This window comes from Acomys russatus, chromosome 16 (genome assembly GCF_903995435.1).
Source record: "Acomys russatus chromosome 16, mAcoRus1.1, whole genome shotgun sequence".
Lineage (NCBI taxonomy): Eukaryota > Metazoa > Chordata > Mammalia > Rodentia > Muridae > Acomys > Acomys russatus.
In genome coordinates this window covers 11,250,159-11,393,841 of record NC_067152.1, presented here as the reverse complement: position 1 = coordinate 11,393,841, position 143,683 = coordinate 11,250,159, and the positions used below count along the sequence as shown (strand labels likewise).

General features: G+C 44.3%; 2 protein-coding genes and 1 long non-coding RNA gene across 3 annotated transcripts; 2 read left to right on the top strand and 1 right to left on the bottom strand.

The window, feature by feature from the left end:
- Nucleotides 1-28,891: 28,891 nt before the first annotated feature.
- On the bottom strand, nt 28,892-34,599 carry LOC127200096 (uncharacterized). Its single transcript, XR_007832022.1, has 3 exons — nt 34,479-34,599; nt 30,173-30,246; nt 28,892-29,222 (listed from the first exon to the last, which is right to left on the bottom strand). It is a non-coding gene; the product is annotated as an uncharacterized LOC127200096 (long non-coding RNA).
- Nucleotides 34,600-38,593: 3,994 nt separating this feature from the next.
- Nucleotides 38,594-44,426, top strand: Lhx1 (LIM homeobox 1). The gene is made up of 5 exons (XM_051158179.1): nt 38,594-39,811; nt 41,535-41,761; nt 41,856-42,133; nt 43,442-43,607; nt 43,953-44,426. The coding sequence occupies exons 1-5, from the start codon at nt 39,642-39,644 to the stop codon at nt 44,330-44,332; spliced, it is 1,221 nt and encodes a 406-aa protein (XP_051014136.1). The 5' UTR covers nt 38,594-39,641; the 3' UTR covers nt 44,333-44,426.
- Nucleotides 44,427-50,648: 6,222 nt separating this feature from the next.
- On the top strand, nt 50,649-143,085 carry Aatf (apoptosis antagonizing transcription factor). The gene is made up of 12 exons (XM_051158178.1): nt 50,649-50,798; nt 52,314-52,502; nt 55,710-56,162; nt 56,555-56,692; nt 89,491-89,605; nt 90,565-90,763; nt 91,235-91,399; nt 94,852-94,935; nt 112,932-112,999; nt 115,510-115,590; nt 121,641-121,712; nt 142,956-143,085. The coding sequence occupies exons 1-12, from the start codon at nt 50,708-50,710 to the stop codon at nt 143,017-143,019; spliced, it is 1,719 nt and encodes a 572-aa protein (XP_051014135.1). The 5' UTR covers nt 50,649-50,707; the 3' UTR covers nt 143,020-143,085.
- Nucleotides 143,086-143,683: the final 598 nt, after the last annotated feature.

The window sequence follows — 143,683 nt, the reverse complement described above, 5'->3', positions numbered from 1 at the left end:
TCCCCAAGTAGCTAGGACTCCAGGGGCAGGCACCTTTGTACCTGACTTCCTTTTTTTTTTTTTTTTTTTTTTTTCATTTCTTATACTGTTTGTCCCTGGCATTTTTCTAACCAGCCTTTATTTCCTCAAGCAGTATGTTCTAGAAACTGCCCTGTCTCTCCGCAACAGTATTATCTGAGTGGCTATGTGAAAATACATGGACACTTGCTTGCATGGCTCCGGGGAGTCCCCAAGTGTGGGAGTGCATGTACATGCACACACACACACATAGACACAGACAGACAGACAGACAGACAGACACACACACACACACACACACACACACACCTGTCTATACACATGGAAGCTACCATGCCTGTTGCAGCCCAGGCAGGTCTTTGGTTTTCACCAGCAGAGCATCCACTGTGGCATAATAACCCCAAACAATCATCCAGCCAAAAAAAAATCTGTTTGGCTTTGCAATCAAGTGCTGCTTGGCATATGTGGTTTTTGGCAATACATCTGCCTTCCTAGGTTAAGCTTGGGCTGATGTGGCTTCCCGTGTGTCTGCAGCTTGGCAACACTGGCTTCCAGGGGAACTAGCCTCTTGGTTCCCAGATGCCAGGCCCCCTGCAGGTCCCCCTCCCCCACCCCCAGCCCTGGCAGTGGCTGGGAAGCAGGTCCTCTTGTCCTTACTCCACAGATCAGATGAGACCCTGCAGAGTCTCACAGGGACAGTGAGGATTCGAACCCTAGGTCATGGAAGAGGAGGGAAGTGTAAAGCTTGAGTGAGTACAGGTGGGCCTGAGCCAGACCTGTGACCTCCCCAGGCATGCCTCACCCGTCTGGAATGTGGCTGTCTCACCGTCTAGTCTCGTCAGGCCCCTCTTCTGTGGCCAGGCTAGTGGGTGTGGATGGGCTGGTAATGGGTTTGTGCTGAGCTACCCTCCAGAGGACCCTGCACAAGGCTGTGTGCAGTGAGGGGTGACAAAGTCGCTTCCCCGGCGAGGCTAAATGCGCCGGCCAAGACTCACACTGTGCAAGAGCCACAAAGACCCATCACCCTCCCTAGACATAGGCATAGCCACACTTGCAGTGTTCACGAGTCCCTACGGTGTGTGGCCTTTCGGTGTATTCAAACCTGGATATTGTCACCCTCCTACTCTTAGGCAGGCCTGCTGTCAGGCATGGAGTAGCTTTAACACAAAGTTAAAAGAGTCATAAGTGATCAAAGAATTGTAAGTACGAAAAACAACTTCTAACTGGAGACTTCAAGGAAACCCTCCTGGTTGAAAAAGTAGGACTTGATGTGGCCACAAAGGTGGAAATGTGCTTGGTTTCCCAAGGGGCACTAGCTAAGACCCAGGGTAGACTGTTCTCCGAGCAGGTACAGGAAGAACAAGAGGCTATTGTCTGTGGCAAGACTGTAAAAGGAGTGGTAGGGCTGGGATGTGATCCTGTGACTCAGGCCAGGGCATGTGGACTTCATAGGCACTTTAGAAATTGGAGGGTTGTTTTGCTTTGGATGTTTTCCTTTTGAGACAGAGTCTCTTGTAGCCTGGGGCAGCCTTCAACTTGTTATATAACTGGGCATGGTCTTGAACTTGGATCTTCCTGCCTCTGCCCCACCGAGGGCTGAGACCACAGGTGTGTGCCACCGTACCCAGTTTGTTCAGTGATGAGGACTGAGCACAGGCCTTCCTGTATGCTAGGCAAGCGCTCTGCCAACTGACCTGCATCCCCAGCCCCATTGAGGATTTATGGATCGGGGGGGGGGGGAATGGTCTTGGAAACTCTTTCATTGAGAAAGTTCAGTCTCCAGGTACGAACAAGCTATACTGGAAACACACATGCATACACATAGGTGTTTGTGTGCATCTTCAGAAATATACAAACACATGTGTACAACAGAGGGATAGGCCCAAGTTTTAGGGTTAATTCCTGGGCCTTTTAGTAGGTGAATTGCATTTATTTATTTGTCTAGGGAAACATAGTCACATGATCTAAACTTCAAGCAGAATGTAAGACAAATGCATTGAAAAGCGAAGCCACACTACCGTGATCAGCCCCCACAATGCACCTGTCTGGAAAGCCTCCTTTCAGTGCTGTTTTCTGCTCAGGCACGCAAATATCTCACTATGCTTGGCTTATTTCGTCTCTTTGAGACATGGCTCCACTTTGTGACATAAGCTATCTTCAAACTCAACGGTCCTCCTACCCCAGCCCCGCAATTACTAGGGTGGTGAGCACGCACCACCATGTCCACCTATATTTTTGTTACATGTATTCTTTTAAAAATTTTTTTTTAAATTTATTATGTACACAGTGTTGTGTCTAGTGGCTAGAAGAGGGCACCAGATTTCATTATAGATGGTTGTGAGCCACGGTGTGGTTGCTGGGAATTGAACTCAGGACCTTTGGAAGAGCAGCCAGTGCTCTTAACCTCTGAGCCATCTCTCCAGCCCACATGTGTTCTTCTGAACCTTGCTTTTTCTCCTTTAATAATGCATCTTAAGTGCAGGTGAGATAGGTCAACAGGTAAGAGCACCTGCTGCTAACCCCTGGACCGACGTGATAGAAGCCACCGTGCCTGGCTCTGGTTGTATTTGTGGGCACTCGCACTTTGTACGTGGGTGAATATGCATTTGTGTGAGCTTTGTATGTGGTCAGAAGTTAAATCGACATTCTCTCCACCTTTGTTTTGTTGTTGTTGTTATTGTCCTTTTGTTTTGTTTGTTGTTGTTTTTGAGTCAGGGTCTCTCACAGAAACTGAGGCTCGCTGAGACTCGGTTTTGGTTTTGGTTTTGGTTTTTCAAGACAGGGTTTTTCTGTGTAGCCTTGCGACTGTCTTGGACTCAATCTGTAGACCAGGCTGGCCTCGAACTCATAGGGATCCGTCTGCCTCTACCTCCCAACTGCTGGGATTACAGGCGTGTGCCACTGCACCTGGCTCCGCTTCTGATTTTTTTAAAAGTGGGTTTTTGAAATGGCAAATTAAAGGAATTCTGATCTTCCTTGACTTTGATTCTAGATGGTGCTGGTAGATTTTTAAATTTTATTTATTCTGGCTGGCCTGGAATTCTCAGTATAGATCAGACTGACCTCGAGCTCATAGAAATCCTCCTGCCTTTGTCACCTACGTGCGGGGATGAAAGGCAAGTGCCAGCTGGGCACGGTGGTGCACACCTGTAATCCCAGCATTCAGGGATGCAGAAGGAGTCAGATCACTGTGAGTCTACTAAGTCCAGGACAGCCACAGTTACACAGAGAAACCCTGTCTTGAAACAACAACAACAAAGCAAGTGCCACATGCCTAGCTGATAGATTTTTTTTTTTTTTTTACTTTTTTTTGGGAGGGTGTTGTTTTTTGTTTTGTTTTTGTTTTTTGTTTTTTTCAAGATGGGGTTTCTCTGTGTAGTATTGGCTATCCTGGACTCACTTTATAGACCAGGGGGCCTTGAACTCACAAGTGGTCCACCTGCCTCTGCCTCCCGAGTGCTGGGATTAAAGGCGTGCGCCACCACTCCTGGCCCTATTTACTTTTATTCAGTGTGTGCAGATATGTGATGTGGGTGGGTAAGCATGTCACACAGTAAATGTGCGGGGGTCAGCAGATAGTTTTCAGGAAACCAGTTTCTTCCTTTCACCATGTGAGTTCCGAGAATTGAACTGACATCGTCACATTTGGCTGCAAGTGCCTTAACATGAGAGCTGTCTCCATAGCCTGATTTTTTTCCCCCTTTGAGACAGTGTCTCATGTAGTCTGGCTGTTCTTAAACTCACTATGTAGCCAAGGATAGCCTTGTGCCCCCATCCGTCTACCTACCCAGGACTGGCATTACAGGTGTGTGTCACCATGCCCCATTCCCAGGGATTTGTGTGTGCTACTTGACGTCTCTACCAACTGAGCTCTATCTCTAGCCCTGAGACTGGTTTCTTGGTTCATAGTCAAGGCCCACCATGAGCTTGATGTGTAGCCTAGAGCGGGCCTTGAACAGGTGCACTTCCTGACCCAGTCTCTCCAATGCTGAGAACACAGGTACATGCCACTTATGCCTGGCTTAGCCTGGACTTTTCAGAAGAGAAACAAAAGATTTCCGGGATGACTATAAAGCAGGTGGGGGAAGGGAAAGGTGTCCCGAGCCAAGGAAATATTGTGTGTAAGGTTTCTCAGCTGGGCATGGCTGTCCTGTCTTCTGACACCCACAGCAGATGTGAAGGCTCCCATGCGAAGTGTTGGGGGACAGGCATCAGGCTGGAGGAGGAGGGACTGGCAGGCTTTGGGGGCAGGCCCTAGCAGGTTCCAGATGGAGTGGGAAACAGCCTTGGGACTTAGCAGGCTTGGCGACCTTCCCTTCAAAGCTGGGCCCCAGATTGAGAGCCGGGAGGAGAGAAGTGTGAGGTGTCAACTGCCAGCTCTTCCCCACTGTGCACTGTGCAGGCTGCTGAGCTGGGACTCTCCTCTGCTCTCCTGTCCATGGCTGCGACCCCGGCCAATCCAGCCTCCTGGCCCATCTGACACACACTCCCACTTAACATTTTGTTAGCGACTCTGTAAACGAGCTCTTCCTGACCTTCAATCCCTGGCTAATTGCTGGTTTCATGTCCAAGACTAGCTTAATTTTACGTGATAATTACCTGAGAGGGGTGATACATATGGCACTGCATGTTAGAAATGTCAGGCCTGCAAACCTACCAAGTGGCCGCAGTCGGGGGTGCCATGTGGGGAGAGGAGAGTGCCTGAAGCAGACAAAGTTCTGGAGGGTTCAGAATCCTCTGCTAGCACGGAACACCGAGGCTGCAGGAACAGCCATGAATTTCTCTACCACCCAGGCACATCTTAAAGAACCGGGTCGAAGGCATGGCTCCAATATATTCACCTTTTGTCATCAAATCCCCTCTGTGTGCCAGGCAATGTGCATACGCTGGCACGGCTTGCAACTCCCACCCGGCTCGGAGAGTCTGAACACATACAGGGTGTTTTAGTTACAACTAGTAAGGGGCATGAATAAGAAAAACCTGAATGTTAAGTGGTGTACGACGGACAGCTGAGTCCACTTCAATAGGAAAGTACCACCCAGGGACCAGGGACCGAGTTCAGTCAGTAGGGTGCTTTCCTGGCATGCACAAAGCCCTGGTGTGGAGGTTTGGATGTGAAAGGTCCCCCATTGGCTCATATCTTGGAATACTTGGTCCTTAGTGGGTGGAACAGTTTGGGAAGGATTGGGAGGCGTGGCCTTGTTTGAGGAGGGGTGTTACTGGGGGCAGGCTTTGAGATTTCAAAAGGTTTGTGCTGTTTTCAGTGTGCTGTCTGCCTCTTGTCTGTGCTTTGAGATGTGAGCTCTCAGCCATCTCTACCATCCCATAATGGACTCTAACCCTCTGGAACTGTAAGCCCAATTAAATGCTTCCTTTTATAAGATGCCTTGTCACAGTGTTTTACCACGGAAAATAAAAAAATATATATATATAACTAATACAGCTGGGTTCAATCCCCAGCACTTGGTAAACGAGGCCTCTTGGTATATGCCTATTATCCCAGAACTCAAGAGGACCAGAAGTTCAAGGTCATTCTCGACTACTTAGCTCCTTCAAGGCTAGCCTGAGCTACATGAGACCCTGTCTCAAAAGAAGTGGCTTTGAGCATGGTGAGACATGCCTGTAACCCTGGCACTCAGGAGGCAGAGACAGGAGGCTTAGGAGTTCAAGGCCATGCTGAGCTACACAGGAAGATTCTGTCTCAGAAGGAAAAAAAAAAAAAAAAAAGTGCCATTTCAGACATCAGACACAAAAGGGCTAATTTTCTGTAAAGTCTGGAAGAGTCAGTTCATGGAGAGAAAATGTTTTACAGCATAAAGCAGGGACTGGAGCAAGGAGTGAGAAGAGGCTGTGGCTTCGTGAGCAGAGAATTTGGGGTGGTAGGAACATTCTGGACATGGCTGTACAAGTTGAGTATATAATTGACGCCACTAAACTGTATGCTTAAGTTGGCAAAGTGGTAAATTTTATTGAATATATTTTACCATGTTTGTTTTTTTTTTTTGAGACAGGTTCTAATGTAGCCCAGGTTAGCCTCCATCTTCCTACATAACTGAAGATGACTTTTAATTCTTGATTCTTCCGTTACTACCTTTCAGGTGCTGGCATCACACGAGTGCCATCGTGCTTGGCTTATCATGACATTTTAAAGATTGTTTTTATTTTTATGTTTTATGTACATGTGTTTGCCTGTGTGAGTTTATATGCACCGCATGTGTGAGAAGGAGCCCACTGAGGCCAGAGGACTGCACTGAACGCCCTGAACCGGAGTCACAAGCAGTTGTGAGCAGCCATATGGGTGCTGGAAACCCAACCCAGGTTCTCTGCATGAACAGTAAGTGCTCCTAACCACTGAGCCATCTCTTCAGCCCCACTATGGTTTTTTATTTTTTAAATGTCTTTAGAGCTGGAAAGTAAACTTCAGGCAGAACACAATTCATCTGGTCAATTACTGAGAGCTAGAGAGCAGCAGGAGGTGCCCAGGTGGGGGTTGGGGGATGGGGAGTGGGGGTGGAGGGAAGGGGAGGCGGAGGGGGAGGGGAGGGGGGTCTTTTGTACTCTGAGCTAGAGGAACAGGGCTGGAGGCAAATGGAGTTCATCCTTCTGATACACCATGGAGTCCAAAGCCCTCAGAAGAACCCTGTGCTGAGAAGGCAGGGGACCAGGAGGACCTGGAATGATGCCCTGTGAAGAAGTCACGGCACAACAGCTGGCACCTGGACAGGTGACATGGATGGAGGAGACAGTCTAGAAACTGCAACAAGATGTGTGTAAGAATGAAAGATCTGGGGCTGGAGAGATGGCTCAGAGGTTAAGAGCACTGACTGCTCTTCCAAAGGTTCTGAGTTCGATTCCTAGCAACCACATGGTGGCTCACAACCATCTGTAATGTGATCTGATGCCTTATTCTGACATGCAGGTGTACATGCAGGCAGAGCTCTGTATACATAATAATAAATCAATCAATCTTTTTTTTAAAAAAATGGAAGATCTGTGGTTGGGGAGACAGCTCAGTTTAGGTATCATGTTGCTTGCCTGCCATTCAGGAAGGTCCTGAGTTCAGTTTCCAGCACTGAGTAAACTGGGCATGGCCCTAAGTTTAAGGTCATCCTCAGCTACAAAGCAAGTTCTAGGCTAGCCTGGAGTGCGTGAGGCCCTGTCTCAGATAGTAAAAAAAAAAAAAAACAACGGCTGGTGAGATGGCTTGAGTTTGAATCTTGGGTCCCACCTGGTAGAAGGGAGAGAGCCAACTCCTACAAGTTGTCCCCTGACCTCCACACATGCACTGTGGCACTTGTGTCCTATGACCCCATGTTCACAAAATAAACAAAAGTTTTAAAAAGGAAAACAGTGGCACCCCTAATGTCCCCCCAGTGTTTCCAGCGTCTGGAAGGTGAGTGAATCCGACACAGTATGCTATGTCTACCTTCTTCTCCGCAGAGGGATCACTTGGTTTGTTCTCTTCATCACTCGGAGAACATGACAAGGCAGACAAGACCAGGTCCTCGTGGCAGTAGGACAAGAGAGTTTATGTTAGGGAGAAAGAGGGTACCTGGCCATGTAGAGGCCCCTGCCATGACACACCCATGTACACACACACACACACACACACACACACACACACACACACACACACGTGCAAACCAACTACAGAGTCAGGTAAGAAACACAGTCCCAGCCAGGCATGGTGGCGCACGCCTTTAATCCCAGCACTCAGGAGGCAGAGGCAGGTGGATCTCTGTGAGTTCAAGGCCAGCCTGGTCTACAAAGTGAGTTCCAGGACAGCCAAGGCTACACAAAACAAAAACAAAAACAAACAAAAAAACAAAAGAGAAACACAGTCCCCCAGACTAAACCAAGTTTCACAAGCCCCCCCCCTTTGCCTCCTCACCCATAGAATTGTGGACTCTTGAGTTGTGTGTTGGAGTAAATTACAGCTTAATGAGATTTCAATTAACAAAAACAAATTAAAATCACTTTGGTAATTAAACTGCTGTGAACCTCGCCAGCAGCTCTCCCTCAGACCTCAGATTTCCATGGGGAGGAAAGGATAAAAGTCCCAGTGCAGGGCAGGGACTATCCCAGAGGACTGCATCTCAGGAGCCAAGGGGGGATCAGCTACCTAGGAGCCAGGGCTTCTGGGAGCCAGAGGGATGCACACAGGTGGGAGGCTGCAGTACAGAGCCTGCAAAGGAGGCTCAGAACTGAAACCCAAAGGGCAGTCCTGACCCTTGGCAGCTGTGTACATGAAGGCACATGAGCTAACCTGCCTGAGCCTCAGCGAGTTCACCTGCGAAGTGGGGGTAATGGTGCCCATGTCACTTAAGTGCGTGAACACATAGGGCATGTTTAGAAGGGTACCTGTTCCACCACAGGTGCTTCTCACATGGGGGAATCTCCCAGAATCCTCAGCATTGCAGATTTCAGTGTCCTGAATGAACCCAAAGCCCCCATTGGGCAGCGTTGTCCCTCTGAGTTAGATGAATGAGGATTCCACGCGGACATCACTTGGGGGGAGAGGGGGAGGTTCCCATCTCTTGCCATCAAAGCCTAAGTAGTGTTAAGCCTTTCCCTAACTCATGCCACCTGGAGAACAAATCCCTGGAGTCGGAAAGATCCACGTCCTCCTGAACACCTGGAAAGGAAAGGCGTGCTGGCTCTACCACCCTTAGTCCACAGAGGAGGAAACCCACATCAGGACTCAGCTGGTGGCTGAAAGAGGCCGCCCGATGCTGGCGCTGGCGACGGAGACAGAAGTCTCATCCATGTTCACTGCTGACAGCACTGTTTCTGAAGGGCAGGCTGGCCACATGGCCAAATGAAGCAAAGCTTTCCAACGACCTCATTCCCTTTGCTCTGACAATTCTCCCTCCCTCTGGGAACGACTCCCAAGGAGTTGACCCAAGATGTAATGCAAGGCTATAACCACAAGAATGTGCATGCCAGCATTGTTTGTTAGGGCGACACACCGGAAGTGATCTAAAAGGTTAAATAGCCAGGTTAAGCCCATCTGTGTTTGGGAGCCTGAGAAAGCACGCGCTCAGCATGTTTGCAAGAGTGTAGTTACTGGAATGCTCTGAGAGGCTTGGTGCTGCTTGCACCTTTGACAACTTCAGAAGTGCCAGTGCTACAAGCTTTTCAAATGCTATTTGGTGCTGGCATGGTGCTGCGTGCCTGTAATTCCAGCAGAGGCAGGGAGATCTCTGTGAGTTCAAGGCCAGTCTGGTCCTCCATAGCAAGTCCTAAACCAACCAAAGGAATGCCCATCCTTAAAAAAGAGAAGCAAGAGGAAGAGGAGAAGGAGGAGAAAAAGAAGTATTAGCAGCCATGGTTTGGAGCTACCTCTTGCCTTTAATGCCTGCACTCACGAGGGGGAGAAAGAACTCAGCAACTACACAGAGAGTTCCAGGCTTGCCAAGGTGAAATAGGGAGACTTGGTCTCAAAAACAAAACCTAACTGCATTTACAGGGGCTGGAGAGAGATGGCCCAGTGGCTGAGAGCACTTGCTCTAGCAGAGGACCCAAGTTCTATTCCCAGCACCCACATGATAGTTCACAACATCTCTAACTCCAATTCCAGGGGTTTGACACCCTCTTCTGATCTCCGCATGTGCACACATAATGCACATACATGCATGCAGATAAAACACCTAGACACATAAAATGTAAAGCCTTCTGCATGTATTTACCTTTCCTTACATGTTTTATCATATGATTTTCACATTTTAATTTTAATTTTTTATCTTATTTGTATGAATGGGTGTTTTGCCTGCATGCATGTCTGTACACCATGTGCATGTCTGGTGCCTGTGGGGTCCAAGAGAGGGCATAGAATCCCCTGGAACTGAAGTTACAGGCAGTTGTATGATGCCATGTGGTGGCAGAATCAAACCTGGATCCTCTGGAAGAGCCACTGGTGATCTTAGCCACAGATCCATTTGTTCAGCCTTGTATCTTGTGAATTTCGTTTGTTTGTTTTTATTTTTGTGTTTTCGAGACAGGGTTTCTCTGTGTAGCCCTGGCTGTCCTGGACGCGCTTTGTAGACCAGGCTGGCCTCGAACTCACAGCGATCCACCTCCAAAGTGCTGGGATTAAAGGTGTGTGCCACCACTTTCCAGCTCATATCTTGTGAATTTTTAATAATACAATTTTAAAGTCAGGCAGTGGTGGCACACAACTTTAATTCCAGCACTTAGGGCGGCAGAGGCAGGCGGATCTCTCTGAGTTCGAGGCCAGCCTGATGTACAGAGTGAGTTTCAGGACAGCCAGGGCTACACAGAGAAACCCTGTCTTGAAAAACCAAGCCCATCCCCCCTCAAAAAAAAAATGAAAAATTTAAGGCTTAGGGGTATATCTCAGTGGTAGAGTGCTTGCCTAAGATGTATAAAGAACTGGATTCAATTTCCTACACTGCCAAAACAAACAAAAAAACTAAAATTTTATTTTATTTTTTGATGTTACACAAAGTTTATTAGATGAACATGGGGGAAGAAGGAAAGGAGGGAAGGGGGTACCCCAGAGTGAGGAGAGATAGAGGGGAGAGGGAAGTAGAGAGGTAGAGAGAGGTAGAGCTAAAATTTTATTCTTTTCTCTTTTTTCCTCAGTGCTCAGCTTGGAGCCTCACACCGTTGGACAAGTGCTCTGCCGCTGACCTAGAAACCCAGGCCATGTTTCAATTTTTTAAAAATACCTTATTTTTATTTTTAATTATGTGTATGTGTGTACGTGTGTGTGAATGCAGGTGTCCTCCGAGGCTAGAAGAGGGGGTTAGATCACCTGCAGCTGCAATTCTAGGCTGTTCTAAACTACCCAGTAGGGATGCTGGAACTGCAAAATCAGTGTATGCACTTTGAACCTCCAAGCTATTTCTCCAATTCCTTTAGTTTTAATTTTTGAAACACTGCTTGCTGCCTTCATTAGAGAGGCTGTCCACAGGAACTCAAACATTTTAACATTTAAAATTCACAAACTGCCAGGCATGGTGGCACACGCCTTTAATCCCAGAACTTGGGAGGCAGAGGCAGGTGGATCTCTGTGAGTTCAAGGCCAGCCTGATCTACAGAAGAGTCCAGGGCAGCCAAGATAACATAGAGAAACCCTGTCTCAAAAAACAAACAAAAACAAAAACAAAAACAAACATACAAAAAAAATTTTTTTTTCCCACAAAACTAACTGGGTGTGGTGGCACCCCTCTGTAATCCCAGCACTCGGGAGGCAGAGGCAGAAACAGGTGGATCTCTGTGAGTTCAAGGCCAGCCTGGTCTACAAAGCAAGTCCAGGACAGCCAGGAATACACAGGGACCTTGCCTTGAAAAAAAATCAAAGTAAATAAATAAATAAATAAATAAATAAATAAATAAATAAACAAACTTCACAAAAACAGAATGTAGAGTAAATCTAAAGGAAGTTTTAAAATAATTTCCTTGTCTTTCAAATTTATAACACTTAGACTTTTTCAAGTTGTTAAAGTGAAAACCTTAAGCCTCTCGAGGCACCTCCGTATGTGCGCTGTATATATGTGTGTATAAGTCTTACAATGTGCAAATGTAGATCACTTATGTTTACACACAGCACAGGGGCTGTTTTAAATCTCATGTGTCTTTATAAAACAGGTACTTAAAAAAAATTTTTTTTTATTATGTATACAGTGCTCTACCTGCATGTACACCTGCACACCAAGAGGTCATCAGATCACATTACAGATGGCTGTGAGTCACCATGTGGTTGCTGGGAACTGAACTCAGAACCTCAGGAAGAGCAGCCAGTGCTTTTAACCTCTGAGCCATCTCTCCAGCCCCCAAAACAGGTGCTTTTTGTGTCCATGGAAAGTTGAACAGAACGAACAGTTTGAACCCTGCCTTAAGGAACGTGCTGTTGTTGAGAAAGGTAGACAACATGAACACCGGAAAGTGACAATATCGGATGGCTGCTAGAGAGGCGGGAGACTTGGACAGGGTGCCTGGGGTGCAACTGGGGAGGAATGCAAAACAAAACAAAAACCCACTTATTTATTTTTTTATAATTAAACTAAAACAAAAACATTTATACATTTTCATTTTTAAATGAATCTCAAGACTCCCACAGCCAATCAGTAACAGAAGCAAAAAGCAACCCTAAAAGCCTGGCTCCCACACAAAGGATTTATTTTATTTCATTTTATTTTTTGTACTAGGGATAAACATAGAGCCTCCCACATGCTAGAAATATACTGTATTTCTAGTTACCCCCTCGGCTCTAATTTTTTTGTTTTGTTTTGTTTTTCGAGACAGGGTTTCTCTGTGTAGCCTTGGTTGTCCTGGACTCGCTTTGTAGACCAGGCTGGCCCCAAGCTCACAGAAACCCGCCTGCCTCTGCCTCCCGAGTGTTGGGACTAAAGGTGTGTGTCACCACACCCGGATTATTATTATTATTATTATTATTATTATTATTATTATTATTATTATTATTAATTTATTCATATTTCATCTAAATTGTTAGCCCATCCCTTGTATCCTCCCATTCCTCCTTCCCTCCTGCTTTCCCCCCTACTCCCCTCCCCTATGTCTGTGACTGAGGGGAACCTCCTCCTCTTGTAATTATTATTATTTTTTAAGACATAGTCTCACTACTTAGATGACCTGGAACTTGCTATGTAGACTGGGCTGGCCTTAGACTCACAAAGATCTGCCTTCGTCTGTTGCCCAAGTGCTAGGACAAAAGGTGTGTACCACCACCACACCTAGCTGATTTCATTCCCCTCCCCCCTCCCCTCCCCCTCCCCCTCCACCCCCCCCCCCCCCCCCCCCTCTCTTCCTCCCCACCTCCAGACAGGGTTTCTCTGTAGACCAGGCTGGCCTCGAACTCACAGCAATCCGCCTGCCTCTGACTCCCAAGTGCTGGGATTACAGGGGAGCGCCACCACGCCCGGCCAACCTAGCTGAGTTTTTAACCTGATGTCACAGGGAACCTTCCCTTTCTATGCACTTCTGATGAAGGAGGTTTGTTATGTTTGCACATGTACCTCTTCCCGGTTGGATGGCCCTTCCCTGGCCACCCTCTTCCTGATAGTGGAGTGTCAGGCTGGCCCAGGATGACATCTGCTGTCCAGAAACTGCTCAAGGACAGAACAGCTCAACCCCAGAACGCCCAGTCTTCTCCCCCAAGTGCTGATTCCCCCTAAGAGTCCCTGCCTGTCTCTGGAGAGCCCCTTGCACTGGGCAGGGGAGGGCAGGGGAGGGCAGGGGAGGGCAGGGGAGGGCAGGGTGCTACCTCTAAGCAGCTGGTTGGGATGAGGGCCAACGGGGCTCTGTGCTTGTGTGGCTGGTGCCCCTTGCCGCCACACAGCGCCCTTTCCTCCCCCAGACTCTTTGTATCAAATTTTGTGCTGACTTCAGACAACCCAGGCAGGAGGACACAGAGTTGTACTTTCCAAGTAGCTGGCAACCCTTAATCAATGTTAATTGGCTCTAATTAGCATATGTTAATTAATGATATTTACTACAAATTAAAGGTATGAGTGCTCCCAGAGGGTTTCCTGTTCATCCAATTAGTGCCAATTAGTTGCAATTAACACGTGTAAATGAGATTCCATTGAACCCAAAACAAACACTACGGATTCTCTGGATTCCCTTTCGCACCTTTTCACTCAGCCTGGGGGAGCTGCAGCCTGGAGGGCCAGGGAGGAGGGAGTGGGAGCAGCGAGGTCCGACCTTCCTCCGAAGCAAGGCTGGGATCCTCCGGACACTAGGAGTGAGAGACAGAGCGAAGGGCAAACACAAGAAGGGACTTGCAGCCCTCTGGCACGCCTGGTGGCCTCTGTGCCTGCAAGGTCTCCAAACCTGGGCATGCTCTGGAGATCTGGGGGCCATCCCATGGGAATTTCTGGGCCTGCCAGGCCTCAAATCCAGTGTATAGTCCACAGTAGGTATTCAGTAAAAGTTGGGTTAAAAGCTGGTTCCTGAAGCTGGGGGTGCAAATCATAGGTAGAGTACCTACCTTGTATATATGAAGTTCCGTTTCTAGCATGACAAAAAAAAAAAAAAAAAGAAAGAAAGAAAGAAAGAAAGAAAAAAGCTAGAGGAAGTCATGCAATGTTCCTGCTCCCTAGAACATCCCAAGAGGCAGTTCAAAGAGCAATACAACACTTAGGCCCACCCATGACTTTTTTTTTTTTTTTTAAGATAATTGACTTTTGCCACGTTTCTTTCTTTCTTGTTTGTGGTGGGTACGTTTCTCCTGTGGTGGTAAGAATAGAGGTTAGAGGACAACAGACAGGAGTCAGTTCTCTCCTCCCACTATGTAGGTCCTGGGGATCGAACTCGGGTCCTCAAGCTTGGCAGCAAGCTCCTTTACCCAGTGAGCCCTTACAATGAGCCCCTTACAATATAATCTATATATACAGACAGACAAAGGCTTCACTTCACTGAGAGGGTTGCCATTTCCCAGCGTTACTTCTTTTTTTATTCCTCTACTCTCCGAGGCCTAAACCTCTGCCATGGTGGTATCTGGAAAGGGCAACAGGCAGAGCCAGTGCAGGCCTGAAATCCCGGCACGCCAAAGGCTGAGGCAGAGACTACACAGTGGGTTGCAGGCAGGGTGGGCTGCATAATGAGACTCTGTGTCAATAAAAGAAGAAAAGAAAAAGAAACAGCCAGATGGGGCTGGCACGGATCACAAAGTGCTTCCTGAAACACACACGGCACAAAGCTTATGTGAAACTGTGACGGAAGATCTGGGGCCGGAGAGATAGCTCAGTAGGTTAGAAGCTGATCCCCAGAAGTCCCCAGGAGAAGGGGTGAGCTGACTCCCAAAGTTGTCATCTGACCTCCACACCAGGGCATTGTATGCCTGCGTGCATGCACACACACGTGCAGTGATTTTTAAAAGCCGACACACCTTAAAAAATACAAATAAAAATTTAAAAGCCGGGTGTGGTGCCATAGGCCTTTAATCCCAGCACTTGGGAGGCAGAGGCAGGGGGATCGCTGTGAGTTCGAGGCCAGTCCAGTCTATAGAGCTAGCTCCAGGACAGCCAAGGCACACATAGGGACTCTGCTTCAAAAAACAAAAACAGGGCTGGAGAGATGGCTCAGAGGTTAAGAGCACTCACTGGCTGTTCTTCCAAAGGTCCTGAGTTCAATTCCCAGCAACTACATGGTGGCTCATGACCATCTATAATGTGATCTGGTGCCCTGTTCTGGCTGGCTTGCTCACATCTAGGCAGAATGTTACATAAATAATAAATAAGTATTTAAAAACAAACAAACAAACAAACCAAAATAGAGTATCTAGTTCCCAGTCACCCCGTCCCTTGCTTACTCCCCCACTCACTTTTCCACACCCAAATTCCCATTAAAGTTCATATTTGTTCTTTTGAAATACTTACTGTTGACTACTGCCAGGCGCTGGCTTAGGACTACAGTCAGGGAGTCTGTGTCCTTGTAGGGCTCACATTCCAATGTATATTCTTACCTGCCTGGAGAGAATCTCTGTGCAGACAGAGAGACCTGGGTTCACATGCCAGTTCTGTGTCTCAACAGCTGTCTTTCCGGACCTCAGTGTATGTATCTGTAGCCTGAATATAATACTTACCATGGTGTGTGTGTGTGCATGTGCATATGTGCGTGCGTGCATGTGCGTGCATGCGTGTGTGTGTGTGTGTGTGTGTGTGTGTGTGTGTTGTGTAGTGTAGCTGGGGGGGGGCGTAATGTGCTTGTAAAGATCAGAGGTGGATATCATGTATCTTCCTCCCTTGTTCTCCACTTTTAAAAAAATTTGTTGGTTTGGTTTTTGGTTTGTTTGTTTATTTTGAGATAGCGTCACATTATCTAACTCTGGCTGTCCTGGAACACACTGTGTAGACCACGCTGGCCTCAGACTCAAAGAGATCTGTGTGCCTCTGCCTCCTGAGTCATGGGATTAAAAGCCTACAGGAGGGGCTGGAGAGATTGCTCCGTGGTGGCGCACGCCTGTAATCCCAGCACTCGGGAGGCAGTGGCAGGCGGATCACTATGAGTTTAAGGCCAGCCTGGTCTACAGAGTGAGTCCAAGGACAGCAAGAGCTACACAGAGAAACCCTGTGTCAAAAAACAAAACAAAACAAAAAAGAATTACAGAGGACCAGGGTCCAAGTCCCAGCAATACAAAAGGTCTGGAATTCCTATTCCAGGGTATCTGAAGTCTGTCTCTGGCCTCCAGTGTCCTCCCATACCCTGTTCTTAAGTGGGCACCGGGATCTGAACTCAGGTCCTCCAGCTTGTGTGTATGTTACCAGTTGAACGGTATCTGCTGCCTGTAAGTCTTGTTATTTGAGAGGCTAAGCTTTCCCTCTGTCCCATTCTTCAGAGGGACAAAATGTGGAGTCAAAGGGATGCAGGTCAGTGAGTGCTCGCCCTATACGCACAGACGCCTGGTTCAATCCCCAATACAAACAACAAAAAGAGGGAAAAAAAGACAAGGAAAGAAAAACCAGGAAATAAAGTTTAGTTATAAGAAAGGTGGGAGGGAGGGAAACAAACACCAGGAGCTCAGCCTGGGCCCACAGGCATGAAATCTGATGAAGCTGTCCTCTCTATGCCTCCGCTCAGCTGTCCGGGCTGGCCACAGCAATCCTTCCCGTCCGGGCAGAACGTCGCAGCTTTTGTTTGTTTGTTGAAACAGGGTCTTGATGTGTACGCCAGGCTGGCTTCAGACTCACAACACCCTGTCTCCCTCAGCCTCCCAAGTGCAGGGTTTGCAGGAATGGGCTTCTACACTGGGCTTTTACAAAGCTACCAGCCTTTCTAGCCTCCTGATACCAATAGCTTTGTGATGCCCTCTCCTTCATTCGAACAGCCTCTCTCTGTCTCTGTCTGTCTGTCTGTCTGTCTGTCTGTCTCTCTCTCTCTCTCTTTCCCCTGTTTGTTTATTTTTCCAGATCTTTGTAGACCTGGCTGTCCTGGAACTTGCTCTGTAGACCACGCTGGCGTCAAACTCAGACATCCATCTGCCCCTGCCTCCTGAGTGCTGGGATTAAAGGTGTGCACTGCCACTACCAGGCTGGACTAGCCTTTCTTTCTTTCTTTTTTTTTTTTTTTTGGACTAGCCTTTCTAAGCCATGAGAGACACACGTGGAATCCAGAAAGGGTCCTTTCAACTGGCCATGGAATGGACTTTGTCTTGCAATGACCCATGGTGGACCTTTGTGCAAGCCCTCAGGGCTCCTTTAGACTCAGCCAGGCCACTCCAGGTTAGAAAGGACAGCTTTCTGCCCAAAACCCACCCCCAATTTCAGCCTTGCTATGTGCCTTCAAGTAGGTGTTTGGCTGTTCCACATGGCCTCAGCATCCTTCCAAAAAGCAAAAGGGTCTATTGACATGGTATCCTGGAATTTGGGGATGTCCCCTGTAGAACATTGGCCCTGTTTTACAGTGCGCACTCTGACATTTTCAGCCTCCTATGATAAACATAAGGAACCATGGCTTCTCTCTCTTCCTGGGGATTCCCCTAAATCATTGCTTCTTAACCTTCCTAATGCTGTCACCTTTTAATACACTTCGCCATGCAGTGGTGACCCCCAACTATAAAATTATTTTCCTTGCTACTCCACAACTATAAGTGTGCTACTTTTATGAATTGTAATATAAATGTCTGTGTTTCCAATGGCCGTAGGCGACCTCTGTAAGAGGATCATGACCCACAGGCTGAGACCTGCTGCCCTAGGTCCTACCTGCCTGCAGTCTTTTCCTTCCTGCCTCGCTCCGGTCTTCCTTTCCACAATGATGATCAGTATCTGGGATCACCCGATATTATTCTCAAAAGACCAGGCCTTAGAAGGTCTCCCTCACTTTGATCACATCCATGCTTGGAGGTCAGTGAGAGAAATATGGCTAATGGCATTGAATGCCAAGAGCTCAGTGGGACTGCCATAGGAGGAGGTGGCATTGTACTGTGGAATAGACATTCACACTGGAGTCCTTTCGGATCCAATATTTCTCCTCTACCCCTGCCCCTCACCCCATGCCAGTGAGGCAGGCTGGAGGAAGCAAAGGAAAAGGCCCATCTACATGCTTTTCCTTTCAGCATAAGTAAAACTGCCGCTGTAGGATGCCCACAGCATGCCAGACACAGTGCTCAGCCACTCACTAGCATCGTTTCCTTGAGAGGAGCTGACATGGGCTTCATATACTTCTATATAATGTGTGGATATCTTGGACTGAGCCTAGTTTGCTTTGGTACTATTAATCAGCCAAAGTGGGCCATGGAAGGTAAAGCAGAATGCTTGCAGTAAAAGGTGCTTTCTATGTCCCCTCAAAGTCAGCACACACATACACACACACACACACACACACACACACACACACACACACACACACACTTCCTCCTTCTTGTCTGGATAAATGCTGCCTTCAAAATATTGGGCCTACACTAAAGAGGCTAGGGACAATGGATGGGAATATTTCTCCTGTTTTTTTTTTTTTTTTTTTTTTTTTAACTTTCTATTATATACTAAAGTCTCACAAACTGGTTGCCCAGGTTGGCCTGGAACTTGTGATCCTCCTGTCTCAGTTTCCCCGAGTAGCTGGGATTACAAACCTATGTCAGCAGACCCAACTAGATCCTCAGCTTTTAAGGATGAGAATGTACAGCCTCTAAACCAGCGATTCCGGGCACCCTGGAAAGTCTATGATAGAGAAGCAGGTCACTAGAGAAGTGTCTGTTTTTATCCCACTAATGCCTCTGGAGAAGTGATTTCTCTCTAAAGCCAAAGTTCCTCAGATGAGGCATTACGTGGACACTTTGAGGGGGGGCAGGAAAGCCCTTGACTCCAGGAATGTAACAACAGAAAATAATTAAGGTCTAATGAGGTCAGTGTTCCACCTTAACACCTTTTCAGTTCCAGTTAAAACCTCTGCTAATTTGCCAAGAAAAACCAGCCTCGCTTGGGTTTTATTATTTGAATCACGTCCTGTCTCTTAATTTAAGCGAGAGACTCACATAGGATTTTTTTTTTTTTAAATTACAATGCCGACTTTCTTCCAGTTGATTACGGTATATGACTCTCTGTTGGAAGGCCATTATTTTTTGCTATGATTTACAAAGCATTTAAAGCGAAATCAATGTAATAAATATTGAAGTATTGTAATAGATAATTCCATATATTCAGCACGAGACAGAGCACAGCCCTGGCTTCACAGTCAGGAGGGCAGCAGGCAGATGATGGGGTGGGGAGTCCCTTGGTAGCCACTTGAGGGGTGATGTCTCCTTCTTTTCCCCTGCATTTGTTTAGCCAAGATTTCCTGAGCACGCCTAAAGACACTGAACACCGAACGTGGGACTAGGGATGGGTAGGTGCCAAGGTCTGTCTTCCAAACGCCATGGGCTATATGAAGAAATGTCCATGCAACAGCCAGCTAGTAAGTAGCAAGGCCACCTGGGTAGGTCGTCACCAGTCCTTGGGATGCAGTGGCTGAGTGGCTTTCCAGGGGTAGAGGCCTGGACTGGAGGGTAGCTATGGGAGGGTCTTCTTACCCTCCTCCTGCCTCTCTGATCCCATTCTTTCTCCTGCTTTGGCTTCCTTCATCTCTCTCTTCCTTCCAGACCGCGGGCTATAGCCCACCTGTGCCGACCTTGACCTCGGAGCTGCGGAGTTCATCTCAGGAGGAACATTGGCAGCTGTGAAAACTCACAGCGGTGATGAGGGCAAGAGGAGGGGAAAGAACAGGAGAGGGTGCCAGGCATGCAGAGGCCCAGTTCTGAGCTGCCACCCACCTGCTTGCCTCTGCCATCTCAAAAAGACGGAGGGATGGCTTCCTCTCCAGCTCCCCGTGCCTGGCTGCCCCGAGAACCTTCAACCTTCTTCAGAGTAATTGCGGGAGAGTCTCACCTCTACTCCCAGGTTTGTTTGTTTGTTAAGTTTTATTTAATGTGCGTTGGTGTTTTTCCCGCAAGTATGTCTGTGTGAGGGTGTCCTATCCCCTGGAACTTCAGTTACAGATACCTGTGAGCTGCCATGTGGGTGCTGGGAGTTGAACCCTGGTCCTTTGGAAGAGCAAGCTGACAATGCTCTTAACCACTGAGCCATCGCTCCAGCCACTTCCTCCCAGGTTTTGATTCAGAAACTCAAGGCCACCAGTGAAGGAATGTGTGAGGACCACCAGCCCACCGAGTGACACCTCCCCACCCCCCACAGTAACACACCTTCAGTGGAGGCACGCAAACATTAAGCTCACCTGTAAGGGCTATCTGCACGTCACTGCCTGTGGGGATCCAGGGGAGGATGTCGAAGACTACGAACCTGGGGTTTGTGATGGAGTGTGGGCTGGCAACGTTCATGTGGGTGTTTAACAGATCCCAGAGGATGTATTGTTCCTTACCTCCCTTACCCCAAGCCTGAACTCAAGCCCCAAGTCCCTATCTCTGAACAAATTTCACCATAAATTTCAGGAAGGGCATGAAGAGGGGAGGGGAGCAGAGATGGGAGATTTACTGCTAACTTGCTTCCTGACACCTCTTTGGCCCATCCCATAAAATAACAATATCGTCACATAAATCAGATGACATCTCAGGGGACCTTACCCTTGTCCTTGCAAGGTCTTTACGGGGGACTGGGGGACATAGCCAGAGGCATCCACCTAACTGGATTCTCCCTTATGATAACAGCAGTTTCGGTGAGCATGGGGGAATCTCAGATTTGGCAGGAGCGGAGGAGAGAGCAGTCACTATCAGGACCCTAAGACAGAGTCCAGTAGGGCTGAGGTTGTACCTCAGTGGAAGAACCTTGCCTACCATGCCTGGGTGGCAGGGAGAAGAAATCAATGCATACTTTGAGAGATTTCCAGCTCTAATTCCTAGCTGTGTGGCTTCAAGTTGCTTTGCCTTCTCCAGGCCTTACATTATTTTAGAAGCTGGGTAAAGAACTTCTACCTGAGAGGGTGTGCGCGAAGATTTACTGAGTGTAGCCTCAGGATATGGCCGCTATCATAGGGCACACATGTTTTCCCTCACCTAGGATGCAAAACCCTATGGCATTGTTCCCAGGAGAGGGACCCCTGAGTGTGCTTGGCTCTGCCGAAATGGCATCACCCTCTGTTCTCTCAACCTCTGAGGCAAGGCTCCTACGTAGCTCACAATGTGGCTGTGAGCACACATACCTTTCCTTCTGCAAGCCGAGTCCATTGTCATAAACACCCCACACCTAATAAGAGCAATGCCCCGTGGAAATCAAGAGAGGTCCAGAGGCACTGACTGGTACCATCCCTCACAGAGATGGAAGGGCTCCATCTAGCCAGTTTCATAGAGATGGTCACCCCAAAGAAAGAATCCTCTGATTGTGCCTGACAACCATCCCATGGTCTGCGTGATGGGACTGGTCAGGGATGCCTGGGTGCTGGAGGTAGGAACAGGGCCTTGCACCAAGAGACCCCTGGGTGCCCCCTGCAGACCCTTCTCAGCCTTTTTCGTTCCCACACACAGCATCTTTAGCTCCTGAGGATGACTCCTAGCTTTCCTCACTTTCTGGTCCCTGCCTGCCCCTCCTCTCACTCTTTTCTCATTTATCTTCCCGTTTCAAAGTTTCATCGTAAGATGGTTCTTTAGTCCTTCAATTCTTCTTTCTCCATGTCTCCCTCTTCCCTCCCCCTCCCTCTGTTGGGAGCCGAACCTGGGGGGGGGGGGGGGAAGAAAGAGGGGGCGTGGCTCTGCATGGTAAACAACCTCTCAGCAACCTTCTAGTCTGTATCCTTTCTGTTCTCCTTGGTCCTGTCTGTTCTTCCTAGCCTTCCTTTTCTTCTCTTTGGTCTGATTCAGGAAGCCCAACACACACGTGTATGAAGACTGGGGGTCGGTGATAGCTCTGGCCAGAACCCTTGCCTGCCCTGTCTTTAATGCAGGAGACTGAGGAGTTCACCCACAGGGCAGCTGTCAGTGTTGGGTGAATGGATGAGTAAAAGTGAGGGGGTGGGGAGGAGGTGAAGGTGTGGGAGGGACCTATCTTTAAGTGAAAAAGGAAGGAAGATAAAGGGTGGAATGAGAGACTGCTTGGTAACAAGCCCCACCCTGGTACCTCAGTCAGGGCACTCAGTCCTCCTGCCTCCCTCCAGCCGTAGCCTAAGCCCCAGTGTGCCACCCATTATTAGCTCTCTCTACCAGCAAGGTCTGTTTGCTTCTCTGGTCCTCTGGGCAAACCAGAGAAGAAGAGGAGGTCCCTCAGCTCCTGGACCACAGCTTCATCCCTCCTCACCTCCCACGGAGGGGCAGCTGGGATGAGAGGACCCTGGCAACCTGCTCACAGAGTGATGTCTGGGCAGATTAGAGCCTCAGAGCCAGCAGACCTCTTAGGAGGCCTTTGTGGGGGAGGAGAAGGGGATTTTCCATTCTGTGAGCAACTGGATTACACAGTCAGGGGATCAGGGAGGGACGAGAGCTGCTTAAGCTGCGGCTTCATGGCCCAGCCTCTGCTGTGGCTCTCAGCCTCTCATTTCTCAGCAGGGATCTTAACAAGGCTTGCCTTGCCTGCTTTTGAGGTATCTTTCAGTGATCCAAATCAGGTTTAGAGGGAGTCCCAGGCCTGCAGCTCTGACACAAAATGGGAGTGGGTACAAAAGAAATAGCCTACCAACCATCCCCTTCCACAAAGGTCTGGGGTTGGATCCAGAGAGGCGAAGGGACTTGATCTGGGTCACACAGTAGGGCAAGGATGTTTTTCTGACCTTGTGGACTTGTGGGAGCAAGGTCTCTGCAGAATGAGCCATGTCTACCCCAGAGTCCAGAAAGAGTGAAGCTTTAAGTATGCGCCTGAGCTTCTTGTCAGCCACCATGTGCTTAACAGTGAAGGGAACCGTACTCCCGTTTGGTTTCTAAAGCTACAGGGGACCATAGCGGATGGTAGAAGGAAGTGGAGGGCAGGGGATGAGGGTTGAAGATGCTAAGTTTGGGGGCTTAGCATGTGACTAGTTTACCAGTCAGAGGGTTCAGTCCCTAGCACAGAGAGAGAGACAGAGACAGAAAAGAGAGAGCGAGACAGAGAGAGAGAGAGAGCAAGAGAGAGAAAGAGAAGAGAGAGACAGACAGACAGGCAGACAGACAGAGAGAAAGAGAATCAGACTCAGACTAAGAGACAGAGACAGACAGCGAGACAGAGAAGCAAGGGCAGACAAACACAGAGAGACGAAGATAAACAGAAACACAGAGAAAAAAAAATTTAAGTGTAAGATCTAGTCTTGACCTCTCCGCTAACTTGTGTGACCTTGAATAAGCCATCTCCTCTGTCTTAACTGCAAAACAGAGATTTTTAAAAAGTGTCTTTTCAAAATGATTTTGAAGACTGAGTAAGACAAGGTCCTGGAAGAGCATCAAGTACAGTACCGGGTATATATTAGTTGTTCATTAAATAACGGAAGAGGCACCATTCCTCACCCAGGAGTTGTGCCCATTCCCCAGAGCAGGAGGCTCTGCTATATAACCTGACAGTTGGTTCTTCACCCCAGGAGGCAAATCCATCATGCTTAGCAACCCCTGGCCTCCCCCACCTAGTAGAAGGTTATTGGGGGGTCATGCCCCACACCCTGCAACCATTTTCTAGAAAGATTCTCCATATAAGAGGCCTCAAGCCCCACCCTAGCCCCATGTGGCCCCTAGAGGCCTCTTGATGACATAATGACCATCTCTGACCTTTCTGATGGCCTGTGTTCCCTCTAGCCAGAAAATGTCTATGATCCTCTGACCCCTACAAGCCCTACCCCGCTAATGGCTTTATGATCTTCCCCCATTGATTTCTCTTTGCCCTCCCTGCCCCACAGCCCCCTTTCAGTAGGTCCTCGTCAAAATAAACAACATTTATGACCAGAGCAGGATTCAAGGTCCACACTGCAAACAAATGCTGAGCCCTTTGAAGGTACCTGGGGAATCCATCATGTCCTGGGGCATCCTGGGGTGTGATGTTCCCCAGGCCCAGGGAAGGCAGGCTGGGAAGGGGCTCTCTGGATCAGGGTTTAGGATGCAAGGTTTCTGTACTGTATCTAGGCTCTCTCTTCAGTACCAGACCCTGAAGGGGACAGGAAGGGAAAAAAGGGATTGTGCACTACTGAGGCTGAGATATTCCTGTGGCCAAAGCCTGGCTTGACATGTCATCAGGAGAGGAGATAAAATTAAAGGAGGAAAATAAAAGCAAGGGGGGGGGGAAGCAAACAGAATGGACAGACGCAAAAGAGCACACCCCAAAGCACCACAGCCCAGACCTACCAGGGCCTCCTTCAGGCTAGACCATTAACCCAGTGTTCCCCTGCACAAAGGAGCCATGTTGGTACAACGTTCCTAAAGAAAAGTGGCACATGCCTTTAATCCCAGCACTCGGGAGGCAGAGGCAGGTGGGTGTCTGAGTTCGAGGCCAGCCTGGTCTACAGAACGAGTTCCAGGACACCCAGGGCTACACAGAGAAACCCTGTCTCAAAAAACAAACAAAAATAAGTAAATAAATAGAGAGAAGGAAAGAGAAAGAGAGAGAGAGAGAGAGAGAGAGAGAGAGAGAGAGAGAGAGAGGTCCAGGTTGGTATGTAACTGAGGGGTAGAGTGCTCGCCTAGAAGGCACAAGGCCCTGGCCTCTAGCCCTAATTACAAAAAAAGAAAAGATAGGGAAGGAAGAAGAGGAGGAGGGCTGGGTGGCGGCAGTGGTGCACGCCTTTAATCCCAGCACTTGGGAGGCAGAGGCAGGCGGATCACTGTGAGTTCGAGGCCAGCCTGGTCGTCAAATAATCTGCTGTACCCAGATGGAGAGACATCTCCCTACCCCACCCTCACCAAAAGATCACCAGGACTGGATACTGTAACCTTTGCCCTTAGTAACCCTGAAATCTAATTTTAGTTCTTCTGGTATCTTAAGTCCAGGACAGTCAAGGCTACACAGAGAAACCCTGTCTCAAAAAACCAAAATAAATGAGTAAAAGATAAGCCAGGCATGGTGATATACACCTTTAATCAGCACTCGGGAGGCAGAGGCAGGTGGATCGCTTCGAGTTCGAGGCCAGCCTGGTCTACAAAGCAAGTCCAGGACAGTCAAGGCTACACAGACAAACCCTGTCTCGAAAAATAAAATAAATTAAATAAATAAATAGGAGAGAAATAGAAATTTAAACACTGTTTTTGAATGTCTGCATAGGATGGTCAATGGAAGAAAGACACCTAGGGGTAGGGTGGGGGGGAGGACCAGTCTTAGAGGACCCGAAAACCAACCCAAGTTGGTGCTGACACTGAGGGAGCAGGAGGGCCCTCCACCAAGATAAACCTCTTCCTCTAAACCCTTTCCAGTAGAGAGAGGGGGCTACCAGGCCAGCCAGCAAGGTTCTCCTCCAAGCCTCAGCCTCCCCCAGCGGCTTTGTTTTCAAGGGGGACTGGAACTGTTGTTACAGAATATTAAACTGGGATTCCCAGAGGCCCAGGTCTGAGAGCAGCTTTCCAGGACACACAGCTCGGTGGTGCTTCCTTCAACATCAGAACTGGGCCACAGGCCTGGGGGCTGCTCTTCTCTGCATCCCAGCTGGGGGCAGGGAAAGAGCTCTCTCCATCCAGGATGCAAGGCTTCTCATTTTCCCTGCTAAAAATAGCATGCTATCAAAACAGGCTAGGTGAGGAATCAGACAGGGACCCGGTGCCTAGCCAAAGGCATCTAGCCCTTTATCAGATAGCCGCTTACACCATTTGCATATGTGTCATTTCATTAACGTTGGATGAGTGAGTCAGATGGAAATGCAGGTTTGGGTTTCTTTTGTTTTTGTTTTGTTTTGTTTTACAGGCAGGCAATTATAGTTTTTTCAAAATGATTCTCTTTTTAAATTGAAAGAATACTTTTAATGACTCTTTACAATCTCCACATGAATTTAGACTAGCCAGGAAGACTTTGGGGTTGGGTATTGTATTTATATATAAAAAGTCCTTCAGGACACGAAGTTATAGGGGTAGAAGAGCCTTGGAGAACATCTAGACCAGTGGTTCCCAACCTTGGCTGCACGTGAAATCCCCTGGAAGTGTTCTTTGGGTTTTTTGTTTTTTAAGATTTGTTTTTTACATATACAGTGTTCTGCCTGCATGTACACCTGCACACCTAAAGAGGGCACCAGATCTCACTATAGATGGCTGTGAGCCACCATGTGGTTGCTGGGAATTGAACTCAGGACCTTTGGAAGAGCAGGCAGTGCTCTTAATCTCTGAGCCATCTCTCTAGCCTCTGTTCTTTGGTTTTTCAGTAAGATGCTAAAAACCTCCTTCCAGAGTTGTTGATTGGATTGGTTTAGAGCCCAGATACCTGTTTTGTTTTTTAAAATACCAACAACAAAACTCCCCTGATGAGTATACCACTGCAGCCAGGGAAGAGAACCACCTCCGTAGGCCAATACTTCACTTTACAGATAGACTGACACACAGCTGACCAGTAGCGGACAGACGATCAGAGGAGCTGATCCACTCTCCCAGCCCATATATGTCTGTCTCTCTGGAATGTTGGTGAAATGAGTTACTAAGGTGAGCATGGTGGTACAGGCCTGTAATACTGCGCTGGGGAAGTTTTAGCACAAATTCTGGGCCAAGCTGGGCTACTTAGTAAGACTTTCCTGAGAGAGAATGAGGGGGTGAGGGGAGACTAAGACTTGGTGGTGGTGAGGGGGCACTTGTCTGCCCACACCAGCCTCCCAACTCCATCTCCCACCCCTGCATGTTCTTGTCAGAGCCCAGGAAGGCTGGTATTTCTACCCTGTTCCTCTTAAGTTTTTCTATCCTAAAGAACTCTGGATTCCTGTAGGAAAAAAACCACATGAAGTTCTAAATTTGTCCACCAGCTGACAAGGGTCCCAGGGCAATTCTTGCTCCTCGGCTAGATGAAACGGGAGTGAACATCAGCACAAAGAGATGGTGGCAGTGTGCACATATAAGCAGACACCTAAAGATGCTTAGGTACCTGTGCAGAGCCTCATCCTGTATGCCTACCAGAACATGACAGTGAGAATATTTACATGTGTATGCATAAAAATCCACCTGTGTTTTGATACCCATGTTGATGTTTCTATGACGGTCTGTATATGGAAAAAAATATGTATAGATGCATTAGAGACTATGAAATTAGGCCTTAGGTATGCATTGGTACACTGGCCTGGAATGGTACACTAGCGCATAAAGTTAAATTCACATTTACATCTACCAGTGACAGTATGTGGAAGGCCGGACATGGTGGTGCACGCCTTTAATCCTAGAACTTGGGAATCAGAGGCAGGTGGATCACTGTGAGTTCGAGGCCAGCCTGGTCTACAAAGAGAGTCCAGGACAACCCAGGCTCTGTGTAACAGAGAAACCCTGTCTCAAAAAACAAAAACAGAAGAAGAAAGCACATGGAAGAAGACATGTATGTGACAGGCTAGCCGCGTGACTGTGTGTGACAGACAGTCGGTGTGTGTGATGGTACAGGTCCATGTGTGAGAGAGGTTTTCTCCTGTTTCTATCACGCTTCTAAGTAATCGCTGGGAAATGTACGTGTTGGGAAACAGTATCTTTCATGCTTAAATATGTCTCGGCATATATAAATGAAACATGATATTGTGCCGGGCGAGAAGCTGCATATTAGTGTTGTTTGTCATCGATAGAATTAAATAACCCATGCAAAGCCCTGGTAGTGTTTCTTACAGTTTTATTTAACACTGTTTTAGCCAGGCAACATTTGGCTGGTGCACACATGCTGCAGGTTACTGCAATAAATATGAAATTTGGAGATTATAGCACACAGTGCACGAAGTCTACCAGAGGAGTGCTATCTGAAAATCCCAACGGTCCCCACCTTTCCTTGGACTTCCCTTCTTTGCTTTCCTTCTTCAACCCTCGTTAAGGCCCATCCCTTCACACTTGACCAAGAGGCCTTTGCATCTGCAGTAAAGGGGGACAAAGGGGAGGTAAGGATTTAGGGTTGGGGGAGAGATAACACCCCAGGCTCTGGGGCTGGCTGGAATGTGTCTGCTCCTCCTTAGTCTGTCAGAAGCAGGCCTGGAACCCTGTGTGAGTGAAACAGGAAAAGGAAGAGCAACGCCAAGCATCTTCACAGCTTCTGCAAGGCCCTTGGCAGACTGACAAAGTTACTTATTCAGAGCAAGGCATACATGTTGCATTTATCAAATTAGTGGTAAATCTTTCCTGGGAAGATGCCTTTAAGAGGGTTCCTGCTTCTTTTGTTTAAGGAGGTACTATATCCTTGCTGTGGCCCAATGAGAATAAGCTCGCACCCAGGCACAGACCTGTCAGCTCACCTTCAAGAACGAAGGCTGAAGGCCCAACAGGATGGTGCACATCTTTCATCCCAGCACTCAGGAGGCAGAGGCAGTGGCAGAGGCAGGCAGATCTCTGTGAATTTAAGGCCATCTTGGACTGTCTAGTGAGTGCTTGGACAACCAAGGCTACATAGTGAGAACCAGTTTCAAAAAAAGAAGAAAGACCAACAAACAAACAACAAAAATGAAGATTTAGCCAGTTGTAGTGGCATACACCTTTAATCCCAGTACTCTGGAGGCAGAGACAGGCAGGTATCTGAGTTCAAGGCCAGCCTGGTCTACAGAGTGAGTTCCAGAGTATAGCCAGGGCTGCATAGAGTAACCCTGTCTCAAAACAAAACAAAACAAAACAAAACAGAATGAAGACTGATCAGGGGACTCAGATGCCAGCTCCATTTCCTTTATGAATGATCCAAGGCAAAGCAAAGCTAACTAGCTAGCTGGGAAAGTAGGGTCCCCGTCTGTAAGGCCAACTCAGGAGGTTCTGGAAGAAGAGTTTGCCAGCCATAGACACTGAAAGGAAGTCACATTTTATTCCAGAAAAGATAAGTGACACTTGTAGTCCTTATAAATTTGCCCAGGACTCCACATGGAGCCTCGATGGTCTTCTCCTGGTTGTTCTGTCGCTACCATCCCTAGGCTCCACTTGGGAAAGACTGATCCACAAAACTCCTCCCTCTGCCAGTCTTCCTGCCCTTGAGGTTTCTCTATTCCCTTCTGTCCTACCCAGCACTCTGAGGCCACAGACGCTAAACCTAATCCAAACAGCAACTGCACTCGCTCCTATTCTACAAATACTATCATTACCAGCTCAGTAGTCACCAGCACTGCCTTCTCCAACAGACAGCTGCCAGCCTGCCTCCATCTGCAGGGGTGGCAGCCATACTGAGCACTGTTGTCATCCTCACACTGCTGGAGTCCGGAAGTTGGCCCTTCAAGGCTGTCTCCTGAAACAATATAGAAAAGAAGGTGTGTGTGGGGGGCAGAAGTAAAGAAGTCTCCCTAATGTTTGGATTCTAAGTGTGAGGTGTAGAAAGCAACACACACACACACACACACACACACACACACACACACAAGATGCACAAAGACAAAACCATGAATCATCTCCATGCCTGAGCATCTATCTAAGCATTAGGTAATATTCTCAGAGGCCCAAGGTTTTCAGCCAAATCCCAGGTCTAAGCACAAGGACACTGCATAAATCCCTCCCCTTATGAAAGGCCAGTTTGAGCAGATGGGACCACTCTTAAGTAAACTGAAGAGCCCGCCCTTTGCTTGGCTTAAAAGGAGAGGCAGGCGGCTGGCCCTCCCATCCTAAGAGCAGGAAGCTAGCCTACTTACTGGCAGAGGCCCGAAGTCCTTAATTCTCAGTCTCCAACTTATCTCTCTGGGGGAAGATATCCATCCCTTTGACCACACAATCCTACCTCTCCTCCCTAAGGGGAGGTCAGGCTGGAGGAGGCTGCTGCCGAACAAGTGTTGGCTAGAGGTGAGAAACCAAATAGAGCCTGGAGAGCTGGTCCAGCAGGAGGAGTTCAGAAGCATGGCCTCATCCGCCAGAGTTTATCTCTAGACCAAATCTAGGGACGTCACCTCACAGCCACCCACCCCACTTACTGACAGCCACCTCGTTAATATTTATTAAACAAAATATTTTAGTGAAGAAGAGATAAGTAACTAAGAGATAAGTAACTAAGCACTCAGTGGAGGCAGAGGGCATCTGTCCACCCTCAACCTACATAGTACCAGCTGCCACCTCAGGCCCTGCCCCTTTCCCCAGGTGTGTCAGGAAGATACAAGGCAGGTGGAGGGAGAAAGAGACAGACTCAGGCACCCCAGGTGTTCACCAAGAAATGCACAGACTGTGAAATTACACTAGGGCTGGACAACTTACCACCACGCATGAACCCTTGGGGTACTGAAATAATTAACTTGCTAATCAGCTACACCTTGCTCTTTCCTTTCTCCCTGGAAAAACAAGAAATGCAAATCGCTTTCCTGTGTCAGTCACTTGGAAACAGATAATGCTTTTGAAGAAACACACCCTCTGCTACAGCACAGACTGAAATAGGTCCTGGGCATTCCCCCCCTGTTCCCCTTGGTCCTCCACTGCCCACCTGGATTCCGAAAGTACAGACGCAGAATGTTTCTAGAGATGCGGGGGTTTTATTTTTTTGTTTTTATCCCCAGCAGAGCCTTTCCATCTTTGCTAAGCTTTCTTGCTTGGGCCCTCTTTAGCCTGCTTGCTGGTGCTAAACAGCCAAGATCCTTGTGGAGAAAGGATTGATTAGAGTCGTAATAATAATCCCGGGCATTCGTCCGGCTTTAGCGGTTACAAAGTGTTTCCACACATTATCTCATTCGGTCAGAGGAGGGTGGAGCTAGAAGGGACCTTGGCAATCCTTTAACCCAATCCCCTGCATACAGATGGGGAAACCGAGGCCCAGAAAGGTTAACTAGAGGACAGTGTGGCCAGTGAGTCCTGCTCATTTTCTAGAACTCTTGTGCTGCCTGGGATCCTCTGAAAAAGAGACAAAGAATGTAAACTGGCTTTTTGCTGCATAACAGATATAAACCAACACATCAAACAATTAACAAGACATGAAAATGAGTGAGTTACTCTTATAAGCAATGGCCTCTGCAGGGGTAAAGGAGGCTTACAGAGAGGGAAGGGAGTGAACCATAGTCCAGATTGGACACGGTAATTCAAAGACTCCCCCCCCCCCACCACCACTACCACCAAGGGCTCTCTGTGCACAATGCCCCCATCTCCTGGGATTTAAAAATGTAAACACCATCCATTTTGAGGTTTGGAGTTTAAATGTGGAGCAGGTTGGCAGGAAAGAGCTTTCTTTGGATTCTAATCTGGCACCTACACTGGAGGGTTCACAGCATAATGGGTTTATGTGTGCACATGTGTGTCCACGCAAGACATTAGATGTAGCATTGAAAAACACACATCTTAGTCCTTGTACAGATCGGATAATTTGAAAACTGATGGCTCTTTCCCTCCAAGGCTCTGAGAGAAGGTTTACAAGAAAGCTTTCTTTAGAAAGGGGCACGTGGATAAAAGATGGAAACCAGAAATCTAAATAGGGCAAAAGAAGCCACAGACACAGTTCTACCAGAAACATTTCCTTGTGCGTGGCACATGTATGTGTGTTCAGCCTTCCTCTGCTTCCTGTGGCTCTTAATTTAAAGATAAGACTGATTTGGCCCTTAGATGCCAGGTCTGTTTACAGATGTACTTATAAATGTGCAAGACACCAGTTCCAGGTTCTAGATTGTTAATTCGTCACTCTTTCCCCTGCCTTCTAAAACAACTCTCCCTTTGACTGCTGGTGGAACTCGGGTCTGCCCCCATGGCCCAAGCCAGTTGGAAGGTAAGCGGTTCCTTTGTGCATTCGTTTATTACTAAGCCCAACTCTTTTCCCTCTAAAACTCCTTCTTCTCCCTGTTGAGCTGGCCAAGCTTGTGGATTTATGAAGAGAGATGTTTTAGCAGAAATCCCCCAGAGTGTCCCATCAGCCTTAAATCCCAAGCCCGCTCACTCCCCCCCCCCAAGACCCCATGACACACAGCATGCCAACACGGCTTCCTCTTGCCTATGCATTAGCCATCCATTGTGGCAACCTGACATCTCTCACACATAAAACCGTAAGAGAGAAATAAAATATCTGTCTCTTGGTGAAAATAAAGCTTTGCCTACCTCCTGATGTATAGGATATAAAATAAAGCCGCGGCTCCAATAGTGGCTTTTCCTTATGCCGGAGTTGCCTGTGCACACACGGAGACAATGAAGACAAATGGCTTGGGACGAGGCCCAGCCTCCTGGGGCCGCCTTCACCCTCTTTTATTATAGTCTCTCTCCACCTCCCTGCCGTTTTCTTTCTTCTTCACTTTCTTTCCTTTCTTGTTTCTATTTGCCTTTTATATGCCCTTCTCTTTCTCTGCCCTGAAGTTTTATTCCTTTCGTTTGTTTCCCTCTTTTCTTCCTTCCTCCCCCCCTTTTTTTTTTTTTCTCTTAAAGCATGACAGCAATGATGAGAAGAAGCCAAGTGTCCCACCTTCTCTCCCATGCCAGCCACCTCTCTCGGTCTTTCCCTCTTTGGCCCTCTAATCCCCCTAAGTAATTCTGCCATTACTGCTCAGGAGCCTTGCTTTGGTACAAATGTACAAACGGCCCCAAGGGGGAATTAAGAATTGAGTTTAGTGGGGCTGTGGGTTTGGCCTTTTGTTTGTTTGTTTTTTGTTTTTCCCTAGGAAGCTGTGTCCCCCTCCACCCCAGTCTCTGAACCTATTTACTTAGCTTCTGAGGAGGCCAACAGAGCAATGCTGCCACATAACAAGATGACAATTGGCTTTCACATCCCAAAGCCTGAAAGCTTCATCAGCAGGCACATAGAGGACCTTAGGTCCCTTCAGCCAACTCAGCTACCAAATAACAGATCAGTCCCTTGCTTTTGCTCCCTGAGTACTGAGACCTCAGGAAGTAGCAGTGGTGGTGGTGGCAGCGGCGGGGAGGGGGGGTGGGGAGGTGGGGGGTGGGAGGTGCAGAATATTGAGCCTTCTGCATGCCCACATGGACTAAAACTGTCACACAGGCACAGAGTGATAGCTACCTACTTGCCTTCCTACTCTCTACACACTCTTTTCTGCCCAGCAGTAACCACTTTATTCTTTCTTTGTCCCCTGAGACCTCACCCTTGCCAGATGCCAACTGCTCTGCAGACTCCCATGTCCCAGTGGGTTTATATAACTCTACAGGTTTTTCCTCATCTTTGCTCTAGCCTCATCCCTTCTACTAGTCTTTTCTCATCCTTCCCAAACTGTTTCCCACGCATGCATCCTAAGCCTCTCCAGCTCTGTCAGGGACCTACAGACAGACATATTCATCCTGGGCCCTGGAAGAATAAACAGTGACAGGGGGTAGCTAGCTCATGACCTTCCTTGGGGGAAGAATAGGAGAGCCCAGGGCTGTATGTAGACTGTCATGTAGGCTATGTCTACCAGAGGTGAGGCACAGTGGGTGGCTTTCAGCTGGGAGACTGACTCAGTGTGTGTAATCTGGTCATTCTAAGCCAAAAAGACCTTTATTAACATTGCCCCAAACCTGAACAGGCAAGGCAGTAACAGCTGTTGAACTCTGTCCAAAAAAGGAGGGAGGTTCTAGGCGAAGCTCTTAGGCTGCCAAATCCAGAACAAACCCATTCTCGGCCCCAAAGGCTTTCGGGTCTCCCTCCCTCCCTCCTTTCCCACCTGATATCTCTCCAGATATCAGCAGTGACCACCACCATTAGGTAAGGGGAGAGAGTCAATTAGTGACAGGATTAATTACTCTGAGGCAGGGCCCCCCCACCCCCGTTTGTCTTACCGGTGTGAGTGTGTGCTCAGAGGAACATGGGCAAGCACCCAAATACACATTGTTGTCACGCCGCCTTAGATGTTTTATTTATTTGTTGGATTCCTGCCCAGTGCTGCTCACACACGCTTTCCACAGGCGCTAAGTCTCCCACTGAACAAGACTCCGACTTCCTTTTCTCCGGCCCAGGAATGTGCCTGTCACACTCAAAGTCACACTCAGATCCCAGTGGAAGATCCTGGCTGGGAGCTTCAGAATTCTCAGCTTTTAGGTTTTCTCCACCACTTTTTCTTTCTTTTTTCTCCTGTCTTATTCTGCAGCTCAGGCTAACCTGGCCATCACTAAGTAGTACCCTTGAACTCAAGCCCTGGGATAAAAGGACTGAACCACCACAAAGGACATCTTCTCCATTTCTCTGATTCACTCTTCCACGTCTCCCTTGAGGCGTCTTCCCTCCGGTTTACATCCTCTTTGCCTTTTCTGCACGCCTTCTCTTCTTCCGCCCTTTCCATTCACTTCTAGGCACCCTCTCTCCATCTCCACGACTACCGTGTTCAGCTGCCGCTGAGATGAGCACGCTCTCTCACTCGCTCGCCCTCGCCGCTCTAACCGCCTTCCTCCCCAAGCTCAGAGTCTCCCCAGCCTTCTCCGGAAGCCTGGATTGTTTACCCAGGCCAGGTGCACACCTTGACACCCAGGGAGGGCGGATTCTGCCCTTTCTTGGCTTTGCTGTCCTTTCCCTACCACTGTCCAAGCTCTGCTTGGAAAACGTCGCCAGGAGCAAAGTGCGCGCCCTCCCGGAGCACTGTTACAAGGCCCACCTCCCCCAACCTCTCACCTTCAATAAGGCAGTGAAGGGGAGCTGGTGCCCTCGCTTGGATCGGGGTTCCTGCTTGAGAAAGCGTAGAGAATAACGATCCGATCCGTCTCCCTCTCCTACAACTCCCTTACTAAGCGATTCAAGGGAAGCAATGATACAAACTAGAAAGCGTGTACTTATTAAGAGAGCGAAACTCGGGAAGGCGGAAGGAAAAGAGGCGCTGAGGACAGTGGATCCGAGAGACTCCAGCCGAGCAGTACCCTCCCTGTGTTGTGTAAGCTGGGTCTTCACAGGTCTGTGAGGAATTGTATAGCCTCCAGATGGCAGGGGTCCCCGTTGGCTCTCGCTGGTCCCTTCCTTCCTCACCCCAGACCTGTGTTGCTGGGTGTGCAGGGTTTTGTGGCTGGCTGTCTCAGCAGCCTATGGTAACACGGCCTCCTCGACCTTTTCTGAGGACCAAGGTCTGGTCTGGAAGGAAGCAGCTGCTCTGGGAATTAAATAGCAGCCTACAGTGACTAAGAATGAATGTCCCTGTTTGGCGGGAATTATTCCAGATTTGGGCTCAAGGTGGAGGACAGGGGTTCTTGATACTGTAGGCAAGGGAGATTAGGGGGTATCTGAGCCGGGTGGACTGGCCAGCCTCAGTTCTGAGACAGGGTCTCTCCCTCCTTGTAAGCGGATTTTTTTTTTTTTTTTTTTTGAGAATCTTCTCAGAAGACGAAGCTCGGCTGTGGAAGCCACTGTCTGGGACCTTTTTCCTGCCATGCGTTCTTAGTGAGGTGCAGGGTAGTCTGTGATCGCTGAATGACGGCCAGGCATCCCGACTGAATCTTTTGTCTGCCGGGTATAGGTAGCTAAAGGTCTATGTGACTTTGAAGGATGGGGGATTGGAAAACAGGTGTACTTGAGAATGTGGACTGCTCGTTGGTGTGAGTGAGGAGGGAAGACTTGGAATCTTCTCCAGAGGCCATTTATACACAGAACTGAGCTCAGTGGATTCAGAGACGGGGGGGGGGGGGGGGGGGGGGGGGGTGGCGGATTTAGAAAGCTGGGTCAGTTTTCTCTCCCTGTCTCCGCTACTGATTACATTTCAAAATAAGAGCCCAATGAAAACGGGAGGGGCATGTTAATCGTCTGCGCTGTCACCGTGGAAGCATTAAATCTAGATTTTAAACATAGACTCAAAGAGCCAAGAGACACGCCTTGCGCTGCGCTCTTTAACACATACACCCCAGAAGCCCGAATTGGCTCGGGGGCGGGTTTTTTTCACCATCTGGACATCAAGCCAAACAGAATACGATGCTCTAGAACCAGTGTCCTGTCTTCACCCAACTCCTGTCCTCTAAAGAGGACCCTTTCTCCCATTTCTGGGTCTCAAAGTCGTTGCATGCCAAATTACTAAAACAATCTTTCTCCGAGGAAAGACGCGGATAGGAAAGGGCGGGCAACGGAGTGCAGATATGGCCCTACAGGTTCTCGCAACAGCAGTTTCCTAGTTTCTCTCCTCTCGGGCCCCTCTGCTTTGCCTGTGAAGCAGTCCGGCAGCGGCAAGTGTGAGCCCGCCGGGGACCTGGACGACTATAAGCTCCTGAGAGGGGCAGTTGAGTCCCTGGCGGTAACAGCTAGCTCTTGAACAGTTGGGGGTGGAGACCGATGGTTTCTTCTTTTTGGCAGCCGCTTGGAATCGTCGGGGTAACAGAGGATTCGGCGCTCCGCCACACTTAGCTGATGGTGGGGGGTGGTGCTAGAATACTGGATACTGATCAACTTGTCCTAGGAAGTGCCAGGTCTGCTAGAAGGTCGTGATGCAGAGTTGGAACCCGCAGAGCCCGCCAACTAGGTGGGAGGGCCGCATCCTAACTCTGCTCAGTCCTGAGTTTAAGCCTAGGAAAGATCAGGGGAAGGATTGATGCATGAGAGCTATTGGCTGCGCTACTTTGATTCGCGGCGGTTTCACGGGAGTGCGTACGTGAACCCGAGTATCTAGAATGCATAAGAAGTCTGGCGCTCAGAGGTTAGGGGCTGGGGAGGGGGCAGGTCTCTAAAGAGGCGTGCGAGGCAGGCGGTGGCCCGCTGGGTTTCCAAAGCGGAGATCACGCTGGTGGGAAGGCTAGAACTGCTGAAGAGCTTCGGGGCTGCCCGGAGATACAAGAGAAAGCAGATCTTTGGCACTGCCCTAAAAAGCACCAACGCTGTCCAACACAAGCCAGATCTGTGGCAGCTTCTTTTCTCTTCGCTGTAAGAGGGTATTCTGTTTGTGGACGCGGACTCGCTGCCAGTCCCACTGCGTTAGCACGAGCTTTTCTCCTAATTTAGCTCCATGGAAGACCTGACGGGCTCATAGATGAAGTAACTCAAAAGGCAGATTACTGAAACATCATACAGATACGGCTGCAGGGCCACCCGTATTTCCTTCTAGGTGTGATCAAATGAGCCTTACTAGCATCTCCCCCAAATAGGAAGCAAAAGTGGCACCACTTTGAAAGAAATTTGGGTTAAGCTTAGAAGAAGAAGAAGAAGAAGAAGAAGAAGAAGAAGAAGAAGAAGAAGAAGAAGAAGAAGAAGAAGAAGAAGAAGAAGAAGAAGAAGAAGAAAAACAAACAAACCAGTCGTTACGATTAACTTCAGTGCTTCTGGGAACTAGACTGACTCGTAAACCCTGTGAACAGCATGCGATTTCCAAACCCAGGCAGATCCGCCCTCGCCCCCTTAGCCGGGAGTTTATAACGCGAACAGAATTAGTAAAGAGTATTATCCCTAAGGAATGAAGTCTGGTAGGTATGATCTGCTGGTGTTTGAAGGAACAAACTAGCTCCAAGCCTGGAAAAGATTTGAAAGCCAGTGCGCCGCACGCTCCCTTTGCCTGCAGCCGCGGTGCAGTACCCCGCTGCTACCACCTCCCGCAGCTGCAGGAGCCCCCGCGGTTTCCCACCTAGTCATTTGTTTTTGTTTGTAAAAGGTGTCTCCGGATCACAATTTTCTCACAACTTCTCGCCAGAGTTGCAGCTCCTCACCCGAAGCGCTTCCCCACCCACTCCTCTCCTTCCAGCCTGGCGCCGCGCCTCCGGTTTCCCCCGCCCCCATCAGGAAACCACCAAATCAACTTTCCGAGAGAGCGCAGCGGGAGGTCGACGCTCGTGTCTCCCAGACTCCCTGCCCAGTGGACTTTGGATGGGCTGGAGGGGCGGGGGATGGGGGGGTGCGGGCGACGGACGGCAGCGAAACAGAGACAGAAGGGAGATTAAGCTGCCAGGCGCCCCCTACCTCTCCAAAGACTCGAGCTGTCCGGGGGCAATTTCCAGGCCAAAAGAGCAAGAAGGGGTGGGCAATCAACACCTACTGAATTGCAAAGCCAGAGTATCAGGACCTCCCAAGCTTCCAGACCCAGTTGCACTCTAATCCCAACAAGACTACTTTTTTTTTTTTTTTTTTTAAGGTTTGCCATTACACTCACTCTCCCCTTCCCTCCACCCCACAACTCCCCAACCCGGCAAGAACTCTGACCTCCGCACCTCTTTTCCGAGCCTCCTCCCAATCCCTGACGCTGAAACCGACACCTTACCAAATCTGGAAGGGACCAGGACCTCTCGCTGGTAGTTATCGGCTCCGCGCGGGGCCGCCGCCACTGATCCTCAAACGCGGTCTCCCCGCATTCTCCCCGGCCGGGGGACGCAGAATGGTTTACAGAGGGACCGGGAGGCGCTGATTGGTCGCATGCCGCCGTGACGTCGGCGGGCGCTGCATTAAGGCGAGGGGGCTTCCAGGGCTCAGCCAACAGCCAGGAGCAGTGACCAAGCCGCTGGAGCTGGGGAGAGACGCGCCGAAGACTGGGCCAGGAGACCTGGGACCGAGGGACGCGCGCCCGGGGACAGCCAACAAGGAACCCGCGGGCCGGACAGCTACACTCGCAAGCCGCGCCGAATTGTTCCAGCCGCTGGCCTTCTGTAGCTGCTGCACCAGGACGTTATTCTAAAGCTCTCTAAGACGACCCCTCCCCTTGGCTCCTCGCTTTGAACGAGGAAAAGAAAAAGGGAGGGAAAAGGAAAGGAAGGAGACTAGAAAGAAAACCCAGATTCGCCACCACCACACAACAACAACAACAACAACAAAAAAAAAAAAAAAAAAAAAGAGGGAGGAAAGGAAAAAAGTCGAGAGACTGTGGGGCTGGAACACAGGCAGCGGGAGCCTGGGCCGAGCAATGCGGGGCTGCGCGCCCAAGCGGTCGCGAGTTGTGACTGAAGCCAGGATGCACCGCCGGGCGCAGTGAAGAGCCAGATCTTGTCTTCTCCGAAGGAATACAGGCGGAGGGAGGGCCATCCTGAGGACACGGAAGGCTGTTTGGCAGGCCACTGGCCCAGGTGACAGGACTGGGGCGGTGGGGAGTGAGCGAGTGCGCCCGGCTACGTTGGCTTGAAGTTGTCCCTTTCCATTTTTGACTGGCAAAAACTCTCTCCAAAAAAAAGGGGGGGGACCTAAGCAACAACTACAAACAACAAAATATCTTACCCAACCCGCCCCTCTCCCCACCTTCAGCCTGCCCTCGCCCCCTCCCCAGGGCCAGAGCCGGCGCCCAGAGCGTCCTGACTTGCTGCAAGAAGCCGGCAATGTAGGATCCAAAGCTTTCTACTCCTGTGTTCTTTTCTTTCCATTTTTTTTTTTTTAAAGGAGAAAACCCTGTGGTGGGCAGTGTGGCATACATACACAACCTGCCTTCATACTCCGGACTAAAGCAGATGCACTTTGACTTCTGACAGCTCTACCTCAAGCCGAAAAGAACCCAGCATCGCTTTCCCGAATCCCGAGTTCTTGGCGTCTTTCTTTTCATCTGTTTTCAGTTTTATTTATTTTCGTCCCGCCTCCTTTCTCGGTGACCTTCACTCCTTCGCGGGCTTTGGACAGAAGAGCCGCTTTCTTGCCCGCTGGAGACTGGTTTTCCTCGCCTAGTGAGCTGAGGTGGCGCTGCTCCACCACGCGCGGCCCAGGGATTCCTGGGCTGCCCCCTACCAGCCTGGTCTCTCCCCGCATTTGATTTGCCAGTACGGGTTTTTGCTTGCCCGACTAGAGTGGGTTTCTTCTTTTTGGAGGAGCTGGGAAAATCAGGCTGGTTGTCTTCAGGAGTCATTCCCCCTTGACTCTTAATTGCCCTGTCGCTCCGGGCCTCACCGGACCAAACCAAAGACCATGGTGCACTGTGCGGGCTGCAAAAGGCCCATCCTGGACCGTTTCCTCTTGAACGTGCTGGACAGGGCCTGGCACGTCAAGTGCGTCCAGTGCTGTGAATGTAAATGCAACCTGACCGAGAAGTGCTTCTCCCGGGAAGGCAAGCTCTACTGTAAAAATGACTTCTTCCGGTGAGTACTTCCCTCCCGCGACTCTACTGCTCCCTTCCCAGGGGCCCTTCCTGGCCAGCTTCGGATCAGAGGTCAGTGTGGCCAGGGCAGCCACGTTAGGGGCTGCCTCTCCCTAGGGCTGCCAAGTCCTTCCCGCTACTACCTCTTAGGAAGCAGGTATGCAGAGATAGCTGTCCTACTTGGTACTGGAAGGTGTGGTCCGGGTTTGGCTGCACGTGCCTTGGGGGGGGGGGCGGGCGGGAGAAAGGATCTGAGCCAGCTTCAGCTCAGAAACCCTTCCAAGCCGCGGCTGAGATAGAGCAGCCTAAGGGTTGCAGCTCCCGCTTGCCTTTCCCGAAGCCAAGCTCCCCAGCACCCGACCGCATTTTCCAGACCTCCCAGATTGCTGGTCGTCCAAGTTGAGCTCAGAAGCTCCAGCTTTATTTTACGTGCTGCTTTTTCCTTCTCTGAGAGATCTTGTCGGAATTGCAGAGTCCCGGTGGCCGAGAAAGCCGAAGTAAAGAACCCGGCTTGTGGCCAATCCTGTGAGCCTTAAGGGGGTTTCCCCAAACGTGGGTTGGCCTCTAAACTAGACCTGGTACTATCTGGCTTTAGCCTCGGCCCAATGCCCAGGCTCCTCTTGAAGGCCTTTTCAGCCAGTGCCCTACCAGGAAGGCCACCTCCTAGCAGACTCGCAGCTCGTTTACTATTTTATTTGTGTTTTCTTAAACTCACTATTTGCCACAATCACAACTCGACAGAGAAGAATAGCCTCAAATGTAAATTGTATTTCCCACTGATTTGAAATCCCACACATTACTCCACTATTTTGGTCTTGGTTTGTCTTGGTCTTGATCGAGTCAGGGAGAGAGTTTGAAGCCACCAGGCCTCCTTTGCTCAAAGGCCCTGGAAGCGCAGTCCCAAGTGGCGATCCAGGATGTGCGGCTAGGCTCGTGTTGGCAACAGAACTGTAAGCAAAGAGCGGTGCAAGCTGCGACTGAGGAAAGGCTGAGTTTTGGCGCTTCCGCAGAGTACGCGGTTTTTTTTTTTGTTTGTTTGTTTTTGTTTTTGTTTTGTTTTTACTCTGCAGGGCTGTATCAGAGCCGCGTAGCGAGCGTTAAGCCACACCGACCGGCTTGTTTGCAGGGAACCCTAGAGGCTGCGCTGGCGGCTATTCTCTGCAGGGCACCTAAAGCCGGCTCAATCCTGCCGCGACTCCCGCTTGCGCCAATCTGCCAGGCTTTTGCGCAAGAACGTGGCAACAGCCCAGCTACAGCTTCCAAGGCTCTCCGTCCGAGTCAGTGTTTGTTTATTCACGGAGGAATCGGACTTTGCCAACCCCCCCCCAACCCCGCCTGAAAACAGGTCCTTTTGTGGTGAAAGAAGGGCAAAGCTAGCAGAACAGAGCAGGGCATTTCTACGGAGCTCTTAACTCGAATTTGATTTCTTTGAAGATAACCTGGAACTGTGTGCTCTGTTTCCTTTCTGCCTCGGTAGTTGCTTTGAAACCTTTTCTCGAAACACTCTTTCCTGGGGTTAATGTCTAGGCGTGAGGTTAGAGGTAGGGGACAGCTTGGGCCTTAACTCTAACCGAAATTATTTCCTCCGTTCTTGCTGTTGTCCGGCGTTTGTTTGCTCCTGATTCCTCACTTGCTTAATAAATGTTTTATAGTCATTCTCTCTCCCTCACCTCAACTTCCTCTGGCCTCTCACTGTTCCCTAATCCCTCACCCACCTTACACAGATGTTTCGGTACCAAATGCGCGGGTTGCGCGCAGGGCATCTCTCCAAGCGATCTGGTTCGGAGAGCGCGGAGCAAAGTGTTTCACCTCAACTGCTTCACCTGCATGATGTGCAACAAGCAGCTTTCCACCGGCGAGGAGCTCTACATCATCGACGAAAACAAGTTCGTTTGTAAAGAGGATTACCTGAGTAATAGCAGTGTCGCCAAAGAGAACAGCCTCCACTCGGGTGAGGCCAGGAGTCCCAACTGGCAAGAGGGCGGGTTTAGGGGAGGAAAGCCGGCCATGGCATTCCTGCTCACCAGTCCATTCCTTCTCCCTAGCCACCACAGGCAGTGACCCTAGTTTATCTCCGGATTCCCAAGACCCATCGCAGGATGATGCCAAGGACTCTGAAAGTGCCAACGTGTCGGACAAGGAAGGTGGTAGCAATGAAAATGATGACCAGAACCTAGGAGCCAAGCGCAGGGGACCCCGGACCACGATCAAAGCCAAACAACTAGAGACCTTAAAGGCAGCCTTTGCAGCTACCCCTAAGCCCACACGCCATATCCGTGAGCAATTGGCCCAAGAGACTGGCCTCAACATGCGGGTCATCCAGGTCAGAACCCTGGTTTGCCACTCTGTCTCCCAAAGGCTCACATGGCCACTAAGGGAATCTAGGTTGAGCCTGGGAGAGCCCAGAGTTTCTTATGGTTGGGAAGGGGAGATGTGACTGGGACTAGGAGAAGGATGCCTGATACCTTGGAATGTGGGAATGTGAGGAAAAGCCACAGAGGTGGTAGCAGTTTAGAGGGAGGGAGTGGCTTTGGGAGCTGGAAGAAAGCACAGTGTCCAACACCCCAATGACAACAGCTGGCATTCATCTTTCTGTACACATCCTGTCCCTCTCCTACCCTTGTTAAGGAGCAGAGAGGTGGCTCTGGGCTCCAGAGTAATTCAGTTCTTCTGGTTTCTGTACAGTAAGCTCTCCTCTAATTCCTCAACCCCAAATTTGTGAGCTTTGTGCCCCACATAGGAAAGCCCCAGAGGAGAGCCTTGCCTACCTTGAGCGCAAGTAGAATACCCTGGATTGAAGGATGGTTTTGTGGAAAGTCAGCTCTGCCTAGATGCAACCTGGAATAGGATGGGGAGGCTAAGCCATCTGCAGGTAGCTAGGCCTCTGCATTGGGAAGCGGCCAGGTAGAGTGTGGCTAGGACATCAGGAGTCTAGCCCTTACTAAACTATGCCCTCTAATCAAAGTGCCCCAGCGGCCAGGTGAAGGTGTGGGTGAATGCGCCTAGGAGACTGATTGAGTCTGTCCAAGCACTGGCTAAGGGCAGCCTCTGGGCGGCTGTGTGAACCTGTGCTCATGAATGTGGGCTCGTGTGTCTGTCACTATTGGTGAGAGGCTGTGGCTAAGTATGTTTGGCACTTGGAGATTGTGTGTGGGTGTTGAAAGCAGATTGTGTGGGCGTGGGGTTGGTGTCACTACCCTTGGGAAACAATCAGCAGGAGGCTTTCTGTGTCTCTGTCACTATTGTGATATGAGGGTAGGGCCTACAGAAGACCCAGAAAGGGGAGCTGCATATGTGTCAGTATTTGGGAGTGTTTCCATATCTGTGATCCCTAAGATAATGCAATGCTAAGACTGTGACTGTTGGAAATAGTGGGACTGCAAATTTAGATAAGACGGTAGTCTGCTCACGCCCCCCCCCCCTTCTTGGGAATGTTGAGTACCCTTGGCCTGGTCCTGCTTGGAGACACACACACACACACACACGCACACGCACACACACGCTAACCTCCCCCTCCTTGAGTGCAGCCTAGTGGACTATCAGGACAGTAGAGGGTTGAGCTTGCCGGCCCGTCGCACATCGGCTACCCAGTGGATTCTCCATGGTGTCATTTCCTGCCTGTGTGCTTCAGGTCTGGTTCCAGAATCGACGCTCCAAGGAGCGGAGGATGAAGCAGTTAAGCGCGCTGGGCGCCAGGCGCCACGCCTTTTTCCGCAGTCCTCGTCGGATGCGGCCGCTAGTGGACCGCCTGGAGCCGGGCGAGCTCATCCCTAACGGCCCCTTCTCCTTCTACGGAGGTGAGAGTGCCGGAGTGGCAAAGCAAGGGGCAGGAGGGGGCTGAAGGGGGGCAGGCCGAGCAGGCTTCGCTGGAAGCGGGTAGCACTTCTTGCTTTCTGTTGAGGTGTAGGGGCGAAGATTGGGGAGCACGTCAGGGGAAGTGGTCCCAATCCCGTTGAGAAGAGGGTCCAGGGTAGGAAGCGCAGCAGTTTTGTGCCAAGTGTCCATTCTGCTCCCGTGCCTCACGCACAACCAGTTCCTCCAGCTATGCCCGCTGGCGGGCCTGTCTTTCTACCCCGTGGGTCCCGCTAGGTCGCGGACTGCGCACTAACATCCTTCTCTTTCTCCTCCTTACTGGTTGGCAGATTACCAGAGCGAGTACTACGGTCCCGGAGGCAACTACGACTTCTTTCCGCAAGGACCGCCTTCCTCGCAGGCCCAGACGCCAGTGGACCTACCCTTTGTGCCATCATCTGGGCCTTCGGGGACGCCCCTGGGAGGTCTGGACCACCCACTGCCTGGCCACCACCCTTCCAGTGAGGCGCAGCGATTCTCTGACATCCTGGCACATCCCCCAGGGGACTCGCCAAGTCCTGAGCCCAGCCTGCCCGGGCCTCTCCACTCTATGTCAGCGGAAGTCTTCGGGCCTAGCCCACCCTTCTCATCTCTGTCGGTCAACGGCGGAGCCAGCTACGGGAACCACTTGTCCCACCCTCCTGAAATGAACGAGGCAGCCGTGTGGTAGCGGGGTCTTGAATGGGCCATGGGAGTTTGTGGTTGTACAGAGACGAGCTTTTATTTAAGAAAAATAAGGGGGGGAGGGAGACATTAAAAAAAAAAAAAAAGAAAAAAGCAAGCCTCCTGCTCCACTTCCTCCATCCTCGGGGACTGTTCTCAAGTTTGGGGAGACTGGATGGCAAAGGGGGTCCAAAACAGGATCCAAATCTGCCTCATGGTAAAGCTAGGATATCCATCCATACTGGCTGGCAAAGCGCAGAACTGGGGCTCCAGAAGAGGAATTCCGAATCCCCATCTTTGATCTGGATCTGGTGGACAGACTACGTGAGCGGTTCCTCTGGCTAGCGGGAATACATCTTTAACAGCGGCAGCTTCCCAAAGTACTGGGCATTGCCAGGAGCCTGGGGAGGGAGGCCTAGAGGCGCCCCAGGTGAGGGCGGAGAAGCTACCGGTCAAGAGGGTCCTAGTGCTGGGAGACCCCTTCCTAGCGTTGTTCAGCAACGACAACAAACTCTTAATAGCTTCAGAAACACCGACCTGCTGTGTGCATCAGGTGGGACTATATATATGTATTTTTTTTGTCTATCCCGGGTTTTTGATTTTTTGTTTTTGCCAAAATTGCAAAATTCTAAATGTCAAGCCCTCAGTATCAACTCTTCTACCTTTACTTCCCCCCTCTCTCTGTCTGCCCCCCTTTCTTTCTCTCCCCCCATCCACCACACACACACACACACACACACACACACCCTCACTCCAGCGAGACCTTTCAATAAAATGACTTGAACATCACCTCTACAAACAAAACAAAACAAACAAAAAACACGAAAAAGTATTCTACCTTCACATGAAAGTTAAAAAAAAAAAAAAAAGACTATTGAACTTAAAAACAGTCAACTGTTTACGTATAATGTTAAATTCAGGAGTTCAGTGTTTTACTAATATATCCTGTTTTGAAACCTCTTGTTCAATAACAAAATGTTTTGAGCAATCAACCAAAATTATTCCCTTTCTTTTCCTGTAGATGTTCTGACAGATTTGCAGGGCTTGTGGCTCACTGTGCTAGTATGTAAAAAGGTGTTGTTTACACTAGGCAAAGGGAAAACATGATATTCAGACAGTTGCCAAATAGAATAAATTATAGCACAAATACTGTAACGGTGCCTGGCACCAGCAACCTGAGAAAGTGTTAAAAAAAAAAAAGTGTTACAAGGTTTAAAAAAACATCTTTGCTAATTTTTAGTCCTGTTAAACATTCATGAAATTGTTAATATGACTTATATAGACCCACACAGGTTTTATTTTTGTGTCTTTAAAATAAAAGTCCAAAATATTTAAATTTTATGGTCAAATATGCAGTCAACAGCTGCTACTTTTTTCTTTATATATTAAATTTCTCATATGTCTTTTATTGTTCTAATAAACCTAAGCTTGTGTGACCTCCAGTGCATATTAGACCATTCACTGTATGAAAGAAAACATGTTGAATAAATTTGTGAGTTTTTAATAAAAATAGAAAACCTGATGTTTAGATAATTGGTGTGGTATTCCATGTTTTCAGTAATTGAAGGGAAGTCCCAATAGGGCGCTGAATGGACCCTCCAAAGCCAGGAGGAAGGGAGGCTAGTCTGGGGTGATCTGTTTTCACCTTGACTCTGGTGGAAATCCTTTCCTAAAGCCAGCCAAGCGCCCTTCTTTAGCTTCCTGCTGCTATTAAGTACAAATTTGCATCCTGTGGGTTTAACTGATACAGTTGAAGAGATCTTTGCTGATAAGCTAATATAGAATTGGAAATAGAAATCAAATCCGTGGCTAAAAAAAGAAAAAAAAGCAAGCAAGTGGTGTGGGTCTGTGATTAGGTGAGAGATCTGAATCTACCTCCCTCCCGCCCCACCCCATCGCACTTGCAAAGCCAGGCTTGTGAATGTCGGATCCTTGTAAATATATTGTTAGACCTGGTCTTTTTCAGCTTCAATTCATTTTCCATAGATAATCCTACTTTCTAATTTGGTGGGTTGAAAGATAACCTGAAATGAGTATAAAGTATAACTAGAAATGAAATACTTTAATCCCCGTCACAGAACTGATTTGAAAGTTTAATTTTATAGTATTTGCTACATTTGAAGTTCCCCAGAAGAGAAACTATTTTGTCTGGCATAAGATACATATTAACTTTCTGCCGAAGATGAACAAAAATAACTTAATGTAGAAATCAAATGGCAGCTGAGAGTTGCCAAGAGATAAAGTCTTGGAGAATAGTTCATTTCCATCCAAACCTTCATTAAAAATGGAAGAAAAGGGAATGTTTTCTACGAAATACTAATGCGTGGGTATTAGGAGTTCCAGTATCAGGGTCCCAGGGTTTCTTTACCATATAAGCTAGATTTCAGTCTGGATTATTCCTTACTTAAAACACACACACACACACACACACACACACACACACACACACACACACGGAAGTGTTTTACATTAAATTGTATGCAATTTGCAGCACTGTTACCTTACTTTGTTAAGACACAGCCAAGTTTATCTTCCCTGCAGAGAAGGCTCTAAAGCAAGCAATATTTCATTGCATCCCTACGATGGCTTATCTAACTAACGACAGTCAGGGAGGAATCTGCCAGTGTTCTTTCAGAAATAAAAATTTATGAAATACAAGGGAGACTTTGGAAACTCCTACCCACTGCATACAGAGAATTTTTTTTTAAATATGCAATAACTGGGCCTGTGTGTTTTTCCCTTTTAGCATTTATATACATTAAATCATAGCTAACATTCATTCTAGCCACCACCCTGAACCGACTCCCTTAAAGACATTCATTTAACTGACCGTATCCTCATCAGGAAGTGGCATTTTCCTATCAAGGATGCTGAATTATTTAGCAGCTTTATTGTGCTATCTGAGTATTTGATAAGAAACGCTTTGAGTTGGGCAATTGGTGGCATGGATTCAGTTCTTGTAACTCGGTGGGTGGTGGCGCAGTCTTTTTCCTCAGCGGGGACATTGTGGAACATAGCAAATACCCGAACAGGTGATAACCAACCGCTCAGAAGTTTAATCGGGAACCCAGGGGCTGGGTCGAATTCACATCCGCTGTGCCCCTCTAGGCCAGAGGAGCCAGGAACCATTCCTGCACTTTGGAGAGAATGCCAGGAAGGGCTTAGTGTTCTTTGGTCCCCCTAATGCTCCCTCCCATCCAGGAGGCCAGCCTCCTCACAGCTGGATTTGACAAGCACATCTCCAGCTTCTTGGAGCCGCCATCTAAGCATCACTCAACCTCTCCACCTGTCCTGGCAATGTGTTTTGATGCAAGGCTAGGCAAGAAGGCAGGCAGGCGAATTAGTGGGGGACCCAGGACATGTCCTGTCATGGGGTCTGGGACCTGAGGTTGATGTTGTTTAGGAAGACAGATGGGTCAAGACCTAGTTTCTCTATACTCTTGAAACTCTAGTTGTTCCTGACCGTGGGGGATGGGGGCAGAGGGTGTCTGATTTAGTCACCTCTGCCCACCCATGGCCATTCTTGCCACTTTGCAGCTCAGGCAGCAGACAGAGGAAGGTGAACACCAAACTCCTGTCTTTTCTCCGGAGGACAGATTGTTCACTTTTATGCTTCTCTTAGCTCAGGCCACCTGCTTGACATTCTAGAACATTTAGAGGTTGAAATTTCTTCAGGAAGCTAGGCTGCCTTTTACTGGCCCCTCCCACAGCCTACCCTCCATCTCCAGTCCCACTCTACTCTGGGGAGTCCTTCACCTACCTCTCTAGAAACTAGAATGCAACCGGAGAAAGGGGCTCCAGAGAGCGTGGTCTTGCCCTATGCCTCACCTTCCCTTACTTGCATCTTAAGCTCTGTCACTCTTCTTCACTTCCCTCCAGGAAGAAGATTTCCTGGGGGTAGAAAAGCAGGGGGAGCAGTTTTGTGGGGCCTGGGATAACGGGTGGCAAGAATAGAAGCACTATTGAAACCTTCCTAAAAAGGAGCTCAAGTCAGGAACTGCCAAGACAGGAGAGGGAGAGTTGGTGAGTAGGCACATGGTACCTTCTTACCGAGTGTTTGCTCAGCTCTGCCTCAAATAGGCCAGCTGTGCCTGCCCTGTGTGCATAGCAGTGTCAAGGCGGTCTCTGCCTATACAGTCCCTTTCCTCTTTTCTCCTTACTTTCAAGGACAGGTCTCTAAGCACCCTTAGTCCCTTGAAATAGTGAGGGAAGGGGATCTGGGAGGACCTAATTGACTGAACGTGGGGGTGGGAGAATGTTGTTGCTGCTGTTGTTGTCTCTATGCCCAAGGCAATGGCACCTTGTAGAGAACTGAGGAGCGCATTTTTGCTATAGAAGCTCTAGTACAGACACAGGTCTGCAATCACAGAGGGCGCGCTACAAAGACTTTCTTTGCCCCAGGCTCTGCCAGGTCCAAGGTTCTTTGCTCTCCAAGCCTAAAAGGCTTTACCCTAAGACCTGCCCCCTCTCCTCTCCTCCCTCTCTCTCCTCTTCTCTCCTCCTCCCCTCCTCCTCCTTCTTCTCTCTGTCTCTGTCTTTCTCTCTGTCTCTCTCTCTCTCTGTCTCTCTCTGTCTCATCTCTCTCATCTTCACTCAGGGGCTGTGACATGGGACAGGCTACACTAAAGTAGTGATTTCTTATTGCCAGTGTCTGAGGGTCTCTGAATTGCCTTCCTGTGGCTTCCACTGGGGAGCAACCAGTTGCCCACATTGCTCCCTTTGGGATCCAAATGGCTTGGAGTAAACTTAAGAAATGGTACTGAGCTGGGGATGTAAAACTGGAAGAGTTCCTGCTTAGCATCCACAAAGCTCTGAGTTCAGCCCCTAGTACTGAATAACAGAGTGTAGAGGCAGGCATATGCTTTTCATCCTGGTAGAGACAGGAGGACCAAGGAAACCAAGGTCATCTTCAATTACATCGTGTGTTGGAGGGCAACCTGGGCTACAGACTCTTCTCAATGGACAGACAGGCCTGGTCAGAGTACATTACTCATGTCTTTTTATTTATTTATTTCTAAAACTGGATTCTTTTGAGGCAGCTTTTCTGTTTACAGTAGATTCTCAGTCTCTACAGAAGACCTCCAACAGATCCGTATAGGCCACTTTACACTCAAAATTGTCATTCCTCACTTCACTTCATGTTTGTTGCTCCTCTAGGCCGGTCACTGTGTGGAGGGAATCTAACTCAGTCATATTGTATTTCATCCAGCACTGCCTGCCACATAGTGGGCGGTCAAGGACTGCTCCGTGAAGGAAAGAGAACCCGAAGCGATTGCGAATCTTCAAGCGCCCAGCTGCCATTAACTTTATCTCGTTAAGGTTCTTTATAGTTTGAGTCTAGCCATCGAATGCTAGAACTGAGAGAAGGGGTTGTCTTCTTCATTTGTTCACTAATTTTCGAGTGTCTGAGTCGCTCCATCTTTGAACAGCAAAGTTCACACTATCGAGTGTGCAGTGGAGTAATTCTTTTTTCAAGACGGGCTTTCTCTGTGTAGCCCTGGCACTTGCTCTGCAGACAAGGCTGGTTTTGAACTCACAGAGATCTGCCTTTTTCTGCCTCCCGAGTGCTGGGATTAAAGGCATGCACCAACATGGCCACCCGCAGTAGTACTGTAATTCTAACTAACGCCCCACTTCCTTTTTGCTTGCCCAGGCAAAGCGGTACAAGAAGCTACAAAAACAATCTTGACTTGTGCTACATCCATCGAGCTTTCTAATTATTCCTATAAATAAAGATTGCACTTCGCCGCACACTTACACACGCAGGCCTCTCAGATCCTGGCTTCTGAGAGATGCAAGGTGTGTGTCTACCCCCTGTCCTCTACACTGAGAAAAGCCCTGATTTGAGTCCGGGTCTGTGCTTGCTCAGGAGTGTATCTGAGGTTCGAGAGGCTTATATCCTTTACTCTTTTTTACAAATCAGCCAGGCACCATGAGCTACAGCTACTTCACGCTTAATTCCTAAACCAACCTCGCACAAAGCTAGAGGCGTTATTTTGTGCTTAGGGGACCCTGGCAGCTCGAAACGCAATCAACATTTTCTCGCTGGAGACTGTCACGTGCCCTTGCGCGCTCCCGAGTCACCCTCCGCGCTCCCCTGGACTCTGGCGCACGCGCGCTAGGCCGCCTGCTACCCTTCCAGGTTTCGCGCGCCTGCGTCTCCAGCCTAGCAACGCCCGTGGTGACGCGAGGCTCCGCCCCTCCGGCGCGCGCCTCCCGGAAGTTGCCTCCTGGGACACTGAAAGGCTGGCACCGCAAGATCTCTGGCCTGTGGTTGCGGAGTAGTGTCCGGCCTGAGCATCCTGGCCGGTGACGTCGGCCCGGGGAGTGGGCGCTCAGACTGCACGTTCGCGAGCGCGGCGCCTACTGTGACCTGGTGACCATGGCGGGGCCGCAGCCCTTGGCTCTGCAACTGGAACAGCTGTTGAATCCGAGACCGCGTGAGGCGGATCCTGAGGCCGACCCGGAGGACGGTGAGGCCTGACTGGGGCTGGCCACGTGCTGAGCTGTGGGCCCGGGGCGAGCGGCTGGTGTTCGAGCCTGCTCTTCTTCCCTTGGCGCTGAGGAAAATTGTCTTTCGGAAGGGTTGACCCGTAGAGGGGTGGAGGCTGACGTGAGCTGTAAATGTGCATTCTAGACTTTGGGGGTGGGCCGGACTCTGGGAAATTGCTGCAGGGAGGTGCTGCTGCAGGGAGCCGACTGGTAGTTATTTAGGATGCTCTTTTTGATATTACCTTAGAATGGAGAAAGAGGTCTGACGAGTTTCGTGGTTTTGTACGTTTAAAACGGAATGCCTTTAAAAACTTGCCTAGAGCTGCGCGTGGTGGCGCACGCCTTTAATCCCAGCACTCAGGAGGCAGATGCAGGGGGATCTCTGTGAGTTCAAGGCCAGCCTGGTCTACAAATCGAGTTCAGGACAGCCAAGGCTAACACAGAGAAACCCTGTCTCGGGGAAAAAAAAAATTGCTCAGAAAGTGGAAAAGTAGGACATCCTAGTGTTGTTTAAGCATGTTTAGGTCTTAAGACGTTTGCCCACCTTCAGATGACAGACTGGTTCTCCATAGCCTGTTCTGAGAGTAACTGGGAGCAATTGTGCTTTAGACTTGAGTCAGAGAGGCGTAAGGAAGGACTGACAGAGATTTCGAGTCTTGGTGAAGGAGTATCAGGTGAGGGAACTGAGGTTTTGTCTCAGTGAAGACAACTGGACCGGTGGGATGGAGTGACTATAGAACTTGATGACTTACGAATATCAGAGTGGTGGCTCACGCCTTTAATCCCAGCACTCCGGAGGTGGATCATTGTGAGTTCAAGGCCAGCCTGGTCTACAAAGTGAGTCCAGGACAACAGCCATGGCTAACGCAGAGACCCTGTCTCAAATAACCAAACGAAACCAAAACAAAAACCAAAACAAAAACCATAAATAAATAAATAAATAAATAAGAATATCAGAGTGACTGTCATGTATTGAGGAAGAATTTGTGGGCATGTAACCAACATACTTGAGGCCCTGGATTTAATCTTAAGAACCTCCAAAAAGAGAAAAACAAAACAAAACAAAACAAAACAAAACAAAGCAAAAAAAAAAAAAAAAAAAAAAGAAGAAAAAGAAAAAAGAAAGAAAGAAAAGAAAAGAAACACAAAGAACGCCATGGAAAAGGAAGGAAGAACCAGACTAAATTTATAGGATCCAAGGCATAAGAACATGTCTACTAGTAGATACAGGGAGCTAGCTTCCTGGTTTAGAAACAGAAAGCAGTATTATAATAGCCTCCCTGGAAACCAAAAGTAAACTCCTTATCCCTTTAAGTTAAGTGGAGATTTTATAGAGGACACTTAATGAATTGAGGGCTGGGTATGTAGCCCAGTTGGTAAGAGTACCCACTTAGGGTAGAAAGGTAGGATGTGGGGTTGAAATGGCTTAACTGGGTTCCTGTTTTAAAAAAGCTTTTTTTCTAACCCAAGATTCTATTTTCCTCCTTCCCCCACAGCCACCAGAGCCAGAGTGATTGACAGGTTTGATGAAGGAGAAGAGAAGGAAGGTGATTTGGCAGTGAGTAACATTAGAAAATTGGCATCCTCCTCCCTCTTGGACACAGACAGAAGGTATTCTGGCAGGACCACTTCTAGGAAAGCTTGGAAAGAAGACCACTGGGAGCAGGCTCCGCCAAGTTCATCTGGTGAGAAGACATTCACGTGGGACTCTTCTCTTGAAACTGACCTTTTGACATTGTAAAAGATAGCATAATACTTCCATCTTTCCTGAGAAAGGATTAGTGTATGAATACAGTTTTGAGCAATAGTAAATTTCCCATGGTGGAAGAAGTCTCTGGGTATGGATATTGAGAGGATGTCACTTATTTTCTTTTAGGGAGGTCAGTGGAGCAATGTCAGGAGTCCACTGATAATATACCCCAGGAACTTTCATTTAGGTTATGATTTGTATGATTCAGTCCTTGATACAGTTCTAGGAACTTAACAGGCTGGAGACTGTTAAGAGGGCCAGTCCGTTAGACGCTATGATAATATTTATTGAGCTCTCACCATGTGTAAGCCACTGTAGTTAGCTCTGTAAATTCTGAGAACCTGGGACACAGTCCCTCTAAAATGTTAACATCAGGCCTGGAGAGATGGCCCAGTAATTAGGAGTGCTTTTTCTTGAGGGACGCTGGTTAGATTCTCAGCACCCATCCATGAATCTGGTTCGGCTGCAGGAACTAGAGGTGCGCATATGTACCTGCAGGCAAAACACTCAGACATGGGTGAAAGCTTTTTAAAAAGGTAAAACTATTGCTATCATTATCATTTGAGACTTTCCGGTGTTCCAAGAAGTTGACATTATTTATTCTCATTTTATAGCTAGGAAGGTATAGGACTGATTGGCTAAGCAAAAGTGATAGAGCTGCTAAGTAGAAGAGCCAGAATTCAAATGAAAGCAGGCAGATTCTAATATCTATGCTGTGTTGTATGAATATTTTTTAGTTTGAGAAATGGGATTGTTCACTTAGCTTTTGTGTTTTTAATTTTGGCAGCCAGTCAGAGACTTTTTAAGTTTAGGGGTGTGTGCATGTATGCCTGTTTATTTATTTATTCCTTTGAGGCAGGGTCTCGAAAGGTCCTGTGGTGCATGACTTTAATCTCAACACTTGGGAGGCAAAGGCAGGTCAATCTGTGAGTTCCAGGTCTTGCCGTGTAACCCTGGCTGGCCTAGAACTTTCTATGTAGATCAGGCTGAGATTAGAGGTGTGTACCACCATACCCGACAAGTATAGGTATATTCCTGAAAGAAGTACCAAAGACTTATTATGTTTTCATAAACTCTTTTACTCAGTTACTGCTAACTTGTTTATCATACCCCAAATGATATTTGTTATACTTTCATATTTTACTACAGAAGAGGCTAGATAACAGTACAGATCTCTAAATGTCAGATGATGACCCAAGTATATTTCGGAGCTTTAACTGGCACTCATTAACTGTGAGATAAAGTTTAGCCTTGGACGACAGGACTGGTCCTGATTCATGTACCTCCACTTCCACACTTCCTTTTGTGGTCTATACTCTTGTTCTTTTCCTTACCTCTTCTCAGTTTGATGAGCTATTTCTTATGTTTCATAAGTCAATTTATAATGTCTCTACATAAGCCATCTCCAGCCTTTCCTGGAAGGTCAGGTGGTTCCTTCTTTCCAGGAAGATGGGACTGGAGTGTTGGGAGGAGACAGGAACTTGTTTCGTAGTCCTGGTGGGCCTGAAACGTGATATGTACACAGAGCTGGCCTTGAGCTTGCTTTTGATTCTCCTGCCTCTGCCTTCCAAATATCCGGATTACAGATACGTGCCAGATTGATACTTTTTCCTCATGCTCTTGGCTGGTTCCTTTTCTATATACTGTCTGTTGATGATGATGTAATGTATTATTGTCAAGACTATGTGTGAACTCCTCTCTTAGTTTCATTTTCGTTGCTATGATAAAAATACTTTGGCAAAAAGCAATTTAGGCAAGAATTAGGCTTATTTCAGTTTATGATTCTGGATTTTAGTTCATCATAGCAGGGAAGTCATAGGGGCAGGAACTTAAAGTAGCTGGTCATACCATATCCACAGTCAAGAGCAAAGAGAGAATGAATGCATCTTTACTTGCTTGCTCTCAGCTAGCTTTCTCCTGTCTTACATTGTTAGGACCCTCTGCCTAGGGAATGGTGTTGCCTGCAATGGACTAGATCTTTCTACATCAATTAATAATCAAAATCATCTCGCAGACATGTCTACAGATCAGTCTGGTGTACATAATTCCCCATTTAAGACACTCTTGCCAGAGCTGGACATGCTGGTGCATGCCTTTTTAATACCTGCCCTCAGGAGACAGGCAGATAAGTCTCTTGAGTTTGAGAATAGCCTTATCTACAAATTGAGTTCCAGGCTAGCCAGGAATATATAGTGAGACCCTGCCCCCTTTCTTCTCAGGTGATCTTAGGTTGTATCAAATTGACAGTTAAAACTAACACAATCCGCCCTTGTCAACTTAACATATAGACACATCACTTTCCACACCTTGTCCCTAAAGTCTTAGTATTATAAATGACAATCTGACTCCAAAAAGCCCTCAACCTTTTAAAATCCCAGCACTTTAAAAGTCCAAAGTCTCTTGACTCTGGGCTTCTATAACAAACAAATAACTTAACCAGCACAGCAGATATTAAAACCTTTTCTTAGTGTTGATAGCTGGTACATTTGGAATAGCTAATGATAAACTAGTTTTTTCAGATGTAGCTTTGGGAAAACTGGTCTAATTTTTAAATACCCTTAAAATATATATATAATCCCCCCCACCCCCCGAGCTAGGTAGCCTTGCTGATCTAGTACACATTTTGTAAGCTAAGCTGGACTTGAACCCAAGTCAGTCTGCCTGCCTCAACCTCTTGGGTACTGAGATTATAGTCATGAGCCACCATGGCTGGCATAAAGTTTTTTTCAAAGTATTTTTCATTTTGTCCTGTATTCCACCTTTGTTGGTCTGTATGTTGGTTCTTTCTTCTTTACTTCTGTTTTTCTTAGCAGGTTCTCTGTGTAGCCCTGGCTGTCCTGGACTCATTTTTCTAGACTAGGCTAGCCTTGAACTCACAGAGATTCATCCATCTGCCTCTGCGTCCCAAATACTGAGATCCTGGCCACTATATTTCTTTAGGTTGAAGTTATGTCCTGTTTGTCTTTTTTTCCCCTTAGCATTTTAGAGATAGTTAGATACATAGTAAATGTTTGTTCAGTTGAATAGAGCACAATAAAATGTTTGTTTTGTCATAGTAGTTCACATAGATTGAGATGAAAGATGCCTAGTATTTTTCTCTAGGTAACCCCTTCTTCCCCCCCTTTTTTTCCTTATGATTTAGACAAGGAAATATCTGATGAAGAAGGATCTGGAGATGGAGATTCAGAGGGCCTGGAGGAGGAAGAGGAGGAGGAGGCGGAAGAAGAGGAACTAAGTGCTGCTGAGGAAGAGGATGCTGCTGAGGATGCTGTCCCCACTGGGACGAGCAGTCTGGCCCAGAAGAGGAAGGGCAGAAGGCGTTCTGTAGAAATGCCAGGCTTCACTTTCCAAAACATTAGTGATTTTGAGAAATTTACAGAAGGAATGGATGACATTGGGAGCGATGAGGAGGAGGAAGATGAAGGGGAAGAGAGTGGCATGGAAGAAGGAGATGTGGAGGAAGACTTAGAAGGTGAGAGTGAGGAAGACAGGGAAGGAGAAAGGAACAGTGAAGATGGCGGTGTGGTGATGACTTTCTCCAGTGCCAAGGTCTCTGAGGAGGTGGAGAAAGGAAGAGCTGTGAAGAATCAGATAGGTGCGTGTGCTTTTGTGGCTTGCTTGCTTTTCAGAGTTTCAGCATTAGTCTGCTTTTTGGTTTTGGTGGCTGTTTCTCTAGTGTCCTTCCAGTTAGTCTGGGATATGCCTCACTTACCCAGAGGCCTGCACGCCAGGTCTGTTTAACTAGCTGCTTAGCAGGCTCTGTGCTGGGAGATTGAAGGAGTGTGTGCTCTCCTGTTGTCAAGTGTTAACGTTTTCTCTCTCAGAGCAACTGTTTCCATCCAGTAGAGAGTTTGTTCTCCAGAATGAAGAATGTTTCCGTGGCATGAAAGTCATAAAGCATGGTGTTGCTTCTTGTCCATCCTCAGCACCCAGCCCAGGAAGATTTTCTGACTCAGGGATGAGATTCTCTTTTACTCTTTTCTTCAGCATTGTGGGACCAGCTCTTGGAAGGAAGGATCAAACTACAAAAAGCTCTGTTGACTACCAATCAGTTGCCTCAACCAGATGTTTTCCCTGTCTTCAAGGACAAAGGTGGCCCAGAATTTGCCAGTGCTCTAAAAAACAGTAAGAATATTCATCATTTTGGAGTATAGTGGGTTGGATGTTTAAAAAAAAAAAAGAGAGAGATTTTTTTACTTTGGTGATACTATAATATAGAATATTAGTTTCTGTTCTTTTTTTTTTTTTTTTGATCTTATCAAAAAACTAATCAACTCTTCTAGAAATAGCAATATAACCCATTATCAAAGAAAACACCTTTGAAGTTTAGTGTTCAGGTGCTTGAGCCATGTCTGTTCCATGATAACACTTGCCATCCTTCCCTTGACTTTTTGAGTTACTTCTTAAATTTTTGTTGTTGTTGGTTTTGGTTTTTTGAGACAAGGTTTTTCTGTGTATCTCTGACTGTTACAGAATTTAATCTGTAGACTAGGCTGGCCTTGAACTTAAGAGATAAGCCTGCCTCTGCCTCTGCCTCTATCTACCAAGCTCTGGATTTAAGGCGTATTCCACCATTCCTGGTTGAGTTCCTTCTTAAATTCTTAGGGAAAACCAATTGAAAACCTACAGATAGAGAGCAAAAGGGAGAGAGAGTGAGTAAATGAACTCAGTCCTTACGCTAGATGTACCATGTGCTTACAGGATGTGTTTCCACGTTGTGGAGGGCTTTAGAATGAGTGAAATGGTATTATTCCTATCTTTCTTTTGGATAACAAAGAAGGAGGGGAGATTGGCTGCAGGAGAAGAATACGTTTTAGAAGAGAGTTACTGAGCTAGAAACTCACAGAATTTTAGAGAGAAAAAGAATCTAGAGATGACTTGGTTCCTAATTCCTTTACTTCACAGATGAGAGAACCAGGAAGTGGCTCATCCCAAGACTTTGTTCATGAACAGCAGGTGTAAAGCTCCAACTTTTTTTCCTCCTAGACTAGGGACCTTTCTCATCACACTGCCTCCCATGTGTACTGGGGCACAGGGAATCATGTGCCATGGGTGGCGTGGCTATTCCTAACTTGTATGCTAAGTGAGATGTTTCCATTTGCTTTTTCAAACTTAAAAACTGGATGCATTGCCTGCAGTCCTAATTACTTTGGAGGCTGAGGCAAGGGTTTCCTTTGAGCCTAGGTATTTAAGGGCATGCAGAGCAACATTGCCAGATTACTGTCACCAAAACAACCCCTACCTCCCCCCGCCAATGAAAACCAAAATGTAACCTTTTATATAAGGAGTTAGATTTGGAAGAGCACTGAGGACATTTGGTTTGGTATTGCCTCTAAATAGAGTCACGTGAAAACAATTCAGGATTCATATGTGCAACTTTGAGGCACAGACTTCTCCTTTTTTGAGATAGTCATACTGTGTAGACCTGTCTGGCCTCACAGAGCTCTGCCTTGCACTTTCCCAGTGCCAGGATTGAAAGGCATGCGCCACCAACCTGGCACAAGCATTGCTTTTGTAGGAGGAATGTGGCTAGAATGACTTCCTGTGGACAGTTTTTAGTTTGGAAGCCTGCCATACTCAAAGTTTGTTTTCTGTGAAATCTGGGCAACCCTTTCAGGGATAAAGTGTGTGTTGTGAGGCCTTTAAAACAAGAAAAGAAACCATCTGGCCTCTTCTCCTGGCTTCTCTTCTTCCTCTCTAAATACATGATATATTCATTCTTTTTAGATTTTTGGAGTACCTCTTTGCTATTTTTAGTGCCCTAGTGTCCTCATTTCTAAGATGCCTTTGCACGAGACCTAAACTGCTCCACATTAAATGTCTTTTTAAAAGAAACTATTTTTTTAATTTTATGTACATTGGTGTTCTGCCTGCATGTATGTCTATTGAGGGTATCAGATCCCCTGGAACTGGAATTACAGACAGTTGTGAGCTGCCATGTGGGTACTGGGAATTGAACTTGGATCCTTTGGAAGAACAGCCAGCACTCTTAACCTCTGAGCCATATCTCCAGCCCCTAGATTAAATGTCTTAAACATTTACAGTGAGATCTTTTCCATTTCGTTACTTATTAATAGTCTTCTTATGTGAATCTTTATAAACATTCATTTTAAAGTACAGATATTTTCTGGGTCAGCATCACATACTTAATTTCTTTAGTCACTTGAATTTTGCTTTAATTCTGCTTTATAACAGTTCTGATCTTTCTAATCTACTCCTCTGCACTTAATAGTTGCCTCCTTCAGGTAAACTTAAGTCATTCTGAAGTCTGTTAGTCTGACAATGTATAGAAGAGGGAGAAGGTAGGAAGGGCGAGGCCGAAGGTAGGTCGGCTTAGTCTTATAGGCCAGTTACAGTTAGACTGCCTGGGTTTGTTTGTTTAATTTTAGACAGGTCTAGCTGTGTAATAGAAGATAACCTTGAACTCCTAATTTTCCTGCTTCTAGTTTATTTGTATTACATTCTGAGAGGAAAGGGTTCTAGTAACCAGAATTTCTATGCAACTAAAGGCAGGCGGTTTTTGTTTGCTTCTGTCTTCTTATGACAGTATGACTTAATATGTTATATACACCCCTGTCTGCTTGGTTTTCAAAACAATCTTTCGGGCTTATTATTCTGAGTAACCAGTTTCTATAGTTCTATTATAGTTGGTATGAAACAGGCTGAATTTATACCGATTGAGTCCAGTTCACTTTGCTTTTGCTTTAGTAGTTTTTTTTCCCCCTGAGTCAAAATCTCACAGAATAACCCTGGCTGTCCCGGGTACTATGTAGATCAGGCTGATTTCAAACTTAAATCTACCTGCCCTTGCCTCCTGAGTTGGGATTAAAGGCATTGCCTGGTCTGCTTAGTCTTATAGGCCAGGTACAGTTAGACTGCCTGGGTTTGTTTGTTTAATTTTAGACAGGTCTAATGTACCCAAGCCTGGCTTTGGACTAGCTGTGTAATAGAAGATAACTTTGAACTCCCAATTCTCCTGCTTCTTGTTCACAAATGCTGGATTATTTAATCGTTTTATCTTATTTTTCTTATTTTTTTGAGACTGTGCTCATGTACCCAGACTGTCCTCTAAGTTGCTGTGTAGTTAAAGATAGCCTTGAAGCTGGGCATGGTTGCACACGCCTTTAATCCCAGCACTGGAGAGGCAGAGGCAGGTGGATCTCTGTGAGTTCCAGGCCAGCCCGGTCTACAAAGCTAGTCCAGGACAGCCAGAGCTACACAGAGAAACCCTATCTTGAAAAAAACCAAAACAAAAACAAATAAAGGAGAGCCTTGAACTTGTGGTCTTCCTGCCTCTATCTCTCTAGTGCTAGTGGTACAGGCATGTGTGCTGCCATGTCTAGAGTGCAAGTACTCTAACACTGCTTGGTTAGACACTATCTCGGCTGTTGATTAACTCTATGGTCTTGGGCAGGGTACGTCACACTAAGGTAAGGCTAATACGGTTGTGAGGACTGAAGGACAGAATCAATGTAAAGTAACATAACTGTACAATGTCTGGCTCATATCCCACTATAAGAATTAGGTACCAGGGTTATCTTTTTCTGTTGAAACACATTTGACAATGTTCAGCTATGTGAATGGTTCTCACTAGCATAACTAACCGTCATCTCCACTGTCTTCAGTGTTTTTACGGTCTTCTTAAAGTATTTATAGTATTCAGAATCCCTGTGTCGTTTAAGCTAACTATTGTCTAGTGTTGTAGTCTACTATAAAACTTGTAAACCTTGGTCTCTTATGCTGCTATGGAATGGTAGGTTGGTATGATTTCCTTATTATCTTGCAGAATCATTCAATGAAGTATTTTCTTTTTTAGACATATGTTATTATTTGTTGGGGGAGTGGTCGCAGGTTGAGGAGAAAGAATGAAAACATGCAAGATGGAGCAAGCAAGCACATGTGTGTGCATTCCAGAGCCCATATGTGGAAGTCAGAGAACCGTGGAGTTTCTTGTCCTCTTTGTTTATGTGGGTTCTGGGAATAGATTTCAGCTCATCAGACTTGGAGTACAAGTACTTTCACCTGCTGAACCATCTCACTGGTCCAACCTTGAAGTCTTTTTCTGGGCTTTGGTGACACCAAGTATACTGTTTGAGTTCTCCTACCCTTCTGATATCTTCACAAGCTTTTAAAGTATATATATATGATTTTTAATTTTAAAAATTATAGGTATGTGTGCGTTTGTGCACATGAGTATACCTCTGGAGGCCAAAAGGGAGCATGAGATCCCTGGCTGGAGTTACAGGCAGTTGGGAGCCACCTGGGAACCGAACTCCAGTCCTGTAGCAGCAGTAAACGTTCTTTACCTTTGAGACGTCTCTCCAGCCCTTCAGGCTCTTCTCTCTACCCATGTAAACTGCTGTGAATACAGAACTCTGTCCTTAGACTGTGTGTACTTAGTATCTGTTTTCCTTGCATTGTCATTTACTCTCAAGAGTTTTCCTGATAGTTTTTAAAAATAGACTTGTAGTTATATTCTAGCCCTGTACAGCCCGGAGAACCAAGTCTTTATACCTTTAGCAGTTCAAAATCTACTGTTTGGAAACATACATATTTCCTTGCCTTTCCTGGTACTTGCACTTAATCTCCAGGCATCTTGCTGTTCCATGTTGGCAATTCTATCTCTTGAGCTGTGAAGTGACTTCCTAGTGGCTGTGTGAGATTAAGCTGTAGAGTAACCTTAAAATTAAGGGATATTCTTTACACAAAGCTACTTCTCCAAAGATGTTAGCTCCCCCTGCCACCCACTTTCATTTAATCAGGAATTAGGCCTTTTATGTTGGTGACAATGTTGTGTAAGAAGAAGGCAGATAGATTATACATGCTTCATTATGGACATGGCCTATATTAAAAGGAAGGAGGGTACAGTGAGCCCCCATTAATATCACTAGCTTAAATATTAACTCATGCCAATCTTACGTCACCTGTCTTCATATTGACACCTCTTCTGGACCATTGTGAAGTAAATAGTGTGTGTTCTCATTTTTTCAGTAAGATTTTCAGCATGCATGGTAAAAGATAAGATTTTTAAAATTTTAAAAAGGTTTATTCATTTAAATGAGTAAGTGTTTTGCCTGCATGTATCACATGCACGCTTGGTGCCTTTGGAGACAAGAAGAGGACCTTGGCTCTCCTGAAACTGAATTTATGTATGGTTGTGAACCACCATGTGGATGCTGGGAATCCAACCTAGGTCTTCTGCAAGAGCAGCATGTACTCTTAACCAGTGAACTGCTTTTTCAGCCTTAAAAATCTTATTACTAGCTAGATGTGGCCTCTACTTTATAAAAAAAATTTATTTAATTTTATTTATGTGCATAGGTGTGAGGGTGTTGGATCCCCTGGAACTGGAATTATAGACAGTTGTGAGCTGCCATGTGAGTGCTGGGAATTGACCTTGGGTCCTCTGGAAGAACAGCCAGTGCTCTTAACCACTGAGCCATCTCTCTAGCCTGTGGCCTCTACATAACAAAGTTCTAGGATAGTGAGGCATACTCAGTGAGACCCTGTCTCAAAAACAAACAACCAAACACCCCCCTCCCACCCCCCACCCCCCAGCCAAAAGCCCCAAAACTCTTTTTTTTGTTGTTTTTGTTTTTTTGTTTGTCGAGACAGGGTTTCTCTGTGTAGCTTTGGCTGTCCTGGACTCACTTTGTAGATCAGGCTGGCCTCAAACTCACAGCAATCCGCCTACCTCTGCCTCCCAAGTGCTGGGATTAAAGGTGTGCGCCACCATACCCGGCTTTCCCAAAAGTCTTATAGCCATTATTCCACATAAAAATATTAACAAGTTTGTTAATAGTGCTAGGAAATGAACCCAGGGCCTTGTACATGTTAACAAGTTGTGAGCTATACCTTAGCTGGGCAGTTAATTTTTAACAAAATGGCTGACTTGGACAGATGGGAGAATTGAGACCCTTTCTGTAACGGGCACTGTGCTGTCTTCCCTGAGTTTGCTATGTAGCTTTAAATGAAGTGATTACAGGAAAAGCTAAACTTTAACCATAGTAAGTTGACCTTTTAGTCAAATGCATGTTATTAATGTGTTTAATGAGATGCATTACAAACTGCAGTGAGTACCATGTTTCATTACAGGTCTAAAATGCAATATCATTAAAGACCTTTAATAGGAACAATGGCTGACATTTTGATATTTCCCATAAGCAAAACACCCAGGAACACAGTATAATTTAATGTAAATGTAGAGGAAGTTAGAATTTCTTACTTGCCTAAGAGTTTAAAAACAAATTCTACTATTAATGTTTTCTTTGCTCCCTTCATTTTCCTACTTCTAATTTATATTCACTTCCATCATTGTTCTGTGACCCTTTTCCCAGGACACTCAACAATTTTGATTTGAATAGATTTCTTTTTGTTATTTTATTTTGTTTTTTTGAGACAGGGTCTTGCTATGAATTAAAAAATATATTCCCGGCTCTGGTTCCTGGGTGCTGGGATTAAAAGTGTGCACCACGTCCTGCTGGATAGACTTAACAGGTTTGTTTTTTTTTAATATCTTTTTGAAAATTTATTTCTATTAGCTATACTCACTTTATGTCCATGAGTATGTAGATGCACTGTGTTTATAGCGCCCAAAGAGGTCAGAAGAAGGTGTTGGATCCCCTGGAACTAAGAGTTTCAAATGGTTGTGAGCCACCATTTGGGTGCTAGAAACTGAACCCTGGTCCTCTGAAAGAGCAGCAAATGTTTTCTTTGGAATTTACTTTTGTAGACCAGGCTGGCCTTGAACTCACAAAGATCTGCCTGCCTCCACCTCTTGAGTGCTGGGATTAAAGGCATGCGCCACCACATCCAGCTGCAACAAGTGTTCTTTTGTTTTCTGTTTTTGGTTTTTTTGAGACAGGGTTTCTCTATGTAGCCTTGCCTATCCTGGACTCACTTTGTAGACCAGGCTGGCCTCAAACTCACAGTGATCCTCCTGCCTCTGCCTCCCGAGTGCTGGGATTAAAGGCGTGCACCACCACCGCCCAGCTGAAACAAGTGTTCTTAATGGATGAACCATTGCTCCAGTCCTATAGACTAAGATATTTAATACTAATTTGACCTCAGCACTTAGGGACTAGCATTTTCTTGAGTCTGGGCAGATGGCTTAGCAGGTGGAGGTGCTTGCCACCCAGCTTACTGACCTGAGTTCAGTCCTGGGATTCCTTCAAGTTGTCCTCTTGAATAAATAAATTTTAATTAAATAAAATAAATAAATTGAATTAAATTAAATAACAAATTTTAATTAAACTAAAGTTTTCAAATTTGAATAAATCATGACAAGTAAATAAATTGTATTAAACAATATTTTTATTTTACTTTTAGAGTTTTGTTTATTTTATTTTATTTTACTTTTGGTTTTTCATGACTGGGTTTTTCTGGGTAGCCCTGGCTGTCCTGGAAGGATCAGGCTGTCTTGTAGACCAGGCTGGCTTTGAACTCAAGAGATCTGCCTGCCTCTGCCTCTTGAATGCTGGGATTAAAGGCATGGGATTAAAACTCACCACCTTCTAGTGAGTTTTGTTTATTTTTAAGTAGACTGCATTCACATAGTTCAAAAGATACTAAGGAAAGCTGGTGTGGTGGTGCACACCTTTAATCCAGTACTCAGGAGGTAGAGGTACCCACATCTATGAATTTTAGGCCAGCCAGGTTTACAGATCAAGTTCCAGGATAAGCTGCAGCTGTCTCTAAAAACAACAGCGATAAACAAAATGTTAAGGACTAGTATACAGTGAAACTTGTGTATCATTTGGTTCCTTGTTCTTTAAGCCATTAGTGTTGTCAATAGCACAAACCCTTCCCTCCTGCACGCCTCATTTTTTTAAAGTTTAATAATAAAATTTAATAGAATAAGTATGAAAGCTTATATTTCAGACAAAACCTTGAAATGACTGATTAATATCAGAGAATTTGTCTATTATATAAACTTGACATTGAGTGCAAAGGTTTACCTATCAGTATTATTGTTATTTTTTGAGTCAGATTCTCATAGCTCTAATTGGCCTCAAACTATCTTTATGTAGCCAAGGCTGGCCTGGAATTCCTGATCCTCTTGCTTCTGTTTCTTAAATTCTGAGATTACAGGTATGTGCCACTAAAGCCCAGTTGCCTCCACTTCTTTCCCTCCTCTCTCCTTCCTTCTCTCTCTCTCTCCCCCTCTCTCTCCCCCTTTTCTCTTCCCCCCCGCCCAGCCCCCTGTGTGTGTGTGTGTGTGTGTATGTGTGTGTGTGTGTGTGTGTTTGACTGACTGACTGACTGACTTTCTGTCTACCAGTGAGTAAAGTGTATAAAGATTGCAAGGACAAGACCAAGGATGAGGAACTAGGACATTTGGGACATTTATAACAGCAGTGCTTTTCCTTTTTATTCTGATCCTGTATGGGCATCATACCCACCACATTGTGTATGTATGACAAGGGTTCTATTGCTAACTACATTTCAGCTCTCCTTTTCTTCCTCTTTCTCTTTTATTTATGTATTTTATATATGTAGGTGTTTTATCTCCATGTATGTCTGTCTGTACACAGAGGAGGGCATTGGATCCCATGGGACTACAGTGAGCCCCCCATATGGTGCTGGGAATTGAACTCAGGACCTGTAGAAGAGCAGCCTGTGCTCTTCACCTATGAGCCATCTTTCTAGGCCCTCTAGTTCTCTCTCTCCCTCTCCCCTCCCCTGTCTCTCTCTCTGTCTCCTCCTGCCCCCAAGACAGGGTTTCTTTGTGTAGCTCTGGCTGTCTTAGACCTAGATCAGGCTGGCATTGGACTTAGGGATCCACCTGCCTCTGCCTCCGAGCGCTGGGATTAAAGACATGTGCCATAGTGCTCAGCCTGCATGGACATTTTCAAGTGATCGAAGACTCATGAGGGACAAGACAATTTGGGCTGTAACTGTGTGTGGATAGGAGCTAGAGCTGTGATCTGTTGCAGTCTTCCTGTCTAGCTATATCATAACCCTGCATTTACAGAATTTGACCTGCCATAACTTTGGCAAAGACCAATTGAGCTTTGTAACTGGTCAGTAGGTGTGTGGCATCTACAGCTACGTTGCCTACCATTGCAAAGTTGATGGCCCACTTCTGACTGCTCCCTGGGCTGTAATGGTGGCAGGCCCCAAAGGCGACTGTTGAGTATATAGCTGTGGGTGGTGGTTCCTCCATCCAGAGGCCACTGTCCATGTCATTTGTCCCTCAAAAAACAAGGGAAAAAAATGTTAAGGGCTGAAGAGATGGCTGAGCTGTTAAGAGCACTTGATGCTTTTTCAGAGAACCTGGCTTCTCTTCCTAGCTCCTATGTGGTAGCTTACAAACATCTGTAGTTCTAGTTCCAGAGGATCTGATGCCCTCTTCGAACCCTGTAGATGACTATATGTACATATTCCAAATAAGTATAACATGAAAAAAGAATGTAAAATTACCTCCGTAGCACTTGTGTTTTCACCAGGCATGATGGTACATAATCTTAATCCTAGCACTTGGCAGGCAGACGGATGGAGCTTTGGGTTGGTAGACTACATGCCTAGCATGCTCAAAGCCTCAGTACAGTCCTCAGCACCACACACAGCAAAAGCTACAAGTCGTCAGAGATGCCTATTGTTTTGCACAGGGTTTACTCTCTGGAAATGTAATTGCTGGAACAAAGGATTTGTACTTTGTTTTTTGCTTGTTTTGTTTTGTTCTGAGGCTTTTGGGTTATAGTGCCAACCTGATCCTTAGAGGAATTGTGGCTATTTAAATTCTTGTCTGTAACAGTTCTTGTCCTGCATCCTGCCACCACAGGGCATTATTGATCTTTTATTTTTCCTAGGCTGTGGGTGAGAAATGAAGGCAGGCATTTTTTGATAACTGTCCATTTGATATTTACATAGTACCTGTTGACTTGGTTTTTCAGTGCAAGCTCTGTTTGGGTAGCTCTTGGAGAAAGGTTTCTGTGTAGGATATTGGTCCCCTGTGTATGCCTACTTACTTTGTCCCCCCAGTATGTAGATCAAATTTAGTGACTGCTAGGCAGGTGTTCTACTACTGAACCACATCCCACTTCTTTACTTATTTACCCTCTGGTGTGAAGGCCAAGAATGTTGCTGGCAGGTTAACTAGGATGGGGATTGGCAATTGACTGTTTAGTAGCGTGGTGGTCATCTGTGACCTTGACGAGCAGATTCGGTAGAGTAGCAGGATTATAGGCTTGGAAGGAATCCAAGAAAGAATGGGGAAAAAGAATGAGGCAGCACAGAAAACTCTTTCAAAGGCTGTTGCTTTAAAGGCAGGAGAAATGGAAGAGAGGGTGTAGTCAAGAGAAGAGATGTTTTGAAGGTAAGAGTCACAGTTCTATATTGATGAGAATGACTCAGCAGAGGGGAATTGGATGTGTAGGAGAGCACTGTGCTCAAGCAGTAAGTACATTGGTGCTGGTGCATTAGAAGAGTGGCCTTAGAAACAGGTCTGTATAGATTCAGAAAGAGGAGAGCGCATAGTGATAGTCATAAATGGAAAAGAATACATAAAAACTATCTTAAGGCCAGGCGTGGTAGTGCACACCCTTAATCCCAGCACTCGGGAGGCAGAGGCAGGTGGATCGCTGTGAGTTTGAGGGCAGCCTGGTCTACAGAGTGAGTCCAAGACAGCCAAGGATACACAGAGAAACCCTGTCTCAAAAAACCAAAAACCAAACCAAACCCACAACTCTATCTTAAATAGAGGCAGCAAGATCACAGATTGAGGAGATAGAAAAATCTCTGTTGATATTAAATAGTTGTCCCACTAAAATTTTGCTTTCTTTTCTGTTGATGTCACGAGGACCTCAGTGCTTTATGTGCATGTTGGCCATAAGAGCTGAAAATGAGCAGACTCATTATAGTGTCATTGTCGTCATATATGAGAAGCACAATACCAAGGCAGGGAAGAATTAGAAAACAATTGTCCTTTGTGTGCCTGTCCTTGGATATGTAGTGGCAAGAGGTTGACGTCAGGATGTCTTCCTCAGTTGCTCCGGGTTTTCAGTTTGATGAGCTGTTGAGCTTCTGGAATTCATCCTTCTCTGCTTCCCTCCCCCCACCCCCAAGTGCTGGGGCACAGACGTGCACTGCTGCACTGGGCTCTTCACGACAGACGTGCACTGCTGCACTGGGCTCTTCACGGGTCCTGGGGACCCGAGTCTGTTCTCGTGCTTGTGCAACAGTCACTTTACCCACGGAGTCATCTCCCCAGCCCCTTTTTATTTTCTTAAAATTCATAAAAAAATTTTAAATTAAATTAAAAATTTTTAAAAATGTGTATGAGTGTTTTGCCTGTGTGCACTTACCTGTACTGCACGCTGCCTGTGGAGGTCAGAAGAAGGCATTGGATGAACTGTGTGGGTGCTGAGATAGAACTCAGGTCTTCTGGAAGAGCAGCCCATCTTTCTAGCTTCTTTTAAGAGTATTTGTGTGTAAGTGTGAGCACCTGTATGTGTGTTTGTGCACCATGTGTGTGCCTGGTATCTGTGAGGCCAGAAGAGGGTGTCTGATCCCCTGACATTGGAGTTATAGGGGGTTGTTAGCTATTTGATATAGGTGCTGGGAATTCAACCAGGGTCCTCTGCAAGAGCAGCAAATGCCTGAGTCATCTCTGGCCCACAGTGATATATTTTTTTATTGACTATGAACACATTTCTAGGTTGAAAGTTACTTTCTCAGAATGAAAGTACTGGCATGCTTTAGTTTCCTGTTGCTACTGCAACAAATTACTAAAAGTGTGGCAACTCAACAGTACAGATTTTGTCTCGCTGTTTTGGAAGTCAGAGGTCAGAGTCCTAAAGTAAAGGTGTTGGGTCAGAGGGTGATGTTTTCAGTTCTCACTGGCTGACGCTGTGCTTGGCTGGGCTCATGTTTCTCTTTTGTTATCAGAACTATCAGTCTCATGCCTCCAACTTCTTTTTTTGACTTACATAGTTCAATTATATTATTATCTTCCTGAATCTCTCTTAAAGGACCACTTGTTACTTTAGGGTCCCCTGGCTAATCTAAGATTATTATCTCAAATGCTGGGTTTAAAGACGGCGACACTACCGCCTGGTGAAGTATATATTCCTTTGTCGGGCTTTCACTCAGCATAATTCTATATTTTTTCTTTCAAAACTTTTTACTTATTTATTTATTCATTCACTGTTGTGTATATGTGTACATGATGTGGGTGTTGGGGCTGGAGAGATGGCTCAATGGTTAAAAGCTTTGGCTTTAATTCCAGAGGACCCGGGTTTGAATCCCAGCACCCATGTGGTGGCTAACAGCCGTCTCTAACTCCAGTTCTAGAAGATTTATGTTTTCTTCTGGCCTATGAGGGCACTAGGCAATTACATGAATATTCATACATGTAGACAAAACAATCATACACATAAAATAAAGATAAGTAAATCCACAAAAAAACAAGAAAATAGTCTTTAACAAACAAAAAATGAACCTATGTCTCATGCTTTATATTAAAATCGATCAAAACTAGTTTATAGTAACCTACACGTAAAGCATAAAACTATAAAGTGTTTTCAAGACCAAGACTTCATGACCAGTCCATGGGGCTAGAGAGATGCCTCAGTGGTTAAGAACACTGACTGCTCTTCCAGAGAACTTAGGTTCAGTTCCCAGCATCCACGTGTAAGTTAACCTCTTTGTAACTCCAGTCGTAGGGGATTTGGTGCTCTTTTCTGGCCTTTGCTGGAGTTGCATGCATGTTGTGCACAGACACATCAGGTAAGACACCTATACACATAACATAAAGTCTAAGTAAAAATAAATAATTTTTAAAGTATTTTCTATAAAAGAAGAAATTAACAATGTACAGTCTGAATCAGAACCTTGTGTTCTGTGTTAACAGATTAAAAAACACAAGCTATAGATGGGAGAAAATACCTGTAAATCATATTTCAGAAAAAAAAAATGCATCTAGAATATGTAAAGATTTTCAAAATATAACAATAAAATCACTTGTTTAAAAGCATAGAGCCAGGTGTGGTGGCACACGCCTTTAATCCTAGCACTTGGGAGGCAGAGGCAGGTGGATTGCTGTAAGTTCGAGGCCAGCCTGGTCTACAAAGCAAGTCCAGGACAACCAAGGTTACACAGAGTCACCCTGTCTTATAAAACAACAACAACCAACCAACAACCAAACAAACAAAAAACATGGACAAGTGTTAGCAATCAGGCTCAGTGGGTAAAGATGTCTGTCACCAATGCTGAAGACATATCTTCAATTCCCTGGGACCCGATGGTGGAAAGAGACGACCTACCCACTCCTGAAAGTTGTCCTTTGACCTTCACACATGCACCGTGCCATGTGAGCACACACAAAGAAATAGATGTAAAAAAATAAATAACAATAAAAGCAGGCAAGGACTGGACAGAGTCCTTACCAGAGACAATGTATGATGGCAAATAAGTAGATGGAAAGACACCTCACCAATCATGTTCACGCAACCGTCACCTGAGAGCCCTCTGTATTCCCATAGAGTATGTGGAAACAAACACCTTACACCAACTTGGGATTTCCCTAGATTGTTGGTAGGAACGCAAAACAGTACAGCCACTTTGCAAAGTTTTGCTTCTAAACATAATGTAAGCGTGCTATAATGATCCAAATGCAGCAGTCCCACTGTTAGATCTTTCTAGAGAAATGAAAACACATTCACACAAAGACTTGCACACAGATGTTTACAGCAGCATTACTCATAATCAGCATAACTGGAAACAGCCCAAATGTCCTTCAAACAAATTGGACAAATGTATAAACAAATTGTGGTACATTACTCAGCAATAAAAAAGAATCAATCTCAGTGGTATTATGCTAACTGAAAACGTCAAAAGGTTATTCACTTTAAAATTCCATTTCTATGATGTTGTGAGGAGTGTGGGACTACGGGGAAGAGAACAACTCAGTGGCAGCCCGTGGGCTACGGATGGGGGAAGGGTTTGACTACAAAGAGGCAGCCCAGCATTTTTCTTTGTCCTGTATGAGTTTCCATTTTCCTCTCCAGTAGCCTCGTTTCCTTGGGAGTGTTTCCCACCTGTTTTCACCCGCTTGCTGGGGTGAACTCTTCAGCTTGCCTTGATTATGAACGTTTTGTTTGGATTGTGTGTGTGTGTGTGTGTGTGTGTGTGTGAGCGAGCGAGAGAGAGAGAGAGAGAGAGAGAGAATATATGTTGTGTGTGTGTGAGAGAGAGAGAGAGAGAGAATATATGTTGTGTGCTCATTCCCAGATAACTCAAGAATATTTCTTATGGTAATGGACACATGATACAGTGCTTCTAGGGATAGAGGGATGATCTGCATCAACCTATAGTGTCACTTTTGCTTGAAATATATATCGTTGGCACTAAAACTTTACCCAGAAGAGAATAATAGATTATATAAAGCTTCTGGATTTTGATGTGGGTTAGAACTGAAAAATGAGATGTCTTTAAACTATTTTCCCTTTTCTCTTTGATAAGTGGTATACTGTGGTTTGGACACTCAGAGATTCCTGAGATTCCAGGTTCTGGTTGATGATTTACTGCAAAATTGCTTATAAATTGAAGTAGAAAATGTTTTGCAGACCTGGCAGCTTTCTGGCTTCACACCCATTTGTCACCCAGCATTTCCCTTTGTGTATAGAACAAGAATTAATTAGGCTGCACTGCAGGAAAAGTTTATGGCTATAATTTATATAGAATGAATTTCTTTTTAAAGAGACAGTATTGTTTTGTTTTATATATATGTATATACACATATATGACTGTTTTGGTAGTGGTGGTATTTTGTTTTTGTTTTTCCTTAAAGCTATCTCTGTAAGCTGGAGGAACAGATACTCATATTTCTGTTTAATATGATATGGTAGTGGGATAGAGGCTTTTATAGTGATTGCTTTCTGATTGAACTTGGTTTTTAATTTGGTGTGGACTGGAGAGCACTCGGCAGGCTGGACTTTAGTCAGTCAGTCAGTCAGTCAGTCAGTCAGTCAGTCAGTCAGACTGGTCTGGCTTCCAGAGCTTCATATTCTCCTGGTCTGTTGGAAGACTTGGGATTCTGTCTTTCATAGGGCCTTGTTCATTCAATTAATGTTTTCATAATCAATGCAAGTCAGAACTTGCAATTTGTTCCTGATTTACACATTAAAGAGCTCCATTAATTAAGAATCCTGGTGTTTGGCATGTTCCCGCAGGATCTGTGCATTATTTACATGGTGGAAGTGAGCGAGTTCCTCAACTGTACTGCACTTGCAGTTAGTCTTGCCTTCTTGCTCTCTTCTTTCTTTTCTTTTTGCTTGTGAATAACAGTTTGTTTCACAACTCATTGAAACTCCTTAGGGATACATTGTACCAAAATAGGAGCAAATGATCCAAATGAGAGGGCTGTAGAGGAAGAGTAGGAAGGAAATCCTTTGTTTTAAAGGAAAAAAACAAATCCTGAAAAAGCATGTAGAATTTGTGTGTTTGGTTTTTTTCTCTCACTTGGCATAAAAGTAGGAAATGTGATGGAGTTGAGTGGTAATTTTGTTTTCTCTCAAACTGTACCTTCCTTACAGTAGTAGTTGTACTTACAAATGAAGTTGCTTTTTATAACTCAAATAATTCTAGAAATGTAGACATAATATATATGCAGCCAGCTATATATTATGTAAAGTGGGCTTTTTCATCACTTTAAAGGGCAATGATGGTGCCCACCTTTAATCTCAGCACTTAGAGGCAGAGGCAAGCGGATCCCTTGAGTTCAAAGTCAGCCTGGTCTACAGATCAAGTTCCAGGGTAGCCAGGCCTCATCTTGAACTCCCACCCCCGAAAAAAAAGTGGGTTTTGTGGCCATTTCTCTGGAAGTCTTATTCTAAGCCAGTGGTTGTTTCCATCTTGTTGTCTGAGAAGTGTATTGATGGGAAGCATGAAATAAGAGCACCATCTCAGCCAGTTCCTCCTCTCTGGTTTACTTATAGCACAGCTTTCTGATACTAGCTGCAGCCATCTCTATATATGCAATAAGAAACTGGGAAGCATTTCCCAAAAAGAATACAGGTGCTTATTTGAGACAGGCTTGCCATGAATGCATGCTCCTCCTGCCTCAGCTTCTCACATGTTGGGATTTCAAGAGTGTGTCACCATGCCTGAAATTGCTTGGTTTTTAATGGGACTTGCTTTTTTTTTTTTTTTAAGTTCAGTTTGTACTTAAGCTCTTCCTCTTTGCCACCCTTAGTCTTGGCAAGTATCTCGGTTACATCGGGAATTCAGTATATAGCTCAGGCTGGTTTCCTATTTGTGATAATCTTCTTGCCTCACCCCTTGAATGCTAGATTACAGGTTGGATCTCCCATCTTTGCTGCTCTTCCTTTATGTTAAAAGCACGCATACCTTGTAGTGTATCTTCACTTAAGAACTATAAATAGAGCCAGAGGTGGTGGGCCATGCCTGTGATCCCAGGAATTAAAAGGTGGAGATAGAAGAAAAAAGAGTTTATGATCATTCTCCCCTATATGTCCAGGTCCAGGCCAGCAAGGGACCTAGAGAGATGGCTCAGCACTTAAGAGCACTGGCTGCTCTTCCCGAGGATCCAGGTTTGTTCCCAGCATCTCTCTCTCACACACACACACACACACACACACACACACACACACACACACACACACACACAGGGAAGACAGAAAGAAATAGTATAGATGAATTTAAGAAATAGTGCAGAAGAGCATAAACGAAAAGACAAAAAATTCAGAGAACAACTTTGAGATTCTTAAGATCCAGGTACTGAACATGGGAAATGGGCTGTGAACAAGCACCTACCTACTCAGGCATCTTGAAAAGTCCTCCCCACTTAAAAAATCTGCCATTATGTCATTTTTTGTTTTGTTTTGTTTTGTTTTTTCTCTGTTTTCAGTGCTAGGGATAGAGAGCCCAGTGCTTTGCACATACTATGTATTATTGTGCACCCTTGAACCACAGTTATTTTACATTGAATTAAATAAATATTTTCCATATATTTTATTTGTTTGGGTATTTTGCCTGCATGTGTCTGTGTACCACATGTGTGTAGTGTCAGCAGAAGCCAGAGATGGGCATCAGACCTCCTGGACTGTAGTTATAGTTGTGAACAGCCATGTTAGTGCTGAGATCTTGACCTGGGTCCTCTGGAAGAGCAGCCAGTGCACTTAACTGCTGGGTCATTTCTCTGGCTCCTTATATTAACTTTTAATGGCAGTTTGACAAAAAGTGGAAGTTGGATGGGAATAACCAATGCAGGCTACAGTACTTCTTAAAGATTATCTGGATACCTTTAAACATAATTTTCTCTTGATCACTTACAATATAATTATGTTTATAACCTGCCTGAAGACAAGTTTGTACTTTTGAAAGACTTTTCTTTTCTTTTTCTGTTATTTTAAGATGGCCTCAGTGCATCCCAGGCTGCCCTCAAATTTGTTTTGTAGCTATAGAAGACCTTGAAATTTTGATTCTGCTACCTCTACCATGTTGGATCAAACCCAGGGCTTTGTACATGTTAGGCAAGCACTCTGCAAACTCTTATAGGCACACTTGAAAGTTATAGTTGGAATTGCTTTGACTTTAGTTTGTTTGTTCCTTCCTTCCTTTTGAGACAAGTTCTAGCTATATAGCTCAGGCTAGTCTAGAATTCTTCCTGCCTCTTCCACCAAGTGTTGGGATTATTGGTGTGTGTCACCATGCAAAGCCTTTTGTCACTTTTTAAATGTCTTTATGTAGTTGAGTGTAGTGGTGCACACCTTTAATCCCAGCACTCAGGAGGCAGAGACAGGCTAATGAATCTCTTGAGTTTGAGGACAGCTTAGTCTACAGAGCTATTTCCAGGACAACCAGGACTATACAGAGATACTCTGTATCAAAATATCTTTTATGTTATATTGTATTGCTTGATATTCTCAAATCTACCACTTTCTGACCCCACTCCCACCCCCTGGACAATTGAGTAAATTTCATCTGGAAAAATGAAAACTGATTCTAGTTTGAGAAGAGTCCTTTCTAACCATTTATCCTGTTTCATATAAAGAAAGGCTTTATAGGTAGAAGAGCTTTTTAAATGGGCTTTGATTTCTGTATATGAGAATGTCACATAAAAATACTGTGTACGTGCCAGCAATTGTGAGGTGTTAGCCAGTGGTCTGAGACAAGTGTTCCAACTCAGATTTTTTGTTGTTGTTGTTTTCAGCAAGAAGAATTCAAATAGGGTGTTTTGAGAATGGAGACCATTCAGTTTACTTTCATTTTTGTATGTTTTTATTGTATAAGTGCAATGCTAGACTACACTACATTCAAAAACCATGAAAAAACTCTCATTGGTTCATTCTGTCCTATCCTGGAATGGGGAAGCATGTGCAGAAGTCTCATTTAAGTTCTGACAGCAGCCTGTGAAATAGGTAGGTGGTGAGGGCTGCTGTACAGATGGGCAAATCAAGCTGTGGTAATAAAGTTACCTGACTGGTTAGAGGTAAAACCAGAAGCTGATTTTCTTCATTCACTTCAGTCCTTATTCTTGACCACAATGTCCAGCCCCAGTTCAAAGAAAATATGAGGATATACACAGAAATAAATGCCAAAGCTTAAAGAAATGAAGACAAAAAGGAGAAGCATGGAGATGAATGTATTAAGATACGTTTGGAGCGCCGGATGTGGTGGCGCACGGCTTTAAATCCCAGCACTCAGGAGGCAGAGGCAGGTGGATCGCTGTGAGTTCAAGGCCAGCCTGGTCTACAGAGGGAGTCTGGGACAGCCAGGGTTACACAGAGAAACCCTGTCTCAAAAAAACAAAAACAAAACAAAACAAAACGAAAAGGTTTGGAGAACTTATGTTCTCAGAACTAGAGCTAGGAACGTCCTCGGGACACAAGTTGATAGGCAAGTAAGGCCATATATATATATATATATATATATATATATATATAAATCATCACACAGGTTCTTAGTTTTACGCTTGACTTTAACCTGTATCTTCTGTTTGCTAGATTTTTAAAAATTGATATGGAGAATTAAGTTCACCTTAGAAGAAGATATCCGATATAGATAGGTAGGTGTGTGGGGGCGTATAGATTTGTTTTTTGTTTCTTTTTCTTTTTGTTTTGTTTTGTTTTGTTTTGAGACAGGGTCTCTCTGTGTAGCCTTGGCTGTCCTAGACTCGCTTTGTAGACCAGGCTGACCTCGAACTCACAGCGATCCATCTGCTGGGATTAAAGGCGTGCATCATCACTGCCTGGCTTCTTTTTCTTTTTAAAGACAGGATCTTTCTGTGTTGATTTGGCTGTGAACTCACTGTGTAGAGACTAGGGTGGCCTTGAACTCACAGAGATCTGCTTGCCTCTGCCTCCCAAGGTCTGGGATTAAAGTTATGCGCCACCACATCTAGCCTTCTCCTCCTCTTCTTTTTAATTAAATTTTGTTTTATTTTGCCTGTATGTGTGTCTGTGTATCACATGTATGTCTGGCACCCACAGAAGCCAGAAGAGGATGTTGGATCCTCTGAATGGAAGTCACAGACAGTGGTGAGCTACTGTGTAGGTTTTGGGACTCGAACTCAGATCTTCTGGAAGAAGATATCTCTAATCCCATCTCTTTATATTTTTGAAGATATTTATTTTATTTTATTACTTTTACTTATTTTTTAAAATTTACTTTTACTTATTTTTTTAGTGTCTTGCTAACTGGGTACTTGTTATATACAGCTCTGGCTGACCTCAAACTTGTCACTGCCTCTTCTTGAGTTCTTGGATTACAGGCATGCTTCACCCTGCCATACTCTTTCATTGCCCTTTAAGAAAGTCAGAGGACCTGGAGATAGGGCTCAGCAATTAAAAGAGCTTTCTGCTTTGTCAGAAGACCAGAGTGTTCCTTCTCCCTGTCTCTTCCCCCTTCCCCCCCCCCCCCTTCCTTCTTTCTTTAGCCCTGCCTGTCCTGGAACTCAAATCTTTTCGGATAATTTCTATCAATAGAAATGTGAAAACATTTTAAGTGAGGCTCATGCCTCTGGTGTCCCATGTTTGATGTGCATACCCAATCCCTCTCTCTTTGCTCTTTTTTAAATAGTTTGTTAATAGCAATCATTAGATCATGTTGCCTGTAAATATATAATATATGACTTTTTAAAAATGAGGCCGTTTCTAGCTGGGTGTGGTAGCACATGCCTCTAATCCCAGCACTCAGGCAGAAGCAGGCAGATCTCTGTGAGTTCAAGGCCAGCCTGGTCTACAAAACTAGTCCAGGGCAGCACGCGTTACACAGAAAAACCCTGTCTCAGAAAAAAACCAAAAGCTGCCATACGTGGTGGCACATGCCTTTAATCCCAGCACTTGGGAGGCAGCAGCAGGCGGATTGCTGTGAGTTCAGGGCTGGCCTGGTCTACAAACAGTCCAAGACAGCCAAGACTACACAGAGAAACCCTGTCTCAAAAAACAAACAAACAAAAATCCCCCCAAAAAACAAAAACCTAAAAAAATAAAAAAGAAGACATTTCTTATAATCCTACTAATATTGTAATATGCCCATTTTATATTCAGATTGTTTCATTTTTTAATGGTTTGGTTCATTTAAACAAGCTCCATTTATACTTACCTTTTTCTTAAAAAAAAAAAAGATTTATTTAGTTATTATTATGTATACAGTGTTCTGTCTGCATATACACCTGTAGGCCAGAAGAGGTCATCATATCATATTGCAGATGGTTGTGAGCCACCATATGGTTGCTGGGAATTGAACTCAGGACCTTTGGAAAAGCAGGTGGTGCTCTTAACCACTGAGCCATTTCTCTAGCCCCCATATTTACCTTTTTTAAGAGCTGCATAAGAACTTTTCTAGTTAAAATAAAATTAATATAAGTGGTTCCTTATAAGTGGGCAGTTTGCTTTTTGCTTTGTTACCTATTATAAACAGTGCTGAAAATATTTTTGTACCTATCTCTGCTTTGAAATATGATTTTTTTTGTGATTAATTTCTCACTGGGAAAGGAAACATGTATGTATGTAATTCTGATGTATTTTACCTGACTGCTTTCTGGATATTCAGAGCTAATTAAATCCTTTATCTGTTGTGAATGGAGACCTTTCCTTAAACTCTTGACAGCATCAAACATTACTAGAAAAACATCATATTTTATTAGTATGTATGTATGTATATTTTTGCAATATTGGGGATGGAGGTCAAGAGTTTCACATGTTCTGGGCAGGTGCTATACCTGAGCTTCATCCCCAGGCCAAGCAGTTGTTTAAAGGGAACATAATGTTAGATGTCATTTATCACATAGTTTTAAATTTTTATGTCTCATAATAATTTTGCTTTTTTTTTTTTTTTAACTGTAAATTTAAGCATCTTGTCTGTTTGGCCATTTGATTTGTTTTGTTTTGTTTTGTTTTTTTGAGACAGGGTTTCTCTGTGTAGCCTTGGTTGTCCTGGACTCACTTTGTAGACCAGGCTGGCCTCGAACTCAGAGCGATCCGCCTGCCTCTGCCTCAAACAATTTAGTTAGTTACTGAAAATTTGATTGTGCTTAGTTCCCCATGTAGTTTTGCTACATAATCCACAATGATGCATTAATATAGAAAACAAAAACTTTGGGGGTGAGAGAGATTGCTCAGTGGTTAAGAGTACTGGTTGTTCTTCCAGAGAACCCAGGTTCAATTCCCAGCACCCACATGGCAGCTCAAAACTGCCTGTAATGCCAAATCTAGGGCATCCAACACCCTCCACAGACAGACAGTGCCTACCCCAAAAGGGTTACTGGAAGGATTTAAATGAGAAAATGGAATCTTTTCTTAGGGGATGTAGCCCACGGTGTTTGTTTCTTCTTGGAGAGATTATGTTATTAAATACTAAACTATGTAATTTGAAGTCTTGAAATTAGCATATATAATTTATGTGTCAAGATTAGGGAGCTAGGTCATATAGTCCCCGCCTGTGATCCCAGCACTTGGAAAGTAGTCACAAGGATCAAGAGTTCGGATCATCCTGGCTGTATCCAGATTTTAAGGCCAGCCTAGACTACATGAAACCCTGTGCTCATTCATACATATAAAGCAAAAACAGAGGAGAGTGTCACTGGAATTTGTGTGTGTGTGTGTTCACCTGTCTTTATATGTATTCAGCAGCAAAAACTCCACCACTTAGCAGTCCTAGGCATAGCCAGAGACCATAGCCCTTGACTTCAGAGTGTCCATAGGAAGATGTGCGTTTTAGCAAACTGCTTTGAATGCAGGAAACACTGTTTATATGGTTTTATATGAATGCAACATCTCTGAGTGACTCATTTTGAGTTGGTGAATAAACAATCCTTGGTCTCACTAGTAGTAAAAGAAACACAGTTGAGGCATCCTCTGAATTTTTAAGGCTCAGTTTAGTAAGTACTAATAACTACTAAGTCTTCATGAAAATGTGCCTATTCTGTGATTTTAAATTCATTAGCCTGGATAGGGCTGTAGCCCAGTTGGTGCACAGCATGGCAAAGCCCTAGCCCAATCCCCAGCGTGGCTTAGATATATGTTACTCCAGCAATCTAGAGACTGGAGCAGGAGGATCAGATGTTTATGGTCATCCTCAAGAGTTCATCTTTAGTTTGCATTTAGGTTTAGAGATAATAGTGTGCCAAGATATTTTGCCGTTGACTTTCTGAAGTGAAAACATTCTTCATCGAATTAATTCTGGTCCAGGTGCTGTGTTGTGTTAGACGCTGGAGTGACAGGTCCAGTTAGGTCTCTGACCTGAAGCAGCTTGTATTGAAACCAGCCTGGCTATGGTGTCATAGTCCTTTAATCCTAGCAGCGCTCAGGAGGCAGTGGCTGGTCTCTGAGAGCTCAAGGCCGATCTGACCTACAGAGTGAGTTCCAGGATACCCAGGGCTACACAGAGAAACCCTGTCTCAAAAACAAAAACAAAAACAAAACAAAACAAAAAAGCAGACCAAAAAGGAGGTGGGGTGTCAGGGAGAAAGAAAATGAAAAGAGAAAGAAAAAGAAATGAGGCTGGCAGTGCAGTTTCATGATTTTGCTAATGATAGGAATGACCCTGAGAGAAGAGTGATTCCACATGAGATCCTGATGCTTCAAAAGGTTCTTTCTTTCTTTTTTTTAAAAGATTTTATTTTATTTTATTTTATTTTATTTTATTTTATTTTATTTTTGGCAGGCTCAGTTTTCCAATAGGAAAGAATCATACTATTTTTTTCAGAAATAGAAGCCCTACTACTATCCGTTAGGCTGGCATAGCTTCTCAGACTATTTTACATGAATCAAGAGAGGCTTGCTTAGGTTTTGGTTCTAATTTTATTTTTAATAACTTCCCTTACTTCACTTTCCTTACTTTAAATTTTAATAAAATTTTAAATTATGAAAGTAATGTATGCTTATAAAATATTCAAACAGTTCAAAAGTATATCAAATACAAATGAAAGTATCCCCACCCTTCCTGGGTAACTGCTGCTAGGCAGTTTAAATAATCACTTGTAAATAAACTCGGATTTTAAGTACCTTGTATTCTGAATATTTACTCTTTCTATTTAAAGGGGGGAAATGAATTTTCCTTTTTGGGAAAGTACTCGGGAACAGTGGAGGCTGTCTTAGGACCTGTGCAGGAAGGATTTCTGGAAGTACATTGATCAGTTAGATTGCTGTGTCCTATAGGGCTTTTTAAGGATTTATTGACACTTCATCAAGGTATTTGAGAGAGTATTCAGGGAAACCTAAGAAATGCTGCAGTTCCTTTCTCTTCCTTATAAATTCATGCCTGGTTAGAAATTACAGCTTGAGTGGGATGTCCCTCCACAGAACTCAAATGCACTCTATTTATCATGTTACTTAGTGTGGCAGTAATGTAAAATGTGGAGAATTTCTTTCTTTTTTGTTTCTTTCTGCACAGGGGCTCACTCAGCACATATTTCACTATACGTCTCTTCATCTCTCTCTTATTTCAACTTCTGTTCACTTCCCCAATTCCCCACATCATTCTCCTAACAGGGAAAAAAAAAAAAAAGTTTTGTCCACTGAGTCCTCTTTCTTATTTTATTTACTATATTTTGAGTTGACTGTTTCTCCAAAAACACTTTGCATTCTGAATTAGCCCATCAAGCTGTTTTCTCCATAGACGCTTCCATACGCTACACGTCTTCTACAGCTATGCCCTCTGAGGTGTGAAAACCCAAGTCTGTTTATGGCTTAGCCTTCATAATTTTAGAATATAAGTCCCCATATTCTGTTTGGAAAAGTTATATTCTTGTTATTTTTATGCCATTAAGGAAATTGTACTTACTTTTGGTCCACAGAAATAGCCATCACAGGAGGGCCTGTCTCTCTGCACTGTCCAGTCAGAGCCACAGTCCCTGCCATAGCAGCCCATTGTCTAAGTCTGTGCGTATAAGAATACACAAGCCCAAATATCTGCATCCTTACATGGAAATACACAAATCCTAGTTGGACGGACATTTGAAATGATAGCCATTCATCCAAATGGTGGTTGTTGAGGAATTGTAACCTGCAGTTCTCCTTACTGGCAATGCCATTCTGCTCGGGGAATATAGAACAAGCCTAAACAGTAATACTGACAGAATTCGGAATTATGATACAGTAGAGCCTTCACGTAATTCTTTGTTGAAGAAGTTAGGGCCTAAATGTTAAGGCTTATTGTTATTCTGAGTTGATAATCTCTGCCTTGCTTTAATAATTTTTCCTCATGCCTGGGTAGCCCGCGAGTTGCACAATAATCACTCACACAGCTTTGTAATCAATGCCCAAAGTAATAGGATTCCTCTGGCCACCGGCAATTAATAAATTTGTGTCTTTTTTAAAACACTAGCAAGTCGGGCCTGAAATACGACTGACTGGCTCTCCTCATTTGCATATTTATTGCAGTGGAAAAATTCTTACCAGATGATTGATGCTGAGCCTGCCTCTTGAATTCCAAGCAGCACATTATTATGAAATGAAAAATGCCGGCCATACAGTTGATTAAAGTTGAAGACAGTGGAATCGGTGTTTTTTAAGATTGTGGGAGAATTAAAGGCATATTTTAATAGATGTTGACAAGAAGTGAACTAACAAAAGCAAAGCAAAGGATTTGCTTGAAAAGATTTAATCAAACGTCTTTCTTGGGGGATTAATTGCTGGGGATGACTAGTGCAAGTGGCAGGCTTGTGTGGATCTGAATGAAAAGTATTGTTCTCGGCCAGTCTCTCCTGTGTCATTTTGACCTGTACTTTAGCTCTAGTTCTACAGTTACTTTTGATGGAGAGAGAAAAACAGAAGACACTCTTATAATCTGCACATTCCAGTTCAGTGCACCCATCTGGGGTGCTGAGGGAGAGCTTGTGTGTACTTGGATGTAAATAATTGTTTGCTTGCATATTTATTTACAATAACTATAGATATTTAAAAAAGTGGAAAGGCAAGCTTCATTTTACTTTACACATTCATACCTTCTCATTTCCCCTCTTTTCACTGCCAGAAATTTACTTGCTAGTTGATGATCTAACTAGTGCATGCCCGAACTGATTCTGTGCCTGCGCTTTTGTTAGTGTTGGACAATCTAGAGGAATCGAGAAAAATAAACTTGTTAGATGATTTTAGACTGATGACATTTTGTGTATACAAATGCTTGCAGATGAGCAGCATGAAAATGAATGTTGGGACCAGTGCATACCAGTCCAGTTCTTAAAAGACTTTAATCACGTGGGAGATGTGGCGTCACAGACACAGACCTTTTTTTTAAAGCTTTTAGAAAATATGTCAATAGACAATAATACATATGTTGTTTTTTTAATCTCACTTGTAAGACCAACAGGGAAAGAATTGCCTACATTATATAGGTGTGAAAATTGAGCCTCAATTGAGATTAAATTGAGATCAAATTGGTCCACTCAGCATAACAGTGACTAGTTAGTAACAGAATTCAGGCTCTGCACTCTCAACAAAGTGATCTTTCCCTTGTTCTCCACTCATAATTATCCCTAACACTAGTAGCTGCTTCTGTTGAGTCTTGCTAGTATGGGGAAGCATATGTCTTCCTTAATCTCCTCGTAAGAGAAAGGCTTCTGGACATGGACCATGTAGGGCAAACTAAACACAAATATCCTTGACAGTCTCCATTTGTTTTTGTGACCATATGCCAAGAGGGCTGCAGCATTGAGTCTTCACTGCTTCTCTTAACTTTTTAACTCTGCAATCATTGGCAGAAAAATTAGAGGTGAAGTAGAAACTGTTGATTTCAGTTTATCTATTATTCATAATGTTGGACAAATAGAATTCCGTTCTATATGAATAATAAAGAAGGCATTTGTTTGTTTTGCCTGGGAAGAATTTGAAGAATTCACTGTTGAATTTGAGTTTTCAGGTCTTCACTCTCCATGTATGGCTTTCAGTAGGCCTCTCACCTTCAGCAAAGTATTGCTCCATTGTGTCTGTATGTTTTACACACCGTCTATTTGTTTATTTATAAGTAGGGGTTGGGGAGTATGTTGGTGTGGATGCTGGGCTCATATGTGGAGGTCAGATGCTTTTTTGCAGGAGTCAGCTGTCTCCTTCCACCATCTGGGCCCCAGGGTCATTAGGCTCAATAGTAAGCACCTTTCCTGGGTGCTTACCAACCCAGCTTCTGCATACCAGTCAGAAGTGTGGCGTTCATATTTGTAAAGAGGTGAAAATTGAGTCCTGCCTTCTAAATCTGTTTATGGGAAGTTATCCATGCAGTGGCCACTGTGATAATTGCTTTGATTAACTGTGTGTGTGTTGCGGGGGCTGTCGGGGGGGCTTAAAGACATAATTACAGATTTCATTTCTGGCCAGTCTCTTGACATGTTGAATGGAGGGCTGCTTTCTGAGTGGACAAAGGGGTGTAAGAAATGAGAACATAAGAGAGTGTTAACAGAAAGCGCTTCGATTTACTGATGTTGGCTTTCTGCTTTCTTTTGGATTGATAACATTGTTGAATGGATCCAAAATGGATTAAAACAAAATAACTGGGACAAAATAAAAGGTACTTTAGAGTGGCCCTTAAAAGTTGTAGCCTCTGGGCAGTGGTGGTGCACCTCATTGATCCCAGCACTCAGCAGGTGGATCTCTGAGTTTGAGGCCAGCCTGATCTACAAAGTTCCAGGACAGCCAGGGCTACCCAGAGAAACCATGTCTCGAAAAAAACAACAACAAAAGAAGTAGTGAAAATAGTTGTCTTTTGTTAGGTCCCTTCACGTTCTTGATTATGCTACATGTTGGAGTTGGACTGTGACTTGCCACTTGCCAAGCAATCATAGCACACTTTTTTTGTAACTTCTTTCTCTTAAAGATATTGTTTATATTAGCTGAGGTTTTTTTTTTTATGTATATGAGTGTTTTACCTGCACGTATGTATGTGCACCATATATGCCTGGTGCCTGTTGAAGTCAGAAGAGAGCATTGGACATTCTGGAACTAAAATTTTTGATAGTTTTGTTTGTTTCCGATCGGTGATTCACTTAAGATCATCAAGAGTCATCTGCTGGGGCTGGAGAGATGGCTCAGTGGTTAAGAGCACCACCTCCTCTTCCAAAGGTCCTGAGTTCAATTCCCAGCAACCACATAGTGGTTCACAACCATCTGTAATGTGATCTGATCCCCTCTTCTGGCCTACAGGTTTACATGCAGGCAAAACACTATATACATAATAATAAAAAATAAATTTAAAAATATTATCTGCTATACTCCTTCCTTTAAAAGTGTAAATAATATTCCATTTTCCTGATCTTTTTAAATAAACTTAGTTTGAAATATTACAGGTATTTTTCCCCTTACAAAGGTAGACTAGAATGAGAAGATTATTTACTATTCCGTGGACTTGGGCTTTAAGTCATTGTTTTTTATGTTTTTGTTTATTTTGTTGGTTGGTTGGTTTTGAATGGTGGTGCTGGTTGGAACCCAAGGCCTTTTTCATGCTAGGTAGCTACGCTATTACTGAATTATATCAGTATTTTGTTGTTTTTGTGGTGAACTAATTTTTTAAAAGATTTATTTATTTATTTATTTATTTATTTATTTATTCGTACAGTATTGTGCCTGCATGTGTACCAGCAAGCCAGAAGAGGGCACCAGATCTCATTATAGATGGTTGTGAGCCACCATGTGGTTGCTGGGAATTGAACTCAGGACCTCTGGAAGAGAGACAGTGTTCTTAACCGCTGAGCCATCTCTCCAGCCCTGTGGTGAACTATTTTAACATAAACCTACCTTATCCATTTTAAGTGTACAGTTCAGTGTCATTAAGTACATTTATGTCTTTGTAGAAACCATTAGTGCTCTCTGTCTCTAGAACATGTTCACACCCCAAATTGTACTATTAAACAGTAATTCTCCATTTCCTCTCTTCTCTTTGAATTCCAGTATTTTAGTTCCCTCATGTTAGTGGAGCTATGCTACTTTTGTACAGTTGGTGTATTTTTAACCTAATATTTTCAAGGTTTAGTCTGGTAATTCATCTATCTCTCTTTATGAGACCTTATTATGTAGCGCAGGCTGTTCTTAAAACTGTGAGTTCCTGCTTAAACCTTACAAGTGCTGAGATTACAGGCAGGCAGCACACCTGGCTTGTTTTTTCATTTTTATTTTCTCAGTGCTGAGCTGGTCTAAGGGTTTATTTTTTCCTTTGAGAATGTAATTATATAATTTCTCCCTTCCCTTTTCTCCTTCCAAACCCTCTCATATACCTACCCCTCCTTGTGTCTATTTCAAATTCATGGCCTCTTTTTTATTGATTGTTGTTATATGTGTTTATGTATATCTATGTATGTATGGTTAGATATTAGTTTCTCAGTCTGTATAATGTTGTATGTATGTATTTATTTCAGGGATAACCATTTGGTATTGGATGTGTTCTTCCCTGGAGATGAGTATTTCTTCCACTCAGAATTCCTAATTTGCCTGTAATAGAGATGACGTCTCATGTGCCTTTCCTTGTCTGATTTGACATGTCTATTGATTGTAAAAGTAACTTTTATTCTCCTGGCTCAATTGTTGTCTCAGAGGCTTACTGCTTCCTTCTGCTGCCCTGGGCCGAGTCCTGGAAGCTTCTAGCCTCCATACAATCTAGCTAGGCCTAGAATGTTTTCAGCCTCTGAGACTTACTGCCTCATAAGCTCACCCTTTCTTGTTGTTACTGTGTCTGTTCTGGCTAGTTCAACTCAGCTGTGCTGGCTCCAACTCTTCTCCCAGCTGACTTACTTAATCTGGCTTCTTTCTCGGCCCGTAATTGCTGTACTTGGCCTCAAACTAACTCAGCAATCTGCTCTAGTCTTCTGGCTTCTTCTTTTCTGGCTCTTTCTGTCTTCACCTGAGTTCTCTCTCTGCAACCCATCTCTCTATTACTGTCCTGGTAAAACTGCCTCCTCTGTCTGTAAACTGCCTCTTAAGTAGCTTCCCTTTCCTCTCTCTTCTCATGAGAGTTGGGCCTATCCTAGTCTGCCAAATCTTCTGATTCATCACCTTTTCTGCCACTCAATTAGACATCACTTTCAAACATGGGTGCTTCCTTCTACAAACTACTTTTGTTTGGGATTAAAGGCATGTACCTGGACCTGAGCTGTTCTTTACCTGATACTTGCTCTATACCAGGCTGGCCTTGAACTCAGATCTGTTTGCCTCTGTTTCCTGGATAAAAGGCGTGTTTATATTCCAGGCGGATCACACAGACCTCGAGGATCTTAGGATGTGATCTCCTGCCAGAACAGCCATGTTCTGAATTAACATCCCTCTACAGTGGTTGAACTTGTTCATCCCGTGGTTAGGCAGTCATGTTGGTGAGACTTTATGGGTGTAGCTTCAGACATTACTAGGAGACATAATCTTGCAGGAAACCCCCTGTTCCTCTGGCTCTTAAAATCTTTCCACTCTTTCTTCCATAATGTTTGTTCCCTGAGTCTTAGGTTCAAGAGTTGTTTTGCACATGTACCCTTTGGGACTAGACTCCACAACTCTGCATTTTGATTGCTTGAGATATTCTGTCTGTTGAAGAGAGATGTTTCCTTGATGAAGGGTGAGGACTACACTTATCTGTGGGTATACAGACAAATATTTAGATTGTAGTTAGGGATTATGGTTTGTAAATGGGTAATTGTAGATTTTCCTCCGAGATCCATGACTTCATTGGCCATGGGTAGTTTGTTAGTGTCCAGTGCCACGCATGGTTTCCTTCTTGTGGAACGGGTCTTACGGCACTGAAAGGCCTGTTGGCTGCCGCCAAGGCATGCATGCCGCTGCTGCGCCCTTATAGTCATTGTGCCATGCTGGTGGTGGTTGTGGTTCGTAGAGGGGTCATAGCGCATAGGCTGGTTGCCTTTCTCCTCTGGAAGCTTACATGGCACCTCCTCTAGGGAGGAGGTATTCAGGCCGGTTCCACCGCTAAAACCTCTGGGTCCTAGGTCTCAAGTGCATGGTGTCTTCAGCAACAGGGACTTAACCCCCTCCCTGGGGAACAGCATACAGACAGGAGCCTGTATGTCTCGTGTGTCTCCTGGGCAAACCTGACCAACTAAAGGAAGGCGTCGTATGCCTGGCTTTTGTTAGGGGTTCTTTGATTCTTGGAGGGGAGATTGTGAGCCAAGATGAGAAACTTTAATTCAAACTATATATGTATATTTATTTTTGGACTAACAGGTATTACAAGGGGTTTGTTTTTGTTTGTTTGCTTGTTTGTTTTGTTTTGTTTTGTTTTTAGGTAAATAGTTAATAGTATGATTCCTTATGACTTTATCAGACATCCTTACTATTATTTTGCCATCATCCTTTCTTCTGTTCTTTGGTTTTTCAAGACAGGGTTTCTCTGTGTAGCCTTGGCTGTCCTGGACTTGCTTTGTAGACCAGGCTAGCCTCGAACTCACAGCGATCCACCTGCCTCTGCCTCCCTAAGTACAGATGTGGGGCCATTGTGCCGCGCTCTTCTTCTATATTTATCTTCCTCCTCCTCCCTAATTTGAGACCCTACTTTGTTCCCTTTCCCCAGTATGATCAGTTGTACCTGCTATTTTCTTCTGTATTGTCTTTCCCCTCCCCACTCTGGCAATGGCCCCTTTTTACTTTTCTGATTCTTGCTGTTATACTCCAGGATGTGTACTCAAATCTAAAAAGCCTCTGATGAGAGAATATGCAACAATTGTTTTTCTAGGGTCCGGTCCGGAGTACCTCAATTAGTATGATCTTTTCTAGCTCCATGATTTCAACTGAATCAGTTTTTCAGAAACAAAGTGGATTTGTAGTTTGACTTTGGGAAATAGGATTTTTCTCTTTCAAAGTAACTGTTGGGGTTAAGAGTTCAGTTCATTGGCAGCTCACTTGCTATCCTGGGACTCACTTTGTAGACCAGGCTGGCCTGGAACTCAGGAGACCCACCTGCTTCTGCCTCCCAAATACTGAGATTAAAGGTGTCTGATACCATACCAAAAAGGGGTCCAGATTTGTAATGTTTTGGTTTGTTTGTTTGAGACAAGAACTCTAGACCAGGCTCACTTCAAATTCTCTCTGTAGTACAGAGGATTTCTGACCCTCCTGCCTCCTGAGTTCTGGGATTATAGATGTGCACGTATCATGCCCAGTTTATGATGGTGTTGAGTATCAAACCCAGGTCTTTATGAACTCTAGACAAACAGTCTGCCAGCTGAGTTACAGCCCCGGATTTTTTTTTTTTTTTTTTAAAGTTTATAGCCATGGATTGTATACCTAGTCATGAGCATGAGCATTACAAATGCATCCTGTTGAGTCTGGAAACCAAGTGAGAATATTGTCTACGTGAGTAAACTCATGCATCTGGCAGGATCTTTCTTTATAGCCCCAAATGGCCTGGTACCTAATGCTCCCAAGTTCTCTCAATTTACAAGTTGGAGGAGATGATACTGTTTTGTTTTTTAGGACAGGGTTGTTTTTCTCTGTCACCCTGGCTGTCCTGAAACTCACTCTGTAGACCACGCTGGCCTCAAACTCAGAGATCTGCCTGCCTCTGCCTCCTGAGTGCTGGGGTTAAAGGTGTGTGCCGCTGCCTCACCTAGCACAAGCTGGAAATTATAAACTTGGGTTTTTTTGTTTGTCTTGGCTTTGGTTTTTGTCTGTGTGTGATATATATTCTTGTGCGTATACATGTTCTCATGTCTGTGAGTGCATACGTATGCTTGTGCCTGTGGAGACCAGAGGCCAGCATCGGGTAGGTATCTTCCTTGGTTGTCCTCCACCTTAGTCACAGGAGACATGGTCTCTTATTTAAGCCTGGAGCTTGCAATTTTGGCTAGTCTAGTTAGCCAGCTTGTTTTGGGATCCTATCAGCTTTCCAAGAGCTAGGATTTCTAGTGGGCCACCATGCTTGCCTGGCATTTATGTAAGTCTGGGAATCAATTGAGATCCTCATGCTTACACAGCAAATGCTTTACTCACTGCACCATGTCCCAGGCTCCCTAACTTGGATTTTGTATATGAGCTTTTTCTGTAATATATGTTTGAGAGGTTGAGATACTGATTTGCACCTCAGAGACAGATGAGATCTGGTGGAGGAGAGAGAGCTGAGCTGCAGTCTCCAGAAGAGGACTTTTGGGGGGAATTGCTTGTAAGAGGCATCACCTATGAGCCCAGAGGGCAGCCTGTAGATATACCCGAGGAACTTAGTATCAGGGGGGAATTTTATTAGTTATAATAAAAGGCAAGGAGTTTGTCAAGCTTAATGACTTTAAGAACTGACCACTGAAGTCTTCCTATCTGCAGACACATTTCTAAGTACCGTCCGCATGCTATCTTGTTTACTCCTTACTACCATGTGAGACAGGCACTGAGGTGATTTCTATGAAGTGGACCTCAGAGGGTACTGTCTCCCATCTCTTCTCCCTGCACCCTCCCCAGCCAGAGCTGCTCAGGAGACAGCAGTGACAGTGATTGTAGAGAGTTGTAAATGACTAATTATCCCTGTACTGTGCTTTCCTTTTCTCCCAGGTCACAAAGCACTTAAAGCATTGTTAAGGTCATTGGTGGATCTTCAGGAAGAATTGCTTTTCCAGTACCCAGACACTAGATATCTAGTAAATGGGACGAAGCCCAAAACAGGGAGGTAAGGAGGAAGCAGAACCCTGAGCTTGCTTATTTCTTCTCATCTGGACAGATTCCTATCTTGTATGAAGAAGAAAACCTTGTCCTTCCCATACACATAGATATGAGACTTGATAATAGTTAAAATAGAGCTGCTTTTGTATTTAACAGGTGGTCAGAACAGGACAATGGAGATTAGCCTGCTTGTTCTAGCTTTGTTGTACCTGCTTACCTTTGTAGCCTCAGTCAAAATACGTTCCTTCTCTATAATAATACTTGCCTTCTATAGTAATTAGTAGAATGTAATCATGTTTTAAATATTAATGCTTAATTAATATTAATGAAATATCTGTGCCCATACCTTGGAGATGAGCACTTTCTATCTATTGAGACCAGTAGTACAGTGAGTGAAGTGGCCAAGTAGTTGGGGTAGGGGATATTTATTGTTGTCGTCGTTTTTGTGATGTGTGCAGTTGTCCCTCTGTATCCAAGGGGGAATGGCTCTGGAACCTTTCATGGTTACCCACATCTGTAATGTTTTTACAGTCTCATTTCTTTTTATGGTGTAGTTACCATTGGGGAAAGAAAACTTAAACCCAGGTGCTTTTCATATTTGTTTGAAAATGTCCACAAATCTTTGATTGTCCTTATGAACTTTAAAAAATTTTTAATCTTTATTCATACTTTATGTGTATAGGCGTTTTCCCTGTACGTATGTCTGTACACCATGTGTAAGCAGTGTCTGTGGAGGGCAGAAGAAGGCCTCCTGGGAGTGGAGTTACAGACATTTGTGTGCTGTCATGTGGGTGCTGGGGATCAAACTCAGGTCTAATGATTGTGAACATTCTTTTGAAGCAAAAGCCATCCTCACTTTTCTGATGTAATACAGCTCCAGTGGGAAGGGTCTAAACGCTTGTGTGAACCCAGTCTGTTATTTAAGTAATGTTTACATTGGACTTAACGTTCTCACTGGTTTTCTAGTGAGGAGATTTCTAGTGAAGATGATGAGCTAGTGGAAGAGAAGCAGCAGCAGAGAAGGGCCCCCCCGAAGAGGAAGCTGGAGATGGAGGATTACCCCAGCTTCATGGCCAAGCGCTCTGCTGACTTCACCGTTTACAGGAACCGCACCCTGCAGAAGTGGCATGATAAAACCAAGCTTGCTTCCGGAAAACTGGGCAAGGTGCATACATGTGTGTATGTGTGCGTGCCTGCGTGCAGGCCTGCGGGCGTGTATAAGATAGGTTGTGGCAATTGAAGCATTTGAAAGAAATAGGAGCTATAGCTTATTTTTGCAGTATGATAGTAAGCAGTTATTTCTGTTCTCAAATTCACTGAACTACTACTACTAGTTTGTAATATTTGATTTTAACTTTGTTAGATAATCTTTTATTCTGGAAAGGAAGCCTTGTTCAGGACCTGAAAGTATGAAATACTTTAAGGAAGCAGATTTGAAAACATTATTAAAGGAGCAAAAGAAAGTTATGAGTGCTTAAGACTAAGATTTTTCTGAGAACATTGTAGCTACTGACAGAGTCAGCTTTTAACAGAAAACCTTCCTGAAAAGACAATGTTCTCCATTGGCAGAGAGAAGCCAGCATAGCTGCCTTCAGCACTGACCTGTATTATCTGACACTGGTTAATATTGTTGCAGGGTTTCGGTGCCTTTGAACGCTCGATCTTGACTCAGATCGATCATATTCTGATGGACAAAGAAAGATTACTGCGGAGGACACAGACCAAGCGATCTGTCTACCGAGTTCTTGGCAAACCTGAGCCAGCTCCTGAGCCTGTCACAGAGAGTTTGCCAGGAGAACCGGTAAGAGCTCTGGGATACATGTGCTTATGGGAACGGTCTCTGGGAGGCTAGTTAATGGAGAGCCTGTGGCGTGAACTCCTATTGTAAAAAGCTGGTGAGGTAAAGGAAACAGCACTGCTTTACTGGACTGTTAGCATGAGGCTTTGTAAAGACTTGTGTCACATCTCTTCATTTTGCATTTGATATATTAGTTTGTCAAGGGGAATGTTTAAAATCCAGTTTTTAAGATGAAGGGGATTTGGTTGTTTGTGTGATCTGGAGACTGAACCCAGGCCTCACATGCTGTGCGAACCCTCTACTTCTGCCCTGCACCCCAGACCTTAAGGTTTAGCTTCAAAGCTACTGTATAGAAATAGCAGCACAGACATTTGCTTAACGTTTGTCTTTGGGTGCTCTAGAGAGGATCTGAAAGTAGAATATTAAAATTATTTCATTTTTAAAGGAAATCTTTTTGTTTTGCGGTTTCTTTGGGGGTATATTTCTGAGACAGGGTTTTTAAAATATAGTCCTGGCTGTCCTGGAACTCACTATGTAGGCCAGCTAAGCTTGCCTCAAACTCATAGAGACCCATGTGCATCTGGCTTCCAGGTGCTTTATTCAAGGGAATTAAAGGCATGTGCTACAACCCCTGTCTATTTTCTGTTTATCGTCTGTGTGTATTTGAGTATTTGACCTCCGTGTAGGGCTGGGTACACACCGTGAGCACCCAGTGCCTGTGGAAGTCAGAAGAAGGTACTGGATCCTCTGGAACTGGAGTTAGCAGATGGTTGTGAGCCATCATGTGGGTGCTGGGAACTGAACCTGGTCCTAGAACAGCAAGTTCTCTTAACTGCTGAGCCATCTCTCCAGCCCCCCCCCCCATTTTAGTTTTATTATTTATATTTTTTATGTTTGTACATCTTTTAAAGAAATACTAAAATTACATCCCTTCCTTCCCATGCCTCCCAACTCTATCAACCCTCTTTTTCTTTGGTTATTACTGTTACATACATATATATATATGTACATATTTGTATGCATAAATATCCAAATACAACCTGCTGAGTCTTTTTTTGTTGTCTGTGTGTGTATGGCTTCAGGGCAGTCCACTTGATGTGGTAGAGCCAGTAAGGGAGCTTATCCCTGGAGAGGCTGATCTCCCTCTCCCAGAAGTCACTTATCTATGGGTAGGACCCTTTGAAAAAAAATTTCCCTTCCATGTTACACATTTTTATTTTTTAATCACAGAAGAAATATACTTAATACTTTTTTAATTTCATAAGGATTTAAAATGAAACATGAAATTTTTCCTCTTCTGAAAATTGCAGTTACGACTTTGTTGCTATAAGCTTTATACGTATAACATATATGTAGCAGATGAATTTGATTTTTCCCTTTTTAGTTTACTTTTTAAACATTTATTTTATTTTTAATGGTGTGTGTGTGTGTGTGTGTGTGTGTGTGTGTGTGTGTGTGTGTGTGCGCGCGCACATAAATGCAGGCCAGAAGCACTGGGTTTTCATGAAGCTGGAATTATAGGTAGTTGTCAACAACCTGACTTGGGTGCTGGGAGTTGATCTAAGAGCAGTACATGCTCTTAACCACCAAGCCATGAGAAACTCCAGCGCTCCTTTTAAATAAAAAAAGTCTTTTTTCACTGTATCATTTTACACACGCGCATGCACGCGCACACACACACACGCGCGCGCACGCTATGTACTCTAATACCATCCCCTCCATTATTCTCTCCTGTGCCCTTCCCATGCCACTAACCTCTTTCTTCTTCCCAGACAGTCACCTCCTACTTGGATGTCTTTTCTGTTTAACTGTGGCCCCTGCTGTTAATTAGGACTACCTGCATGAGCATGAGTAGGGGATTCTTTACCTGAGCAAGGGCAGCTTAGCGCCGAGGAATGTGGCTCTTGTGCCCCAGCACCTCAGCGGGTCCTTTTTTAAAAATGAGATCAAGTAGGTATATATGCATCTATATAAATATATAAAATAACATTATATTTTAAAATACTACAAAATTTAAATTTTTACTATATTCTAGATACTTTAGCATGAAGATCTACCTTAATTTTTCTGTCTGTAAAGAATTCTATTGTACAACTGGAGAGACGGCTCAGAGGTTAAGAGCACTGACTGCTCTTCCAAAGGTCCTGAGTTCAATTCCCAGCAACCACATGTCGGCTCAAAGCCCTCTATAATGTGATCTGATGCCCTCTTCTGGCCTGTAGGTGTACATGCAGGCAGAGCACTGTATATGTAATAATAAATAAGTATATCTTTGTATGTTGTTTGGTTGTGGCAGAAGGCAGAGGCAGGCAGATCTCTGTGAGTTTGAGGTGAGTCTTGTCTACAGAGTTCCAGGAAAGAAACTGTGTGTGTGTGTGTGTTGTGTGTGTGTGTGTGTGTGAGTGTGTGTGTGTGTATAGGGGTGGTGGTGGTGGATTCCATTGTATAACTATAAACTATTATAGGAACAAATTATAGGAAACATTTCTAAATATTTGTTTTGTTTTAGAAGATTTATTTATTTGTTTATTATACAGTGTTCTGCCTGTGTGTACACCTGCAGGCCAGAAGGGGGCATCAGATCACATTGTAGATGGTTGTGAGCCACTATGTGGTTGTGGGAATTGAACTCAGGACCTCTGGAAGAGCAGTCAGTGCTCATAATCTCTGAGCCATCTCTCCAGCCCATATTTTTATTTGTTTATGTGAATATATGGATGAAATTTTCAAAGTGAAATTTTTAAAGAAAATATACTAAATCCTGATAGATGTTGCCAAATTACCTCCCAAGAGGCTCCCATTAATTTCCAGTCCCTCAGCTGGGCGTGGTGGCGCACGCCTTTAATCCCAGCACTTGAGAGGGAGAGGCAGGTGGATCGCTGTAAATTCAAGGCCAACCTGGTCTACAAAGCGAGTCCAGGACAGCCAAGGCTGCACAGAGAAACCCTGTCTCTAGGGGGAAAAAAAATTCCAGCCCTCTGTTTTTCAGTTCTGGGTATTTCCAGTCTGAGAGGTGAAAATTTTTCTCATTTGAATATGTGTGTGAATTCTATTAAGAGTGAGCTTAAACATTTTCATGATTACTTATGCCTCTTTATTCTATCAACTGCCTGTTAATCTTTTTCCCACCTTCCTACCTGGTCTCGTTATAGTGCTTGGATTGTTCTTGAACTTTTTTTAAAAATTAAATTTAAATTTAAAAGTTTTTTATTTTTATTTTAAGAGTTCTTAGCTGGACTTAATGGCCCATACCTTTAATTCTAACACTCTTTTGAGTTCAAGGCACCATGGTCTACCGAAGGAATTCCATGGCAGCCAGGACTACACAGAGAAACTCTGTCCCAAAGAACAAACAAATAAGTAAATAGATAAATAAGTAAAATTTAAGAGCTCTTTATGTCCTAAGGAGAAAGTTTTTACTAGGATTCACGCCCTTTTACTCCCCATGGACACAGGAGACCCTTCCTCAAGTCCCTGCCAATGCTCACCTGAAGGACTTGGATGAAGAAATATTCGATGATGATGACTTTTACCACCAGGTATGAACGTTACACACCCTTCTTTGTTACCACAAGCCGGGCTTTGGCATTTTAAAGCCACTGCTTGCAATCTCTGAATAAAAGGGAGCTTACTTTAGAGTCAACAAGGAGCTTGAACTCCTGTATTCAGGATTGACATAAACTCTGTCATTCTGGGTTGTTGGTTGTTTTTGGTTTTGTTTTTCCTTTTGCGGTGAAAACAGCTGATCTATTTTGTGAGTGCCGTTCTGGTCTAACTGATCTGTAAAACAGTTTAAGCTTCTTTGAGTCCAGTATTTATTCTTTGCTGCTGCTGGGTGTTTTTTGTTTTTAGTTTTTGAGACAAGGTCTCACAGTGTGCCAGCCCAGGGCAGTTTCAGACGGCAGCCCTCCTTCAGTCTGCTGAGTGCTGGAGTCATGGCTGTGCACTACCACAGTAGACTGGCTGTTTAGTCTAACCTTTCTCCTCCCTCCTCAGGTACTAGTCACTAAACCCTGAGCCTTGTACTGCGTGGTAGGCAACAGTTGGGATCCTGGAGTTCTTGAGTTACGATTCTGGTTCTTTTGACCTAAGTCGGTCTTTCTAATGCGATTTGTTAAAATATTGTTTATTTTTATTTTCCTATTTGCATGTCTGAATGCTATGAGTGTGCTTTGTGCCCAAGCAGGCCAGAAGGTAGTATCAGATGCCTTGGAACTGGAATTAGGAATGCTTGTGAGCCTCCATGTGGGCGCTGGGAATTTACCCAGCTTCTTTGCAAGAGCAGTAAGTGTGCTATTAACTACTGAGTCACCTCGCCAGCCCCTTTAATGTAATTTCTTGGTGTGAATTTAAATAAGTGTATTGAAACTGTAAGCTACTGTTGATTTTTCATTTTTCTGTTTATCTAATATTTTAAAAAGATAATCAGTAAGAAGTTGACATACGTTCCAGTTCTCACATTTTTATTTCTTGTTGTTTTAATTGTTTGATTACTTATTTAGGCTCTTTTGAGATAGCATCTCACTATGTTACCCAGATTAGACTTGAACTTGCAGGTCTTCTTTCCTACTTGGGATGTGCTTAGTGAGATACAGTGCTGTGCCACCCATACCTCAGCTTGTCTTGTCTTGTCAGCAGAGTTCCCACAATTCTTTTCCTAACATTATTTGCTCACATGCCACTCTTTTTAAATAATCTTAATGCTTGTTTAGATGGACTAAATGTTCGAGGCATTCTAAAGGGCCACAGTAACTTTCTGTATTCCTGAATATCTTGCTGAGTTAGTTATATTATTAATGAAATGTGCTTTCTTGCCTGATGGAGTGTTGAGGATGCTCCTCACCAGTGTTGCACTGCTTTTTGTTGAGCCATTGCTTATCAAGATAAGACATTACCCTATTGAATTTTTAATTAGTTTTTGCCAGAGAATTTGCAACAGCTTGTTTGAGGTTTAGTCAAGATGGATGTACTTTGCATATGAATATGGAGTAAGAAATCTCTTAGGAAAATTCTGGTAAAACAAGAACAGGTGATCTGTGTTGGGAACGGCTCAGATTTGTTGTGTAAAAAGAGACTTGTTTTAGTTTTTGTTTGTTTGTTTATTTTAAATGGTGTGTGTGTGTGTGTGTGTGTGTGTGTGTGTTAACTCACAGTGTGCCTGCACTGCCCACGTTCAGAAAAGGGTGTTGGATCCTATGGTCTGGAGTTACAGGTGTTTGTGAGCTGCCTGATGTGGGTGCTGGGAATCAAATTCCAGCTGCAAATGCAGCAAATGCTCTTAACATGCTGAGCCGTCTTTCCAAATCCATCATTTAATATTTGATAAAAAGTATTGCCACAAGTGAGTGTGAAAAGTATATTAAGAGTAAAGGAGAGAGTATTGGCCTCAGCTGGTCCAGTCAGGGGGTCTTGATTCTTTTCCTTTCCTCCTCTTCTTAAACCCATTTGTCGGAAGAGCAGGGGATGTTCAGGAGAGTGCTTGATACAGGATATTAATACTATCTAATTGTGTGAGATCATGGGAGCCAGTCAGAAATGTTCTAGTCGTCATTAATTGAAGTGGACATTGCTGGAATAAAAGCGCGTTGTGAGCTAAATAGACTTAAGGAAGGTAAACTGAAATTGCTGGCAAGGAGCCGATTCCACTGGCAAGACTATGGAGCCTTGAAGATTTTTCCCTCCTTATTTCTTTGTCTTCCCTTATTATTTACTTATCTGTTTATTATTTAAATTACGAAGATCTGTTTAAGAAATAGCATTACTCGATTGGTCCTTCATTCCAATTAATAATTTTAACTTCAATAAATTCTGATTTCAGAATTATGACTAGTCACATCTTAGCTTTTCCCCTTGCTGGTTAATTGGGGTGCTGAGGTTAATCTAAATTAAAACTTAAACTAATAGAGGTCAGTAAGGCAGCTGAAACACCTGAGTGAAACAAATGGGGCTGCCAGGCACAACTTTATCTTGGCTGTTTCCCAAGAGGGAAGTGGCAGCAAATTGGAGTTGTTTCAGCCTTCTGTAAAGGTGAATGATGGGTGACACTTGTTAATGTACAGTGTCTCTAGAAGCATTCCAGCAATGTACCAACTGCTGCCACCCTTGCACACTTGGTAGGAACTGGACCAGTTGCCAACATCTGGCTGCACAGCGAGACACGGGTGCAAGTCTTGAAACCCCACAGATTCTAAATATGGTGCTTAGAACTGTGCAAGCTTTAATCACTTACCACTCCTTGGCAGCAGGCTACGACAGCTTATCCTAGCCTCGTACATCACATCCTGACATCTGCTGAGCTGTAAGGCAGCTGCACATTCATTTTCTTTTCTTGCCTTTTCTCATTGCTTCTTATTCCTCTTCTACTCACTGCCCCTTTACTCCCCCAATCTCCTCCCTTCAGTTTTCCTCCCCCTCCCCAATATACTGCTTGGAGGAGATGATCTGTAAAGATTACTGCTTCATTGTGTGCAGGTAATTGTGGTGATGCCAGGCCCTTGACAGACACGGCGTAGCACCTGTTCTGCTGACCTGGTTAATTTCTTCTGTTGAGTGGGATTTGCCAGAGATTGGAACTGAAGCCAATTCAATGATAAGGCTAAAGAAAATGGCTGTATGTTTTCTGTCACCTCCCAATTAAATTGGCTTCATAAAGTGCTTTCCTTATTTGTCAGGGTAGTGAGCCTGAGCTAAGTGTTGCATTCAGAAGGGGCACAATGTATTACAATAGGCCTGTGTATTTTTTTTTCCCTCCTTTTCTCTTTTTCTTTCTCTCTTTTGTCTTTTAAAAATATGGTCATGTGGATGGAGGTGGATGGTGAATATAATACATTTCACACACACATACACATGCCCCTTTTAAACATACTTGAGGCTAAACTCTTTGGGTCCATGTTTTGTAAGGAAGAGATTATAGCCACATTGAATTTTAATGTTCCATTGTAAGGGTTTAAAGGCTTACTTGGTTAATTCAGGTATTATGAGGCTGTGTAAATGCCCTAAGTACTAAGAATGATGTATAGGGTCAGAGGCCCCCCCCAGCTGCTCACACACATTCATTTTCACTCCCACTCTTTGTTTCTTAATGGTCCTTGAACTTTAAAAGCATGCCTACTTTATTTAATAATAGTACAAGTGCACACGCACACATGCACGCTTACTTAAGCATGCATATTGATACATACAAAAATGGGGGAAGTAAGGGGTTTCATAAATCTCATCCGTCCATCCGTCCGTCCATTCATTTGAGACAGGGTCTCTCTATAGTCCTGCCTGCCCTGAGCTCACTATTTAGACCAGGCTGGCCTACACCTCAGAGATCCTCTTTTCTCTTCTTGAGTGCTAGGATTAAAGGTGTGCTTCACCACGCTGGCTTAATTTTTATTATTATTTTTAAAATTAACATATTTGTATTAATTTTTCAGTGTTGCTATGATAGAATTCTGTGACTGAAAACAGCTTACAGAAGAAAGAGTTTCTTATTTGTGTTTCTGGTTCCAGAGGCCATATGCTTTCAGAGCCTCCCTCAGGGATGTACTTGTCTAGCAAAACTGCACCTCCTAACCTCCCCAAACAGCAGCACCAATGCTTAAATGCTCAGGACTGTGGGGAGCTGCAATACTAACTTATTATATGACTATGAGTGTGTGTGAGTGTGTGTGTGTGTGTGTGTGTGTGTGTGTGTGTGTGTGCGCATGCACTACAGCGTGTATATAGACAACTTTCAGGAGTCAGTTCTCTCCGCTCTGAGAGTCCTGGGGATTGAACTCAGGTGGTTAGGTTTGACAGCAGGTACCCTTACCTAACACTGAGCCATTCACTGGCTCTAAATTTTATTTATTTGTTTATTTACTTATTTATTTTATTTTTGGTTTTTGAGGCACAGTCTTACTGTGTAGCCCAGATTGGCCAGGAACTCTCAGCCTCCTACATAAGCCTCCCCAGTGTTTTGATTATAATTTAATTCCATATTTTAAACTTCTATTGCTTTTGTTTGTTTTGTATCTGTGTGCAGGTGTGCTGTGATGTACATGTACGGTGCACGTGTGGAGGTCAGAAGACAGCTCACTGAATTAGTTCTCCCTTCCTTCTCTCACTTCCTCCAGGATGAGATTCAGATCATTAGGCTTGGCTTGGTAGCATGCACCTTTATTTACTTCCTGGGCCATCTTGCCAATCTAATCCTATCATTTAAAAAAAAAAAAAAAAATTCCTTTATCACACTCAGTCTCCAGGCTGCCTAGACCAAATTTTGTTCTTTCTATGTACCCTTATTTTTGTAAAAAAAAAAAAAAAAAAAAAAAAAAAAAAATTTACAGCTTTATTGTTTTCAGTTTGTAAATAAACAAGCTTCATTTCATTTCTTTTTTCTTCCCCCCCCCCCCATACTGGAAGAAATATGTTGTTAGAAAGTACTGTTTTTCTTTAGAAGGCAGATGATTTATTGAACTCCTGTTATTTAACAATTCTAATGAGAAAATTTAGTTTTATAGTTTTGGTGCTGGCTTGTGTGTAAGCTGGATTGCTGAAGGCATGATGTAACTGACAGTGAGGGGGTTTATTTATGAAAGACCTGTCACCTGCTCCAGAAAAGCAGTGTGTTTTCTCACTTTTGAATGGAATTGGTTTGTATTTGGCCTGTGTCTTGTCAAAGCTCTTCCTTAAAGACAATTTCACAAAACATCAAGTGAACATGAGGGATAGTCATTCAGAAATGTTTTAAGTACCTATTTTTCATTTTCATGGTCCTATTTGCCACTGCTATGGTATTTTTTAAAAGATGGATTATCTTATCTGTATCACCATCACTTAAGGATTTTATTTTGTTTGCTTTTTTTAAAAACCCAGATAGTTTTTTTTTTTTTCTTGGTAAACTTGAACTCTTAATGATTTTGGAGCAAAATTATGTACCAGCTGCCTAAACTAAGTAAATAGGTGGTTGAGAGACGTCCTTATTTAATCCTTGTAAGATCTGATGTGATGTGATTGCCTTTAACAGTAAGCAATGTAAAAGGACTGGGCTTTTCATATCCCAGACCTCAGACTAGTTTCTTGTCACCTCGGGAGTTATTTTGTTCAGAAAGCCCTAATTGAACTAGATGTTGACAGATCCATGTTTGCATTCCTGAAGGTTCATTAGGATTTTGTATGTTGCTTCCAGCTCTGTTTAGTTTTGATCTGGTTTGTCTTGTCACTTTGCATCTTGCCAGGGGTATCTAGAGAAAGGCATAACAGGCTTTGCTTTTTCTGGTGACCACTTTGATGAGTTAAATTTCTACTTTTATTTGCCATCAGGACATGTCTAGTGCTGACCTTGCTACATGCTAGACCTCCATATCCAAGATATTTGATAATGCTATAAACAAGTAATTAGTAATTTGGTGAACTATTAAAAGTTGATCATGTTGAGAAGTACAGAAGCAGCAGGCTGTCTGACAAGATGGTTTTCTTTAATTAACTTGGTGAGTGATTAATATGGACAGTTGATGTGGTGGCTCTAATTGTATGCATTTAAATGAAAGTGAGAATAAGTGGTGTCTCAAGCCATTGGTGAAGTTAATGGCAGTACAGTGTTCTTACTGTTGGCATGTACCTTCCCAGTGGCCCAGTTAATGGTTATTAACATGTTAGGAAGTCTGTTAAGAGTCTCTTTTTTCCTTTACTAATACATTACTAGAAATAGATGCCTTTTACAAGAGCCATCTTTTGTTTTTAATTTTATTTTTAAATGTTTGTATCTGAGATCTGCATAGTGTTTCTTTTTTTCTTTTTAAAAGATTTATTTATTATTATGTATACAGTGTTCTGCCTGTATGTACACCCACAGGCCAGAAGAGGGCATCAGATCACATTATAGATGGTTGTGAGCCATCATGTTGGTTGCTGGGAATTAAACTCAGGACCTCTGGAAGAGCAGACAGTACTCTTAACCTCTGAGACATCTCTCTAGCCCTGGATAGTGTTTCTTAAAGGTCTAATGAAATTTATTGTACAATAGTGGTGATTTTAGAAAAAGAACATACATGTAAATAAATTTGAAAATTGGCATATGGCTGAAGATAGAGCAAAAAGCTAACCATTTTGGGTTTGGGAGACTTAGTAATACTATTTTTAAAAGCTAATTAGCAGTGTCTAATTAAATTCTAATGATCACAGGATTATTTTGTGTCCCCTGTATAAAAATTTTATTTGAGATACATGGTAGCTTGTATCTGTCCCTTTAGCCCCTTGACATTGATAATGTTGCCGCTGTTATTGGCAGTATTGAGCCCCAAGTATGGCATCAGCACTAGCATATGGTCACTAGCTTGGGTTCATTATCATGGGCACTGCTGTAGACCAGAAGGACAAAAGGCGGTTTTTACTGACTTCAGTTTTATTTCACTGTAAGGAGTTTCATATAGTGCATGCTGGCCTTGAATCCTTGATCCTGCTGCTTCTGCCTTCCAAGGACAAAGATTACAGGCCCATGGTACCGCACCCAGCAGAGCTGTGTTTTAGATGCTGGGTCCAGAAGTTTCATCAAACCACAGCATCAGGGGAAGTACATGACTAGGCCTGTGACAGGGCTTCACTATGTTTGTAGCCTTGGCTGCCCTGGAATTTTTTATGTACACCAGGCTGTCTTTGAGCTCACAGAGATCCTCCTGCTTCGGCCTCCCAAGCTCTGAAATTAAAGGAATAGTCACCATACTGAGCACTTTCATTTCCTTTGGTTCTTTGTTTTTAAAAGTATCAGTACCTGACTTACACACCACTGCTTTGTTCGTTAAAGGTAAAACTATAGAACAAAGCTTTAAGCAATACAATTTATTGGACAAGAAAGGAAAGAAGTAGAATTGGTTTAGAAATGTTGAAGAAACTTTCTTAAACATAAATGGTACCATGAAAATTCACTTGGAAAATGTGTGGCCAGAATTGCCTTTTTTGTAACAATAAGCACAATATATACCAGCTGAGTGTAAATTAAACATAGGGTACCAGCCATGTTTTCTTAGCTGCAATTGAAGAATTTGATACTTCTCAGGGAATAAGAAGATCTCTTCACTCAAATAGGCATATTGACGTGGCACTGAGTTCTGTTTAAGGAACTCACCCCTCAAAATAACTTATAGTGGAAATGCTCTAACAAAGAAGAGGGTAAATTAATAAAACCCTCCAAAATATGTATGCATTATAGAGCTAAAATTGAACTTAGTTAACCTCAAGGAGTGACCGGAGGAGATGAGCCCTTACACAGAACCAGGGCGCGGGAGTACAAGTATTCTAGGTTCCACTTTGATCTTTGTGGTGCATTATGCTGCCTTTTGATTGGACAGATTTGAAAATTTACTTGAGAACACTCCTGACAGTTCACATGTATCATTTTTATGAAGTTATGACCATTTTATTAACATTTATTGTGCTAGGTGTTGGATTTATAGAGGCTGATCTGCTGAAATTCCCTTCCCAAGGAATTGGTATCTTCTAATAAGAGGGAGGTTCTCTCTAATTTTGTGTAGTTGCATAGCTTCTCTTTAAAATATGACTTGAGCCAGGCCACGTGGTGCATACTTTTAATCCTAGTACATGAAAGGCAGAGACAGGTGGATCTCTAGAAGATTGAGGACAGCATGGCATAAACACACACACACACACACACACACACACACACACACACACACACACACACACAAATAAATAAATAAATTATGACTTGAGGACCAGACATGCCTTTAATCCTACTTTCAGGAGGCAGAGTCAGACAGATCTTTGAGTTCAAAGCCAGCCTGATGTATATAGCAAATTTCCAGGCTAGCCAAGGTTTCATAGTGAGATTCTGTCTTTAATTAATAATTCATTCTTTATTTTTAAGAATGCAGTCATTTGTTGGAAACCAGATTATAAGAAGAGCCTTCAGATTGATGATGGTCATGAGAGGATTTATTATGCTACTGTCTATCTTTTGGCTGTTTGGCATTTTTATAATTAAAAAAGAGAGAGGATAACCCTTCAAAGCATGTGTAGTGATATGTGCTTGTAATTTCAGCACTCTAGAGCCTGAGGTGGGCAGATTGTAAGTGTGAGGCCAGTCTAGGCTGTATAGCAAACCCCTGTCTTTTAAAAGCAAAAAAAATGCCATTTATTTTTCCCATTCATTCATTCAATCAGTCAGTCAGTCAGTCAGTCAGCAAGCATTTGAGTATTCTGTTGTTCAGTGTAATAGTCATATCTAACTGAACTTAAGGGGTTTGTTTTACTGTTCAGTCGTAATCTCACTGTGTTGCCTAGGCTACCCTAGAATTTATTATGTAACCAGACTCTTGAACTCACGATCTTCCTGTCTGAACCTTCTAAGTGCTAGGATTGCAGGCACATGGCCACCATACTCAACAAATTTGTTTTGATTATTAAACTAGAATAAAATTTCAAAATCCAGCTCCTCACTCACACCAGACATATTTCAAGGTTGAACAGTGGCCTTTGCTAGAGACTACTGTCAGGCTTTGTCTCAGGGCTCTGTTAAAGGCTGGAAGGAAGCAAAGTTCTGTTGTTGTGCGTGCTTGCTGGAGGTTAGGCAGGATGAAGCAGGGGAACACCGGCAAGTGCAGCACAGGGAGGAGCGATGGCTGCTGGTTTTCCTGTGTGGTGGTGTTTGAGCAGAGTCTGAGATAGTCACCAACAGCCGTGCAAGTGTCCGCACAGAGAGCGTTGCAGGGAAAGGATGGCAACTGCAGAGGCCCTGAAGCTCAGAAGAGGCTGCCATCCCACAGCCTGGGAACATCAAGGAGTACAGTAGGCAGGAAACAATGGCGCTAGATCCTGCAGGCCACCTGTAGACGTTAGATGTCAGTGAAAGAGAAACCATGTGAGGAACCCGAGACAGGTAGCATGACAGGCTGGTATTTTACAGAGTGACGCTAGTGTTGTGCTGAAAATAGATATAAGACTATCAGGAACAGGGAGCAAATAAAGACTGTAGGAAGCTCGTTAATAGTGCATGCAAAAGATGGTGCGGTCTTGAGACTAGGGAGTAGCTTTGGAGGGAAAGTGTTTAAGTTGTAGAGGTAAGTTGAAGTCTGAACTGAGGATTTGCCGATGGATTGATATTTTTTTTTTTAAATGTGGACTATGAAAAGTTTAGTCAAAGATGACTAAGATTTCTGGCCTTTGCAATTAGAACAATGAAGTGCTATTTGTTCTGATGTGGAAAATAGTGGCACTAGTTTGAAGAAGAAACCAGAACTTAGTTTTAGTTAAAAGAAGTCCACTCCTCCCTGTCTTCTCTTCTTATGGACCTCTGTTCACATTTATTTAGTTGGGTTTTGGTTTGGTTGGTTTGGGGTGTGAGTGTGTGTGTGTGTGTGTGTGTGTGTGTATGTAAAGATTTATTATTCTTACTTTTAATTATTGGTGTGTATTTGCATATGGGTCTGTACACATGAGTGCAGTTGCCCACGGAAACCAGAAGAGGGTGTTAGATTCCTGGAGCTGAAATTACAGGCGCTTGTGAGCCACACAAAATGGAAATTCCTCTCCTCTGCAAGAAACTAGCTGCGTCTAACCACTAAGCAATCTCTTTAGATCCTTGTTCTGATTTGTTTTGTTTTTTTCAAGATAGGGTTTCTCTATGTTATCTTGGCTATTCTGGATTCGCTTTGTAGACCAGGCCGGCCTTGAACTCACAGCGATCTGTCTGCCTCTGCCTCCTGAGTGCTGGGATTACAGGTGTGTGCCACTACATCCAGCCCTTGTTCTGGTTTTTGAAACAAGATCTTGCTATGTAGCTCTCGCTGGTTTCAAGCAAGCTCTCTGTGTAACTCCAGCTTGTCTTGATCACTAAGTGATGCAGGAAGGCTCAGCCCACTTTGGGTGGCACCATTTCTAGGCAGGTGGTCCTGGGCTATATTAAAAAACTAGAGCAATGAGCTAGAGAGTGAGCCAGCAAGCAGAGTTCCCCCATGGTTCCTGCGTCCAGTTCCTGCCTTGAGTTCCTGCCTTGACATCTGGAAGGACAAGACTCAAAACACCTTTCTTCTCTAACTTGGCTTTGATCTGTGTTGATTACAGCAGCAGAAGGAAACTAGACTCCCACATAAAGATGGAAGCAGAGAATCAACTCCACAAAGTTGTCCTAAGCTCACATGTGTGCTATGGCATGTGTGTACACGGATGTGCATGTGCACAGATTTAGGGCCACTAAGATGTCTCAGCAAGTAAAGGTGCTTGTGGTAACTATGAAAACCTGGATTGAGCCCCTGGAACCCACATGGTGGAAGGAGAGAACCAATTCCTACATGTTCTCGGACTCACGCTTGTGTGTTGTGGCGTACATGCATCTCCCTCCCACACACACCTACAGACCCACACACAATAGACAAAACATTTTTTTCCAAATTAAAAGAGCAGCACTGATGCAAGTGACATTAAAGAAGAGTCGTTAGTCATTAGAAGGAAGAATTCTAGTGTCACCTTAATACCATTAGCAGATAGAAACTTACAAAGGAAAAAAACAGACCAGTATTTCTTACGCATATTGATGTGAAAGCTAGCAAACTTAGGAGTGAGTGTGGGGCTCAGTGACAGAGAGCCCACCTACCATGTGCAAAGCCTTGGATTTGATCCTTTGCTCTGTAAAACAAAAGTATGAAAACTCAATCCATCAACATATTACAAAGATTATACACTATAACCAAGTGATATTTAGCCCATCTATCCAAGCCTAATTTCATATGAAAAAATTAAGTAAACTAATATAATACATTCTGTCAATAGACTAAGTTTAAAAAAAGCAATTGTTTTGGTAGATGCATAAATAGTATTTAACATCTTTTTATGATTAAAAAAAGAACACTCAGCATACATGTAAGTTCTCATCTGAGTGTTTTGTCTTATCTCTAAGTGTACAAGGGACCAGGAAAACAAACTCAGTCGCAGAAGACCCTAGAGTTGGGGTTAGGGAGCTGAGATAGATGAGATCAGGGTGTAGGGGCTTGTGTCTCTCTTGCAGCCGTGTGAAGCTGATTGAGCCCAGACACTGGGCCTTAATGTGGCTGGTGTTTTACTAAGGAAGTACAGATACAGGACCCTGTCTATAATTCTGGAGTGAAAAAATTGTCAGTGGTTACTGCGTTTGTTTGTGAGGTAAGCTTGTTAGGGTGTTAACACCTTATCAGATTGGTTCTGAATCTGTAGTTTTACTTTTATCCCATGAGCTCATTCACTGGTGGTAGAATTGCAAATTGGTCCAGCCACTCTGGAAATCAGTGTAGAGAATCCTCAAAAAAATTAAAAATAAATCTACCATATGACCCAGCTATACCACACTCCTTGATATTCTACTTCACATATATAATTAGCCATGTTCATTGCTGCTCCCTTCATAATCGCTAGGAAACAGAAGCAACATAAATGTCCTTCAGCTGATGAGTGGATAATGAAAATGTGGCACATGCATACTGTGGAATACTATTCAGCTGTAAAGAAAAATGAAATCAAGAAACTTTCAAGTAAATGGATGGAATTAGGAAATCTTGGATGGAGTGAGGTCACTCAGACCCAAGAATGCAGATGTGGTTGACTTTGGGGTGCTGCCCAGACTGCTGAGGCATTTATGGTATAATGCACTTGTTTTCTTTCCTTGCTAAAATTCTAACGCTTCTGAAATCCAAGATCCATTTATTAGTAAGAGGCTGTGGATCTGTGTAACAAAGGCTTAGCCTGTAGGAGAGTAGAGAATGCACACCAAGAGTGATTGTCCTGAGGAACCGTTATCTACCTGATAAAAAAGGTGAGCACTGGAGGAGATGAGGATGAGGGAGGCTGAAAAGATGGCAGAGTCAATAGGGTATTGATCCTGGGGGAGCCGAAGAATTATTGGCATCTGAATGCTAGACGGGGCATGTGAAAAGAGTTTGTTTCTGCTAGGCTTTCAGTTACTATGAAGCATAATTACAGAACACAAATTAGTTCTCTCCAGTTTCTTACCTGTGAGGTCTCTAGTTTGGTGTGACTTTTCCATTCTTTGAACACAAATGATGGATTACATGATACTATTAAAAGAAACATTTCTAAAGTGCCCAGAAATAGTCAGAAATTGAGCCCTGGTCCAGAGGACGCCCATCCTCATGTTTAGGACAAATAAGAAAGAAAGAAAAAAAAAAAAAAATCCCAAATTGTATGTCTGGGTATCGAAAGGCCAGAATATTTCAATGGGGACTGTTGTAGAACTTAACCAATAGCACCCTTGCCCTGTTGTTACTATTTGCAAAGATTCTAAAGAATAGCTTAATGTCATACATATAGTTTTTATTAAATTGTTTTTATTTGTAGTAAGAGGAAAGGAAAAACAAATTGAAGAAGTTCCCTAGCATTCAAATTACTGTGTTGATGCATCAGGGCCTGATGCTGATAGTGATTTTCTTTACATCCAGTAAATAATTAGACATTGAGTATTATATATTATGTCTAAAGAAATGTATGGATTCTGATGAGAAAGTTTACTGTTTTGACTAATAAATTTTACTCCAAGTAGCCAAGCATAGTGAAATATTAGGACCTTTGAAAACATTGCCACTTCATTTGGTGTCTAAGCTTGTCATCCTTCCAAATCAAAGTCCAGGTGCAATATTTGTTTTAGTAGGATAATGGAAGAAGAAATATTAGGCCATAGAGTTGGTTGGGGAATGACCAAGTAGATCCTGTGGAAAGAAGTGAGGGGAACATAAACCCAATGGGAAGTGAATAATTACATGTTGAACTTACACTACAGATGCATATAGCAACTTATTCCCAACAATTTGAAGTTATAGTATATGCAAATCTATTTTTATGAATTTCAAGTGTGAAAATCACAAGTGACAGGATTTAGGAGGCTCTAAGGGGACACCTGGTGGGAGAGGAGTCTGCAGAGCCCACAGTATCTCTGGAACAACTGAAAAAAGGGTCTTAATGGAAAAATGCTCTTAAAAAGTGGTCTCATGAAACTGGAAGAAAAGATGGCAGAACAGACACATCATTGCTGGACATGTCGGGTGAAGTGGACAAGGGAACATGGTGTAGCTGAGTAGGCCTGGTCCTGCCACTGTTACCATCTATGCTGCCCACAGGCTGCAAGCACCATGGTTGTACTGGTGAGCCCACAAGACAGCTGGCCCCGAGGGCAGAGAGGTGTGCAGGAGCCTAGAGCTCTCAGTATCCTGCCCCTGGATGCCCTTCCCAACCACAAGACCACACTGACTGCCTAACAACAGGAAACCCGAGATGAGTCTCAGTGATAGGCCGGTATTTATGGTGCTTCGGAAACCAGAAACTTTGAAGCAGACCAGTGACTTGTTGCAATAAGTATTTGCTTGAAAAGCTGTTTGGGACGGACGGACACACACACACACACACACACACACACACACACAGTGACACACTGCAGTTTGCAGTGTGAATAAATGTAGTGGTGAGGTGGGAAAGCTAGTGGAATCAAGCAGTGGAGAGAGGCGGAGCATGTCATTGCAGAGTAGGGCTTGCAGGTGTGCAGCCTGGAACTCACACAAGCTCTGCCCCCAGCATGATGCCCAATTCTCAACAGTGGACAAGATGATGGAGAACGCTTCATTTTCTGGATTGGGCCTCCACAAAAAACCTGCATGGCCCATGCTGCCACTGGAGGCCATGGTGATGTCTGTGGCCTATGCTGCTGCTGGCTGTTTTGGGCAAGGAAGCGTCTCTTGCAGTGGTATTGACTGCAGATTTATAGTTGGGAATGACAGACATTAAAAGATTCTGTGACAGCCTGCCGCCCTCAAAGGAAACAGTCTAGACAGGAAGTCATTGAGGAGAGTCCTTAAAAATTGTGACAGTTGATGGCTTCTGGTGGGGGTTGGAGAAGGATTCAGTTATCTGTAAGAGGCTGGCCACTGGGAGTTTGGCCATACTCTAATGAGTATATGGGCAACACAAATGGACTTGGTGTATTTTCTCTTCTTGGGGTGGGGGAGGGCAAAAAGGTGGGAGGGTGGACGTGGGAGAAATGGGAAGTGAGTGTTATTGGGGTGCATTGTATAAAATTCACAAATAATAAGAATATTATGTTGGGGGAAATCACAAGTGACTTCTTTTAGGATTAATTTGATTCATTCCCCCCCGCCCCCGTGTCTGTCTGTCTGTCTGTCTCTCTCTCTCTCTTTCTCTCTCTGTCTGTCCCAAGTGCTGGAATTAGAGGCATGCACTACCACCACACTGGATTTAGGGTTAATTTGAAAGACTAGCGTGGTAAAGTAGGAGACAAAGCAGGGGGAAATTCTTGTTGGAGAGTGAGCAGGAGGAAGGGTAAATGAACCTTTTTATTTTTATTTTTTTAAGGAATCTTTGTAGCCCAGGATTGCCTTAAACTTGCTGTACAAGGGAGGATAGCCTGAACTCTGCGTTCTTCTGTTTCCACCTAAGTGCTGGGCGTACAGAGCCTGCTTTTGTACCTTCCTTATTGTGGGAGGGTCTGAACACGCTCAGGAGTTGACTCGTCTCTGTGTACCCGAGAGGAGGATGTTAGGAGTCTGGCCTCAGGTGGGCCAGCTGAGTTATAGAAAAGGTGGTCACAGCCATTTCCTTCTCCAGAGTGTGTCAGTGCACTGGGAGTGACTCTAGATTGCAAAGTTAGCAAGCCAAGGAGGATGTGACCATGAAACTAAATGCTTGGAAAAATGGCTTGGCCTTTTGACAGAGTGCTAAAAGAGTTAAATGGAGAAAAGAATAGTCTTTTCAACACATGGAACAATAGGATGTCCACATTTAAAAAATACCTTCCAGCTTGTGCCATGTACAAAGTTAATTCAAAAACGCATTGTATTAACCAGAAAACTCTTAGTATAAGTATTATAGGAGTAAACCTCCATGACCTTTGGCTGCACAATGCTTTCCATATACAACATTGAAAGTACATATAGCAGAGGGAAAAATAGATTATATCGAAATTAACTACTTAGCTGCTGTAAATGATACCATCAAGAAAGTGAAAGGACTCTTTCCTTTTAAGGGGCTGGTACACAGAGTACACGAAGAACTATTATACCTTGCTAACAAAGCACAACCCAGCTTCATTTATTTTATATTATTTTTAGATTTGTGTATGAGTGTTTTGCCTGCAGTTGTGTTTCTGTACTGTGTGTGTACAGTGCCGTGGAGGCCAAAAGAGGGCATTTTGACCCTTCTGAGATGAGACTTACACATGGGTGTAAGCCGCCAGTGCATGCCAGAGACCAAACCTTAGTCCTCTGCAAGAGCAGCCAGTGCTCCTGACCCCCAAACTGTCTCTCCAGGACTCCTAGGGTAACTTTAAAATGGATAATAAAGAATCTGAATAGACATTGCTCCATGAAGATACACAGATACACAGTAAACATAGGAAGAGACCCCACATGGCTTGTCATCAGGGACATGCAGATCCAGACCACAGTGAGGTATGGCTTCTTACTCTTAGGGTGTGCTCTGTTACCTTACTAAACAACTATCCGCGGGTAATATGCTGATGATATTTTCTGTATTCTGAAATTTTGGACCAATAAGCTAGACAGGCAGACAGACTGGTAGCATCCTCTCCATTATGAGTGACTAAGAAAAGCAATATGAAGCTCCTGACCCCTGAGGATGCAGACTAGGATCTGTAATACGCAGGATGCTTGAAAGCAGACACAGCACCAACTTGGTGTTGAGTGTCAGCAGCTGCTGGGTAATAGATCCTATGCAACTGTGTGGCTCCGATTCCAGCCTTTGTCAGGGCTTATGGTGCTCTCTCCCAGATGGCCATGCCTGGTGTACCAGAGCAGCCTTCCGTAAGCACTTGCTCCCCAGTGGCCATGATTGTCCAGGCTCATGGAATCAGGGATGATTAAGAAAACCAGGAATTGTGGTTGTAATCTCTTGTGTGTCTGGAACAAAGTAGGGGCAGTAAAATGCAGTCATTTCATTCTTTTCATTAAAAAAAATTATTACTATTAACCTCTTCCCTTGCCAATTCACCAACCTTGCTTCTCACAGAACATTGACTAGGAAGCAGAGCCCATTTGCGCTGAGCCCTAGGGCAGCTGTTTACTCAGCAACTGCGTTACACGGGTTTACCGTGTCATGTGTCTGTGTAGCACTGGATTTGGATCTTGTATTTAGCTGCCAGAAGTGACTGTGATGAAGTAGGAGAGATAAACTGATAGATTGGCTGCCAGAAAGATGTTGAGAATCAATCAGATAAACAGGGTAGAGAAATAGCTTGCTGTTTTCTAGTGATAATAAACCAGTGGCCTCTGGTCCCTGCATTTTTAAGCGTAATTGCTGTGGTAATAATGCCCAAAATATGCAAATGAGAAAACGACACAGTAGGATTTTTAATTGCGATTGAGATATCCTTTCCTTTGTGCAGTAAAGCTGCGTCTTACGGAAGTAGATATTTTTATAAATTTTACTTCTTCAGTGCCTACTTACATACACAAATGAAAATTAGAAAGTAAGCTGCTTTTATGGGAAATTATTTCCTCTCCATCCTCCCACAAGCTTCGGCCATTTAATTTGGTGAAATATCTATATTACTACTATGCCTTAACTACAAAATAATTGCTTGTTTTTCTGAAGAAACAAATTTTAAAGCCAAACCTGTATTATTGATAGATGGTTAGCAGGATCTAGTTTACTTTAGATTTCTCTTGGTTGTCTGGAAACTTAATTTCTGTTGTCATTTCTCTGTATGTAGCACTTGTATAGGAGAGATTACATCTAATTTTATTGTTGCAACTTAAAATTCTTCTCCTTTAATGTTTAAATACCATGGCACCTTTATACTGAGGACTCTTAAGGTCCAATGCAAATTCCTAAGTGTGTGCAAAGTATAGATAGAGATTTGTATTATATGCAGTCGAGTGCCAGAATTAAGAAAATGGGAGAATAATGTTAGAGCACTCATGGAGTTAACCTAAGAGGATGGAGACCCATTCTATTATATTTGGAACTCAAATGACTTCCTATGGTTCCTCAGAACTTTGGCGGCTGTGTGTGTGTTTGTGTCATGTCTGCTTAAGTCAGCTTGTGTTATCAGCATGGCAGAGTACAATTGTAGTAGGCAAGAGGATGAAGTCTATTAATAGTCAAGACTTTTACTCAGGGAAGACCTTCTGATTGCTGGGGTTATATTTCTGAAGTTAACTTTGCACCATTATCTGATTAGTTGGAAGCTGATGCATTTCCTTTTCTGTCTATAACCCTTCCCACCTGACCTTTTAAAGATTATCCATTGTTGATAGGACAGCAAAACTAACTGGTCATAAAACAGTTTTTTAAAAAAAATGTTGCACACTCTGCATATGAAACAAACTATAGTGCTATGAGTCATCCAAATGGATGTCTGTTCTCAGTTATTGTGGTAGCTACCTTTGAAAACCATATAAATATAAAAGGGTTAATGAAAATTCTCTCATTGGTTGTAGTTTAAGAGTGATCACTATGCCACTCAGAATTCCTTCTGTGCCTATTTAAGCCTGTTCTGCTGGGAGATGATAATAACTCAATTGCTTTCCTGTTTCCATAGCTCCTTCGAGAACTCATAGAGCGGAAAACCAGTTCCTTGGATCCAAATGATCAGGTGGCCATGGGAAGGTAACTTAGATGTGGTTTTCTGTTCTTTCAAACTACTTGTGTAGTTGTTTCTCCCATCGAACCCCCTTAATTCTGCCTCCAGGGCAGTGGCTGGCCCTATAATCATCAATCTTTTTTTTTATGCTCTTTACCCTTAGTGGGGGTTGTGTGTGTGTGTGTGTGTATATCCGTATATACACACACACATACACACATAGAGTCTGCTGACTGTATGTGTGTAAAGGCTTCTGCCCAAACCTGTGCTCTCTGCAGTCAGAACGGGTTCTGTACACAACAGGTCCCTTGCCCAGTTGAATCTGCTTTGTTAATCTTCCTAGTGTAGACCTCCACCCCTTCAGAGAAGCTTTAGTTCAACTGGAACGGGAACACAGCAGCATTACCCAGATGTCAGTGTAGAATGCAGAGTAGTGAAGGAAGGCACTTGTTTGTATGTTTCCTCCTGTGGTTTGAAAATAAGAAGGGCATTTAGAGTACTACCTAATGAGTGGTGTGCAGGTAAATAACCGTGAGCCATAATTTGAAAAAGCGTAAACACACACACACACACACACACACACACACACACACACACACACAAACAAAACAAAACAAAACAAAAAACTGTAAATATCAGAATGAGATTCTGGGCAGAGCAGCATTTTGAGTAGGCAAAGAAAAATTAGCATTGATGAAGTAATTTTGGGTTGAATTTTAGGGTAGGGTACTGTTGATATTTCCTGTGTCTTTGGAATGTTGTAGGGGTGGGTGTTCACCATATAGCTAATGTGATAGAGCAAATTGTATTTAAGTGGTGATTATATTGTAAATTTATCTGACTTTACAATAAAATAGATTATAGTAATTAAGATTATATTAAGATTACAGTAATTGGATTTCCCTAGATTTTTCCCCTACCTCATGTTGAGTTTTCCTTGTGTAAGTCAGGTAAGATGACTAGCAGCGACTGCAGTTTCCCTTTTACATTTTTTCTCAGGAACAAGTTGTGGAAATTTTTCTAGCTTGTTTTCAAATTCTTTATTTGAAAAATTAAATTCCTAAGGGGCTCTTAAGATGACCACAGATGTATGAATTCTGTAGGAACCCTGATCCACATAAACCAACTATGAAAAAGAGACAATCTAGGGAGTTTGAAGACTGATAAATAATTGAAAAGAAATATTTATTGTGTAAGGTTTCTTGGATTTTTTTTTTTTTGAAAGGTATGAGAATGGTATTGAAATTACATTGAGGCCAGGTGGTAGCACACACCTTTAATCCCAGTAACTGGGAGGAAGAAACAGGTGGATCTTTGTGAATTTGAAGCTAGTCCACACAGGAAATTCCAGGACAGCAAGGCTACATAATGAAAGCTGCCTTAAAAAGTAAAATAAGAGAGCTTATATTGAGGGAGGAGAAGAAGAGTCTTTACATTTTATTAACACAGAAATATTACAGATAGAATGCAAACATTATTATAGAGAATACAAATTAGACAACTATAAACCCAGTGGATAATTATTGCAAATTAGAAAGGAAGGGCTGGTGAGACGGTTTAGCCCTTAAGAACACTTGAAGCTTTTGCATACAACCAGGATTTGGTTCCCAGCACCCACATGGTGACTCACATCATATAATTGCGGTTCCAGGGGGATCTGATACCATCTTCTGGCCTCCATGAGCACAGCACACACACATGGTCCACATACATATATGCAGGCAAAACACTAATACACAATAAATAAATCTTAGAAAAGAGAATTTGTAAATGACTCAGCAGGTAAAGGCACTCGCTGCCAAGTCTGATGCTCTGAGTTGCTGCTCTTGCAGATAACCTGAGTTTGGCTCCCAGAATCCACACAGTGGAAGGAGACTCCCATGAGTTCTCTCCAACCTTCGTACATGTGCTGAAGTAAGTGTGGGCATGCACACCTAGATAAATAAATAAGTGTAAACATTTTTATTAGAAAGACACAAAAACACTGTTAGAGAAAGGAAAATAAGAGTTAGAAAAATGGGCCAGGCTTGGTGGTGCATGTCTTTAACCTTGGCACTTGGGAGGTAGAGTTCAAGGACAGCCAGGGCTATATAGAGAGACTCAGTCTCAAAAACCAAAAGAAAAAGGGGTGATGAGAATATAAGTGAGAATAAATTGATGCTTTCAGACCAACCAGCACTTGCAGTAGCAAGAGACCATATGTATAAGCCTAAATATGAGAGGAGACCCAAATGGCTTAGGCTCAGCGGGCTTCCCTGAAGAGTGGCAGACTGAGTGCTTGCCACAGCAACTCAAGATACTGAGGAACATTGTTAATTAGATTTGCTGTAGAATTTCCCAGCTGCCATTTGTTTTTTACCATTGTACAAATCCTCTCCAATTGATTAGTCACTTTGGCCCAAGACTATCTTGAGGAATTTGATGTAGGTTGGTGATTTCTTTCTGCAGGGTTGTTAGTGAGAAAAATTCCATTTTGTCAATATTCATAACTGTTTCTGTGGGTGATGATGCATAACATGGCTTGTGAACTTCCCAGGCAGTGGCTTGCAATCCAGAAACTACGAAGCAAAATCCGCAAGACGGTAGATAGAAAAGCCAGCAAAGGAAGGAAACTTCGGTAAGTTTGTGGGAAGCAAATGAACAAGAGGTGTCAATGTTGCTTCTTGTTCATTTTGATTGCCCTGTCTTTATTTCTCCTGATGATTCTAGCTTTGATTTTGATTTTTGAGACAGGCTGACCTTGAACTAAATATCCCCTTGCCTGACCCTCTCGAAAGTTAATATTCTGCTATGTGCTACCACACCCATTGCTCACAATTCTGTTTTTATGGATGATAAAGGTAACACAGTGAGAAGCAGATATTTTTATGACCCTGTTTTCTTACTCTAAAAGGGAAAACACAGTTTATTGAATTTTTGTTCTATTGTTATCAGTGGATGTATAAAATACTGTTAGTGTTTCCCTGAAAGAAATAATTAGAAAACAAAGTCGAGATGATTATTTTAGCTTTAAAAAGTCAAAAATAGAGGACTTTAAAAATACTAACAGTGCACTTAAATGAGATGAGGAATATAATTTTTCATGGGAAAATAGAATCAATTTTGATGCTATGAAAATTCTCCACTCTGAGCTAATAATGAGTCTTAGGAAGATACAGATACTGTTCTTAAATGGGAAATGAGTTTGATTCCCAGCACCCATAACCAGCAGCTCACAACTGCCTGTAACTCTGGCTCCAGGGGATCTGATGCCCCTCTGACCTCATGTATAGATACATGTGTGTATACATAAATAAATAATAAAAAATATTTTTTAAAAAATAAAGATACAGCAAAAGACAGAGCAAGAGAGTAGCAACTGACATAGCTAGACTTTCAGATTTATATCCTGACCAGAGTAGGAGCAATGTCAACTGACAAACCCTGAATCTCTGCGCGCACGTGTGTGTGCGTGTGTGTGTGCGTGCATGTGTGTGTGCGTGTGTGTGTGTGTGTGTGTATCAATGTATCATATGCATATAGTTTTAGACAGATAGCTAATCCTGTCATTAAAGACCCCCTCCTTTATTGCATTTCCTTTAGACAAATATCAATCTGCCTAAATTGTTACAATGTTTCCACTTCTCTACTATGTTGAAACAAGCAGTTCTGGTGCTTCTCTGGGCATTGTTACTGTTGTGATTAAGACACACTATCTGGGTCCCAGCTCTGAGAGTGACTAGTGCATACTTGAGGGAGACCTTAAACTCTTTATGCTCATTTCTTCACTTGTAAAGTGGGGGTGATGATCACTGAGAACCAGTTTGTGGAGAGAGTAAATGAAGAAGACATGTGGAGCTCTCAACAGTGCCTGCTCCACGGTAAACGCCATTACAGCATTGGCTGCCGTTGTTGCTGTTACTGTTGCTGTCCTTCTGCCGAGGCTGGGCCAGTTGGCCACCCTAGTGTTAGTTTTCTTGCTCACTTCCATTCCCTTTTCTGTCCCTCTCTGTCCCTTCTTCCCACAGGTATCTATTTAAACACTATTAGTGTGTTATAAGTGGCAGCTTCAGTCTCACTGTCAGCCTTGCTTCGGTTGCACTGTGGAGCTGTTTATAAGGCTCTGTGGCTTACTGGGGTTTCTCCAGAAGGAACATGAGTTCAAATCTTGGCTCTGTCAGGTCATGATATTTTGGTTCTTTACTCTGTAGTTTTCACTGTTTCCATTTATTAAAGGAGATATCTGGTACATTGTAAGCATTCTCTTATGTTTATCTAATGGTATTTCTCTTGGAAATAAATGTGTGTTCTTCCAAAGAATTGAGAGAGGCCAGCTGTGATGGTATAACCAATAAGCTCAGCACTTAGGAGGCTAAAGCCAGAGGTCAAAAGCTTGAGGCCAGCTTGAGCTACACAGCGAGAGATCCTGCTTCCTAAAAAAGTAAAAAAGGAAAGAGAGGAGAACAGAAAACATCTACATTATTGTATTACTGTAAACTTTTACATTGTTAGAGCCAAGAGCTGTGTGTACCCTTTGTGGTCAAGAGTGCTCAGCTTTATCCTTTCATAGCGTTCCAACCTCACTACCAACTGTAGTGTCCTGTTGATACTAGTCAGTCAGAAAACATCTTGGATAAAAATGATGATAGAATTGCAAAGCAGAGATTAAGAAATCTGGGGCTGGAAGTGTCACTCACTGGTAGAGTGCATGAGGCTCTTCATTTAGTCCTTAGGCCAAAAAGGAAAGTCAAGGTTGATATTGAAAAGCAAGTATTCGCTGGCGTGGTGGCGCACACCTTTAATCCCAGCATTCGGGAGGCAGAGGCAGGCGGATCACTGTGAGTTTGAGGCCAGCAGTATGCACAGGAGGACTGTAAGGCACCATATAGACACTGAACCATGAGAGGCTAGTTAAACCAGTTACAAGCAAAAGAATAACATATATACAAATGTTTGCCTGCTTAAGACAGTGGGGGCCCATCTTGGGAATTTCTGGCTTACAGTAAACAGTGAGAAGTGGCAGGCAGTAGGTTTGATGTTTAGGTGAAAGCTAGATCACAGCCACACCAGCAATTTGGGCTGTAAGGCATTTAAAGATTCCGGGTAGAGGAATACTGATATTATACTTGTTAATGTTATTTTTATATAACTGTGTTTGTTTCTCAGTTTCTCTTTTGACCCAGCTATCACCCAATAATTGAAACTTTATTATATTATTTTAACAAGCTTCACAGCACAAGAACTGAGCTGTTATTGATCTTTTTTGGTTTTTCGAGACAGGGTCTCTCTGTGTAGCCTTGGCTGTCCTGGACTCCCTTTGTAGACCAGGCTGGCCTCGAACTCACAGAGATCCTCCTGCCTCTGCCTCCTGAGTGCTGGGTATTGATCTATTCTTAACCCTCTAAGCTAATTTGGTTTCTTCCCAGCATATATTCCAGAGATACTTGCACTTTGTAGCTTTTCCTGTTTCAACTCTCTCTCTCCTGGTCTCTTCTAGACATCTCCCTTGCTTAATCCCCTGGCTGAATCCCCTACCTCCTCTAACTCCTCCTCCCCTGGCTGGCAGAAAGTCCAGCCCTATTCTTTCCCGTGCTCAGCCATTGGCTGTAAGCTGCTTTATTAGCGCATCAGGGGACAATTTGGGAGCAGTGTTTATACAACATCGAGATAGGAATTCTCAGAACAGGGATTACAACCAGATGTAGTGGGTGCAGAAATCAGCACTTGACTTACACAGTAACCGTCTGCATACAGACACTTGTGTTGTAGAAAGACAATTCTAGGGATTTGTGAACTAGGAAATGGACTAGAAATTTATGAGATGGTAGAAGAAGAATGAACTCAGGTAAGGACTGGGCACATCATAGTGACTTAGTGAGGAGGCTGGAATGACCTCCAACATTGTAAAAGAACAGCTAAGTACATACTACAAGGAAAAAATCTGATTGGTTGGTTGGTTTTTGTTTTTTGGTGTTGTTAAGGGAGAGGGTAGATTCTGTTACAGAATATGTTAAATTTGACACAACCTTGAGAGGTCTTATTTTTTGAGACATTTTTTATTTATTACTTGGTAGTTTAAAAGCAAGTTATTTGCCATTTCCCCAAACTGTAATATGATGAGTCTATAATGAGAAGAATAAAACCTCAAGAAATAAATATCAGCATATTTGAGATTGACAGAGGGAGGAGAGTTCATAGAGAATGCCGAGGAGGTGAGACAAAGGCACCATAGCGCACATAGGAGTGTTTGTATGAGCCACAAGTGTGTGGCATGTCCATTGTCATCACTTTCTCTACCCAAGGATCTCATGGCCACTGTGTAAGACTAGAAGCAGCAGCCAAGAGGCTTTCCATGCCTCAAGAATTTCTCTGTTCACTCTCTTTCTGTTTCTCTCTTTGTTCTTTCCTCTCTTTCCCCCTCCCCCCTTTTCTTTCTGTGTAGCCCTCTTTTAGGATACCAGTTAATATGCTGTCCAGAGTCACATATAATTCCAGTTACTAAATAAATGTAGAGGGAACCAGAGAAGTAGAAAAATCACCAGTGGGCAAATACTACAGCAAATGATTTATTTCAAGTTAAAACATTGAGTGGGGGAGGGGGTGGGCATCAGTTGGCATCAGTTTTCTCCTCTGTTGTCTCTACAAGCTAGAGCTTGCCATTTTGGCTGGGCTAGCTGCTCATCAGGCTTCCAGGACCCTCTTGCGACTTCACCGCCCCTATCGCTGTGGTTACAGGCGTGTCGCTGTGCCTGGCTTCTCAGTGGATTCGGGAGAGCCTAACTCGGGTCCTCTGTCTTACACATCAAGCACTTTACCCCTTGAGCCATCTCCCTAGATCCATATAGTAATGCATGTTGCAGATAAGGCCCACAAATAAACACTAAATCAATAGGCAGAAAGTGTGAAGAGAGCCAGGCCTCTGTGAGTTTGAGGCCACCCTGGTCCACATAAGTAGATTCCAGGCAAGTTTGAGCTACATAATAAGACCCCCCTGTCAAAATAAAAAGAGAAGAAAAAGTTTGAGGAGAAACAATATATCCTTATGGCCTCAAATTGTTTTAGCATGTGAGGCTCTGGATTCAATCCCAGCATCATCAAAAACACAGAAAGAAAAACAAAGCCTTCTTTGAGTCAGATTGGTGGCTCACACCTATAATCCTAGCACCCTGGAGGCCTGCACAAGAAGATTGCTTCAAGTTTGAGACCCAACCCGAGCTACAATGTGAGCTCTGTCATAAACAAACAAAAACCCTTAATTTTCACATTGTATAATACGTTTATAAAGAACAGAGCTAAATAAATCCTTTTTGGTATGACACTAACTAAATTATGTAGGCATAAGAACACTCCAAAACTGAGGATAATGCAGAATATTAAGTGCAGTCATCTGTTGTTTACCAAGAGGAAGGCCTGCTGGTGATCTGTTTACACATTCACACAAAACTAGGTATCATAGCCTATGACCCAGCCAGGCTGTATAGTGTATGCCTTTGGCTGTGTAGCTGTCATTAGCCAAAATACTATATGTGGGGATAGCTGTTCCACAGTCTCTCTTTAACTGTTTTGTGCATATGGGTGTGTATTTGTCTATTACTGTTTGTTGGAAGAAATTGCATATTGCTATTTTATAAAATTCATTTGTTGATAAAAGAATGAAATTTGAGAGGCCTAGATATGAGTGATTCAATAGATAATTATTTGATAAGTGTGAAATTATTTTTAAAACTGAAATAATTACATGCATGAGAATGTGTATTGGATTTTTGTTTGTAAATGTTTTGCTCAAGTAGAAATTTTACATATCTTTCTGTGTGCTGGGTTGTGTACAAGTCATCCAAGCCTTTTCTAATAGAAAGAATAGAAAAGAGTGTGTTGTGGAACTCTGGTGTAATTTTATTTGTATCCAGTGGTATATTTGTTTAGCCACTTTTCCTGCAAAATTCAAATGATTATACACAAAAATACCTCTATCATTTGGTAGGAAGTATAGGAGAGGCAGCTTAAATTTCATGGCATCTCAAACTTAACATTGGCCTCAAAGTTATTCAGAATTTCCTTGTGCTCCTTCAGCTAAAGGCAGAGCTCCTAAGGAAAGATGGAGCTCTGGGAGTCTTTCCTGGCTTAGGGAGCAGAGTCAGTGAGTGGCAGCGTTAGTGCTGCCTGCCCCTTGCCAGGAGGGGCTGTAATGAGAACTAAGAAGAGGAAGCTAGGGCAGCTGGGCCCTTGTTGACTTCTGTCTGGAAAGATGTTGAAGGGTTATGCATGCTCAAAGATACAAATGAATCTGTTCTTTTCCCCCCACCTATTTAGCTGTGATCTAAATTGATGAATTATCATCCCCCCGCCCCCAAGACAGAGTTTCTCTGTGTCAGTCTGTCTGTCTTGAAATTTACTTTGTAGACCAGGTTGTCCTTGGACTCAGAGACCCACCTGCCTCTGCCTCCTGAGTGCTGTGATTAAAGCTGTGCACCACCACTGCTGTAGGTTTTCACTATTCTATTACCAGATCGTTTCCTGCTGCATCAAGAGGAAAAGAGAGAATAGAGTTGGTATTGTCTGTAAACTTTTCTCCATTCCATCCTGGTACCAAAGTCCATGGAATCAGTCATAGGGTTTAGTTGTTGAATATGTTTCCTTTGCTGAGTTAATGGTTACTGATATTGCTGTCTGTTTTCTTGCTTTATTTAGGTTCCATGTCCTCAGCAAGCTCCTGAGTTTCATGGTACCTATTGACCACACGGCAATGAATGATGACGCCAGGTGAGTAGTGCGTTACTTGTGTGTCTCAAGGGGATTCATAGCGCCTGATACTGACCAGTTGTGCAGTCTGTTGCCCTCCTGTTTCTTATCAGTTGCTGACTTCACAGCAATGTCCTTGTCACATATGTTACTTCCATGATTATTATAAAGCCCAGCCAAAATTTCCATAAATCTCAACACTACCTCTGGTGGTTTGTTTTCTCAGCATTAGTCCATCTGCCTGGGTCTTCTGAGCTCCTTGCCATGGCAGTCAGTGTTTGCTGTATACAAATACTCTCTGCAGCACTCAGTGCAGGGAGATACAGCTTCTGTTGTGTGTATTGAAGCTGTGTTGAGGAATGCAGTTTTTTTTTTTTAATTAAAGAAGTATGTGTTCATAAAGCTGAAATGATAGGATATATCGAGAGGAAGTGTAGATGCTCATTGTTATTCAGAGATAACACTTTTATTTATTTGTGTTTGTTTGTTTGTTAGGGCAGGCTTTCTCTATGTAGCTCAGGCTAGCCTAGAACTCATAGAGATCTGTCTGCCTATCAAGGCTGGAATTAAAGGGATATGCTGTAATGCTTTGCTTTGTTGCTGTTGTTGTTGCTGTTTTTAATTTATTTTGGTTTTTTTTGTTTTGTTTTGTTTTGTTTTGTTTTGTTTTTTGAGGCTCTTAGCATAAATTCTTTGTGTAGTTCAGACTGGCTTGAAACTCGGGACAATAATCTTGCCTTAGTCTCCCAAGTGAGGGAGTGTGCCATCACACACAGCTAATTAATTAGCTGGGCGTGGTGTTGCACACCATTAATCCCAGCACCCAGGGAGCAGAGTCAGGCAGGTCTCTGAGTTTGAGGCCAGAATGGTCTACAGAGTGAGTTTCAAAATAGCCAGGCATACACAGAGAAATTATGTATCAAAAACATAATAAATTCCTTTTGCTATGTATGGTGGTGCATATCTTTACTCCTAGCATTTGGAAGGCAGAGGCACGTGAATCTCTGTGAGTTCAAGTCTGGTCTACATGGCAAGTTCTAGACCATCGCTGCATAGCAAGTTTCTGTTAAAGGAGGGAAAGAAGAGGAGGAGGAATTATTTCTTCTCTAATTTGCATTCTGCTCTAATGAAGAGATTTCCTTTCCTTATATTTATTTACCATAGAGTGATTTGTTTTTTAGCAATGTGGACTCCTGCTTTTCTATCCTACTCGATGAATCATTTATTTTGATATTAAAATTGTAGAGATTGGTGGAAGTCCCTTCAAGCTGGCTTGTATCTTTTGGTATGACTCCGACATTCTTTATTTCCTTATTCTTTGGCACACAATACTTAAAGCTTATCTTTGCTTGGTGGTTTGTTTTTAGATAGGGTCTCACTACATATCCCTGGTTGGCCTGGAACTCTGTAGACCAGACTGGCTTCCACCATGCCAGGCCTTTCAAAGCCTTCCTTGTGTTTGCCCTGACATTGTTCCTTCATGAAGAAGCCCTTCCTTTTAGTGATGTTCAGATCTAGGTGTAAAAGAGTATTTATTATTTCTGTTATTGTTATATCCAGAAGCTCACTGTGTAGAACAGGGAGCATGTGGGCACACATGTGTACACAGAAGGTAGCCACTTAATATCTCAGAATGCTTCCATTCAGGGTCTTTGCTGGTTTTGGGTTTGTCTGTTTCAGCTTATTTTTGTTTTTGTTTTTCATAGAATCAAAATTATGTTCTACTATAAATATTTTTAGGGCCAGAAGAGGTGATGCACGCCTTTAATCCCAATACTCAAGAGGCAGAGGCAGGCAGATCTATGTGAGTTCAAGGCCAGTCTGGTCTACAAAGTGACTGCAGGCCAGCCAAGACTACACAGAGAAAACCCGTCTCGAAAAACAAACAAAACAAAAACAGACAACAACAACGATATATTTATTTATTTATAATGTGAAATTTTTTGTCATTAAAATAATTTTTAAAATTCAAATGACTATAGTATTTTATATCATTTAGCCGTTCATTGAGCAGTGGGCACATTATTTTATCATAAGTAATGCTGTGTAATTTTAGTGTACCCAATTGCCAAATGAAGCCCCTGGTTGGTTGTATGTTGGTGTGGCTTTGCCAGGTGTCTTTCAAGTCACCTCAAGCCTCTCAACTTGCTACCAAACCTCATCAGATCACTTTGTCTTTTTCCTGAAAATAGTAGATCTGTGGGTGTAGGCAAACACAGTTGGCTGCTTTTCCTTTGGCTTGTTTGACTATAAAGCAGCTTGTGCGTAATCCTACACACTCTTGTATCTGTTTTGTGACCACATTTTTCTCAAATACTTTGTAAGTGGCTACCAGGTATGGTTGCCTTTTTATTGGCTTTTAGATCTAGTCATTTGAAAGTTCCAAAGTAAAAACTGAGCAGTGTGTATACCCCAGCACATGAGGAGGTAGTGACAAGATTAAGAATTCAGGGGCCAGTGAAGAGAGAACTTGTCTAATACAAGGTGGACAGGACTGGCAAGGTGGACAGGACTGGCTTAGTGGGTAAAGGCTCTTGCTCCCAAGGTTGATGATCTGAGTTTGATCCCTGGAACCCACATGGTAGAAGGCGAGAATTGGCTTCCAAAAGTCATCCTCTGACCTCCTTACAAACATACCCACACACCATACACATACGCATAAGCATACAAATTTAATAAAACAAGGTGGAAGGCAAGGACTGACACCCAAGGTTGTGCCCTCTCCTCCACGTGGGTGCTGTGGCATACATGTGACTGCCTGCACAGACATAAATTTTGTGGTCACACATACATACATGTGCACTCACATAAGAAAACGTTCAAGGAAAGAAAAATTATGTATGGGTTTGAAGCTGTAGCTCAGCTGTATAGCACTTGCCCAGCATGCCTGAGGCTGTGGGTGTGGTCCTAGAACCACTAAAAAGGTTATATAAGTATTAACTTATGTAACTATTTAACATGCTTTTCCATGGCATTGTCTCTAAACATTACAGTAAGTGACGATTACCTAGCTCACACTAACCTTGGTTGTGAGTAGAGGTGCCAGTCTAGTGATTGGCAGAAGTTTATGCAAATGTTATAGTATTTTATATACAGCACTGTGGCCTCTGCAGATATTGGTACTGGTATGGTCCCCATGGATGGGTAGGGAGACAGTTGTCATTGCAGTGGTGGATTCTAGTGTCTTAGGGGAAGGGCTGGGGGTCCTGGAGCCAGTCTGCCATGTGTACTGAAGGGCCGCTGTACTGTGGCGTTCATCTAGTAGCATTGTGTCTCATTTTTATGCCACCATGGGAAATGTTGACAGTGTTTGAATGCCACTGTCTCCCTGCCCTGCCTTTCCTCAAGTGAACAACTTAGGTTTTGGTAACTTACAGATAAGTCATTCTTGCTATGTATGTGAGAGAACAGAGATTTAAATAATTTTTTTTGTTGCTGTTGTTTCTGATTTTTGAGTAAGAGAAGGACTTTGTAAGCATGATACAGGAACCAGAAATCACAGGGGGAAATATTAATAAACCTAAGCACATACGTTCCATTGAGAAAGACATCAGAAGCCAGGTTCACAGGCAATGAGCAACTGGAACAAGTCGGTCAGTGGCGCTCTGCTGTGACTAGAGAGTCTACCATCCTGGGGAGCGCACATTAGCATGGAACTGTGCGCCAAAAACCCAGCCGGGCGTGGTGGCGCACGCCCGTAATCCCAGCACTCGGGAGGCAGAGGCAGGCGGATCGCTGTGAGTTCGAGGCTAGCCTGGTCTACAAAGCCAACCCAGGCCAGCCAGGCCTACACAGAGAAACCCTGTCTTGGGGAAAAAAAAAAAACACTTTTTAAAAAATTAAACACAAATTAAGAAATCTTTTGTTTTCTTTTGCTAGAAACATTAAAAGGGCTGGTAACTTGCAGTGATGGTATGAGGAGTGAGCTCGCATATGCTGTCTTGAATGTGTGACTAGCAAATCCTGTTGGAGCATTATCGGTTAATGTTTAAGTGTGTCTGCATGTGTTGTTGGGTGTGTGAGAAGCTTTTGTTCTAGGATCTCAATTGCAGTATTGCTGAGAAACAAATAATCCAAATAGCTATCCACAGGAAACTGGTTAAATAAATGTTTTGTATAATAATTCCATTTCTAAGTTAAGATAAACAAGTTGAGTCTCCGTTATTCAAAATGTCGAGAGCCAGAGATTCAGGAGTTTTCCAGGGTTGGGAACATTTGCATAGACTTTATTAGTTGCCTCCAGAATGAGAAAATCTAGCATCTAAAAGGTGCCACATGGTCAGCTATTTGAGCAGCATGTTGGTACATACTCAAAAAGTTTCAGGGTTCAGGGCTGGCATGCATCTTAACGGCGTGGCCATTGCCTGGCATCGCCGAAGGTTCAATTCCCAGCACTGTGAAAACAGAACAAAGCACAGGCTTCAGATTTTCATATTGCTGGTACCTAACATTTATAAGGTAGGGAGGAAAAGACTGAATTAGTTTTCCTGTCATGTGAAGATCTCCAGGACAATTCATTAACTGATGAAAGAGATTTTGCTTGTAGCCCTCATTATATTTTAAGATAAAAACTAAGAGGCTAGAGAGGTGACTCAGCAGGTAAGAGCTTTTACTGCTCTTCTATAGGACCCAGCTCCCAGCATCCACATGGTAATTGCAACTATTTGTAACTCCATTTCCAGGACATCAGATGCCCTCTTTCTGAACTCCACAGGTACCAGGCACGCCGTGTGAACTTTCATATAATGTGCATGAATACATACATACATGCAGGCAAAACACACATAAAATAAAATGAATAAATTAAAAGTTAAATAACATTAAACAGGGGCTGGAAATATGGCTCAGCAGTTAAGAGCACTGGTTGCTCTTTCAGATGGACCCAAGTTCAATTCCTAGCACCCACATGGCAGCTCACAACTGTCTGTAACTCCAGTTTCAGGGGCTCTGACACCATCACACAGACATACATGCAGGCAAAACACCAAATGCACCAATGCACATAAAATAATAAATAAATTAAAAAGCATTAAACAGGCATGTGGTATCCTCACTTATCTGTGCTACAATGGTGGCACATGCTTGTAATCTCAACACTCAGGGAGGCAGAGGGCAGGTGGATCTCTGTGAGTTCGAGGCCAGCCTGGTCTACAAAAGCAAGTCCAGGACAGCCAAGACTACACAGAGAAACCCTGTCTGGAAAAACAAATCAAAAAACAAACAAAAAGAAGATGATCTCTCCCTAGTGGTTTCCGCCCTAAACTGACTTTGTGGCAGATAGCTACTTCTTTTCAGGCTCCGCTCCCCAACTGTGGTGTAACCAGATGATCACCACAGAACTCCTGTGCTCTTGGTGTTTTGTTCCCAGAAGCAGCCTCCGCCGCAGTTCTGAGTTGACCAGGTCTGGGGTTGCCTTCATCTCTCTGCAGTGTTGCTTGTCTCCAGGTTGTTGTTGCAAATAGGCTCCATTGGATTCGTTTTGGGGGTGGGGGGCTGGGGGGGAAGCTCTGAGTGTTCATCCTTGATTCTCCCTCATCCTTGTCCAGTTTGAACTCAATAAATTTGGATTGGTTGGATTGGACTGAACTGGGAATGCGCGCATTAAGAGAGAGAGAGAGAGAGCACAGCTCTTTAACCAGGGTGTTAAGTGCCCTGGTGGTCCATGGAAGGGCTGTGTGGGTCCCCATATTGTCCCCTGTGGAGTGGTCTTTAGTTAGTTAGTTTTTGCTGATACACATTCTTTTCTCACACTAGGAATTTTTGTCTTCAACTGCTCTATTTTAAAAACCTTTTTAAATGCAAAGTAGCCGAGTTCCTGGTCGGCATGCTTCCCCCTGGGAGAGGTTCACTTCGGTTCTTCCTTTAAGTTCTTTCAGGGCACTTTTGTTAGTGAAAGTCTTGTGTGACCCTGACATGTCCTATGTCCATGTCGGAGGGAGACATGTATGTCTGGCACACACTTTCCTGAATTGAAGAATCTTTGTTCCTTTGCACAAGGGTTACCATGCACCTGAAAACAAGTCTCACTTCACACCCTTTGCGCATAGCAACTCTGGTTTGCCTGTCAAAGGCATGGAGTCCTGTGGGCCTGCAGAGACAGCCAGCAGTGGGCTGAGAACAGGCATGGGCTACCACTCTGCACAGGTCCTCCCTGCTCCTGACTTGCAGGCAGAGGTCTTTTTAAGCAGAGCTTCCCTCACCTGCTTGTGAGTGCTTACCACAGGGAGTCTTCTTCCATGGCCTTCCTCTGTGGCAGGTAGCAAGGCACTGGGAGATGGGAGAGATCAGCTGCCTTTTTCTCTCTATGCTAAGCCCTTGGAGGCCGACTTTAAAGGTGTGAGGTCTTATCATGTGTGGTGCAGGTAGAAGTCAGTCGTGTGCCCTCAGGAAGAGCAGTGTAGACCCTGACGCATGCTGAGAAGGGGTCCATGGCTTAACTGCACTAACTGGTTTCTGCTCTTGGCAAGGGCAGTGGATCTGAGCCATGACGGTGAGCGAGGCACAGGGTGCAGCTTCAGGAGGCTCTCCTACCAGGCTGACTGTCACACTGACCCTTATCAGTGCAGGCTTTTGCATTTTCTGTGTAGCTTGCTTTCTTTTATTACAAACATGATGACAATGTTAGCATTTAGAATTATTTAATTCCTTTGTAGAAAATAAAAAACAAACAAACAAACAAAAAAAAACACCCAAATTCTTTGTAGGAACAACAGCCTCATTCTCTCTCCTGGAGTAAAACCTCACCTTTCCCACATGTATAAAGCTCCTGGCATTAATAAGAACAAGGAGAAGAACCCTTGATGATAAGTGCTGTGTACTGGACACACTATTGTCTTACATTTGGGCTGTAAGAAATGTACACATGTAAGCCCATCTTGTCAAGTGTTTTGTCAACATTTTGGCCATGCTGCTCCTGAGGTGCCTCAGTATAATAGAATTCTTTCAGGCAATTTGTCTTTGACTTGCCATTCTTGTGTATGGGTCTGGAACCTACATGCAGGCATGTTGCACCACCCTCCTGATGGCAGTCCTGTCCCCAGCCCAGATCCCCACTCTCTTAAAGCTCCCCTGCCTCCTGTGCTGCTTGACTCGATAGAATCGGGCACTGGTCTTAATGAGATACTGTGTTGTAGCTCATCTGCTCATGACCCCAAGAAACACCCCTCCTTACAGCATTTTCTGTTGGGTAAGAATTTTAGGCAAGAGTGGTTAAAATACAGAGGATTTCTCTGAGGCTTCTTATCTCCTAAGAAGACACAGGTTATTCTGACAGGTGAAACAAGTCTGGGCAGATATGCAACATTGATCTAATCAGCAGAACAAGAGCCCCACTCTAACTGGCGCTACCTTTTACCAGCGTCATTAAGGCCTCCCATTACTCTTTTATTAGCCGCCCCCTCTCTTCCTTATCAGATTCCAGAGCAAACATAACTCACGGCAGTGATTTGATCTCTGTTAAAGAGGATTACAGCTTTGCATTAACTCGGATTGACATAGTTTATAATTCACTTGTTGATACTCAAGAGAGTGTTGACACGTGCCTGACCTCCCCCAGCACTGCTGAGGGGAAAGGGCCCCCATATATCAACATTAAAGATGGTCCCAGTGCAGACAGGAGAGCCAGGCCTTCCTCCAGTAAAAGCAGAAAGGACAAAGGAACACTCAAGTTCAAGCCTGAGGCTTGGTCCAGACTCTGAAAAGTAGGTAGAAAAGAAAACACTACTGTTGTGTCTTTGCTTTTCCTATTGGCTGCTGTTTGGCCTCTCATACTAGAGAATTTGAACTGTCAAATTGAAGTTTGGTTCCAAGTAGGAGAGGGTGATAAAAGTGTGTCTTCTTAATTGGACTGAGGATACGGAGCAGATAAATGCTTCAAAATGGGGCTTTGTGGCTTCAGTTCTCATTTCTGCAACCAGGTTCTTAGCATTTCTTCATATTTTTAAATTCTCTTTTCCCTGCAAAGGGGTAGATTCTTTAAAGTGGTTCTAGATGTTTTTCTTAAGGATTCGTTTTAAAATTACTGAGAGTCTACAGATACTGCCTTAATCACAGGTAAAGTGGCTTAAAAGTATGTAAGCTGAGCTTTCCACCTTTCACACGTTATTAATGTTTCCCACGGATCCCCAGCTGACATCAGATCGCTAATATGTGTAGACCATTTTTGTTTCTCTGTGATACCTGTATTTGTTCTGTTTTCCACCCTGATTGGCCACACCATCCTGATTAGCAGGGAAATGGCAGGAAGGGACACCATCATCTCCTCCCCGTTCTGATCAGCAGTGAGTGGCAGTGAGGGACAGCGCCCTTCCGCTCCCTGAGCCCCAGCCTCCCCACGTTTCATACAGCCCGTATCTATCAGAAGGCTGTGGAGTGGTTGGCATTATCTACATTTTGTGATTAAAACACTAAAGCATGGAGTAATTAAATAACTTGCTCAAGTTAAAAGCAAGTTGTGAGCTAGAGTGTCCCCGAATATAGCTGTTAACCCTGCTGCTGCTGCTACGGGGAGTTTGTGGGAATAAGTGCAGTCTCCCAACCCAAGAGAAAAATTCAGCTTGCCTAGAGTAATTTTTTTCTTTTGTAAAGGGACATTTTCTATACAAGAGAGCTTTTCTTGCCAGCTGTTTACATTTTGGTATGAATCACTGGATTTACCAGACCTACCCTGTGCTTATTTTGTCTGGTGCTGGTGCAGAGGGCTAGCCCGCATAAGCTTCGACTCCCAGGCCTATGTATTCTGCCCATTTCCTCCCATATTCTACCCCCGCCATTCCAGACCTGTCACCGTGTCACCGTGTCCCTAGAGTGTCTTTTCCTCTATAGTAAAAATAACACCTGTGTTTGGAAGAAAATTTTGAAATGCAGAAAGGACAAAGAAAAGTCCATCTAGCACCCTACCTTTTCTTTTAACATGTATTTTTTTTTCTTTTGTGTGTATCCATGCACACACCCTGGCCCATATGGAGGTCAAAAGACAACTTATGGGAGCATGTGGATTCCAGGAACCAAACTTAGATCTTAGATCATCAGGGCTGGAGCCAGGTGCCTTTACCAGCTGAGCCACCATAACAGCCTGCTTTTGTTTTTTACAAAGAATTATTTTGTGTGTAATTTTATGTAGACAAATACATGCGTGTGGATTTTTTTAAATTAATTAATTTATTTTACTTTGTATTTTAAGGATTTTGGTGCCCTTCGTTTGTTGTTATTTAAGCATACAGTAACAGAATTCATTATAAAGCCGTTTTTATGGGCTGGAGAGATGGCTCAGAAGTTAAGAGCACTGACTGCTCTTCCAGAAGTCCTGAGTTCAATTCCCAGCAACCACATGGTGGCTCACAGCCATCTGTAATGAGATCTGGTGCCCTCTTCTGGCCTACTGGCTTACATGCAGGCAGAACATTGTGTACTTAATAAATGAATCCTTTTTTTTTTTTTTTTTTAAAGCCTTATTATTGTGGGACATTTCAGCTGCTTCTGCAAATCTGTAAGTGTCCATCCTGTGTTTGTGTTTGGATGTCCTCCATCCCAGGAGCTGTCTCCATGCCCTCCAGTTCATGCACTCAGAGCTTTGCTTACACAGCATGTTGTTCAGTGCTCTCCGCTTCTTCCACGTGTGACCTTCCCATATGACTGCCACAGTGGTTGTGTCAGCTCTGCACAGTTCCAAACTCACCTCCTTGATTCACTGGAAGAAATCTGTTCCTTTTTTCCTGTTGAATGAACTTCAGTCTGCCTTGCCAGCACTCGTGTCTCCTTGTCACCTGTTGAAGCAGCCTGGTGTCATGCAGTGTGGGACTGCATTACAGAACACACTCCCATGCTCTGCACTGTCCTTTCCTGTGGAAATGTCCAGTCTCCTGAGATCCAGCCTTTTGCCTGCTTCATCCCTTCTGAAGCCCTCCGTCTTGTTGGTTCCTCTCTTATAGTACTTACTGCAGTTGATGAACACTTACTAGACGGTCTTTCTTGTTGAGAACCTTAACTCACAAGGATAAAGGTAATAGCTGTTGTCAAAGTGTTAGCCCCAGAATAGTGTGTTTTAATGCTAATTGTATTCTGCCATTTTGGTTTTTCCCAGATAGGGTTTCTCTGTGTATCCCTGGCTGTCCTGGAGCTCACTTTATAGACCAGGCTGGCCTTGAACTCAGATCCACCTGCCTCTGCCTCCTGAGTGCCGGGAGTAAAGGCGTGTGCCACCACACCCAACTGTATCCTGCCTATTTTAAAAGCATTTTTGTGGCTCAGATAATATTTGCAAGACAATTTGTTGAGAGCCTTCTGAGTCACTGTCAGCACTCTCGACATCAGAGGACTGGCTCGGGGTTCCTGGGCACGAGTATGGCCTAGTGCTCACGCTCTGAGATAGCTTCTCTGTGCATCCTAGTGTTTTTCTTTATAAAATGACAACTGTCAGTCCTCCTTGTTTGCCTTTTTTTTTTTTTTTTTTTAAAGAGTGAAATGAAAAGCCCTTTTTCGTGCTTGTTTCTAGGGAGGACTGCTTTTAGTAGTAAAATGGAGTACATGGAGTTTGTGTGTTCACACATCTGTGTGTGCCCTTGTCACTTTGCCTGGGCACACACCCATTCCTCCCTGTGAGCTAACTTAGCGATGGTATGGCTTCTTTTCCAGAAGGCCTGTGAGGGCTGCCCTCATAATTCTGTGCCTAGGTGCCAGTAAGATTATCTTTGAGAACAGCCCTATAAAGGTGGCCTCCATTATAGAGATTTCTCTATGCTGACTTCTTCAGCACATTGTTCTCTTCTCCACAGCACTCTACCTGTCTGTGTTTCAGGTCTATCTACCACCACGTAATTTTCCAAATATGTCTTCGTTCTAGAACATGACACTGCTGGCCACCACCTGGTTACTTTATTCGTAGCTTACAGCCATATTGGAAACAACCTCCGGAGATGAGGGGTACATTATTGGTGATCTCTAATGCCTACCCTTTGTAGAGAGGGTGTTTGAGTCATTTTTGCTTGGATAAACCAGGAGAAAGATCTTCCAAAACTCCTCATTTTTCTACCACTTCTTGAATTTCGTATGCTCCTGTTGGTTTTTCTCCTGCCAATCTTGGCTGTGGTTTTTATATCAGGTTGAGTTTCTGGTGGCCTCCTACACATTATCTGGAAACATGGTGGTCACCAAGAGGGCTCTGGGTGACTAGCAAAAACTATAGGCTTTTAGAATTGTCTCACTCAAGAAGAAAACAGGAGCAGAATCGATTGTGTTTATCTCTGAAGGTATAATGAACCTGGTCACCTCCTGTCATTTTGGTGTTGGTATGAAAAGGAAGCATAAGAAAAGGTGCATCACCAGGCATGGGGGCGCACACCTTCAATCCCAGCACTCAGGAGGCGGAGGCAAGCGGATTGCTGTGAGTTTGAGGCTAGCCTGATCTACAAAGAGAGTTCCAGGACAGCCAGGCCTGTTACACAGAGAAACCCTGTCTTGAAAAACCAAGAAAGAAAAAAGAAAAGAGAAAAAAGTAAAAGGGTCATCTATGTCCAGGAAGGTGTCACTAACCACTCCTGGGATGAAGCCTTGAAGGAGTCACAGCCACACCTTGTATTCCATCCGTGGCTCCCCTGGGAAGCAGAGCACTTTATAAACATTAACTTGTTTTACCCTCTGGGCACCTCCACTTAAAAGGTAAATAAGGCTGAAGGCTCTTTCTTCTCCAATATAGATGAGGAACACCAGGCAGGAAGGGGAAAGTCTTGAGCAGAGGCTGGCGAGATGGGGTCTAGATGGGGCCGTGGTGTCGTCCTGGGCCGTTCTCCTTTCTGCTTCTTAGGGCAGTGGGGGCTGGGCCTTTGTGTTGGAGTGTAAAACGCTGCAAAGACGAGCAATTGTTCTTCAATGCTTTGTGCTCCTTTATAAGAAAGAAGAAATCAATACACATTTTCTCATACACGCTCGGCAGCCCTCTCTGCCTCTCTCTGCCACAGCTCGATCCTGCAAGGGGAGGCACAGCTATGCAAGCCAGCAGGACACACCAGCTTCCAGGGGAAGACATGAAAACTCCTCATACTGCATTTAGCAGTCAGGCTCCATGAAGCCAGTCATAAAACTGGCTGAGGCCATCACGCTGCTGACTGCAGGAGCTAGTTGGTCCTGCTGGAGTGGGAAGAGGACATGCTGTAGGGGCTAGGGGTGTGTTCTGACAGGAGGTGTACCTAGCATGGACTGTTCAGAACTCTGCTGATTTATGGTTGAGGGACACTGCTAGAAAATAAAAGGATGGAGGCAGCAGTATATGCCTTTCCAAGTTGTATTTGAAACTGAAAATATCTTTCCGATATTTGTATTATCATGCAGATAGTCATGGAGCTGAGCATGGCAGCATGCCCATAATCTGAGAACTCTAGAGGCTGAGACAGGAGGATCGCTATGAATTCAAGGCCAGTCTGAACTACATAGTGAGTTCTAGACCAGGTTGGACTACACAGTGGTTGTCCTATCGCAAGTTAGTCTTTCATCACCATCGGTTTTTTTTTTTTTTTTGTCTGTTTGGTTTTTGAGACAAGGTCTCCTGGATTTGCTTTGTAGACCAGGCTGGCCTTGAACTCACATTGATCCACCAGCCTCTGCCTTCCAAGTGCTGGGAGTAAAGACGTGCATCACCACGCCCGGCCTCATCATTATTACCTTAAAAGATGGGATTGATATCTGGAATTCAGTTACAGTTAATTAGTAACTGCCACGAAACAGTTTAGTGTAGGATATGAGTGATAGGATTTTTTGCCACATAAATAGAATGATAGGTTAAGATAACACGAACCTTTGCATGGCAAAGGGGAATGCAATTGATTCCATTTGTGTTAGCGGCTCTGGAGACTGTGAGTGTCCTTCACACAGAAGAGACATGAGATTGAGAGCCGGTAAGTTACCCAGATGCAAGAGGAAGGCTGAGAGCGGAGTGTGGAAGAGGAACTAAAGATGGGCAGGGCAAGACGTTTGTTCATGGAGCCTGGCTGAGAGGGCCCTGGGCATCATGACAGTAGGCCAGTGTGCTGCCTCATCCAAAGGGAAGAACAACACCCCTGACTGGCCAATTTCTACATGTTCCCACCCCTTAAAAGTTGAGGTTCAGGGCTGGAGAGATGGCTTAGAGGTTAAGAGCACTGATTGCGCTTCCAAAAAACCTGGGTTAAAGTCCCAGCATTCACATGGCAGCACATAACTGTAACTCTAAGATCTGACACCTTCACACAGACATACATGCAGGCAAAATACCTATGCACATAAAACAAAATAAATAAATAAATATAAAGTCAAGATTCAGTGGAATGAGAACTGCATCCTGTGCCTTGGGCCCCAACCCTGGTGTGAACACCCTGGTGTGAATGCCATTGCGCCTGGGCACCAGCTTTACCTTCCTTCCCTGTTACTAAGGAAGTGAGTCACATCTAAGCAGTGAAGCATCTCCTGGCTTTTCACAGGAGCCATTGGAGGGGCTGCTGTTTGAACAGTAGCTTCATCTTCCTGAAGTCAGCAGTCACGAAACCGTAAACACAACAGCAGCCAACTCTATTGCCAGGATCGTAGTGGCCTGACGTTAATATTAAACATCTTCAGCAAGGCAGAGTGCCCTGAGCCCAGCTCCAGAATAAAAATAAATAAAAATAAGAGAAGACCCTGGTAGAAACAGTGAGGTGATTTGTCGTCTTTCCTTTGTGAGGCCATTTGTCTTCTCTCACATCAAATCTGTTATAAAACAGTCAAACTGTGAAAGTAGAAATCAGCCCAGGAATATGGAATATTAACACAGAGAAGCAGCGAGAAACAGGGCTCCTTTTGTCTGAAGACACCCCCCACCCAAGCAAATGTAATAAAGTAAATTGTTTTTCTCTACTAGAATATGAAAGACTTCAAGTTAGTGTGAGGGTTAGTGGGAGTTTTGAGTGTTTTTTGTCGTTGTTAATGTGGGATGAATTTATAGCTGACATGTGAGGAGAAGGCCTTTACAAATTCACACCCTTGTCCCCCTTCCCTTGCTTCCTTCCTTCCCTTTTCAGGTCCTTTGTTTGGGCCCTCAACCTGCTTCTTTAAACATTTATAAATCTTGAATCTGTCTGATCTTTAGGAGACAGGCCAGAGGCTGCGTCACCAGCTGTAATTTAGAGCAGTGGGGCTAAAGGCATCTGCAGGGGTTTGAAGGACCCAGCTCTGACCTGACCGAAACAGCACAGTGGAATAGCTCTCCTCGAGTCTCCTTCAAGCTCTGGGAGGATGGTGATGAGAACAGGCAGCCTGGGTAATTTATGGGCTCTGTGCCTCCTTGTCTCCTGGTCCCTTTGAAATGAGTCATGTACTGCCACCTTGTGGTGGATTGGCACATCTGCAGTTTGGGAGGCAGTTGAGGACAGATTACTTTGTATCCAGACCTTGGTGATTAGTGAATTAAAGAGAGTCTCTTTTGCTAGCTTGATCTCATCAAATAGTTCTCAGGAAGTTTTGTGTGTTTGTTTGTTTTTTGTTTTGTTTTTTAAAGAAAAAAAAAGACAAAAAAAGAAGTAGGTCTTCTGTAGGTGGCTGCCACCTCCTTTTTTTTCTGTTCCCTTTGTTTGTGGTGTGTGTGTGCGTGTGTGCGTGTGTTCATTCATTTCTGGTTTGGGTTTAGCGTGGTGTGAAATATGGGGCAATCAGGAGGGAAGTCTCTGAGCTACTTTTGTTGGTAGGAGAATAAGGAAGTCTGCATTAACTTCCTTAGCTGTGCACAGGAGTCATACATACACTTTCTGCCCTGTGACTTTCTTGTGTCATTGGAAGCCAACCATGAGGTGTGAAGAGGGCACTCTGCTTTGCATTCTAGAGACGGCATTTATGGAGGATGCTGTAGCCTCGCTGCTGGAGCTTACAGTTTACTCAGGCCAAGGTGGGAACCAGCTCTGACAGCAGGAAGCGGCCTGTACACTATTACAGGCTGCTGTATGCTGCTGCTATGCTCACTTTCCCTGTTTGCATATTTGAGACAGCAAACTGTTGTCTCTTGGTTTGGTTTCTTTCTTTCTTTTTTTTTAAAAGAGGCTTAAAAAAGGGAAGAGGAGGAGGAGGAAGAAGAAGGAGGAGAAGAGCACACAGTTGCCCTCAGGCACACTCTTTTCTGACAATGCAGGTGATTTGCTGGAAGGGGATCCTTTATTTAGTTCCATTGGCACATGCCAAGTGCTAATTGGAAAGCACCTTCCAGTAGGTATTTAGAATGCCAGGGCCTATTGGTAGACAGAGCAGAGGAGAGTGGAACTCTGAAGGCAGGAAATGTTTATGCTCAGAATGCAGGAGGCCAGCCCAAGATACGGCTCAGTGTTACAGTACTTGCCTGAGATATAAAAGGCCCTGGATATGTTCCACGCGCACACACACACACACACACACACACACATACACACACACACACACGGACTCCTCTGTTCCCACTGGCTTATCCAGACTACACCAGCAATGCCACAGTTGGCACAGTGCTGGGATTTGGCACCAAGGCCCCTGACCTTACCTACAGAGGCAAATTGGAGGCCTGAGGGGTTCAGATAGCCAGGAACATTTGCAGCAGCAGGGGAGAAAGCTGAGGATATGAAGCTAGTCAGGTTGCCTTGGGGCACAGTCATTTACCTTGCTTCTGTCCTGGCTCTGGGAGTGAGGGCCAGTGGCTTGGTCGTAGATTGGCAGAGTTTGGTCCCCATGAATCTCTCTTAGTGGAGTGCTTGTCTGGGCAGGTGACTGAAAATGGTCACCTTTCTGATCTGACTTTTGATATTTCCTTGAGTTTTTGTTATTGTTTGTTTGCTTTTAGAGTTTTAAAAATTATGAATTATGAGTGAATCTGCCTGCAGAGGCCAGAAGAGAGCATCAGGTTCCCTGAAGTTGGATTTATAGGCAGTCGTGACCCATCCAGAGAAGGTGCTGGGAACCAAAGCTGGATCCTCTGCAAGAGCAGTGTGCACCCTTAACAGCCGAGCCGTCTCTCTAGCTCCTAGTATGTCTTTGTAATCCTCTACAATAGCTAGTGAAGTTGAGGCCAGCGTTCAGACATGTATTAATTTATTTTACTGTGTGCTGTATTTGAGGCCAAGGGCTCATATTCATATCTAGTATGCGTTTATAAGCTTCCAAAAGTGCTAAGTAAATTGTTTTCAAAACACAGGTATGTAAAGGTGTCATTAGTGACAGTGTGTTTGGCAGGGTACCACAGGCACCAGTGCTCTTGACTCCCCACCTTGTCTACCAGGGGCCTTCTTGCAAGGTTTTAAACTTGATCTGGACTTTGTTCATCATGACACTGGTGGAATTAGAATTGTTTGTCTTCTGCCTGTGTGTGCTGTCACTATCCCTGCTTCTTAAATGTGTGTAGGGGTCCCCTTCAGGCTGCCATGCTATCGTGTGTAGTGTAGGGTCTGCAGTATGCAGGGGAAGTAGGGAGCAGAAAGAAAGGTGGCTGGGGTGCTTCCCAAATATGCCATGGTTATTTAGGGTTGCTTGGTCCCTTAAAAGCAACAAATGAACAAATTTAAATTAATCAAAGGCAATTATGTATATAGGTTTGGAGCTATCGTTCCCTCCCCCTCCCCTCTTCTTGCTGTTTTAGATAGGATCTTGCTATATAGCCAGACTGGCCTTGAACTTGGGATTCACTTGCCCCAGCCTCCTGGGTGCTTAAATCACAGGCATGTACCATTGTTTCTGGCTCAGATTATGCCTTTAATCAGAAAGGCGAGTTACTCTGTTCATGTGTTGGAAGATACGTGACTCTTGCTTATAGAGACCATGATCTAGTTTTAGATGGAGGACAGGTTTTTTCCTAGGGAGCTGTGGGTCAGCTGCTTTCTTTGTGCTACCCACAAGAACAGCCAGGTATAGCACGTGGGTGGGTGGGGTGTCTTGGAGCTTGTCGTTTCCAGGCCAGAGTAGGAGGAGCATGCTCTTCCAGAAAGCAGATAGGAGAATTCAGAGTGGGATGCCGCAAGCTACTGACCTAGCAAATTGAAAGTCCCGCACAGGCCATTTGCAGGTTTAATACTCCGCTTTCTACTGTTTGCCCAAATAGTGTCGTGAAAGACAATGATCTGTGTTGCAGTCCTATGGGGAGTGCACACCACACACACTCACTTCACAAAGGTCCGTGTCTACCCTCACCCACCATGCTGAATGTCTTTCTTCAGAACACACACAGCAAACCCCGTCCTTGCTCACACGTGCACATACCCTGTCTTTATGGAAAATGGCTGCTACTGTGTGATCATTTTTTCCAGAAACAGGTTTTATGATAATATAGTAAAAATATTAAATTAGAAAATGCCTCAATAAGGGTTATAAAACCTTACTACACTAGAGATAGGTAATTATCCCCTCTGCAGCCTAAATGACAGTTTAAAAGAAATAAAAATGTTCATGCTCATTACTTGCTTTTGTAGATTGTAATAAAGGGTAAGTTAAATTTTAATTCAAGGAAGAGCCTCTGCCATCGACCCTTCCACCCTGGGTCCTAGTCCCAGTAATTACTCTTGCCTGTTCCATGTAATTCCAACAATCATATGTGTTTTACAATGGACGTTGCCACTGGCCACTGAGATCAAGGGTTTGGAGATAAAGCAGGGAGGCGTTCCAGATCAGAGATTCTTGTCTTTATTCCTGGTGTGATCTGGAGCAGGAGTCCATATTTGAGACAATAGCTTGCCAAGTCCATTATGTAGAGCTGTACAGGGACCTCAGCGTCAGTTCTCCACTTACCCTGGAGAAGGAGAGGGGACAGGTTAACCTGGAGAGCTGGTGGCAGATCCATCTGCAGCCAGCTCTGGTTGCGGGCACGCTGCGGGGAAGCAGCACAACCCATTGGGCTGCCTTGTGGCCCCTTGCGCTGTCTCCCTTTCATGTGTTTTCCTTAATGTGGGTCCAGGATGTGGCTATATTTATTCCCTCTCCTCAGGTGTTTCCACCTCTCCCTCAGCTGACAGCAGATCTTGCATCTGCTTATGGGTGGGAAATTGGAGCTTTCTATCCCTCCATCTGAATATGGATACCTGCAGACCTTCTAAGGAGAAAGCAGGGTTTGGAGATCAAACTCCACTCCAGGTGGAAAACACTGTGCAGGAGGGAGCCTCTTCTTCATGCCTGTTTGAGTTGTCCCCAGCCTGGCTCAAAGCCCCACTTCAAGCTTATCCCTAGACACCACCCGTGTAAAATTAATGTTTTTAGGATAATTATATCATTTTAACTATTTAAATTTACTGAGAAAATTACATGGGACTGCCAAGGTGGCTTATGGTTCTAAGAACTTGCTGCACACCCATACAACCTGAACTCAATCCTCTAAATCCCCATGGGTGTGGGAGAAAACCAACGCCTACAAGTTGTCCTCTGACCTCCACATGTAACCATGCACATGTACCCACACATACACACAAAAATAAAACAGATGAAATACCACCCCAAAACACACTGCATGGCAGTTTACAGTGTGACGGTGTGCAGGGCGCTCCATTGTTCTTCCTGCAGAGCACGTCTGCAGCTCTGCCACTCACCCAGCGTGCTCAGAGGCCAATACCACTGAAGCCCTGATATATTTAGTTATTTACTTATTTTATTTATTTATTTATTTTTGCAGTGGGCGGTCTGCTCTAGCCAAGGAGGAGCCTGACCCTATGGTGCTCTGGGACCTCAGGGAGGGGGTCTACTGGGTGTCACTAGGGAAGAGAGGGAGGAGTAGCTGAAGGAGCAGAGGGCAGTGTGTGCGGCTTGGCAAGGTGCTTATGGGAGTGGCTGAGGAAGGTGCTGGAGTTTTTGCTGTTGTTATGGCAGCTCTCCTTCATACTGTTTAATTTTCTTGGTTGAAATGGCTAGAGAGGCTGTGATGGCAGATAGTCAGGCCACAGTGCAAGGATTGAAGGCTGGTGGGGCTGCTGGGGATCTGTAGGGATGGCATGTGGTGTTCACTTGCATTTGGGGTGAGGCCTTCTATCTTTGTAGGGCTGGACAGGTGCCTAGAGCTAGGGAACAATGGAACGTGTGGGGCTCCGGGCTAGTTGGCAGGTAGAGACTCGTTGTCCATAGTCTGTCTGCCTATGCTGTGGTCCCCATATGACAGGGGTCCACAGCTGCCTTCTGCCATTCAGGGTTTCCTCCTCCCTCCCTCCCTCCTCCGTCTCTCCCTCCTCCCTCCCTCCTCCCTCTCTCCCTCCTCCTTCCCTCCTCCCTCCACTTTGATATGTCCTAACTGCTGGGATTCCCATGTTAGCTTCTCTTACTCCACAGCCACAGCAGGATGAGTGCTGAAGAGCTGAGTCAGCCTCATGGCACAGGCCTGTAATCCCAGCGCTAGAGGTAGGGAGGCTACAAGTCAAAGCCAGACAAGACTCTGCTGTAGAGCGAGCAAGACAAAATAAGAGCAGTTGCAAAAATGGCTTCTGGGAGTTCTCAGCAAGAATACCTTCAGAAACCCTTTTCTTCTTCTTCCTCTTCATCTTCTCTTCCTCCTCTTCCTCCTCCTCTTCCTCCTCCTCTTCCTCCTCTTCTTCTCATGATAGCAGGCTGTTGAAGGCTAGATCTGCAGATGTCAGTCTGTGGCTCTGCTCTGGGGTGTCGACTCTCCCTGACTCATCAACCTAACCCTGTCTGGCTCTTCTCACTCTGGGCACTCACTGAAGAGGCCTGTGGACTGAGCAGATGTGCATCCTTGCCTCAGGTGTGGCCCAGGGCTGTCTCCTGCCTGTGGAAGACTCACGTCTTGAGTGTCTGGCCTGTTGGAACTGTGAGCCTCCTCCTACTGCAGAGCAGCTCTGCTCCCCATCCACAGAGGAATGTGTTTGAGAGCCCCCCACCCCTAGAAGGCTCGCCACCAGACTCACACCCCTTGCTATTTCCCAGGCTAAGCCAGATGTGTTACATATAACAGTAGTGGAAGTTGTAGTGATCATTTGCTCTTATTTTTTATTTCTTTTGTGTGTGTGCATGTGTGTGCATGCGCCCACGAGAATGCCTGAGGAGGGCTTCAGATCAGTCCCTGGAGCTGCCCAACAGGGATGCAGGGAAACAAATCATGCCTGGTCTTTTGAAGAACAGCAGGTGCTCTTAACCCCCAAGCCATCTCTCTAGTCCCCATTACTGTATTTTTAATGTCCAAATTTAGCTTTAGAGTTGTGTACCAGAAGCAGTAGGATCCAGGGGGATGGCTCAGTTGATAAAGCACTTGCACGCTTGATGTACAAATGAGGACCTGTGTTGGGTCTCGTCAGCCATATAAAAAGCCAGATAAGAGTGCGCACACTTCTAGCCCAGCACTGCCATGGTGGGCGCCGGAGGGTCCCTAGAGCTTACTGGTCAGCCAGCCACAGCCAGAGAGAACCCTGTCCCAGCACACAAAGTGGATGGCTCCTACGGAAAGGTCTTCCCACCCATGACTAGTTTTATTTCTTTGCTGTGTGGTGTGTGTGTCATATACTAGTGCACGTGTGTGTGTAATCAGGTTCTTGTAGACACCACAGGAGGATGTCAGGCATCGTTCTCCTGCTGAACCTTGAATGCACGAGTTTTTTCACTGGCCTCACTGGCCAGAAAGCCCAGTGACCCTCCTGTTCCCACTCTCGCCCCAGCACTGAGGTTACTGAGGGTGTGGGCACTGTAAAGCTCAACTCTGGGTTATACAGCAGGCATTTTACCCAGTGAGCCACTCCCTCAGCCCAATAATGTTAAATTTTGAAATCCAACTTTAAAAATAAATTAGCCAATTAAATTATTTTTTAGACTGAGCTTAGAGAAAGGGGTATGTGGGAGGAGAAGAACCCTGGTTCTGTTCTGAATCTTTGCACATAGGATCATAATTGGAATCTTGTTGCTGGGTCATTTTCATTGTTTTTCAAGTACTGCCAAGTCTCAGAAAATGTATGAAAACTAAATTATATCCCCTACATCCCATGTCTGATTGAATCCTCTCGCTGCGTGCCAGTCATATATCCTATTAAAATATTCAATCTTGTTTTCTTACTTGAAGAGCCTGTCTGTAAAGGGCAAACTTATAGAAAACTCATTCCCTGGAGACAGGGTATCCAGCCACACTGGACTATTTACATATTTCACTATGTGACTGGCCGCTTCTGGGTTTCTTCCTTCCCTTGTATTTGTGAATAAATGCTTCAAGATGTGGCTCTTAATTACATGGCTGTGTTTTCAGTTGAAGAAACAGATGAAGGTGTTTCCTAGTTTCTTCATTTCTTTTTAACCTTGAAAAGTTAAGCAGTGTGTTAACCAGTTTGCTTTATTTCCTAGAACCGAGTTGTATCGATCTCTTTTTGGCCAGCTCAACCGTCCTGACATAGACCATGGGGACTGACATCGACATCTCACTCTGGACCCCAATACAGGGCCCACCCGCTGCTTCCAGATGAGGCTGACGTGACTTCAGGGAGCAGCACCTGGCCTGGGGACCTGCAATGGCCCTCTACTGGGAGCTTGTATCTTATCTATGGGAACGCACAGGCTTTGAGCCCTTCAGCCACCACAGACATAGTCACGGCTAGGGCCAGAACTCAGTGGCTAGAAGCACTCACTGCTCTTGCAGAGGACCCAGGTTCAGTTCCCAGCACCACGTCCAGAGACTCACAGCAGCCTCTAACTCCAGTTCCAGGGAATTCAATACCATCTTCTGGTCTCTGTAATTCTAACACTCAGGCATGTGTGCGCGCGCGCACACACACACACACACACACACACACACACACACACACACAATTAAAACTAAAATAAACCTTTAAAAAAAAATCTGCTGTCACTGTCATCACTGAGTCCTTGAGCCAGAGATGTGGCTTAGAATTAAATCGCACAGTACCATACCTGTTGAAAGGGTTTGTGTTTCCTAGTTAAATGGCCTCTTCATACAGAATAATACTACATTTCTTCTTCGTTCATCTCTGAATGCACACTCAGGTTGTTTCCACATCTGGACTATGTGAGTGTAACTGGGATCATCTGACCGTCCACTGTGTGGATCTTCACCT

Excerpts from the sequence above, each read along its gene's own strand:
- Lhx1 (XM_051158179.1), top strand. The coding sequence starts at position 39,642 with ATGGTGCACTGTGCGGGCTGCAAAAGGCCCATCCTGGACCGTTTCCTC. Across the intron at positions 41,762-41,855 it reads AGAGAACAGCCTCCACTCGG|CCACCACAGGCAGTGACCCT; the intron begins GTGAGGCCAGGA and ends CCTTCTCCCTAG. Across the intron at positions 42,134-43,441 it reads TCAACATGCGGGTCATCCAG|GTCTGGTTCCAGAATCGACG; the intron begins GTCAGAACCCTG and ends TGTGTGCTTCAG.
- Aatf (XM_051158178.1), top strand. The coding sequence starts at position 50,708 with ATGGCGGGGCCGCAGCCCTTGGCTCTGCAACTGGAACAGCTGTTGAAT. Across the intron at positions 56,163-56,554 it reads AGCTGTGAAGAATCAGATAG|CATTGTGGGACCAGCTCTTG; the intron begins GTGCGTGTGCTT and ends TCTTTTCTTCAG. Across the intron at positions 56,693-89,490 it reads TGCCAGTGCTCTAAAAAACA|GTCACAAAGCACTTAAAGCA; the intron begins GTAAGAATATTC and ends CTTTTCTCCCAG.